At 40.3% G+C, this 144,179-nt stretch overlaps 3 protein-coding genes across 3 annotated transcripts; 1 reads left to right on the forward strand and 2 right to left on the reverse strand.

Moving 5' to 3' along the window:
* Positions 1-28,990: 28,990 nt before the first annotated feature.
* Positions 28,991-75,983, reverse strand: GK (glycerol kinase). Its single transcript, XM_086608774.1, has 20 exons — positions 75,889-75,983; positions 68,752-68,825; positions 67,998-68,104; positions 67,340-67,417; positions 66,265-66,344; positions 65,153-65,290; positions 60,591-60,700; positions 59,916-59,982; positions 58,387-58,404; positions 57,334-57,369; positions 56,655-56,722; positions 55,057-55,099; positions 54,310-54,390; positions 52,270-52,348; positions 50,322-50,418; positions 46,343-46,427; positions 42,893-43,013; positions 39,940-40,083; positions 38,860-38,940; positions 28,991-29,124 (listed from the first exon to the last, which is right to left on the reverse strand). The coding sequence occupies exons 1-20, from the start codon at positions 75,964-75,966 to the stop codon at positions 28,991-28,993; spliced, it is 1,719 nt and encodes a 572-aa protein (XP_086464900.1). The 5' UTR covers positions 75,967-75,983.
* On the reverse strand, positions 63,926-64,896 carry LOC147529391 (uncharacterized). The gene is given in 3 exon segments (XM_086622473.1): positions 63,926-64,407; positions 64,410-64,586; positions 64,665-64,896. Coding segments are annotated over 3 exon segments (891 nt in total).
* Positions 75,984-103,855: 27,872 nt separating the features above from the next.
* Positions 103,856-104,731, forward strand: TASL (TLR adaptor interacting with endolysosomal SLC15A4). Its single transcript, XM_009980285.2, has one exon. It carries the CDS (start codon positions 103,856-103,858, stop codon positions 104,729-104,731), a length of 876 nt encoding a protein of 291 aa, XP_009978587.2.
* Positions 104,732-144,179: the final 39,448 nt, after the last annotated feature.

Below are 144,179 nucleotides of genomic sequence, written 5' to 3' on the forward strand. Positions count from 1 at the left end.
GAAGGGGATGACTTAGATAACGGTTTCACCTAACAGCTGGACTCAAATCGTATGTGAAATGGATTGCCTGACTTTTTGTGGGAACTTTGTAAAGTTGTTAGACAAAGGGCTGTTTCAATTTTTAGGTAGAGTCTGCGATTGTGACATGTTCTAGTTTGACGGTAAAAACCAGACCAGACCTGTAAAAGCCTCTTGCAGGAGTGACACTTTGTTTTACAAAATATTCTCTCTCTCTCGAGAACAGTAATGTTTGGCTTAAAAATAAAAAAATTAGAATACATTCATAAAAAACTCCACTCTGCAGCTAATTTCTTTCCAGTTAGGCAAGACTTAAAACCTTGCACATATTTGTTGATCTTACAAATTCTGTTTTGAAGATTTTAACAGATTAATTGTCCTTTATTCCCAAACTGTAGTGATCTTGTTGAAGTTCCAAAGGCTGTCTTGGTAGTTTTGGTTAAAAAAAGTAGTAGATTTCTGTTGCTGCTTTAGAAACAAAACCAAAAAGCCTCTGAATGAAAGACATGCAACACACCTGCTACTTGATTTTTGACTAAGGGCTTGATTTTTTTGGAAGTGTTTTAGGAAAAAAGTTTAGACGTCAGACTGGTTTTTATTTTTTAGGAAAAATACGAAATATTTCAGGAAAAATTTTGCTAGGTGAGAAAAATTACCATAGGTTTGAAAGTGATATTCTGATTCCAGACTGATACAGCTTATCAGTATGTTGTATAACCGTTGATACTGGATTCTGGCATTACTACATAAGGCCAGGAGGAGCAGGAGTGTGCCTGGAACTGCTGGTGGCCAGCTGCTCGGCTGGAACGGGACGTGTGGCATCCTGTATTCTTGGAAGTATTTAATGGCCGTATGTTATGGCCCTGTGCTATGTGCTGGGATGTGCACCTGGTACGCAACAGCGAAGCATCGTGGGTTTCCATGAGTTGGTGGTTGTCCCCTCGTGTGGCGGGATGAGCCGGTGACAGCTGTCCATCTGGCATGCCTTGTGGTACACTCACCCACTGACAGTCGCTTTGTTGGACCTGCCTTCAGTTTAGTCGCCTGAGGTGTAGATGTTACCACTGCAGGAAAGATCACTGGCCTTTTGGGAAAGAAAAAGAAAAAAAAAAAAAAAAGAAAAACAACAACAACAAAAAAAAAAAAAAAAAGAAGGAAAAAATAAAACAAACAAACAAACAAAAACCCCAACAACCAAACATTCCCCACCCTTGCAGAAGACAGGGTTCAGGAGCTGCCTGGGAGTCATGGATTTAGATCAACCCAAGGTGGGGCTTCCGTGCCCTGAGTCAAAGATGTAGGTCACAGCTTGATGAATATTCGTTACGAGCGCTCAAGGGCTCTCTGCTGGCTTGTTCTCAAGTATCCTGAACCAGCCTTGCAAATTTCTGGCATTGGGGATTATATTTTACCTGGAATTTTTCTTCTATATCTCTGAGCCTATTTAATTAATTCTAATGACCTGGCAAAGCTAAAGTTGCTGTTGGCAATGTACATGGGTCTCTGGAGAGTGCCTGGTGTGACTCTGCCTGCAGTCGCGATCCACATGTAGTACTCCTCTGACCCATCCCACATGGAGGGGGGAAATAATAGCCAAATAAACTTTCCAGATGGATACATGGGTTTAGAGCAAGCAGGGCCTGAGAAAACTTTGCAGAGGAGGACTTGTGTCTTTATGATGATTTGTAAATCCTTTCCCCTCGTTACATTTCTGTATGTGCTTTGCTTTCGTCATGAAGAGCTGCTGTGGTGGTGAAAAGCCTTGGCCATCTTTCATCACCGCAGATACTGAAGGCTAAGGGGTTGGCTTGGTTCCTCTTCCAGGTAACTGATTTTAACTTCTTTCCTCATCTCACCCTCACCATTTGTCTCAAACAATTGTTCATAAGCCAGACAGATGTTCTTTTCTCTTTTTTTTTTCCTTTTTTGACTGATGATGGTGTATGACAAACAATCTGTTGCTGATCGTTATCTTTTGAATCTGAAAATTTCAAAGCTGCAGTGAGTGGGTAACAAGCTTTGTGTACATTCATACTCTTCCTCACAACAGTGATACCTCAGGTCAGTGTTGTACCACACAGAAAGAACTAAATACTTGATAAAGCGAATCTTGAAAAATATATGTCCTGTTGAAACTTACTTCAGGGTTTACTCTGGCTTTGCAGTGAAGCTGTTTGAGAAGCAGACTGGCTGACTTGATCCTGTCGCCCTTTTAAGCAACTCAAGCCAATGCTGCTGGTAAGAATTGTGATCTCCAGTAAAACAGCAGCTGCCAGACAAAATTTGTGTACCTCGTTTTGTACAACTGAAGTGAAATATTTTAAATAAGTTTATTTTTTAAATACATGTGTTTGCGTTACTTATCACACAGTCGATTAAATACAAAGCTAAGTGATTTGCATGCAAAACATTCCCACCGAAGTAGTCCACGTATTACAGCATTAAAACAAAGAACCATCAATCAGATTTTTCAAGAGACTGACAGCAAGGTCCTTTCTGTTTTTAACTGTGGCAATATTAAACTTAACAAACGTGACACCATTTGCCCTTTAAATGTTCCATCATGTTTTCCCAGTTGATTGCCTTCCAGTTCTTGTCCAAGATGACATATATACTACTTTGGCCTAGGAGGTCCCCCAGATATTTGATGGTTCCTGGAGGTTATCTGATGGATAGCAAAATTTTTCCAAATTACTAACTTTCAGGTCTGTAACAGTTCTTGGTGCACGTGCTCGCCTCATGAGCATCGCCTCTCTAATAATGCTTCTGTAAATGAAGCAGACTCTTAGAAGTGGGAAAAAAAAAATCCAAATAGAGTAACTCTGTTAAAGACAGCTCTGTGAGTGTTGAACAGCTGTATACACGCAGGATCTGTCATGAAGAATAATCTTCATTATTGAAACAGTATTCTGAGATGTTATTCCATCTGGAATTGCAGCTGATGCAATTTGTGTCCCAGCGCAAGAGCTACTGTTCATGTAGACCTTCAATTTAATCATTTAGAAAAACAGAGAATGGGGCAGGTGTATCAGTGTGCTTTTCTGACTGGCTCTATCCTAGGTTGCTCGTTAATCCCTAAATTTGGATGTTTCCCCTTCCCACTCCCCCTCCAGTGGGACTGAGGTGCAAAGCCCTACCATTTGTGATTCTTTACAGTGCCTATTTTTCCTAATAAATCCTCAGTAGGAATTCTGTTCTCGTGAGAGGTTGACTGTTTCAAATCCCAGCTATGTGTTCTCGGCATCTGGAACTGAGAAGCAATAGCCATTTTTCCTTCTCCTTGTCTTTCTGATCTGCCTGGGTCAATGGCAATGCCACGACTCCCAGCAGTCACCCAGGTCCCTGATCTCAGGGCACAGCCCCATCCTGGTGCTCTCTTCAAATACACTCTCCCTCACCGGGAATCAAACGGAATTGACTTACTGTATTGACAGGGTGTCCACACTACTGGGGATATGGAAAATAAGATTTTAGGATTCAAGCTGTACACCTGGAGCCCTTGTAGATCAGGGTGAGTGGATACCCTGTCTCAGGCAAGGAGACTGTGCAGTCTCTGGAGGAAAATACAAGTGTATACAAACGCTCTTGTGTGCCAGGTGTCAGCAGCTGGGGAGGATGAGGGGCCGGGACAGCCCCCGGAGAGACCATGTGTCTGAGCCCAGGTGCTGGGGATCCGTGTTGGACGCGTGTATGTGTGTACTCCCACTGATGGACCTCCATCCTAATGTGCTGGAGAGGGGCTCAGGGTGAGACTGCCAGTGCTGTTGTGTTTGTGTAAGCGTTGAGTGTGCCTATGTGGATCTCTGTGCCCAGCCACGCGTATCCATACTCGTGTGTTGCACCCATGTGTGTACGTGTGCCTATGGGGAACATACGTTCAGCCCTGGTGCTGGTCTGGCCCGGGGGCACGGAGCAACTGCAGCCTTGTCTCCATCAGGTTACGGGGTCTGGCACCTCCACACTGCTGGCAGTACGCAGCCATAGAGATGCACTTCAGAAGGTGCAATCGTTCAGGAGAACATAGCACGTAAACCCCGTGAAAGAGACATAATCGTGCCAGTGACAACAGAGTAATAACAGGATGTTATGCTAAATCTGGCAAAGCTGTTCAAGTGTATTCTGGTTGTGACAGAATCATCTATCCACCAAGGAGGGAAATATAAATGTTTTCATGAGCTATAAAAATCACCGAGTGTGTGAAATTCCCACATGGTGATGTCTGGCTTTAAAAATGAAAGCAAGTTTATTACAGCCATAAATGCAGAGCGTGTAAATGTTTCCCAGTAGTTTTCAAAGCTGTTCCTTAAAAGTGAAAGTGAAAGATAATCGCTTTTCTCTTCTTCCAGCTCACAAATTCTAATGACATCAAATTTGTTCTACGAGAGAAACTGCTTTGAAAAAAATCCTTTGCCCTGGCAAATGAGGGACCTGTTCCTCATCCAGAGGAATAACTTACTGTCTCCCAGAGAAGGATTTTGTCTTGCTTGGGTTTTTCTAACTTCTGCAGATAAACATCTGCATATCAAGTTGTGCCGGTCTTCAGCCACAGTGTCTTTTCACCTGCCTTTGCCTGTTGCAAGTAAAGGCCTTGCTGACCTCCTGCAGGTCACTGGTCTGATGCTGAAGGCTTGCTCTGACAGAGATACACCTGTGTGTAATCTAGGTAGGTTTATTAAACGTCTCCTGCTGGTTTCTTATGGCAAAAGGTCACCGCTCGTGCTGTTCCATTTGGGTGCAGAAATCCCAGCACTGCCTCCAACACCGTTTCCTCTCATGACCTCTGTCACCTCTCAGAGCCTCTGCTTCTCTGTCTCTGATTTTGGAGCCACCAATCAAAACTACCCGTTTTGAAACTATGCTGACCCAAGTGCAGCGTATTAGCATTAGAGACATCTGAGCATCTGATAGTGCCCATGTAATGCCTTATAGCTGCTTTTTGCCTTTTTTCTGTGCCTGGACAGGAGAGAGTATTTTGGAGCTCAGTTCTTCAGCTGCGTGTGTGGGTCCTGCTGAAGAAGAGAGGATCCGTTTGAGTGTTTTGGCAGGTTAAGATTTTTAGTAACAGAATGTGTGAGAAACTACAGTTACTGGTTTTATTAATGATATTCAGTATTCAAGTGTGAGACGAATTAGATAATGGTGAGAAACACTAAGAGTAAAATATACTATTTCCTTTGTGTAGTTATTTAAATAAAATACTATATTCAAGGCATTGTGATTAACTTTTTTTGGTAGAGGTTATCCTTCACGGTTAAAAGCACGCCTTTCAATAGAAGAGAGTGAGGAAATGTAAAAGAGCATCTTCCTCTCAACCTGAAAACATTATAGATATGCAATATTGATTATGTACAACAGTTATGAGACCAATTACAAACAGATTTCTTACCTGATTATTTGGAAGGCCTGAGCAAGATTTATCACATTAAACCCTGTTCAGTTTTTAGTTTTCTCCAATTATACTAATTTGTTTCTTCTTGTATTGATAAACTTCAAAATTATTGAACATTAGCATATCTTTCTCTCAGTAGTTATACTGAAAAACCTACATCTTAGGAAGGCTACAGAAATCTAGCAAAAGCTGGTGTTTCCTTATTGCTGGGGCACGTTTTGTGACTAGTGGTTGTCCCTTACTGTCACAGTGGTAACAGTGCCTTTATTCACATCTCTAACTCTTCCTGAAGTCAAAGAGAACAGGTCAGATAGAGTTTAGGTAAGCTGGTCCTTTAGTTCTAATAGCCAAGAAAGACCTGTCTCAGAAGAGGGAAGTGCATTTCTTGTGGGAGACCAAGGAGAGACGGAAAAAGCAGCAAGATAATCAGCATCTCCCAGGGCTGCCATCACTGGTTTTGTCAGAGGTGTGCAAAAGCCAGCATGCTTTGGCCCCATACCCTGTGTGTTTCCTGCACCCCAGCTGTCCAGGGGCTCCCCCAGTGCAGGAGCACAAGGGCTACTGCAACGCTGCATTTCCTTTCGTTTGATGTTCTCCCACAAAACCTCACAGCAAGAGCGTGAGAGTGAGAGGAGTGTGAATAAACATCAAAGATAGAAATAGCAACCATACTTCGTGCTAATGTGCTATTCAGCAAAGTCTCTCAGGTTTCTTTTTTACCTTTTTTCCCCCCTCTACCTTATGTTTGTCAGTTAAATGCATCTTGATAAAAAAAAAAAGAAAATTGTGAATGTATTCCATTGTAGAAAAGAACAAACAAGTGCCTATAAAAAACTGCCACCTCATACTAATTTACTGCTACAGTATTAAAGATGAACCACAGTCAGTAGGGGCATGGCTGGAAGCTGTCCTCATTGACACTTGTCGTTCCCTAAAAATGAAAACATTCAATTGGTATTACAGAATTTACTACCAAGGAACTGTTATTTGTTTCTAGAAATATTTAGCTTGCCTTTTATTTTTAGTATTATACTTCTGTTGAAGTTTAAATTTCTCTCCTTTTTTTTTTTTAACCCCTCACTTGCTCGTTTACTCCTTATTTTCCTATGGTGTCTGTCTGGTGCAGTTGTGTGGTTGTTCCAAAAGTTTGCGCCATAGGCCAAGTTCAGTGCTAACTTCAGCTTGACAGATAAAGAGTACTTTTATCACGATTTCCTGATGTTGTCATCTGTTGAATGAAGAGCTCAGGCTACCTGCTCCTGAAACATTTATCTCCCCTGTTCCAGGTTTGTGTGACTGGCCAACACACCCCTAAAGTAGAAGAAGGCTCAGAAGATGTGGGTAAGGACAATGTCATCTTGAAGTTCAGGGAAGACTATGGGGAGTGACTACAGCTGTTGTAAAGGAAGATGAACTCATCCCAAGGCCAAGTGGACCAGAAGGTGACCTTTGTTGTAGATAGATGGCTGCATCAGTTGAGTGGGCCAATGGGTTGTGTAAATGGCCTTGCCTGTGTTAATCAGAAAAGCACAAAGGTCTCCCTGAGCCAGTCAGACCTGCATAGGATAAGCATCTTCCACGGTTTTGTTATCTGTTCAAGAAAAAATATCAACAGTCTACGTCACAGAATCATAGAATGATTTGGGATGGAAGAGGCTTTAAAGATCATCTAGTTCCAAACCCCCTGCCATGGCCAGGGACATCTTCTACTAGACAAGGTTACTCAAAGTCCCATCCAATGCAGCCTTGAACGCTTCCAGGGACGGGGCCTCCACAACTTCTCTGGGCAACCTGTTTCAGTGCCTCACCACCCTCAGAGGGAAGAATTTCTGCCTTAGAAATCTACCTTCCTTCAGTTTAAAGCCATCACCCCTTGTCCTATCACTACATGCCTTTGTAAAAAGCCCCTCTCCAGCTTTCTTGTAGGCCCCTTTAAGTATCCTGATTGTTGGACTGCCTCTCATTTAAAAGAAATATTGCAGAAAGACCTTTTTTTTTCATTACCTCTTCGCTTTTTCTCCAGAGACATTGTACATTGGAGATATAAAAAAAAGCCCCCATCAGAAATACACCCAACTTCACCTTCTTTCTCAGCCGCTTGCACTTGGCAGGGAGCTAGTGCCGCTCACGTAGTGGCGGCACTGAGTTCCCGACCAACAGCATCAGCGGTGGTGTGGCCATGTACTCTGGTGACTTTGTCCAGAGTTTAGGGAAATTGAATAAAAAACCCCACTTGATTTTACTAGAATTTTATAAAGGCCATGTTAGTGCAAGCTAATTATTCTACTCAGTAAACTCAGGCTTTGTAAACATAAAGAAAAAAAAAAAGAGTATGACTAATATTACTGAGTAGTTAATGTGCTGAAACATCCCAGCTACGCAACATCCAGTGAACTGCCACTCAGCAGAATAAACACTCACTCAGCCATCACCCGCAAGCAGGAAAAATGCTTTTGAGCCATAAGCATTTTATGCTTCTAATGACTAAGTCGGGACATGGGAGACAAGCTCAGCACATAGTGGGAAGAGAGTGGCTGTGCTTTCTTGGCCTAATATACTGTAGTATATTATCTGTGATTTGTCACCAGTTGAAAAATCAGAAATTAAAAGCCTGCAGCAGATTAGGAAGAGCTATAATCTAGATTAAGTTTCTAAACGTCACTTCATCACTGAAACCCCACTGCTTTTTTCCCCCCCCTTCTTTTTTGATTTATTGTTTTTGAAAAAAGTAAGGTGTCCTGGTGTGCTGCACTAGTTCTGAACACTGTGGAATGGCATGCTAATAGCACTAAATCTAAATGACTTAGTTTTACCCATCATCTTTGACGGGATAATGTGCTGGTAAACCCCCAGATATTCCCTTAAAATGTACCTCTCAGTTGTCAGGTTACATTTATGTCCGTGTTGCAGTAGTACAGACTTTCTTATAGGTTAATCCCAAAGCCCTTTTCAAAGGCTTTAGCCATTCCTTGCAAAGAACAAGGATCTTTTATTGATCCAATGCTGAAATACTGACCCTTCCTTTCCAGGAGAAACAGGAGAAAAGGGAGGAGAAGGAACCGAGAGTACGAGTTCTATGGACAGGGGAGCAATTCCAACCTGCTACCGTCCGTCGTTTTTATCAGCATGACAGATTTTGAAAGCAACAACAACATGAATTAATCTCAAATTATATTGGTGTGATGCACGGACTTCTCACACGTAATGTTTTGCTATTTTTTCTTACTTTTCAATTTATGGAGTTTTGCAATCGCTGTGTTGCTGTTAAACTGCAGTTAAATCACTGAATTTAGCAAAGAAAATCTACCTACAAAGGGAATACCCATGATGTGAACCACAAGATGGATACTCAAATCTGTTTTGGTTTTATTTTCATCTGATAGGAAAATGTTAATAGTTTTACCTGGTAAACATACCTGCCCTCTAAGCAGGCTGTTTGGTAATGTAGGAGGGGGGTTGTGTGTGTGTGTACACAAATATAACAGATAATCCAGTTTACTGAGAGCTTGTAGCTAGTCCCAGTGGAGCTGGATACTCACATGTGTTGAATTCACATGTTAAAAAAAATAAGAAATACACGATGGTGTTGAAACGATAGGAAACGTACCAACAGGTGTAGTAAAAAAATGGCATTGTAGCCAGATAATTTGTAGTCTGGCTTAGTATGTCTGACTAAATATACTAAGCTGTATAAATTTCTCTGTTTTTGAATGAAACAATAAATATGCTAAATAATTATTTATATTTGCTTTTTATTTTAAGATTACTAGTATGGTAAATTTTAAAGCTACATAACTTGCTGCATTGTGATCAATCCTTTAAGACCCTCCAAACTAAATCTAAATAAGAGACAACAATTAGAAGAAAGCTGTTTAACCGACATGAGGTGGGCATAAAGAGAAGAGAAACACGTCAAATGAGATTTCTACCAAAATGTCCTGAAGGAAACGCCTGCTAAATAAAACAAAATAAAAAAAATGTATATTTCTGTGAGATAATCAGTGCATGAGATACTTAAATGTTAGCTGCAAAATAGCCAGGTGTTAGCTACAATCGTGCAAACCTAATAGCACAAGTTGCAGTAGGAGGGCTTATTCCAGACAAGCTGACATTAAGAAGGCTCCCTTCTTGTTCCTACGAAATGGCCGTGCTCCCGTTTAAAAGCCACAAGTCCCTCTTCTGCCTTAACAGCTGCTGCTTTCCCTTTCCTTCAGCCCCTGCCCAGGTGCCCAAACCCGACACCCCCAGCAGCAGCAGCAGCCTCCGCTCAGAGCCACGTTCTCTTCTGTGAAAGGCTTCAAACAGCTGAAAGCGTGTACAAAAGGGGTTTTTGGAGGCGATGCTCTGATCCTAAAACAAAGGTGAAATCTGACATAAGAGATTTGTGAAAATGGCAGCTGTATTCCCCCGTGAAAAGTACAGAATTATGCTGTTACAGCGCCTTTTATACTTGCCTAGCTTTGAAAAATCACATGGTGCTGTTCCAAATGGCTGGAAAAGTACAGAAAAATCAATATTGAGGCTCTACTCCACTGCCTGAGCAGTGGAAGGGAATCCAATATAAAATTAGAAATGAGTCCTACATCTCCTCTGCAATGGTCTCTTTTGCCACTCACTAAAAACCTGTTTTTCCAGACACTATGGACTTGGAGGTGACATCTCATCCTCTCCTGTGTTCACACCCTAAGACCACCCAGGAAGCTGTCAGCCTGGGCTTGACAAGTGCATTTCTAAAACCGTAGTCGTCACTGGTTAGTCTCACAAGTTGATCAAACCTCAGAAAGCTTCACTTTCTTCCCAAGCTGCTGCCGGTTCACTGTGGGGACGTGCCACCGTCACCCCATCCCGGCTCACCCAGGCAACTTCCCTCTCCCTGTTCACCCCGACCTCGCCAGCAGCTGGGGTCTCCCTTGGGCTTCTCTTTCCTTTCAGCCCTCCTGCTGCTCACTTCAAATAGGAAGCAAACAGAAGCAGAGTCAGGCTTCCTTTTTTTTCCCCCTTCTCCTCTCCTTCTAATCAGACAACAGGCATTTGTGTTTATTCATGTATTGTGGGGAGGTGACACCAGTAACATACTAAACTACCAGGCAGAACTCACAGCTTGACTTCTTATGTATTTTAATATTTGGGTAAATACAAGATTTAGAGTCTCATGAGAGAACAAGGTCTCCAGGGAAAGGCTCCTTTTGAGCCAAGGCCGGCCATTTGCTGAGGGCAGAAGTGCAGCCCCCGAGACTCACTGCTTCGAACAGCCGGTGCTGCTTCCTTTTGTCAATGTTCCTTCAGCACAATGAGCTGCAGGACTGAACTATGTAAAACTAGGTAAAATATTTCTTGAACTGAAAAGGGCTTGCAAGAGGTCCAGAGATTTACTTGGTCAAAGTCATTTAAAGGAATTGAAGGTATTGAAGCCTTCACACATTGAAGCCCTAGACAGTATTTCAAACGGTCTGCTCTGCAGCATCACCCGGCTTCTGAAGGTGTCTAAAGCTGATCAGCACTTGTAGCTACAAGTGCCTGGATACATGCTCCTACATCCTAAAGAAATCACTGGTCTGGAAAGAGAAAGAAGATGGTGCAAGTGCTTAGGGAACCCTGATGAGTTGATCATTGCTATGTTTGCATAATGACTTAAAGATCAGGTAAAAGAGGATACAGAAACTACACATTATCTTCTTGTGCAGCTCTGTGTAATTGCAGACAAACCAACATTTTGTCTTCTGGAAATTGAGTTCTTGTGTTTATATCAACTATAATGTTTGTATCCTCAGCATCTGAGACTACAGTGAGTATTAATTTATCATCCGTGCCCAGCTAATGCTAAGGCAGTTGCAGACATATGCTTGTAACACTGAAGTTGCCACTCAGCAAAAGCTTTTCATTCCAAATCCTGTCAAAACCCAAATATATAGGGGTCAAATTTCTGGAATTTTGAAATGCTGAAGCTCCCTAAGGAACTGGAGCTGGCTGTTCCCCGGGCAACTGTGCTGCTGAGTCTCTTGGTAAAGCAGAGGTAAGCCGTAAGCCAAAGGAACACCAGGAAAGATTTTCTTCCCCTTTTCTGACAGCTCCGTCAATCCTGAGCTGGGATAAGAAAACAGTTACTTTTCTAACAAAACAAGAGAAGAAAAATATTTTTGAGAAGTTCAACAGCTGGCCTCCAAGAGAACAGCATCGAAGCGGACACGTTCCCACGGTATTCTCGGCCAGCAGCAAAGCGTTACTGCTCTCCCCGCTTCAAGGGGTGAACCACAGGAACAAACACTGCGTGACCAGTTCACGGTCACACAGTGTACACGTAGAGGAGCTGGGAGCTGAATCTGTGCCTCTCATGCACGTGATGTAACTCCAGCCCTGACATCAGGGTCACCATGCAAGAAAACATCATCACTGTTTTCTTAATCAGTCATATAAGACAAAATTAAACTGACAGTACTACACAATCTTCATTCGTAGTACAAGTTATTAGACAACTGCTGAAGGAAATAATTGTGAGCACGTCATAGTACTGGTAGAAAAACCCACCCTATATCAACTTCCTAGGTAGTTAGGAAAATCGACTTTACTGAAAGCCAGCATAATATGAATGAACTAATCTGTGATTTACACATGTTAACTTACTGAAAAAAGGGTTCGATGCAGGTAATAAAAGCCTTGAAAATTAAGGTAAACACCGCTTGTTACATCAAAATTAGAAAAAAACCCACCTCTTTATTTTTAATATTGTATCACGATAAAAGAAAATAAAACCCTCCCTGCATACAGATACAATGCATTAGCTGGTCCTTACTAGTTTTAATTAAATGAAAATAGGTAAGTGGAAAGTCTTAAAAAGTGCAGAAGAGCCATGCAAAAGATGTTTGCTGTCAGCCCATAACTCAAATTGAGTTATCCCTCAAGTTGGATACACATCAACTCAGCCAGAAGTAACTGTGAGATTGCTTGGACTGAGCCTGTGTAAAGCAGGTTCAACTGAACTATTATTTTTATTGCAGTTTGGTGCATGACTTTATGCTCACCAAAAATCATAACTGAAGCATCAAGCCTGCAACAGCATTTTTCAAACTAAAAAAAAAACCACCTCTTGCACAAAGTTGATTTCAGTGAAAATTCTCAGGATAAGGTACAAGGAGAATGTTTCAAAACCCACCTTACAAAGGAAAAAAAGATCTCCCTTTCCTCCAAAACTTCTACCAAACTCTGGGTTGTCACAGGCATGCCTTCTGTGTTACTGCCCTGAATTAGAGCATCTGGGAAAATAAACAGCAATCTTCTTTCATCTGCTTATGAAACTATGAGGTTTAGATCACTACTTCATAACAAAAATGAGCCTCAAATGCTATAGCCTATGTTTGCCCTACACCTGTTTAAAGAGAAAATATCTGCAGCAAGACCTGTATCGAGAAAAATACCAAACCCAGACCTAAAACTAAGACCTGTGCATGAGGTGCCAGCAGAGGAGACAGCCCCAGAGCCCCTCCTCGTACTCGGACCGTCCCTGGTGCCAGGACCCAGAGCGAGATGTTATCAGCCTCCATCCAGCCTTGATTCAGTAGGGTACCTAAGCATCTGTCTGCGAGGGCATGGCCACCACAAGAGAAGGTACACACACCCACACAGCCCCACCGCTGGCCAGGGCACTGCCAGATGCGCTCGGGTTCCGTGCACGGAAGGGGCTTGAGCTGTCTGATACGTTCCAGAAGCTGCCCCTGAGTTAGCATGGGGGAAGCCTGGCACCTGGCTATGTTTTGAATGAAACTTTTGTACTTTGCAGACCATAATCATTCAGTCAGAGGCCTCGGAGATGATAATGCTGTTCCTTTTCATGTATGGGTTTGATCCTGTAAGGTGCAGGTGTCTTTCGTCTTCCCCACGCTTGTGGTGGCAGCTGGGAAACTCAGCACCTTGCAGGGCTGGGCTGGCTGATACAGGATGATCCATGAACAAAAGGAATGCAGGGCAGCAGCTGTGAACAGGGCAACGGAGTTGGTTTAGACATTCTTCTTTTTTCACTGCTCTTTTCTCACTGTTTAAGTTGTCTGAAGATATATGAATTTATCGTATTCATGTAACTCCGCGTAAAAAAATGTAGATTCACATCACACAAGTGAAATATTTACTGAGAACTACCTAGTGCTGATTTGGATGTATGACAATTCTTAAAATAATTTACAGGAATATTTATGAGGATGAAATAATTGTGGTGTCCAACATTCAGTGTCCAATGTGCATTCTCAAAACATCTGAATTATAGTATTTAAAGAGATTACAAGGTAGAGTAAGAAGGTGTTAGACTGGGACATATAGTTTTATTTATTTATAGAAGACAATTTTATTTTACAGGTAAATGTGGAATAAATCAACTCTAACACTAGTGCAATGTCTTATTTCCAGCACTAAAATACCTTTGCAATAATGGAAACTCAGTGAAGAATATTAATGGAAAAAGTCTCTTTGGTGTTCCTGTGCTCAATTCTCCCTTCAGAAAGTAAAAGCATTTTTTTTGGGCCACATCTTTACAGATTCCAATGCATTATTTTCAATTTCTTTGTTACTTGTTTTGACAGTTTGGACTGTATACATTGAGAAAGGTACTAGAAAGGTACTTAGTCCATTTATTTTCGCTTTCTTCCTCTCAGAAATAATTACATTTTAAAGATCCCTACCTGAAGACCTGTCATCTCTAGGAAAGATCAACAGGAATAATCACATCCTTCAAAACTGATAAGAAATGAAACTGTATAAATTATTTTTTTCCCCATTTTGTCTGGCAAAAACTGTCAATCATGTAAGATACAGCAAACAATTCTCTGGTTAAAAGAGCAGAAGCAATGTATTTTTTTCCCGAAAGAGAGAGTAGAAAAAAATTCCACAGCAGGTTCTATGTAAAACATAGCAGTTAGACACAGGAAAAAGATAAAAGATGATGTGGTTGAGTTTCAGATTCACTGTAACTCAGTTTCTTTTACTGCAGTTTATCGAATTATTAAAGCAGACACTCAGCATGAAGTTCTTTTCATAATTATCTACAGGGAAAGTTCAAATCAAATTCGTTATTTTTTTTCTCAAATAAAGCCTCTACACCATATTCCATTTCTATTAACTGGGATACCAACACCTGAAATGACAACAGCTGAATAATTTATAGATACCGTATTATTTTTAACATTCAGATCATCTTTGCCTGGTGAAAAGAAGAACCAATCAGGAGTAAATCATTGGTGGCAGGTTTATTTTTTTTTAAGTCTAATCTTCACAAGTCCCCAAAATAACACAGAATTAATTTACCCAGTTTAGTCTTGCTTTAGTCACAGGACAGACCTGGAGCTATTTGCTGGTACCTTATCCCATACACCCAAGCAGTGTTAGGGGTTTGGCCCACCGCGATGCTGCACAGCCTTTCCCATCACATTCTTCAGTCTCATTCACGCAGCCAGAATTTCTAGTAAATACAGAATGAAATGTCAAGGTTCAAGTTTAAGTATAAAATTGCCTAAACATTTATTTTTTTTTCCCCAACACAAGCATTTAATCTGTATTGAGGAAGAAAAGGTGATCTGGAGCAATTTATCACAAGGTCAGTAGACTATTTAAGGAAAAAATGAAAGAAAAGAAATTAAGTTGTAAAGCAGAACTAGGTAAAAGGACTAATTTGGGGATTTCCTTGCTCATTATGTCCTTCTGTATATTTAGTATTTAAAAAAGATACCTTGTTCCCCAAGAAGCAATAGAAAATACAAGGGAAAGAAAGAAGAAAAAAAGTGTAGTCATAAAGCAGAGAGAGAAATTAAACACTGGCACCGAATTGAACATGAACTATTGAAAAAAGGATAGAAATTACTTTTTTTTTGTGAAAAAAACCACCTCATGCATTTAAATTAAAAGTATAATTAAACAGAAAGCTGGCTGGCAATCAAATAGATATCAAATAAGCATTGCAGAGTAGTAAAGTGTTTTGGCTTAGCCAAGCTGATGGATGAGATAAAGACATTATGCCCCAACTTAACATCACTGGACATGAAGATATATCTGGATTGCCAATATCACTAGGAATAAGGTTACTACTTAGACTTTTGTCCTTCCAAAGGCTAGTCTAACCATCTGCCACACTTAATTCCCATGTAAAGGTTTGATATTACATTGCACTACTGTCTGTGTTGTCCAGAGCTCCTAAATTAATGATATTACATATTTCTGTGCCTTGAAGCAATAAAGAAACTCAAGTAAATGCATTAAAATATCTACTGAAAAAAGAAAAGAAGGTTTCAAATAGAGGAAAAAAAGAAAAAGGAGGAAAATTTCAAGCACATGCACATTAACTCCACCTCACTTAGACACTTTGGTGTCTAGCTAAGTAAGAAGTCTTATGATCCATCTCCCTCTGCCCTCTGCCAACCACATTGCCCATCTGCAGTGGAATGTGGGGCAAGTCCAGATGATAAGTTAGACCACCCGAGATCCTGACCGTGATCCAGTGGTGACTTTCTGTGCTGAATACAAACAGGGCCCAGGGCAACAGGGTCAGAGTTGTGAAACTTCAGAGTACCTAAACTAGGGGCATGACAGCTGCAAAATAAAACACTTTCCACACTGTAGGATGAAGACCTTTTAGTATGTTTTAGATAGAGAACATGATACCTACATCCAAGAATGTCCTCGTTTGGAGAAGGAAACCAGCAGGATTCAACACCCAGTGCAGAACTGTCAGTCTCAGAAGGGTTAACCACATCACTACTGCTGTAACAGGGCTGCACATCGTCCTTCACTGGCGAGTCTCATGGGAAACCAACCAGTGAACAATCCAAGCCCTGAGAGCACATACACAAATGCAGAGATTGCAAAGTTTCCTCAGGGGAGGGGGAAATTTTTAGCCGTCAGGCCGGTATTTGGTCAGCATGTTTTCTTTTACAGTGTCTCTGGTTTGTCCAGCTTTTATTTATACAGGAGTCCAACACGTAAATGGCAAGGATTTAACATAAAATCGTAATAATAAGGGTCATAAATCAGCTAATGGCGTGATGTTGGGCAAAGATTAACTGAAAAGTTGAAATAATTGAACTTAATAAATGATCGTGTTAGGGTGGAAAAGAGACTCCTTTCTTTTCAAACATAAAGGACTACGTATGAGCTCTCACAGACAATAATAGAAACTTCAGATTTTTTTATCTGACAGCTGGAACTGTTCTTCCTTACACACTACGTGGAACTAATGGTTTTCCAAAAATAAACAGTTGCTGTGACCTTGAGTAACAAATATGCAGCTTTCAAGGGTGGTAACAGTCCTTAACTTTTCAGAGTTCTTTTATCTAATTGTGTAATGACCTGCTAGTGCCTTTCAAGGGATAAATATAACATAAAAATCAATACTGAGTTAGAGAAATTTTTGATACCTTTCCCATTATTGATTAAACTCTTTTTAGAATTTAAGGCAATGAAACATTTATTACTTTTTCAAACTTTTTTTTCCTGAAAAATTTTTCCTCTGGTTTTGCTGTCCTGCCCTTACACTTACTGATTTCACCTTGCTTTAGGGACTCTATGTTTCTAACAGTCTGTGATGTGAGATACACACCAAGATTTTCCCTACGTAAATTTGTTCTAACTATTTTACTAAGTCTCCTGAAAGGACAACCATTTAAAAGACTGCCTGGATCATTTACTTACTGGATCTGCCTATTCTTCGTTCTCATGCATCGAGGAACCCAGAGCTCCTGCCCCTACTGGGCAGAAGTATCAAGCATGCAAATTGTTCAAGGTTGATTTGTTATTCTGGAAACATGCACCTACTTCTTTCTCACTGAAGATGATGATAACATTAAAATACAGTTAAACACCTTTTCTGAACGGGCATGTTTCTCTGGATCAGAGCTGACACATCCAACACTTTGTCCTGGATGGGATTTTTTTTGCACTTGCCTGTACCGAAAAAGCAAAGAATAAATGCACTATCAGTGGAAACTAAAATCCCTTCCTGTCCTTCAAATAAACAATGGGCAAAGTACAAGAGGAAATACAACAAAAGTAACGACGAGACATCTTTTGATTTACAGATATTTATTCATCTTAAACCATGTTTCAATTACAAATAAAATAGTGATAAATTATTCCTTTATTGGTTTCCTATAAGGCTCTTAAGCTGTCAAATGACAACATGCATCGATAGTTTCATTTAGTTACAAAATCAAGGTGTCATGTATTCACAACTCATAAAGACTTATTATGATATCTTCTCTAATTTTTATACTTAACCTTTTAAATATTTATACAAAAATCAGCTTAAGTAGACAAAAAAACATAGCAGAGGCTATGTTTTGCCCTTCATATATTCATTTTTGGGTTTATGTGAAACAGTATCAAAGACCTGTACCAATTTCAAATGAGAAGTACTGCATTTACCGATATCCCAGCACACTGAGCTATACGCTCCATGCAATTTCAAACTGAGATACGGTAGCAGATACCAGCAAATGGATGCATTTGCTTTAAGCTCCAGCTTCATTCTACAGAAAAAACGCAGCCATGTTTCAATGCTGGGTGAAAGGAACTTGCAAATTGTCTGGAAAGCATTGACATATCTTACATAATTTAAAGGCAATAGCTTTCCTTTTGTTAAAATCAAAGTACAAATCCTTCCTCATTGCATTTGTTAAGTACATAGCAAGCATTGAAATAAATGCTGCACTAAGATGGGTCGACAATTTTCCCTGTGCAAGTTAATATAAGAACAAAAATATCGCCTGCTATGAGCAGAATTTGTAGGAATTGTTTGAGGCTTTTGCTTGGGGAGGAATAGGGTAAATCACGCGTGCATGGCTGTTGTGAGAGGTCTGTGTCAGGCAGAAAGGGCGACAGGAGCCAGGGACTGACTGCATCGTCTTCATTTTGTAGTCATCAAATTGTCATCGTCCTCTCACCAGCAGCTCTCAACTCCACTCCACCAACACTCTTAAAGCAAACTGTGAAACAAGGCCCTCATGTGCCAGTGACACCCCCACAACCTGCTCTCCTCAGCCTAATGAAGTCTGTAGGATGACTGAGAAAATGTTGCTGGACGGTGGGAAGTGCTGACAGCCATGGCCACTGGGCAAGCCACTCAGCAAGTCTTGTGCCAGCACCACTGCACAGGATTTTCCAGCAACAGCTTCCCTTGAGCTACTAAAAACCTCAGTGTACAGTCGAGTCGTTTTTATTCCCACTATTTGCACTTAAACATCTATAATTTAATTATGGGAAGGATAAAAAAAATGTCCTTGGGCACTGGTTAACTACTCCTCTACTGATGAATATAAGGAGAAAGCATCCTGTCTTCTCTTGAGCCCATTTCCTAGTCTTGGTAACTGTTGATGTAAACCACCTCTTTAGATGTAGTCATGGTCCAGTCAATTTGTAGGCATGTGTCCACATCCCTAAACCTTCTTCACACATCCTGCTCACTTTGATGAAGCTTAAGTGTTTGAAAATGTTATTAATGTGCAAACAAGACCTGATCAGACCCCAAAGACATTTAGAGACACAATCAACAGCCCACTACATAATATTTATCCCGGAGGCACTACATAAACTTAACTTGGCTGATTTTAAATGACTAATCATAGAATCATAGAATCATAGAATCATAGAATGATTTGGTTTGGAAGTGATCTTTGAAGGTCATCTAGTCCATCCTGCAGGGAGAAGGGGACATATTCAGCTAGATCAGGTTGCTCAGAGCCTCATCCAAACTGACCCTGAGTGCTTCCAGGGATGGGGCATCTGCCACCTCTCTGGGCAACCTGTGCCAATGTTTCAACACTCTCACTGTAAAAAATTTCTTCCTTATATCTAGTCTAAATCTGCCCTCTTTCAATTTAAAAGCATTACCGCTTGTCTTATCACTACACGACCTACTAAAATGTTTGTCCCCATCTTTCTTATAGGACCCCTGTAAGCATTGAAAGGCCGCAACAAGATGTCCCCAGAGCCTATTCTTCTCCAGGCTAAACAAGCCCAACTCTCTCAGCCTGTCTTCATAGCAGAGGTGCTCCAGCCCTTGATCATCTTTGTGACCCTCTTCTAGAGCCACTCCAGCAGCTCCATGTCCTTCTTGTGTTGGGGACTCCAAAGCTGAAGGCAGTATTCCGGTTGGGGTCTCACGAGAGCAGAGTAGAGGGGCAGAAGCACCTTCCTTGACCTGCTGGCCACGCTTCTTTGGATGCAGCCCAGGATACACTTGGCTTTCTGGGCTGCCAGTGCACATTGCCAGCTCATGTCCAGCTTTTCATACACGAATAATAATGTTGTAATCAAAAATTGTTTCTTACCAGCAATGAAGTTCTGGGTTTTTACCTACCTTTGGGATATTTTACATAAGCACTGCTCATTAGCCCCATCAGAAACAGAACAAAGGTTATTTTGAAACTAAAATGATCATGCAAGGAAACAAGTACTCTGGCTCAAAACTTAATCTGGAGCTGTTGAGTCATCACAGTTAATATGTACTAGAGCTGTGGTATAATATAAAAAAATACAAGTCCCACCACGCGGTCTGGAGAGCACAATAATTATAAGGATTTTACATATTAATCACATTTTGATTTTAGAGTAGTCTGTGAACTTCTGGTATTCTAATAATAAACCCCTTTATTCACTTTCTCCCTCCTTCACATCAGAAAAAAATCAGACTACAATTAAAACAATCGTTCATCATGTTACAGACTAAATCCTAAAAAGCAGAAAATACCATTTAATTAAAAATATGGTGTCAGGAAAATAAAAATCAGCTATTTGACATATTACAACTGCATGAAGCACTGTAGTGTAAGTTTCTCTTTTAAGAAGGGGAGGTAATGGAAAAATAATAAACTTTAAGTAAAATATTTCTGATATACTCCTGGAACTCTACATAGAGAAAAAAATAAAAGGTACATGGAAATAAAGAGAAGATAAGCTTTAGTAGACCTAAGAGACCTTCTGTCTAAGAGCTGCCTTCCAAAGTACAGTTAGAGGACAGAAATATGCTGCCAAGTCCAACAACTCAAACTCTATGATTTGGAAAATATTTGGAAAATATTTTTGTCTTCTTTTTGAGCTTGAAAGAGAGAGAATAGATTGAAAAGGTGACAACTAGAAGCTATTAAAAAAATAATATACATATATGACAACGTATCTGCAAGATATAATTTCAATTCAGAACTCTAAGTATCATGAAACTTGTATTAAAATAATTAAAGCTAACAATGCTGATCCCGTGAGGTGGAAAAGTGATCCCTAGGGAGGGAGAAAGAGGAAAGGCAAAGAACTGATAGCCAGAAAACCAACTGTAGTCCCCTGGAGGAAGGGAATAAATCTTGCATATTGCCTGTGCCACTCAGAGTATAACCTCCATTTAGTAAACACAGCGACCCTGGGGCAGCAACGAGATGTCATGACTTTCCTCACCATTCAAAAGGTGAAGAGCAACAGAGAGGCAAGTGGCAGTGAAAAACATCCACCCCCTGCCCTGCTGGGATGAGTAATGTCCTAGTGAAGAGCTTTACCTTTCACCCCAGAATCACGGCTGTGTTGTTGAAACCTGTTTTGGATATAGCTGTAAATAATTAAATGCCACTGGCCATAACTCATTTATTGACCATCCAGGAGTGCCACATGGGCTCTTCCGAATTCAAGAATAAAGAGCGGCAGAGTCCTCTGTTGCAGTAATCAGGAGAAAAGCGTGAGCATTGGGTGAAGGTGTGCAGCAGAACATCCACGTTCACCTTTGGTATGACACTGGATACAGTTCCCAGATAATACAGGATCCTGACTATACGAGGGTAAAAAAAGAAGCAGACTGACAATCCTTCTGTTTTGAGTTTTGTGACCTTTTCCAGATGTATCCTCAGTAACGGCACTTTGGCTTCTGCTGGAGCTGTACCTACAAAATCTGATCTTCATATATTGGACTGACCCCCAAAAAATCCCCCTTTGCCTGACAATGTCCCTTTCCTGAGGAGAGCAACAAACAGCAGCTGTTGCAAAAGGCAAAGCCCCTTTTCCCCTGATTTCTCTGTAACCATCAGGCTTTCTCTAGGTGCAAAAACAAACTCAGAAAAACAGTAGGGAGAAAGGCTAGACCATGCGAAAACCGTTTCTGTCCACCCTTCCTCCTGCCAACGGAGCACAGGAGGGAAGACTTAGGAATAGATTCGGGATAACAAGAGGAATATAACCCCTTGGATTTGTCAGGGCTGGTTTGACCACTCTTGAGATTGGATGAAAAAGCTGCCCTCAAGGAAAAACGGAATGTGGGCTGGAGGGCAGCTCACGGTGTGCCTGGGTAGGTAGCCCGGAACCCCAGAGCTCAGTCAGCCCATGCTCCCTGCTGCAGCTGGATGGGAGGCGGCCACCCACCCTGTCACACCCACTCTCTCCCCCTGCCCCTCCAGGGGAGAGATGGATGGGAGATTACTCCAAAATAGAAGTTAGGCCCTTTGCCTAGAAATAAATTGTGCCCATCTCGTATGAAGTGTGCGCTGAGTGAGAAGCACTGAGATTGTTAAAACTCTGTGTGTTTAAGGGGAGCTGCTTCTTCCCTTTCGCTGCCCTGTATGTAAAGAAACCAGGTGCTTGACAAAATATCGAAGGAAAACTCAGAAAATCCGTCTTCATTTTGCCAAAAAGCTGTAGTCTGGGGTCAGCTAAGTCAGAACAGGGAAAATGAAGCTATGGCTCTGAAAAGAATGCAGAAGGGAGGAGGGAGGGAAGGGAAAGGGGAAATGATGAAAGCACCACCTCCACTTTCAACTTGTTAATGATATCCAGCTGTTTTCCACCACTGAGAATATTACTTTCCTCCCTCTGAAAGTTAAGGTAATGCATTTTATCAAACAGGAAAGTCTTTGACATGACTAATATCCACTTGTGCAGAGAGTTTTCAGCATGGTATTTTTGTTCTCCTTCCTACTCCATCAGTAAAGCAGCAGAGAAAGTCTTATTGAACAGCGTTACACAATTAATACAATTTACGCACTGGCATTTTCCATTAAAATCCTTTTGCCAAGATTTAATTATAAAACTTGGTGTACTCCTTTTACATACTGAAATAAATTTTAATTAAAACTTTTGTAGTGTTGTAAGTCAACTTCCTTTACACAATTTGTTTGATAAATTTTATAAACAGATGCAATTACAGTACTCTGGATTTTTAAATTGATTTTTTTTTTTTATCAAGCAGGTTACCAAATGCCACCTGGGCAAAGCTGACACTATGTGAATGACTGAGTGGGAGCTGACCTTGGCTGCCATCCTGTTAAGGACTTATTCTCTGATCGAACTACGCACATCTTTCTAGGTCCTGTTGTTTGAGTGTGACAGCCCTGAGTGAAGGCATCTCAGAGTTCTGGTGTGGCCCCAGGTGAATTATTTAGTCCTATTGTGAGCACGGTGCCTTGCTGGTTTTGAAGGTCCAGAACTACTCCTCAAAGTTCCTGAAGTCCCCCAAAAGTACCGCTTTGTGCTGCAGGTTGGACACGAGTTTCAGGCAAGCTGCTGGTCCCACCACTGTGATGCCCAAACATGAAGGGATGGGGAAGGCAGCCCCTGCGGGTGAAAAGGTACTGGGGAGTAGATCATACCCTGTCCACCAGCTGCTTCCCACTGCATCCGCCTCCTCCTGCCGCTCTCCACAATGTCAGATTTCCGCTGATGGCAAAGGGAGAGGGCCACTCGCAGCCTACCTATCATCTCTGCCGGTACACTGAAACCACGGAGCTTCAGCTCATGTGCTTGGTTTTTAGGGGCGCAAGGAGAACACCACACCGCTGGGTGTAACGAATAACTGAGGTGAGAATCTTTTTATTGCCTCACGGCTGGAGGGAGTTAGTGGAGCTGGTCTGTGTGACTTGCCGTGCTACTAAAGGGTGTGGAAGCACAATTTTACCTCCTAGGGCCAGCTCTGTGCTCTCAGGAGACTTCCAGGCTCAGTGACAGGGGTGACGAGACGAAGTCCAGCAGGCTTACTGGTCTTGATGGGTTAGGAGCTAGGCTTAAATTTGCATACAATTGTAGATATCACAGACAGGATTATTACATTTATAATTAACCAGAGTTAAGAGATCCTGCCCCTTTTCATCTCTGCTAGGATACCTGACATGGTATTAAAAAAAAAAAAAACAAACAAAACAGAAATACAGCAGAATAACGAATAACTGAGTGACATTTCCCACACTGCAATGGTCTAGCACAAGTATTAACAAATGGTTAGTCTTACTTTGAGACTTTTGAACACATAGGGAGTGCCCACAACAAAACAGCCAGTGAATGAAGGCAAGAAAGATAAAGAGAAGATGACGGCTGAATGGGATGCAGAATGCCAGGTTGCCACCTGACTGATTCAGCCACAGGTTACTGACAGAAGATCGGCGTCCTTGGTGGCAGTTTGCCCACCTACTGACAACGGGGTCAGGAACTCTTTCAGTAGACAAGTAGCTACACAAGGACAAAGTGTAATCTCAGCAGACATCCTAATGTCCAAAGAGATGGTCCAGGTTTAACTGGCAACAAGAATACACTTTCATATCTGGTGCATGAGGGTGAGGGAGCAAGGACTTCGTCTGCTGCCTGTGTGCAGCTTGTTTTGTGAATAAACAAAGAGATCCTGTTTCTTATGCTGCCAAGTGAGCACCTTTAATTACAGATGAAATTAGCTCTCCTGAGAAATTAACGCAGTCAACAAGTGTCTTTTTTAAATTATAAACAGCCAGTGCTTTTCAGCAAAGTGAGGTTAAGAAAACTAACACAATTCTCTGGGAATTTGTGCTTTAAACTTTTAATCAATCAAAAGCTTCAGATTTAAAACAGAACTTACCATAACTATATAGAAGTTTTTTTATATATTGCAGTTGTTTATGAACTAAACAATAAATAATTTATAATTTTCTCTCAAGTCACTTGTGGCATTAACTTAATGCTAACCTAGGTGGCACTAGCAGATGATGAAAACATCAAAGAAGAAAAAGAAAAAGACAAAAAAAGTAGAAAAAAATCTATGTTTGTTGAAAATGAGCATAATAAATTACATAATAAGTATCTGTGCAAATGGCTTTGGAGTACAAAACATGTCTTGCTTAAATAATGAGTCTGATGCATTGGGCCAGCAATGTCTAGTTACTTTGCTGATCAAATAGGAGTTTCATTTTTACAGTTAGGATCACATTTCCTCAACATCAGCTCTGGTAGGAAAATGAAAGTTGTTACAAAGCTGTTTTTTTGTTCTTTGGAAAATTCCCACCATATGGGATGCTAGCAAAGATTAATCTAAGGAACAAGGAATCAATCGATCTTACCTGTGCTCATATCCAAATGAATTGATACTGTCACCTGAGGGCTTTTTTTTAAACTCTTGCTTTTAATTCCTTTCTCATATTCTTTAAAAGTTTGTCTTCGCTGAAGAAAGATTACTTTTGAATAGACTATGTTTATTCTACTTTGTTTAAACTAGAAGAATTAAATGACTTCTAAAACGAGCTATTAAAATTGCTCTGATAACAGTCTGGTTTAGTTGAAGCCCAAGATGCCAAAGCTGTGTCTGCAAAAGCATTTCTTAATGCAGAGAAGAAATAAGATAGCAGTACAGCAATTTTGCTGTGGTAATACAGAGATTTAAGATCAGTCCCCACCTAAAACGTCAACAAAGCCAGTAAAAGCACAACATCGCCACTATGTTTGATGTATGTGGGCACTAAGATATCAACCAAGCAAAGTATCCTTACGCCTACGTGTAGCACAGCTGTGCTGGAAAAGGGTTACAGTGTGGGTCTGACTTCAGCACTGAAGTTAAGATGGAGAAGGAGTATTTAAATTTATACAAATGCAGGTATACTGTGCATCAAATATTTGGGTTTTGTTTGTTGTTTTTTTTTTTTCTCTCTCTTGAATGCAGATTTCCAGAAGCAGTACTCTGTTCTTGTCATGCTGTAAGCCAAATCCGTAAAACCTCCTGTGAGATACTACTCTGAATCTCAACAAATACCCAATGTGTGGACTTCAGTACAACTCTTATTTAGATCATCCCTCTGTATAGTGTTTCTTTTGGACTGTAACTACGTGGCCACCTGCTAAGATGCAAGAGGAAGGATTAGCTCTGTAAGGGCGGATAAGGAGTACCTGCTCTGAAGAATGTGTCTTTAAAAGCAGGACATTGTCTTGCATCTAGACACATGATTACATGTGCCCCAAGACTGTCAGATATCTCACCACAGAAGCAGGGTGAGGGGACAGCTGGAAAAGCCCAGCTTATTGTTCCTGTTCTGAAACAGGACACGGAGTCCAGGCTCAAAGTGATGGAGTAGGTAAGCAAACCCAAAATAATAAACCAATAGCTGTCAGCAGCCTTCTGAATGGATATAAAATGTTTGAGTTTTTTTCACGACCAGAGAAGAGAGACAAAGAGATATCTTGGAGAAACCTCTGCAAAGGCTGTAGTTCAGTGTAACTTCAAGCATCACAGTAATGAGAACCCACGCCTTATGCGCTGCAAAATCTCCAGCTTCAAAGTTGTCATGGTTTGATGTGGAGGGGGGGGTGGTTCTGGTGGCAGGAGAGGGGTTTTGGTCCCTGTGACCTCCCATGTTTTGGAACTGGGTTAGGCTTAGTTCTGGCCACCAGATCAGACTGCCAACCCCCTCAGGGTTGAGCCAATAGGGCACCTCTGCGAATTGCCCTATTTAAGTCAGGACAAAGGAACCGGAAAAGGTGCTTCGCCCAGGTTCGAGCAGAGAAGGGAGGAGGGCACTGCCCCCGCTCCCTGGCTCCCGGCCGGGCAGCTGCCTGCGTCGGGCCGGTGCCGCCCACGGAGGATGGCGGCGGTGGAGCCAGCTGGGGAACTTGGGGGCACCCCACTCCCGGGGTGCCCACTGGGCTGAGTTCACCTGGAGAGGACTGAGATCTGAGAGAAACCGCCACATCGACAGCAGGTCAGTGAGGATGGAGCGGGAGGAGGTGTGCTGGAGCCGAGTTTCCCCTGCGGCTGATGGTGAGATGGCAGGCGGCCCCCCTGCAACCAGGACGGCCTCGGTGGAGCAGAGACCCACTCACAGCCCGTGGGGAGAAGATGCCTGAGCCTGAGGATGGTCGTGTTGGGGTGCACGACAAGGCAGAGAGGCATCTGGAGTCTGCGTGACGACCCACGCCGGAGCGAGTGGCTACAGCTCCCTAAGCACCCGAGACTGTGGTAAAGCCCACACCGGAGCAATCTGTGGGGAAGGATTGTTTCCAGTGGGCTGGACTCACACTGGAGAAGTTTGTGGATTTTTCCTCGTGGGTAGGGGATCCATTGGAGCAGGGGAAAAGTGTGTAAGGACTCCTTCTCCTTTAAGAAAGAAGCAGCAGTAACAGCACGGAATGAACTGACCTGCACTCCCCCAGTCCCTGCCCTGTGTGCTGCGGGGGGGAGGAGGTAGAGCCGGGAGGAAAAGGAAAGGGGGGGGGGGGGGAAGGTGTCAGTTTTAAGATCTGGTTTTGTTTCTTTCTGTCCTCTCGAGTAATCGGGTTTTGTTTCCCTTTGTCCTTCTAAGTAATCATTAATAAACTCTTTTGCTTTGAGAAAGCCCTGTCTGTTTTGCCCAGGACCATGGTTGGTGGGTGCTCCCTCTGTTCTTGTCTCAACCCTCAGTCCCTTTGTTTTTTTTTTCTCTCCTCTCTACTTTACTGGAGAAGGAGAGACTGTGTGAGTTTTAGTTGCTGGATCAGCCTAAAACCACAACAAAAGTAAAAGAAAAAATAATAAAAAAAAAGAAACTTGGATCCTACTTACATCTGTTTTCTTCACTGCGGAACATCAGTTCATTTCAAAGTCTAGGCAGCATCCAAGATTAAATATCCATAGAGAGAAAGAAATTACCTAATTACGCTTTCATGGCCACTTTGTGGATAAGGACTATTAGGTAGTCCAAGTATACCAAGTATTGGAACTTCATGACTTTTGGGCAAAAATTCGTAACATTAAAAATCTTAGGGGAATTTCTGTAAACAAGAATTACCACACCTGTTGTTTTTCGTTCTATTATGAAAGAGCTCACTCTTTCCTCACATGTGTTTAGTACTACACATTTACTGCAAACTGGTTTGGCAGTACTGATTTACGGCGTGTAAATGAACTGCTCACATGCTGATGTTATCGTTGTTTCTATCGTAAGGTAGTACAGCTGTGACTCATGTCTTTGCATAAATATTTAAATTACGATTTCAACATTTTCATTTTGTGAATACTGCGCCAAATGTCGCTGTGATAGCTTCAACAGATGCTACTTTGAAAAGCAAGTGGGAATAACTGATTTTTTTTTTTTTAAAGAAGCTATTACAAAATCTTCCAATGATTTCAGATATTCAAGGATATTCTGTAAACCAGCATCATCCTACTGTTATAACCTTTGACCATCCTATTGCTCGTTATATTGATCTACCACTGCACTACACTGGGTTCTGAACTGCTAAAAATCTAGTGTGTTTTTTCCTACCTTCCCTAAGTGCTTACCTCATACACTGAATAATAAAACTATACCTGAACATTTCAATATACAATGTGCCTCATTTGCACATCAATTGGGACTTGGTATTTCACATACTCAAGAATAAACAAATAACCTATTTCAAGATTAGCAAACAAAATCTTTCAGCACTACTATAATGTATAATTTAATTAATTAATTCATTTAATATTAATTTTACTGAACATTGCTTAATATTACTTAACATTTAGAAGTCTGACAGACTTCATGTTTGTGGATGTAATACCAGCAATCAAACAGAAAGACTGGTAACAGTCAAAGAAATGATCTCATGATCTGAAATCCATTGCTGAGTATGACAGCCCTGGATAACTCTTGAGTCAGAAGTTCATCAATGAGCTGAAACCCAAACCAAGGAAAGGTACAATTTGTTTACTTTAAGGCTCATGTATTAGAGGGCCACAGAATAGAGGTACCATGTTGCACATGAAGTGGTTTGCACCTTTTTGAAGACTAACTAGGGTCCAAATAAGAATAGCTTGTGTTGGTAATGCAAGCTTGTTTTCTGGGGGAGAGTGTCTTGACGTATCTTGAGGTTTAACTGAGACACGACAATCATTATGTAGAGAACAATTTTAAAGTTATCATCTCATATTTTGCTTCACAATGAAGACAGGGATCTTGCGTGTTCTAGATAGGTGACACTCTCTTCTTTTTCCCTTCTTCCTTAAAACAAAAACAACAACAAAAAAAGGAGAATATCTGATGCCTCCAGTGTTTGTAGTATGAGAGCTCTAGAAACTTTTCTTCGTGTTAAAGCAGTTTCTTCTGCTGAAGGGTCAATTCTTCAGAATTGTACAACTGAAGAATCAATTCTCCCTGAAAAATCAAGGTTGACAAGCAGCACTGGCACATTCATTTCCAGAAAACGGTGTCCACAGAAGACTTGGAGTTAGATTCTAGTTATAAGCAGATAGAGACTGAAGCCATTCACGTAGTTTTTCAGGTAACCCTCCTTCATAATGGGGCAGCACTCGGCTTTAGTATTTGCGGAAGAAAGTGATGTTAATACTGAAACATCATGCAGGGTATGGAATATATATTTGTGTTATGCATCCTCTCAGCTGTGGGCTGACTCCTGTTGTTGGGCATGAAGCAGAAATACAGAAGGGATTTCTGTGCTTTGTCGATGAATCTTGGGTTCCTCTGTATCAAACAGTATGCTCTGTGGCAGGTTTTCAGTAATCGCTTCACCTGCAAGACAACATATGCAAGGAAGACGGATAGGACTGATGTAGTCAGAAAACTTAGCGAAAAATAAGTAGCTGAAGCGCTATCCTCAAAACTCTTGAAGCTGTTTATGAAGTATCATAGGAAATGTGGGTGCTGTTGAGCACGCTGACTAACCCATCCTGTTGCCAAAACAAATAGAAGACAACTCCAATGGCTTTAGATCTGGGAGGGAAAAGGCTTGCTCTAGACAGCGACAACTGATCACCAAAGCCGTCCTGTCTACAAGCTCTTTCCTAGTTGCATGAGACCCGACAAGTGTACCAGGCCACCACGCGGCTAAAGCTGCTGGCTCTTCAGTTCTCAGTGCGCTCCATGCCTCCAGAACTGAAAAGTAACGATGCAGGAGATCCTTCCAACTGAAGTGAATGTCCTTTCAAGGACAATCAGAGAAGGAACCCCCAGATCAGCAGCCCATGAATTAAAAGAAAAAGCACTACAGACAGACAGAAGTGACTCCTGAACTGATGTCTTCCCATTACAAAAAACTGAAGGACCCATATTTTTGGGTTTTGTTAACTACAGTTTAACTGTGGTCTCTTTGGAAGTGTGTTATCCCATGTTTGCCTTTTGGGTTGCTTTGAAGCATCTGGTGGTATAATTCCTTGTGAAAAATGGGGTATTAGATCAAAGCAAACAGGAATCTGAAAAACAGTAATTCTGCTTAAACTCCCACTATCAACTCCAACTCCTTAAACGATTATCTCTCAAAACTAACGCAAAGTAAGATAACAAGCCCACACAATAGGGCTGACTCTCCCAAAACAGATGCATACGTAGGGTAACATAGGAATAACTCCAGCTGAATAATGCTGAAATACAACGGTGGGCAAAAACTGATTCATATGAAGTGAACTGGTTTTGTCCAAAAAGCTAGCACTTCCTTTTCCCTGGCCTTTACTATTAGCTGGCTCAAGCCTTCAGCCCGCGCTGGACACGAGCTGCGGCTGACCTCATCACAGACTCACAGACTGGCTGAGGCAGGAGGGCACCTCTGGAGATTATCTGGTCCAACTCCCTGCTCAGAACAGGGTCAATAAAATCAGGGCTATGTCCTGTGGAGTTTTGAGTATCCTGAAGGATGGAGACTCCACAACCTCTCTGAGCAATCTGCTCTCGTGTGTGACCACCCTCAGAGTAAAAGATCATTTTCTTTGGTTTGAATGGAATTTGCTGTGTTTCACTTCGCGCCCTTTGCCTCTTGTCCTGTCACTGAGTGCCACAGAGAAGGGTCTGGCTCCATTGCCTTTACTCCCTGCATCAGCTATTTTTATCTGAGACTTCCATAAATGCCAGACAGTGATAATAATTTAAAAAAAAAACATACGAGGCTTGTGTTACAGCTCTTAATGGGACGGCATTCCAATAGCTACAGATCTAGGATTCTTTAGATGGAAAGATTATGTCTTGGATGCCGATATGGATATTAAGAAGCTTGTTTGTATAGAGTTCCAATAATAGACTAAACATTCTACTAGCTTTTGTTGAACTAAAATTCTTTAAACATATAAATTTCTGGTACTAATTACATTAATAAAGTTCTTGTCTTATTTTCCAGCTTGATGAATCATGGAATTTGAGTATGCTCTTGTGCAGCGCAGCTAAGGGCAAGGCTGTAATTTTGCTGTGTGAAAGGAGGACTCCTGAGTCTCACAAGCAGAGGGAGAAGTCTGACATGGAATAATTACATGTTACCTAAGGTTTCTTTGCTGTTATGTCATTTAAATTCCTTTTTTTTTGGAGGGAGGTTTGTTTCTGATTCATACAACTGAGCTCGGTATAGGAGACTAAAGACTTTGTAAAGTCTTCACAGTATGGAGGAAGGCGACACCTTTGGTGTGACGATGCAGCACTAGATGTGTAGAATACAATTGGGAGCTACACGGAGACAGAACCCATCAGAATCTGGCAGGCACACTCCATGCATTTCCCTCCACATCTACACAAAGCCCCACACTTCTTTCTTAAAAGAACAGAAACACCTTATGCTCCTGGCTAGCGCCCCCAGGAAGGTTTTCTATTCCATCAATATTTCTTCCTCCAGCTCCTAATGGCTTTTTGATCTGTAGCAAATACCAGATCATAGTGTAAGAACAAAAACCATCTGGCCTGTTGGCCCCACCAAGAGATGTTGTTTGAGACATTCGGATCAAACCTGTATTACGACTGTGTTCCTGTTCGTCGGTTTACTTGTGTTTTCCTGCTTTTTTCCTGACTATGGAGGGACGTGAGGAAACGTAATTTCTAGTCCAGTCCTGGAAACTGAATCTATCACTGAAAAGCCAAAGGCAGTACTGCGTGTATTTGATCCGTACGTTTGAGCGAGGAAAGGCGTGAGTCTGTGGCACCCGCGGAGGGTGCTCTGTTGTTTGATATGCAGCAGTGCACACCAATGCCTCCTCTGAAAACCATGGATGAAAATGTGTCTGAAAGGATACACTGACAGCTTACATCAATTTATGTACGGTATTTTAATACCAAGTTAACGCATTTCTCAAGTAAGAATTTATAAATCTGGTAATTTATAGAAAAAAATAAATCACAGCTTCACAAAAAGCTAACTTTCAACAGTTTGTCCCCTCCCCCCCAACACGCTAAAGTTTACAATATATTTCAACTATGTTGGTAGAAAGTTAACAGTGGTGTGAAATTCTTAAAAAATATTTGCAACAGCAATTGAAAATAAAATAATGATTTTTACTCAGTGAAAAAGTAATAGGAATTTTGTTTCCCAGTAAAAGATAAGTCAGAAAAGCAGCAAAAAATCCCTCTCCTACATATTACATGCTACCTTTCCCCTCGCCACATATGTCATTGGCAAAGGCAACACTTCAACACAAGTCGTTCCCGGGTTCAGTACTTTAGTGTTTTTGGCAAGAAGTCATACTCAGGAGTCCAGTGTTTGGGGTGTGTCCTGCCCTTGCCCTGTGTGCTCCAAAGGCTGCCGTTACTCCTGTTCCTTGGGGTAAGGTGGGATCAGCAACAGCTCCGTGTAAAGGTAAGGAGTATGAAGATTTTTCTGTGGGTTCATGTTCATTTTCCACTTTTTCTTCACCTCTCCAATACAAACTGGAAAACTCAGAAATGTTAGTTGTCACACCTCGCATTTGAGTATTTATAGGAGATATGGGATTTGAATGATGTTGTTATATTTTCACCCGTGCACAAAAATCCCCTCTGTTGAATTTACACGTGCAACCCCAAGACGAAAAACGTTCCTTCTCTAACTTCTTCACTAAAAGTCACATTTCAAAGGTCATTGCACTTGATAATAAAAAGGCAATTAATATGCATTTGATATTAAATATATTGTACAGACCTGAACTTCTGTGCAATCCATTGCTTCAATCACACACATATTTAACATATTTTTAAAAACTAACCCTCTAATCATAGTTTAACAAAGAAAAACAAACTTTTTTAAAGACTGTTTTTTTTAAAGACAAGTCTTTAAGAACAAACGCACACAAAACCCACTCCCTTTAACTCCTAGTGCATTTAAACATGTCTTTGAAATCCTCCATGTTGTTCCCACATATAATCTCGCCAGCCTTCTACAATGATCTAATGACACTACACGAGAATGCATTTTCTCTGACTTAACCAGTAAGGCTGGCGTTTGTCATGCTGTTGGTACCAACAGGAAAGCTGAAGGTAAGACTATTTGCCTTGTTCCTTTACCTGTGGAAGACAAAAAGTTTCAAAGTTGATGCAACTCAATTGTCACGCACGTTGCCTGTGAATTCCAATGGCCCATTTTAGGTGCCAAGTGCTTACTCTTCCAAGTCGGGGTTTTGGGTTGTCCCAGTATATTTTGCAATAACTTGCTCTTGCTCTTAAAACTATGGACAACGAAACTGAAAGGGAGATTTTGGTCCCTGTGACATACTAAATGGGATCAAGAACAAAAGCACTAATATTTAATTTGGAGTGGACCCCTTTAAGGAAAACTAAGTTAGCTTCAACTTTCAAAAGTTTAACAAACAGTCACTAAAATGTCCTTACGCAGGACGACAGATTATATGCAGTATTGGTCAAGAAAAGTGCATTGTACAGAGAAGTTTTAACAGCTATCAGTTGCCGAGGACCAAGAAGCTGTCCTGTCAATAGCATTCTGTATCAAATCTGTCTTTCCAAACTAACACAGAAGAGCAAGAACATGAAACACGGCCTTAACCAAAACATCTATTTACTCCTATCTCTTTTAAATGTACAGCTACAGGACTTAACGTCTTAAGTAGTTAGAACGGACAAACTGACTACGTACGCCAGAAGCCAAACCAACCTTTTAACTTTGTGATTGATCATTTTGATAGTACTCTGTGGACCATATCAGCAACCTCTTCATTGCCAAACTGGTGGTGATGTGTGCTAGCGATAATACATCTTGAGCTAGTGTTTAAAAGGTTTGTACCACTGCAGGTGTTTCAGACCAGTGACCACTACAATAAAACATCTTTGGCAACCACAGATGTATGAAAAGTAATTCACAGCAGCTGGAAGAATTCTAAGGTGTTCACAAAGCTCTAATAGTGCATCATTAACTTTCTGCAGCATGTTGTAAAAAGTACCAAAGTCCTGAAAAGGGTAGCTAAACATCTGACATTAGAAGTTGCAGGGTTTTTTTTATACCAACTTGCTCAGACAAAGCTAGGCTTGTGAAATTTTAGAGGATGACGTGAGATAGTCCACGCAAAGGCCTCCAGTGTGGTTGGAGTTGATGAGGAAGGGAGAAGAGCAATGAAGGGTTGATGACTAAAGTTTCAGTGTACCACTGGGAGGTTACTCAGGGACTCACAACAGATGGATTCATGAATGGATTTAGTCACACAAGTAGTATAATCATATTGGTGGTGGAATCTCTTCGGACAATAAAACAAAATGAAATAAAAAAATCAGTTGCATCCAGAGAGTCCATTAAGTAGTCTCATTTATCAGCACCTTAAATAAGAAAGAATGTGCATTAGTAACATTGAATTTACTCTAAAACATTAATAACACTCTATAACACAATTGAGCTGTAGGAGGAATTCAGTATAACGACCCTTTGTTTTCAATTAATGCAATTATAAATTAGATGTGTCTTGTGACACCAGATAAGCCAGCATTTAAGTGTGTGGGATGTGCATACAGCAGGAAAGAAGAGACCACACTATTAAGATGGGTAAATTTTTAACAAGTAGAAGAATTGAGGGAAGGTACTCCAAGCTTATTTTTTTCTGAATATGAGCTCAGCTTTCAGAAATCTGGGAAATATTATTGTAACTAATGTGTGCAACTGCACAGCGATCCCTATATGTACATGAGTATGCAATTTGGCAGTAACTATGACAACACAAGAAACTAAAAAGGAAAAACAGAATCTTAAAAAAAAACCCAAAGGTATTTAAGCAGGAAGAATACAGTATTACTATCAGCACTGACACACTCTGTGAGAATAAACTCAAAAAGAACTTTATACCCCAATGTCACGTCAGATGCCATATACAGCCAATCCTCACTTACATCTCACTTGAGAGGTGCCAATTTAAGCATGCAAAGGCATTTAAATTTGAGTCTAATAGAATATAGTACCACTTTCAGATGACTTCCACCCTTCAAAAAAGTACAGCTACAGGATATGTTGAAATATCTCAGATGTCCACTTCCAAAACTAGTGTGAAAAACTTAAAGAGAACCTTAGAATAAGGACTCCAGTCGCTACATATAACTTGCTTTAATAGTGAAACAAACAAAATGTTGGCCCTTTCTCCCTCGGGAGAGAAGAGGAATGAAGATCACAAAATAAGGCACAAGTAAGTGAACTGATTTTGATGAAATTATTAAATGATCTCATGAAATACAGTATTGTTTTTCATATTCAGTCATCAGGTGTTGCATGAAAAAGCAGCTAGTTTAGCAGTTTTGTAAAAGGGTTTTTGCCACGTTAGTGTTCTCTGTTCTGCCACAGCAGATTTTTCCTTCGCGTTTCAGTGATTGTAAAATCATGGCCCTGCTCTACAGAGACACATTCAACAACAGCACTGTTGCCATGCAAGACTTACTGCTGTTTCAGCACATGAAGGATGAATTCAACCCTCAGTAGATTCAATCCTCAAACCTACTATACTGACGACTGCGTTGGGAGTTCCCGTGTTTCATTAAAAGGTAAAATGTAACAAATTAATTAATGGAGTTCCTGTACTGAAGTTAGAAGGAAAGTCTGGTCAAACAGTTGCAGCTTTTAGAAGCAAAAGGGTATTTACCAGAGTAAATGGCTAAGGGGAAGCAGCTCTGCTCCAATCAGCAACACAAATTCTATATATCATGTTCTACCCTAACGCACAGCTGAGCAAAACTACAACCTGTACGTACCATCACTGATGCTATTCCTTTTTAGACATCACCATTTTAAAAACAAGTAAGAGCTGGAAATTTCTTGCAACTTCTCCTGTCTCCAGGCTTACCATGCAAATAATATACCAATATATTGGTATATATAGTAACTATATATAGTAACAGTCACTATATCAATAGTTACTGTTATCCGAAAACAAGGGCAAAAATGGGTTTTGAAGGCCAGACTGAGTTGAGATGAATATGTTTTCCACTTGTGAGTCAGAAAGGCACTGACAAGCTTAGGGAAGGGAGACAAAAACCCTTTTTCTACGAGTTCCAGCAGTGCAAGTTTAGACATGTATATGCAGGTTACTGATTAGTTGTTTTTATAAAGCAATAAACTCAGAATTTAAGTAGCTTATCTGCCCACTTAACATTGATCTTCATATTATTTTAGGTATCCCCCATGTGGTGAAGAACCCGACCTGGAATTAATATTCAAGTTGCTTAGTTCAGCTTGTTAAAAGTTTACCCACTTATTCACAGTTGGTTTTATTCTGTTCTTCAAAATCAAGATTATTCTCATTCACAGATACATTCTAGAGTTAGTAAAACAGTGTCAACCTATTTGTTTAGTTTGATTTTAGTTCTCCTACAAGCTCAGTCTCTTCCATGCAAGGAAAATTACAATTGAATAGTTAATTCAGGCTGAATGAGTAGAAACAAAATACAAACACATCATCACAGGCGCATGCTAGAGTCCTCAACTGTCTGTTTAATCAACACCGGGCCCCCCACACTATGAAAATGAAAACAAAGAAAGAAAAGTAAACAACCACCCCCCAAAAGCTTACTAAGCAGCAACAATGGCTATACTGTAAAATATTTTCTTTGAAATGAAATTAGTAAATACAACAAAAAGAACAAACGACATCACCATATAAACTTCTTTTTCTTACCATAATATTATCTTAATGAAATTTCTTACTTCTGGCACAAGTAACTAACACCGTCATCCATATTAAGAATTTTCTTTTAAAATAAACATACATCAATAGGTTGAAGATGCATCTTCATTGCATATGCACACATTCCCTTTCCCCAGTTTTGCAGGTAGGCTTTTTAGGGTCTCTTCTCTTTACACGAAATGAATTCACTTATCCATCAAGTGCAAAGCACAAAAAGAATATTCTCTAGATTTAGCAGATGGAGACTTCTAACCATGCAATAGTTCCAAGGGGATGAGAAAAATGAAAGGGGTGCATGAAGCCTTTCAGGGACAGAAGAAAAGTCTTCACTTTATTTAAATGAGATCCTCAAAATAATTTGAAATGCTATGAGAAGAAATACAGGATAAAGGATGGAACCTTATTCTAACTGCAGTACACACTGTAATGCAGGCAATGCAAAACTCTGCTATGCTAGGCTGCTCCAACCTATACCCTTTTTATAAACTGCGTACAGTCTGCATAGGTAGGCAAAGGGAGGAGACAGTTCAAGGTTTCCTGTGTATTTAACAATTATGAATTTCATGGCACAGGAGGATGAATTCGAGATGGCATTCACTTCGTTCCCTTAGGTACCACATGTCTAATTCACACTCTCAAACACTCGTGTGCATGAACAACAAAAAGCATCAGTCATTTTTGCTAACAATAAACAGACAGCATACAAAAAACTCCAACACCTAAACCAGAGTAGATGATAGCTTTTACAGTGATCTAGTTCAAATGATAACTAACCTGAGATGCACTTTGCTCCGATTAACATTATCATGCTACTCATAATAAAAAAACCCAAAGGCAGACTACAGAAGATACTAGTGTCACCTGATGTCATCCAGGGGAGGGTGTTTCCAGTCAAGCAAATCAAAAGAGAAATATATATATATAAATTGCAATTTATGTTTTAAAAATCATATGAACAGTAAAAAGTAACAAATGCAGTGACATTTGCAGAAAAACTAAAAAAGATCATGCATAACCCCCACAATAATTCGAAACAGGCTGTCAATAAAAAAGTTCAAATCCAAATTCCACTGTTAGCACTATCTAGGTTGAGACCATTTCTAGTGTTTTTCAATCTTAAATACTCCTAGCAGGCAGAAGACAAAGTTTCAAAGCAAGAACTAAGGAAAATAACATTTCACCCCAGTGTTAAACCAGATAATCACTGAGGGTAAGTTTTGATAAACACATCCTTTTTCACATGAGCTGAAGAACAAGATCTAGTTTTGTTTTCTACAAGGCAGAATTTTCCATCCTTCAAAAGGAAATAAAGATATGTAAGTAAGATACATATCAGGCATGTGGGACTTCAGGATACATAACAGAGAGTTTAAAAGTAAGGCTACTAAATCATAATCGACAATACTGAAGTGAATCTTGTTACTCATGCCAAGTTACCTACTTCCCTTCCAAATAGCCTTGAGATAATTGTTTGTATAACCATGGTAAATAAAATATTTAAATCAACATACAGGATGGTAAAAGGAAAATTTTAGCATTCAAGAACAAAGTAAGGGACTTCATGCAGCTTGAGGGCTGCAACCGTGGATTCTGGGGGGAGTTTACATTTTGAGGATTCTTTAATTAATACTTTTCCTTCTAATAGTTTTTCCAGCAAAAGGGAATTAAAATGAAGATAAGGCCCACAAATGATGAGTTGTAGGATGATTCAGGACTAAAAACTTATCTTGAAATAGTGCTGAAATAAAAATTTAAATTATAGATCATAGAAAACTGCAGGTTTTATTTAATTCAAATCCAACAGATGAAAAAGCCCTCTACTTCAAAAGAAAGTTCTTATTCAGCCCTTCGAAAGTGTTTGTATATTCCCTGTGTGCGAACAATAGGTCTACACAATTCTTCACTTTATGAAAATTTCTTGCTCTTAGCCCTTGTAGGTCAAAGAGATTTTGATGTGGCTATCAATCCCTCCTTCCTATACAGCAAATAATAAAGGCAAGATATAGCAAGAAAAATCTCAGGATGAAACTTCTATCCTTTGCAACATGAGGGTATAGTATAAGAAAGTTTATGTAACCCCCGCACTGTCTCAGAATTGTGCTGTATCTCTTCTTCTAGGTAAGACTTTTTTCTTTTGTAAATCAATGTCATTCTGCAAAAACTGAAGTTAGTCTTGATTACATGTAATCTGTTTTCAGAGCCCTACAAGATATTGCTTGCGTGCTCCTTTCAAGAGGAAGATCTATCTATCTCTTTTACTGCTTTGTTTCCACAGTGGTGTTAAGTAATAATTTTTAAATCACTGGAATAGTCCAGAGATGGTATGAACAGAAAAAGTCACCAAAATCAAGATTAACTACCTAGGCTAAGTGGCTAGTTAATAATACTTGACCTGCATTAATTTCTGATTTACCATTTGGAGGAGCTTCTGATGTCTCCCAGCCCATGGATTTCATCACAGCTTTCTTCCATCTGGCATAGCGAAATTCACTTTCTGATATTGAGAAATCAGCAAACAGAAAAGCCTCTCAATACATATGAATACTACTACTAGAATTATGAAGCAAACACTACAATATTAGCTTTCCACTTTTTTGAATAGTATAGTTTGTCTGCACAGAACAAGTATTATACAATTCTGTTTTGAGTACAAAAAACCAAAACAACCCAACCCCCCCCAGATATGCACAGTATGGAGAAATAAACCTTAAAAACAATTTTCTGTATGTTCACCAATAAGATTTAAAAGTAGGACAACATGAAGCACTTGCTATTCATGTAGAAGCCCTTCTGTGTTGAAAACACTGTCTTGAAGTAGGGATTACAGTAGTAATTATAGTAGTAGTAGTAATTATAATCGAAACGGTAAGACAAAATTCTGTATCAAAAATTAAGAAAACATTGAAAAGACAAAAATGTATTTGTCTTCCACATGGATTAACCATGTCAAGTACATGCTTTCCATCTCTAGAAGCACTTAAAAACTGATGAAAAAGTTAGTTAGCTAAAAACCAATGATTAATGAAGGCTTTTTAAAGCCAAAAGAAAAGCCTCCCAAAAATAGTCAGTCTGTCCTTTCTACATCTGTGAAAACTCATGAATGCACAGGAGGTTTAGAAGACATCTTTCTCAGTAAAAAACTTTCAAGATTTCTTTGACTTTACTTGCTATAAATCAAAAACTACTAACTGCAACGACCAGTGCCAAGCTTCTTTCAAAAAGAGGAAAGAAAAAAACGCAAACACATTCCCCTGTGGAATTATGCTGTTTTAACCATTTTCCATCCTTACTATACCATAAATGGACAAAACAGCAAGTGAAATGCACTTTTCTCTAAACTCAGCACTACAAAGTTGATGTTCAACATTTGTGAGGATATTCATATATAGCTGGTTTTGTATCAGTATGTTAGACTGCAACAAAGAAAAAACTCAATCTGTTGGACACAAAATACTAAGTTTGCAATTTCTTAAATAATATGAAAAGGTTTTACCCTCTGGGTTGATCTGTGGTTCAAATCGTTCACATGTCACTGCTGTCAAATCTCCAGGATTCAGGCTCCAAATTCCAACTCCTTCTGCAGCTCCTGCTGCCATAGCAGCTCCTAGCGCTGTTGTTTCAGGCATTGATGGCTTTACTGAAGTAAATCACAGAGAAGGCCATGATGATTTTTAATGAAAGTCACCTTGATGACATCAAAACTAAAGATTCACACATACATCTAGAATGATACATATTTTCTGTAACTGCCATTATGCTTCAAGTTTACCAACTGCAAACCTCATTTTATTGCTATTCACATGGTTATGAGGGTAACTTCACCTAAGAGCCATCCGCGTCTTGGAAATATCTCAGATCACTACTTCCTTCGAGACTGAATCATGCAATTGCCCATTTTCATACCACATGTAGGGCTGCTGACCTCAACCACCGGTTTCCTTAGAGTACTCCTGTTAATAATACACTATTTTTTCTGCCTTCTCCGTCTCTCCTCAAAGCAGTGATCACTGGCTAAGTTATCAGTCTTGTTCCCATGCTCTAGAGACTGTATTATTAAAAACATTTATATTTAGAAGAGGTATCTTAAAAGAGGCTACACACTTGTACTTACTAGCTTGTTTGCCTTCCACAGATGCTAGAGAAGACGATCCCACCATCCCACCTCCAAGATGTCAATGGTAGATCTGTTCCACTAACTCTAGAACTGCCTGCTTCTCTGCTTCAGGCAGAGGATCCTTAAAATCAGATTTTATTGATCATATCCTTGCATCTGCTAACTATGCATCTGCACAGATAGTATGAGCTTTGTGTATTATACACTATTAAAGGCAAGATATAATATCTCTCGAGTTAAAAACTTTCCACTGAAGTGTCTCACATCTATGTATAAGCAACACCACGATGTTTATCTAAATTATTTTCTAGATGCTGCATATTAGGCAAGATTATTACATTTATGCAGCAAATTATCAGTCTTCAGTACAGATGAAGATGTATAATGTCATATTGTGACATACTGAGCGACATACTGCATCCTTAAGAATGCTAATGTACAGCTTACAATACTCAGCAAGTTGGTATCTGCTACAGGTGTTAAATTATGTCTTCAGATGATGAACCCTTTTCACTGACATTGAAATGCTCCAGGTTTCAAGTAAGATCTTTAAAGTGCTTCAGTGTATTGAAATACATCCTTCAAAAGCTAAAAAGACTTCTTATTATTCTAGGGGGCTTCTATGAAAGAAGTGTTACACGATCATTTCTAAAATGGCAGCATTGCTGTTGGATCAGAATAATGGTATTGTAAATGCTCATTTGCCTCAGAGAAGACCACCACCATTGGGGTTTGTATTTCATACTATGCATGCCAAGAAAACTGGTTGCAAGATCCCCACTTTTGTTGTAATCTCTATTCCCTTCTTTGTGGCTGCTGCAGGAGGAAACAGAATGGACAATGTGTTTCATGGGTCTTCTTTTACTTTGTAAATGAAATCAAAGGTTTGTGAAGGCAAAGGGAACAGAAAAAAGGGTATTTGCTGAAACACAAGAGCAAAACACAAGTAGTGGAGGTGCAAAGTTCTGATTTATCTCTGAGTAAGATTCTCAGAGTGTGTAGGTTTTGGCTGGGATAGAGTTAATTGCCTTCATGGTAGCTAGTATGGGGCTACGTTTTGGATCTGTGCTGGAAACAGTGTTGATAACACAGAGATGTTCTCATTATTGCTGAGCAGTGCTCACACAGAGTCAAGGCATTTTCTGCTTCTCACAGCACCCCACCAGTGAGTAGGCTGGGGAAGTCAGGAGGGGACAGAGCTGGGACAGCTGACCCCAACTGACCAAAGGGATATCTCACACCATATGATGTGGGCAACTAAACTGGTCAAGGGGCTGGAAAATAAAACTTATGAGGAGCGGCTGAGGGAGTTGGGGCTGTTTAGCCTGGAGAAGAGGAGGCTGAGGGGAGACCTGATTACAGCCTACAGATACTTGAGAAAAGATGGTGGGGAGGTAGGGGAAGGGCTCTTTACATTAGTGTTGGGTGATAGAACAAGAGGAAATGGGTATAAGCTTAGTCAGAGGAGATTCAGGTTGGATATTAGGAAGTATTTCTTCTCTGAAAGGGTTGTCAGCCACTGGAATACGCTGCCCAGGGAGGTGGTTGAGTCCCCATCCCTGGATGTGTTTAAGAATAGGGTGGATGATCTACTTAGCGATATGGTTTAATGGGGATTAGGGACGGTTGGACTGGATGATCTCTAAGGTCTTTTCCAACCTAGAAATCTATGAATCTATGAATCTATGTCAGGCTCAGCATATAAAGCTGGGGGAAGAAGAAGGAAGGGCGGACATTCTGAGTGATGGCATTTGTCTTCCCAAGTCAACATTACATGTGATGGAACCCTGCTTTCCTGGAGATGGCTGAGCACCTGCCTGCTGAAGGGAAGTAGTGAATGAACTGCTTGTTCTGCTTTGCTTGAGCACATGGCTTTTTCTTTACCTATTAAACTGCCTTTATTTCAACTCACAAGTCTCCTTATTTTTGCCCTTCTGATTCTCACCCCCATCCCACCAGCGGGGAAGTGAGCAAGTGGCTCCATGGGGCTTTGTTGCCAGCTGGGATTAAACCATGACACAGGGCCAACATGTTGCAGGAGAGCATTAATTTCATTGATTTTAAAACTGTTAGATGTTTAGAAATTGATACGACAACTTTAAAGTTCAATACCATCATAGTGCTATATTTTAACACAAGATATAATTTGGCGATTCTCTAGGAAAGCGAACTTCAAAACTGGATGCAAGTTTTAAAAACTTTTCCTGACAAAAACCCCAACATTTGCAAGTAGTAGCAAAAGACCAGCAACAACAACAAAGCAAGACATACAACATGCCCTCATTAGCCATTACAAACCAATATTTGTTTGGGAGTTGTGATTTCATCTTACCTACTGGAATACAGAGAATGTCTGATTGGAGTTGCATGAGGACTTTGTTATTGGTCATTCCTCCATCTACTTGTAACTGATTTAGTGGTATCCCACAGTCCTTGTTCATGGCATCTAAAATCTTAAGTAAGAGTAATACATGTTAGGATTTAATTGCAGAGAAATCCATGATACCCTCTGAGTGGAAAATACTGATAAGTCAGCATTTGCTGAAGAGTGTTAAGAACATAATTTCACTCCCCTATATATCAAGAGGGAAAAACAGAGGTGGTGACAATACAGTTTTAATATAAAGCAAATGCAGTCTATTTATTACAGAAATTCTAGTGTAGGAGATGTTTCTCCTCTGATACTCTATCTAGCCTATGTGTTGCTTATATGGTTTGAGAAGAAGAATTTTGAAGAAAAGCTGATGACAACTACAACATTTATCAAAGGTAACAAAGGAAGAAGTAATACTTAATGGAGTCCATACTTAATGGAGTCCTTTAGGTGACTACAGTTTGTCCAGATACTTTCTCTAATTTGATGCATTAAAGAATTGAAAAATCAAAATGTTTGAACTGGCAATCTGGAAGACACTTCAATAGGAACCGCTGAACATTGAACTGTTTTGAAAGAGCATCCTCTTGAAATATTTTCAATTCGTTGTTGAAAATTAAGAATTTTACATTTCACAAGGCAGACTGCAAAAATAAATTGTTAGTGTAATTTCTTGTAAAACTGTTTCCTACTTGTGGGCACAGTGGACAGCTGAAAAGAAATGCGTTGAAGTGTTTGCAAGGGATAATTAGCTAAGAATGGAGTATTTAATTCACTGATACCTATCAATATGTGTTTTAGAGGGTGTCCTAAAAATGTACGATTTGTCTCAAACCTTAGCTACTGGTAACACCACAGCATTATCCTACAAGCACCTACTAAACGAGCAATAGTGGGGGTTTTTAGGGTTTTGTAAAAGCAGTCAATTAAACATCTCATTTACGTTTTTTAAGGTTAGTACATAATTTTTGTTGACAAAGATAGCCATTAACTAGTGCAGAGTGATTTTCTCCTTGTATTTTTTTATTTATTTGCATAAAAAAGAGGTGTGCTTTTCTCAGCTTAAAATGACAAAGCAACATAGACCGGAAAAAAAGACCAAAACTACACCACCTTCAGTGCTGTTCTGTAGTTCGTGAAGTACTCAGTTATACAATCTTTACCAGGAAAAGTCAATATATTTTTAAAAAAAATAAAATCATCGTAGGTTTGTAAGGTACTAAAAACTATATAGAGATGAGTTGTTTAGCAGATTCTACCCGTTGCCAGAAAATAAGGCAGTAAGGTCCTTTACCAGAAAATCTTTAAAAGAACAACTAAAAAAACTGCCACAGGACAAATAGTGTTAAAAATTAGAAGGTAAAAGGCCAGCTTTCATGGTGGCAAAATCTGTCCATAGGCACTGTTCAATACATTAGAAATAACCTGGAAAAGAAGATTCATAGCACAGCAGCAAAGTTTGCTGGAAGTACTAAGCTAGTACTTCTCCCCACCACTTACTTCATTATGTATCATTTTACATTTGTCTGGGCTGATTTCACCTGCCTTTTTTACCATTTAGAACTTCAGCAGTGCTTCATAATCTCAACTTTAAGTACACACCTTGTGGGGCTTTGTCTACCACTCGGCAAGAGCACGTTGGATCATACTATGAGCTCAGTAGAGATTAAAAAAATGAAAAGAATGCTAGAAAACAGGAAGGGATGAACAAAATAAATCATGATCATGCTGCTGCTATCTCTATTGTTAGTTGGACAAAGAGCAAGGTAGCCAGGTATGTAAGTTTTGTCTAATAACAGCATTGTGGAGTTCTTAGAACTGAAAAATTGCTTATTTTTCCATAATGCCTTCTGGAAGAGAAAATGTAACAAGTGTCATCTGTCTGCATAGAAAGAAGCTTTTTGGATGACAAGGAACAGAACCTTGGAAGGATCAGATGGCACAATAAAACAAGCAAAAACTGCAATGAACATGAATTTGAGGGTTTTCCTGAGGGATACAAAAGACTTTCATCTCAACTGGAATTAAAACAAAATCACTTTGTTTCTGAAAAGACAGAACAACGTATCTTTGAAAAAACTACATATATTTTATCTGTGTCACTAGGACTTAATCTGTTAATTTAAGCGTATCCAGAGACCTGATTGGGCCCTCCTGTCATTTTGATAAAAGCATACTGCCTAAAGTATGAGGAGGCACTAGATCTGTTCAAACAGTGAACTTCACCCTCAGTCTGAGAGCTTTATAACCCTCCCTCCTGTTTCCAGCCACATGCCCTCTATCTCGTTCTGATGTTTGCTACACTTCTCTGCAAGGCAGCTGAGGTCATTGATCCAGCAGAAAAATAGCCCAGCAAAAAGAGGGATAATTTTCTGCTGGAAAGTTCATTCAGCTGTCACATGAGAGAGAATGGATGGGAGGAGGGACAAGGAAATAGAGCAACAGACAACAAACTAGACTATCAGTTTAGTTCTGTGTAACTTTACCCTGATATCTAGTACCAGAATTAGAGCTACACGCTACTTCCAAGCTCCTTCACAACTTCCTGAGGACTCACAGGCTGTTAGCACAGCTTCAAAAGCAGATGCCTGGGTGAAATTTCTGGCTGCCTTTTCCCAAATGGGTTCTTCTTACTCTACGTCACTACAGAAACAGCAAGCTGCTTTCCTCCTGACCCACAGCTTTAGCTCGGTGTTATTCTAAAACTCAGTATGTTTAAATAACAGCAATTAAAAAACATGCAATCAAATCAAGGTTTGACCGTTACCCTTTGGGGTCTAGGGATTTAATTTTCTCCTGTATTTGCATGGAACACAGGGAGCATAAATTGACAGTAGATGGTAATAGAAAGATTCTAATGCTCAGAACATACTGATATCAACTCCTTGCAGAACACCAGCTAAGGCAAAACAAGATGTAATGGGCTGGAAGCTGAATACGGATTTCCCTTGGTATGTTTGCTGTTGTCTTGCTTTAACTCATTTTTCTTCTCGTATACCAAAAAACCACGTAAGCCATCTCCACCACAGCAGACAATATAAAATACAGTCTCCTGTGTTGCAGAACTAATGCAACTTTCTAGTTATGGCACTGGCCTTGTCATTTTAATGCTTCTATGTTCTGCCCCTCAAGATATTCACAAAATACATTCAGTTTATTTTAAGTGCTGATAAAAAGCAGGATTGACATCCCAAAACAATGTACCACCCAATCAGATCATTGTAGCTAAGTCCACAGGAAAAAATTTTCAACATCAGTACCACATGAAAAGAAGAAGAGCATCCAAGTATAATATAAAGCATATGATTAATCTTCATTACATCTTTTCAATCCTCTCCCTTCCTGAAGAGCTACGGTCCCTGTTATTATAATAATTTACAATTAATTTAGGATCCAGTTTGCCTTTACCTCTCGTGTTTGAAAGCAGACTGCTTCTAGTGCAGCAAAGGCGATGTGGTTTTTATTTGTAAACTGAGTAAGGCCACAGATAATGCTGTTGAAGAGAAAAAAAACCCAACAGTTAGGACACACTTCCTTACCACATATACAGTTACTTCAGACCTAGGCTTCTAATTCAAAGCTCATTAGTTCCATTGTATGAGGACTGCTTTTTAACATCAAAAAGCTTGTTTCTCTTTAATCTAAATTCCCTTATTCTTCTTTTCCTGACAGACATGCTTTCAGTGTCCAATCAATACAATTGCCATGAATTAAAATTTTATTGCAAATTTGCATGCAAATGGGTGCATATTCACCCATACACACAAAAACACACACACGCACTAATATTCTAGTCTTCCTTTATGAAAAGGAAATGTACGATCAAGGCTGATTTTTCTTTAAAAAATACTATCATCTATCACTAAAACCTTAATAAATTCTGTAGCGCCTTCAGTTCTTAAGGAAAAGCCTAGCGGGGTCAGTGCTGTGCTGTAAATGCTTGAGATTGTTTTCAGATCTATTCTGACCACCAGTTGCTTCTGCACCTTCAAAGAGGTTTTTGGATATGGAAATTATGCAATATCTAGCCATGTGTAAGCTGAATTCTGTCAACGCACTCTGAACTGCGGAGCAAATAATCATCCTTTTATTCTATTTCAACATCTGAGGGATAGTAGAGTACTATACAGAAATGCTGCTATATTTGGTGCCAGATATATGTAAGTTCAAAGATAGTAAAGGACGTTTTTAGTTGCTGCCATTCCAAAGATCAGCTTTTAACAGTTTAAAAGTTGAACACTGCAATGTGAAAAACTCAAAAAAAATCTAACTGAAAGATTATTTTTTTCCCCTCAGGTACCAAAAGCATCTAAATTCTAAAGATGAAACTACTTGAAACCTTGGGAACTAAATATTCTTTAAGATTTCTTTTTCCACTTCAGGAAAAGTTATATTTAAATTTGTTATGCTTCTGTGACTTCCTTGGCATGTTGTGATTCCAGCAACAGTAGGCAAGCTCACAATAGCAGAAAAGACAAATAGAAGGTTATTGTTTGAACAAACAATAGTTCTAACAAATACCAGGTAGGTAAGTCTTAACAACCAGGAAAAGGACTGAAAGGTGAGGAGAAAAGTGTTCAACAGACTGGAAAGAAAGCTGGACATAAGGGAAAGGAGAGGGAGGAGAAGCGTGGAGGAATTAAGTGACCTGTATCATTTGAGACAGTGAATGCAGCAGCCATGGGAAACTTGAGCTCTTTTGTTGCCTGACAGCTCACAGGTATGCAGACCTTCTCTTTCTCTTTAGTGAGATGAAAATCAGAATCAGAAATGTGTAAAGAAAAAAAGCTAGTCTCATTAGGGGCAAGAATGATACAACTATCTTATACTTGCCCTCAGAAACACACGATCCAGCCCAGATGTTACCCCTGCCCTCCTTTTTTTTTTTTTTTTTTTAAGGAGGAGAGTGAGTAGCTAAGCTAATTAATCCTTCTTTTTCTCCCAGTTGCAGTTGCTGTTTTGAACAGATTAAATACGAAAGAGAAACAGAGTAGTTGCTTGAAGATACCACAGAGAATGATGCATCCAGACATACAAGGCTGGATGGTCACACTCAAAGAGTTGCGGTCAAATGGCTCAACATCCAAGTGCAGACCAGTGACGAGTGGCATTCGTCAAGGGTTGGTATTGGGGACAGTGCTGTTTAACATCTCTGTTGACAACATGGACAGTGGGATCGAGTGCACCCTCAGCAAGTTTGCAGATGACACCAAGTTGTGTGGTGTTGTGGACACGCTGGAGGGAAGGGATGCCATCCAGAGGGACCTTGACAGGCTGGAGAGGTGGGCCTGTGCAAACCTTATGGAGTTCAACAAGGCCAAGTGCAAGGTCCTGCACGTGTCGGGCAATTCCAAGCACAAGTACAGGCTGGGCAGCGAATGGATTGAGAGCAGCCCTGAGGAGAAGGTGTTGGTTGATGAGAGCCCCTCTACTCTGCTCTCGTGAGACCCCATCTCTGGAGTACTGCATTCAGCTCTGGGGCCTCCAACATAAGAAGGACATGGACCTATTGGAGCAGGTTCAGAGGAGGACTATGAAGACAATCTGAGGGCTGGAGCACCTCGCCGCTGAAGGCAGGCTGAAAGAGTGTGAGTTGTTCAGCCTGGAGAAGAGAAGGCTCCGGAGAGACCTTCTAGCAGCCTTCCAGTACCTAAAGGGGGCCTACAGGAAAGCTGGAGAGGGACTTTTTCCAAGGGCATGTAGTGATAGGACAAGGGGAAATTGCTTTAAACTGAAAGAGGGTAGATTTAGATCAGATCTAAGGCAGAAATTCTTCCCTCTGAGGGTGGTGAGGCATTGGAATAAGTTGCCCAGAGAAGTCATGGATGCCCCATCCCTGGCAGTGTTCAAGGCTAGGTTGGATGGGGCTTTGAACAATCTGGTCTAGTGGAAAGTGTCCCTGGCCATGGCAGGGGGGTGGAACTAGATGATCTTTAAGGTCCTTTCAAACCTAAACCATCCTATGACTCTATGATTCTATGCGGCTCAATGGCCGCACTCAGAGAGTAGTGGTCAACGGCTCAATGTCCAAGTGGAGACCGGTCACGAGTGGCGTCCCTCAGGGGTCCGTGTTGGGCCCGGCCCTCTTCAACATCTTTGTCGGTGACGTGGACAGTGGCATGGAGTGCACCCTCAGCAAGTTCGCCGATGACACCAAGCTGTGTGGTGCCGTCGACACGCTGGAAGGGAGGGATGCCATCCAGAGGGACCTCGACAGGCTGGAGAGGTGGGCCCGTACCAACCTCATGAAGTTTAACCAGGCCAAATGCAAGGTCCTACATCTGGGTCGTGGCAATCCCAGGCATAAATACAGACTGGGTGGTGAATGGATCGACAGCAGCCCTGAGGAGAAGGACTTGGGAGTACTGGTGGACGAGAAGCTCAATATGAGCCGGCAATGTGCTCTTGCGGCCCAGAAGGCCAACCGCGTCCTGGGCTGCATCAAGAGGAGCGTGGCCAGCAGGTCGAGGGAGGTGATTCTCCCCCTCTACTCTGCCCTCATGAGACCTCACTTGGAGTACTGCGTCCAGTTCTGGAGTCCCCAACATAAGAAGGACATGGACCAGTTGGAGAGGGTCCAGAGGAGGGCCACGAAGATGATAAGAGGGCTGGAGCACCTTTCCTATGAGGACAGGCTGAAAGAGTTGGGGCTGTTCAGCCTGGAGAAGAGGAGGCTCCGGGGTGACCTTATAGCGGTCTTCCAGTACCTCAAGGGGGCCTACAGGAAAGATGGGGAGAGGCTGTTCAGGAGGGCCAGTTATGATAGGACAAGGGGTAACGGTTTTAAAATAGAGGGAGGTAGGTTCAGGTTGGATATTAGGAAAAAATTTTTTACCATGAGAGTGGTAGAACACTGGAACAGGTTGCCCAGAGAGGTGGTGGATGCTCCATCCCTGGAGACATTCAAGGCCAGGTTGGACAAGGCCCTGAGCAACCTGATCTAGTTGGAGATATCCCTGTTCCTTGCAGGGGGGTTGGACTAGATGACCTTTGAAGGTCCCTTCCAGCCCTAACCATTCTATGATTCTATGATTCTATGATTTTACTGAAAAGGTTATGTACTTAAAATAATTTCTCTCCCCCTTTTTTTTAATAAGAGTAGGGAATAGTAATGATTGTATCTAACATTTCAATCATGTTTTGTAAATTAGGAAATCACTTATTAAAGGTGAGGAATCATAATCTTCAGTGAAGTATGGGAAAAGTACTGTGAATGAAATTACTTTTTCACGATCACCTAGTAATAAGGAAAACAAATTCAATTGCAAATTCATTTTCCAAAACATAAAGGAATAAAAAGGACAATTTCACATACCTGGAAGGACTAGAGATAGCATTTGTAAAATCATTAAATCTCCCTGCAAATGCAGTGTTTACAGATCCTTACCCCCTTGCACTGGGTTCCCAGTATGGTGCATACAGTCCTGAAAATGCTGGCACAAAGTAGCAGCCATAAGAAGTCCCCACTTCCGAGGCCAGTTTTTCTAATGCACACACACAAACAGTCTTCACTTAGCTTTTCACAACCGTATCAACACTTAAAGGTGTTATTATTTAAACAGGGAAAATATTCAGAATACATTAGGCAGCTACAGAAATAATCAAGCCATACACAATCAGAAAATACAACCAACTCTGGCACTGTGCTTCTCATTAACTTCTTGTCCATTTGCAACAATATGAATGGAAGATGGGGTACAGGGGATTGTAGGGAATGTGAAATGTAAAATCAAAACCGAAAAACAAATCTTTGTGCTCAATATTCTGACCTAGATTCTGTGAGGTTTTCAAAGGGTATCCTGTTGTGTATGCAACCTTCAAAGCAGTTCAAAAGGTCACACCTTACTTTCATTTAAGTCAAGGCAAGCAAGTGAAACTGGATCAAGACCAAAGGGAGTTAAGAACTAAATTCCCATTAATTTCAAATGGATTTAGAGTTCTAAATTCTCAGCTTACCTATACAATCACAAGGCCAGCTACAAGAAAATCTGAAGTTTCTTAATATCTGAGTAATAACTTTGGATATCTAAACTCCCCAATATTAAAATATTTGTAATTTTTAAAATGATATTAAAACACCTAGAACTGCAAAGGAATTAATGCTAATGTGTAGCTCCTTCCTATAACAAGAAAGGAAATTAGTTTTTTCTACTTTTGTAAATTTCTTCTGTTTGAATTGATCAGAGAAGCACAACAATAGAGAAAAGAAGTAGGAAAACTTACTCAAAAAGTCTTTTTAAAATGGTACTTTCACACAGACTCCACTTAAAAAAGGAGTGAAGGGAGAAGGAAGGACATGTTCAGGGAAACAGGAAGAGATGAAGTCCCACATGACTTTAACAACACTGACAAGGTTAAAGTTCTGGCAACTCAAACCTTCCAAAGGTCTAGTCAAACTTGTGACGCCAACAGATACTGTAATGTCTCAACAGCTGGCTAATTCACATGGCAGTAGTTTATATTCTTCTTCTGCATGATCTGCAAATCTTTCTTACAGAAAAACAGACTGATGTTTTAAGTTTTTGCTTAGTTTTTGAAGTTTTATGTAAAATTTGAGTTCTAAATTTTTCCACCTTTGAATAAGATATCAAATCATTAACAGTATGTAACGAATTGCTTTTTAATACTAAATCTTACTAAATCAATCACTTTCAAACTTACACTTGCGTGCTTCTTACAGTTTCTCCTTTTTCAAAGTTTGATATATTCCTGGTTTCTATAATGTCACACACCATCTTGTTTCAGTTCAGCTCAAGCAGAGAACATCAGCTACCCAAATGCTAAAGGATTACTGTATTCTTAACAAAAATGGACTACCATCCTTCACAATTCCTTTAAGAGGCAGCTTTGCAAACTGAGGTCCTTAACGGATATGAAAGCTTCTACATAAATCGTTGCATACGTAGGGCCTCAGGTTCTCATGTTTATGACAGGAATGAATACGTACGTTCAAGATCAAATGTACTCTGGGTTCTGTAATAGAGTCTTAAATACTCTTGGCTCCGGAAAATTCAACATTGTATGAAACCAGGAAATACATTGTAAGTGTAGTATCTTCCTGAATATCTGCTTGCCAGGGAAACTACTAAAAAGTACAGATTGCAACAAAACAAAGCTGACAAAGGGTTTCAAAGACTGTATTGATATGCTGTATGAAATACATATATCAATAACCAGTTATTTCACAGATGCAGAAAAAATCGTTCAAACACAGCAAAATATATGCAACTTCCAGCTTTTCTTGAAAATTCTGAGCTTTCATTCAACATCAGACACATCAAGACATCGGAAAAGCAAACTTAAAAACTAAACAGCTCCAAACTGTGAATACTCACCAACTTCCTGTGAAGTCTTAACAATACCTAGATTGTCCCTCAGCCAACGAACAACAGCACCAGCTATTGCAACAGATCCCTGAAGGAAACAAAATCGCTACACCATTAGGAGACAACAACTGGTAGCTTCATGTTCCTGTTTATAAGACTGGACAGGAGGGGTAGCTGTGGTCGCCTAAATTGCAGGCTTACAGTCAACAGCTTAAAGCACTCCCAAGAATGCTCACAACCAAACCACAATTTTCTTGGTTGCTGGACACTGCCATGTAAAAATGGCAGCCTGTTATGCAGGCTCCATGTAGAAAATGTACATATTGTGTGATTTCTTCCATGGAGGGGTTACCATGACATTTCCTAAGCAGTCTTCTTGTCTGTCTAACTTAAGTCTTCTCCTGAACACCCAGTCATGAGGTCCAGTAGCCTCAGCTTTCTTTTTCTGACAAATTAAGATTTTTATGCTTTGAGTTAAAAACCCAAAATTGATTATGTCTAAAGTTTAAATACAAATGCCGAGGCAGACAGAAAATTCAGGCATTTGCATTTGCCAGCAAAATTCCTCTGTGCCTCAGCAAATGGCCCTGAATGGCTCCATCATGTCACAGATGAATGGCATGGCTCCCATCTCACTCCAAAGTCCAAACAGACTTCTCTACAAGACAGTATCAAGTTTACTAGACTAAGCTTCAAGTAAAATGGGAGTAGTGTTATATTTTCATTCAGAGCCACTGCTAGAAAGAGCAGGCGTGTTTTCTAACCAGCTAGCTACTACAGTTACAAGATACAGGTTTGATTAAAAGAAAAGGGTGAATCCACATTTCTTGCCTCTCTGGAAAGTGTCTCAACCAGCAGATTGTAGATGATTCTAGCATAGATACAAGAGAAAGAACACTTAATATCTTCTGTTGAGACCATTTCTTCAGACAATACCATTAAAGACTTGGAGATACGGAAGAAGCAAAGTACACATGTACGTCTTTCAGCATGCATAACGACAAATTGCTCTCAAAACGGTTCTAGCTCTTGCTTTAAGAACATGCCTTAAAAATAAAACAAACCTCTCACACACCTGTACAGAATGAAAACCCTCCAGTTTGCCAGAACACGGCAAATGCAAGATCAACTTTCCTCAGGGAAGGAAAAGGAAAAGGAAATGAACACAGCCTCCCACAACCTAGTAAAGTACTTTAAGCCACGAACTATTCTCCCAGCAAAGAAAATCCTGTGTGTGGTCTTTGTCTGTTTCACATGGAAAACATAGGCTCTCTACAAAAGCTTAAAGGCAGCATAGAATTTAGTATGTGTGTTTTGAGAATAACTATTAGATCAAGCCCACTAAGCAACATGGAATAATAATAATTCTATTGAACCCAATGAAGCTTTGGTGCCAAGCAGGTCCTCAGCTGATCTGCGCTTCAGAAGCAGAGCTTTAGAACAATAAACTCTGAAGCCATAGCAAAAAAACAATTTTCTACAGAATTTGCACGTCCTCAGAGGTGTTTGGAGAACTGAGGAATTAAATTATGGATGTAGATATCTAAGTCCTAGTAGGTAAAAAATAGCTCAATTGTTAGAGGATTCTTGTCCCAGAAATTTGATTCAGAGTTTTAAAAAAGTAAAATCCATTAGAATGAAACAAAAACCAAAGACCTTTAGTCATGCCTTTTATTATGAGAGGATAACTGAAACACTAGTACGTTTTCCCCCTTTTAAATGTGATTTTAGTATTAAAAAATATTTTTTTATTTATAATATTTATTAACAATTTGAAAGACTAAGTAAGAGAAAAAATGTTTTAGCCATCATGCCCTGAAAATGTAAATGATGCAATGTAGAAATATTTTTATTAGATTACATGATGTAGATTGGAGATAGGGATAACCAAAACCACACATAAGCCTTGAGGCACACAAGCTATAACACAAAGCAATTCTGACTTCTGTGCAACTCGAAGGTTTCTCTGAAGATAACATCAGGATACTAGAAAACAGAAGTAAATAGGAACATGTATCACTATAAAAAGGAAGAAATTACTGTACTTACCTCTAGTGCATAACAAACAGGTTTGTCTCTGCCCAGTTTGTAAGCTATTGTGGTTAGAAGACCATGCTCAGAAAACACAGACTAAATGGGAAAAGAGGAAAGAAAAGATAAAGCATGAACAGAGGCAAACAACCATTAAATAAATATATTAAAATGATAATAAACAAGAGATAAAACCTTCACTGGAAAAAAAAAATATGGAAAGTTTAAACAAAGTAAATTATCAATCACTCTAAATAAACACCTAAGATAGAATCCTCAGATCACTGGTGTTAGTTCTCATTTCCACAAGCTGCCTCAGATCTTTCCAGCCTCCTTACAGCAAAGAACTGTGGTCTTTAGAAGGAGATGTAAATAAGAAGGAAGCCAAAGCTTTGCACTCCTTATTCAACTAAAACTACAAAGAAACAATGGGAGAAAATGAAGAAATAAAATAGCCAAGATAAGGAGAAAAGCATGTCATTAAGTAATACAACACTGAGCACTTCTGGGTGAGGTTAAGAAACATACACAAGGAAAGAGTAAGAAACTTGCTACGAAAAATTCTATCAGGAAATTTAAGAAGCTAGGGAATGGAGTCTTACTGAAACACCTTGAACAAATGATTACTTTCTATTCTGTCACATTTCAGTATTCATTTTTCCTTATCTCTAGCAATATAATTGTTGCTAATAAGTTTAAGAAAGGCTAATACACTTAAACAAAGATTGTAAAAAAAAAAGTGAACGACTGAAAAATGCAACTGACCTTCTGACCTGTATTGCACAGCAAGAAACATCCTGTTCCATACCTAGCATGAAAGCAAAGTTAAGTTAAAACCAGGACGTTTAAAGGATAACCTGTTACTGCAAATCGTGAATCCACGACTCTTCTGTGGAGAATCAAGACATCACTTTTTGCCCTTTGAAGGTTATGATACCATTAACTGATGATAAAACCATCCTCAAAAAGTTGATTTAAATGCAGTCTGCAGCTGAAAAATCTAGCCCCACATCTTTCTCTCTATTTCTTGTGTCAAGAAGCAGATACGGCTAAGAACAAAGTATGAATTCCTCTTTGATGGCAGTGTTTACCTACTTCAATTTAAGATGATTATGAAAGCTACTTTATAAAATAAATATTTCACAAGATTAAATTCAAGCTTTTAAATAGAAAATATTAAGAAACTTTACTACTGTCACAAAGGAGTTTTTTCTTTAAACATATTAAGTTCAAAAACTCCTAAAAATGGCATGTTTCTCATTTGAAGACCAGATCACATGCATGTGCACACATACATACATATAAGGACACGGTTTAATAAAAGGAGTACAAAGTACTTATAATCCACTCTAACTTATTCTAAGAAATTACAAGTTCCCCACCTTTTTAATACCTTGAAAATAAATAGCTTAAAATAGTACTGAGAAAGTCTTCAATTATATTTGGAGAGAAAAGGGCAAAGCAGTAACACAAACAACTTAAAAAACCCCTCATTTTTACATTTTGGTTTAGCTGGATTTTTTTTCAAAAAGTCTCGTGTTATGAAAGTGTTTCTCATAAAATTACATTGTGACAATATTACTTAGAACCATGTTTGCTTTACTAAAATACAACGCCACTAATTGCTAAATTTATGTATAAATATAAAAGATAAAGTGAAAGTTAATTAGCAATAAGTATAGATTAATGTGTAATTAAATCTGTGAAAGTCCAATACTGTGTATGTACCTAACATGCTCAGTTAAGCACACTGCTGTAAATGGAACAGTATGTCATTTAAGCAGAGAGCTCTTCCTCAAATGAATGTTTGATTACACCAGTTGCCTGATTTAACTGATCAGCTATTTCAAACAAGGGGCACTAAGAGGCTGAGAATTAGAGAAAAAATAAATGTAAAGTTCTCCACACTGAGCTAGACACAGAAGCAAAACTAAGCACTGCAACCGAAATGAATCTTTCCCACCTAGCAATGAGGTGTTATTTTTGTCATCCAAGTCTATGCAACCTAACTCACACGGCCTGTATTTGTTTAACTTTCGGTCACAATTTAAATGATACTTCAACTGTTTTAACCAGTGATTTGGGTAATTTTAAAATGAAAAACCTTCTGTCACAGAGAGATATTTTTTCACAGTGACTTTGTGACAAAATATACTTCATAAACCATTTAACTTTAATGTCTTCACTATTTTATATAAAAGTCAGGACACTTTACTTTGTCGGTCAACACAGTCAAAAGGTAGAGCTGCAGTTATGTGGTAACTACAAAAGCCTTTGGCAGTTAGTTTGAAAGAGAACATAATACCAAATTCAAAACAGAACAGTGACGTACTGTTTATCCTAGAAATTTCATAATAACTTACGTATTTTTTGCCTGCCCATCTTGAAAACACATTTGCCCAACAAGAGCAGCAGATTGGTCACCCAAGCACTGAAAAGAGAAGGGTTTTTTTTAAGCAAATGTCTGTACATTAATCACATGCATGAAAAAGGAACATGAACAGACATATTTAACTATAATCTATCACGAGCACGCAGGTAATTGAAAGCAAGGAAAAATGTATAGAGACAACCTGTGTGTTGTTACTGCTCTTCCCTTCACAAGAACTGCAAATGAACTGTGTTGTGCTATTTACGGTGAACAAAAATCAAATCAACATTTACTATCTTTATGCATGTTGCATTGCAAAAAGCTGAGAATCTGCCCAGCATTTCTGGATTATGTATATACTGAACTCCTTTTATGTATAAAGCAGAGCTTGCTTCCATTTTGTAATATTACTGATTTACTTGAGATCCTAAGTTTCCAACAGCACTACATACGTGCATTAAAGCTGTCAGCTGTATATCCACAGCCAGACCTTAACTTAATAATGAAGAACTCAGTCAACTACTAAATCAACTTTAAAAGTTTACTTTATGTTTAACATGAAGTAACTTAATTTGTAACAGGATTCAACCATCTTAAAGCTTTTTCCAGTAAAGACATGTTCATGCAGCATCAGGTTCTCATGCCAGAATCGGAGTTGAAGTAGGACTTACCCCAGAAATTGGTACACCTGTCAAAGCTCCAGATTTCTGATTTGCAAAAAGAGAAAGAAAAGCTCCAAATTAGCTTTCCATGACTACAGCTTAAGGCAATGAAAAAGAAGCTACACTTGTGATGCTCAAAGGAAAACACAGAAGCGTCACATAAGCAACGTGGTTCAGTTCAAGTGTACATTGGACTTCAGCTTAATACGGCTCATGCCTAAAACACTAAAAAATAGAAAGCAGGAAATTTACAGGTATATTTCATGTCACCTCAGCAGTTCTTAACGTAAATTTTGTTGAAGCCAAAGTGTACAGAAGATTAGGTTCAACGTAACCTGTGCAGTCAGTGTCCAGTGTAAAATGCAAAAGTGCAAAATGGTACAGCGACTAGAAAAAAACGTGATTGTGATGCCACACTAAGCAAAGACAGGTGCCTCATTTTAAGACACAACACTTTAAGCAACACACAGAATTTCTTCCAAACACTACCACGTCCTTTTTCAGTTCCATTCTTGCAATAGGTATCATAAGAAATTTATATCCTGACGATTCTTTCTTAAGAATCCACGATTTTGTGGAATTGTGAAAATGTATTTTCAGTGAAGCCATGCAACTGCATTTCCAATCTGATTTTTTTTTGTCTTTAATTCTCATTTTAATTAACCGGATTTAAGGTAATTGAGTTTATAAACCCTAAAAAACCCTGCATGAATATGATGTTTCACTATAATAGAATGAACATTTGTAGACAGAATGGCCTATTTTTCTTATTTATAAAATGAGACAGGCAACATTTATTAGCCAGTAGCTGTATTTTTTACTTCACTACAAAAAGAAATATTGAACAGGCAGCAAATTAATGAAAACACATAGGTCATGATTACATTTTTGAAACAACTTTGGCATGAACTCTAATTGTAATCTCTCAAATTTGGAAATACCCATCAAATTTATTGGTCTAGAAATTGTGCTTTTACTAATCCTTAAGCCAATGGAAATGCACAGCATCTGAACAGAATGAATAAGATATAGGTGGTCAGCCTGATGGAAGCCTCTACTCACCAGGGTAGGACAGATTTTCTACAGTCAGCAAAAGGAAGAAAAAGGGGAAAAAAATGGAAGGAAAGGGGAAGAGAAACAAAAGTTCACATTTAAAGTGACCAGCTATTCTGTTTCAGTTGCCAGGTAATATCTTTTTTCCATTTACTGCACTCATTCAGTTTAATACAACTCACTCTCATCTGACCTTCACATTAACAAAAGTCAGCAATGTTTTTCAGTGGCATCTCATAGAATCATAGAATCGTTAGGGCTGGAAGGGACCTTCAAAGGTCATGTAGTCCAACCCCCCTGCAACAAACAGGGATATCTCCAACTAGATCAGGTTGCTCAGGGCCTCGTCCAACCTGGCCTTGAATGTCTCCAGGGATGGAGCATCCACCACCTCTCTGGGTAATCTGTTCCAGTGTTCTACCACTCTCATGGTAAAAAATTTTTTCCTAATATCCAACCTGAATCTACCTCCCTCTATTTTAAAACCATTACCCCTTGTCCTATCACAACAGGCCCTCCTGAACAGCCTCTCCCCATCTTTCTTGTAGGCCCCCTTGAGTACTGGAAGACCGCTATAAGGTCACCCCGGAGCCTCCTCTTCTCCAGGCTGAACAGCCAGGCTGAACAGCCCCAACTCTTTCAACTCTTTCTCCATTAATAGATTAGCAAAAATACTTGCATTTCAGGCAAGTTAAGAGTCATATTTTAAATAAAAATATCACACTTTGTCTTAATTACAAAATGTCTATATGTTCTTAATAAACAATAGGGCAAACTACCAGGAAAATAATGCAAAATCACAACATCCTGTTTATTCCATTCTGAAGCTTTTAAGAATAAGTTAGATGCCATTATCAGAAGAGTTGGTGCTGCATCAAAGAAACTTCAAACCTCAGCCTCATGATAACAATTAATGATTTACTCCTAGGTAATATTCATAGCTGCAATTGAAATGGTGTGATTAAAAATATATCATAATATTCCAAAATGTTTATTTTTACTGAGCACTATGTAAATATACACAGCAAGAGGACTTTATTTTTCAAAAAGAAGGAAATCATCTAAGGTGTCATTTGTGATTTTTTTTAGTTCACAGAAACTGACCAATCTTGCCTTCAGTTATGTGGAAATAAGACATTACACGTCTTCTCCAGTCTTCATAGCAACTTTTATCTCTTCAATTGTACAAGAAATAAAAATATTGTGGTCTAATAACAGCAATTGCATTCTTTTAATCTACTGATTATACATTGCATTCTGATGCCTAGTTTCTAAATCAGTAACTGTAATAAAAATCAAATTTTTATCCTTATCAGAAACCTCTTCCATCTTGTTTTGTCTATGTGACACTTAAAAGAGAAATCAACAAATATTCAACTTCATATAATATTACACAACAGTAGATAATGACATACTAATCATAAATCAAACAATACCAGTCTAGAAAAAGCCATTAATCTAGTGAAACTTTATCAAACCTGTATTTATATAGTTACATTTTAACAAGATTAACTTCAAACACACACAAGAAAACATACCATCAGGCCATAAATCTCAGAGGAGCTTCGTACTTTTGGGAGTATTTCCATAGGAATATCAAAGAACCTGAACACAACACAAAATATTTTTTTTTAAATGGTCAGTCCTAAATCAGAAAGCATTTTGCATTTGTTTTTTTAAATAAGTTTAAGCCATTAAGAAAAAAAAAAACTATAAAAGGAACTTCAATTTCTAGGCTTTAATCCATCACGGTGCTTTTCCACTTGTTACAATACGCGACACTGAATTATGGAGTAAAACAGCACGTATTTGAATATTTTGAAGACATATCCAACTCTTTCAGGTGGAAAGTTATTCCTCTTCCAATAATATATTTGTAATTTTGTTGTTAATAAATTTAAATTTAAAATAGAGACAATAACATTGTAACTGCCTTACAAATTTGGTTAAGGAATAAAGAAACTATTAAATGTCATTGTTTCCATGAAGCAGTCTTCTACCTACAGAAAAAATCTGCTATTTTTAATTAATCCAGATAGTTGTAATTTCGACATTTGGAGAACAATGAATCTTAATTACTAATGTTAACATAAATACAACAGTAATTGCTGATCGTAGTCTAGATTAAGAGATTCTTACAATTAAATTAGTTTCTTCACACATGACTTACAGAATCTATTCAAATAACAGTATTACTGAAAAACTGAGCTTACTGGCAGAGCTCAGGATCCCATTCCAAGGAATGAATGTTGAACAACATTGTTCTACTGGCATTGGTTACATCTGTACAGTGAACACCTCCATTCTTTCCACCTGTCAAACTCTGAACAACAACAAAAAAAATCAACAATATTTGCCAGGAAAAGATATAGTTTTACTTCAACAAAGTAAAAAAAAATAAATTTCTAAATTCATAAAGGTTTCCTCTTGGGACTGGGAACTCTGGTATATCTGCAACAACTAAAGAGGCAGACCAGTTATAGTAGAACAAAGGCATGAGAGAGGTGCAGCACCACCTGGATTCTTATATTGCAAAAGTGGCTAATACATCTTTCTAAAGTCCAAGATTTTTCCACACAGAATCATAGAATATTTAGGGTTGGAAGGGACCTCAAAGATCATCTAGTTTCAACCCCCCTGCCATGGGCAGGGAAACCCTCCACTACACCAGGTTACCCAAAGCCTCATCCAACCTGGCCTTGAACACTTCCAGGGATGGGGCATCCACATCTTCTCTGGGCAACCTGTTCCAGTGCCTCACCACCCTCTGAGTGAAGAATTTCTTCCTTATATCTAATCTAAATCTGCCCTCTTTCAATTTAAAGCTATTACCCCTTGTCCTATCACTACATGCCCTTGGAAAAAGTCCCTCTCCAGCTTTCCTGTAGGCCCCATTTAAGTACTGGAAGGCTGCAATAAGATCACCCTGGAGCCTTCTCTTCTCCAGGCTGAACAGCCCCAACTCTCTCAGCCTGTCTTCAAAGCAGAGGTGCTCCAGCCCTCGGATCATCTTCATGGCCCTCCTCTGGACTTGCTCCAGCAGCTCCATGTCCTTCTTGTGTTGGGGACTCCAGAGCTGAACGCACTATTCCAGTTGGGGTCTCACGAGAGCTGAGTAGAGGGGCAGAATCACTTCCCTCAACCTGCTGGCCACACTTCTTTTGATACAGCCCAGGATACAATTTGCTTTCTGGGATGCCAGTGCACATTGCCGGCTCATGTTGAGCTTCTCATCCACCAGCACTCCCAAGTCCTTTTCCTCAGGGCTGCTCTCAATCCACTCTCTGCTCCGCCTGTATTTGTGCTTGGGATTGCCTCGACCCACGTGCAGGACCTTGCACTTGGCCTTGTTGAACTTCATGAGGTTCTCACAGGCCCATCTCTCCAGCATGTCAAGGTCCCTCTGGAAGGTATCCCTTCCCTCCAGCGTGTCCACAACACCACACAACTTGGTGTCATCTGCAAACTTGCTGAGGGTGCACTCAATCCCACTGTCCATGTCACCGACAAAGACATTAAATAGCACTGGCCCCAGTACTGACCCCTGAGGAACACCACTTGTCACAGGCCTCCACGTGGACATTGAACCATTGACCACAACTCTTTCAGTGCAACCATCCAGGCAATTCCTTATCCACCAAGTGGTCCATCCATCAAATCCATGTCTCTCCAGTTTAGAGAAAAGGATGTCGTGTGGGACAGTATCAAATGCTTTGGATAAGTCCAGGTAGATGATGTCAGTTGCTCTTCTCTTATCCATCAATGCTGCCATCATAGAAGGTCACCAAATTAGTCAGGCAGGATTTGCCCTTAGTGAAGCCATGTTGGCTGTCACCAATCACCTCCTTATTTTCCATGTGCCTTAGCATAGTCGCCAGGAGGATCTGCTCCATGATCTTGCTGGGCACAGAGGTGAGGCTGACTGGCCTGTAGTTCCCTGGGTCTTCTTTTTTTTCCCTTTTTAAAAACGGGGGCTATGTTTCCCCTTTTCCAGTCAGTGGGAGCTTCACCAGACTGCCACGACTTCTGAAATACGATGGATAGTGGCTTAGCAACTTCATCTGCCAGTTCCCTCAGGACTCGCGGATGCATCTCATCAGGTCCCATGGACTTGTCCACCTTCAGGTTCTTTAGATGGTCTCAAACCTGATCTTCTCCTACAGTGGGTGGTTCTTCATTCTCCCAGTCCCTGCCTTTGCCTTCTGTGACTGGGGCTGTGCCACTGGAGCTCTTGCCAGTGAAGACTGAGGCAAAGAAATCATTGAGAACCTCAGCCTTCTCCATATCCCGGGTAGCTAGGTCCCCCATTTCCTTCTGGAGAGGGCCTACATTTTTCCTAGATCTCTTTTTATCACTGACATATCTATAGAAGTTTTTCTTGTTGCCCTTGATGTCTCTGGCCAGATTTAACTCTATCAGGGCTTTAGCTTTCCTAATCTGATCTCTGGTTGCTCGGACAATTTCTTTGTATTCTTCCCAGGCTACCTGTCCTTGCTTCCACCCTCTATAGGCCTTCTTTTTGTGTCCGAGTTGGTCCAGGAGCTCCTTGTTCATCCATGCAGGCCTCCTGGTGTTCCTACCTGACTTTCACTTTGTTGGGATGCACCACTCCTGAGCTTGAAGGAGGTGATCCTTGAATATTATCCAGCTTTATTGGGCCCCTCTTCCCTCCAGGGCTTCATCCCACTGTATTCTACCAAGGAGATCCCTGAAGAGGCTGAAGTCTGTTCTCCTGAAATCCAGGGTAGTGAGCTTGCTGTGCACCCTCCTTGCTTCCCTAAGTATCTTGAATTCCACCATTTCATGATCACTGCAGCCAAGGCGGTCCTTGAGCGTCACGTTCCCCACCAGCTCTTCTTTGTTGGTGAGAACAAGGTCCAGCAAAACACTTCTCCTCGTTGGTTCCTCTACCACTTGGAGAAGGAAGTTATCATCCATGCATTTCAGGAACCTCCTGGATTGCCTATGCCCTGCTGTGTTGTCCTTCCAACAGATATCAAGGTGGTTGACGTCCCCCATGAGGACCAGGGCTCATGAACGTGAGGCTGCTCCTATCTGTCTGTAGAGGGCCTCATCCACTTGGTCCTCCTGGTCAGGTGGTCCGTAGCAGACCTCCACTACTGTGTCCCCTGTCCCTGCCCTCCCTTTAATCCTGGCCCATAAGCTCTCAGTTGGCTCCTCATCCATCCCCAGGTGCAGCTCCATGCACTCTAGCTGGTCTTTGATATAGAGGGTAACCCCTCCTCCTCTTCTCCCCTGCCTTCCTTCCTAAAGAGCCTGTACCCTTCTATTCTGACACTCCAGTCATAGGATTCATCCTACCATGTCTCCGTGATGCCAATAAGATCATATTCCAAGTGGTGCGCACACACTTCTAACTCCTCTTGCTTATTCCCCATGCTGCATGCATTAGCATAGAGGCATTTAAGTTGGACCATAGATGAATCTGACTTCCTGGCTGGAGTTGCTGGAATTCCTTTCTGCTGCTCTTCAGGTGCTTCCAGCATATCTTTCTCAATCTTGATATTACTCCCCTCCCCCTTCGAATCTAGTTTAAAGCCCTGTCAATGAGCCCTGCTAGCTGTTGTGCTAAGACCCTCGTTCCCCTCTGAGAAAGGCAAGTCCCATCTGGTGCCAGTAGGCCTGGTGCCATGTGGCCCATCCCATTATTGAAAAAGCCGAAGTTGTGGCGATGACACCAGCCACAGAGCAACATATTAATCGATTAGATGCATCTGCTTCTTCCAGTGTCACTGCTTGCAACTGGAAGGATAGAAGAAAAGATAACCTGTGCCCCAGATCCTCTTACCAGCTTTCCCAGGGCCCTAAAGTCTCGCTTGATCGACTTTGGACTTTGTGTTTCAGCTTCATCACCTTCCACGTGGAAGAGCAATAACAGATAGTAGTCCGTGGGCCGTATCAGGCTAGGAAGTTTCCTAGCGACATCTTTAACTCGGGCCCCAGGGAGGCAGCAGACTTCCCTCAGAGCAGGGTCAGCCCAGCATATTGGATCTTCTGTTCCCCTCAGAGGGAGTCGCCTATAACTATTACTCTTCTTTTCTTCCTTGTAGAGACGGTCTTGATACTGGAGGTTGTCCTTTCTGACCCTGGTGACACCTCCAGTGCAGAGGGACCCTCAGCCACATCATCCATCGATGGGCCTTCCACCTCCAGAGCTTCACACTTGTTCTGCAGAGGCACCTGGGGAGCTGAGGTAGGCAAGGAGAGGGGTCACCTGTTGCCCTGAGCACGGATTTGCTGTCATTCTTGGCTTTCCTTTAAGTTACTGTCTTCTGCCTTGTGGGGTGAGGAACCAGAATCCCCTTCGTCTTGGGGTTCTTTTTTTGCCTCTCTCTGTTTTTGCTTCAGGTCAGGCAGAACCTGACAACACCAGTCTCTGTCTTTCTCAGATTCCCTGATGCACCTTAACCTTTCTATTTCCTCTCTCAGCTCTGCGACTATGATGAGCAGATCATCCACCTGGTCACACCTCAGACAGTTGTTCAGACCACTTACCATGGAGAGGCTCAGGCATGAGAAAAATATTACAGCAACCTATAAATACTAAACTACACATAAGAATCTACCAGAAAAAAAATACAGTCATACAGTGACAGTAAAATTTCATCTTGTAAGAAACTTTAATGGAATTTCTTTGGTGGCTTGTATTGACATCACTGTGTGATCAGTGGGCATCATGTGTCAGTACTTTGCACAGGAATTTGCATGATATGGAAATTCATTTTAAAAAGATGATAAACTCACAAATACATACCCATATAAGCCATGAATCAATAGTCCCAAACATAGCTCTTCCATCATCAACTGCTTGCCTAATCTCTTCCACATTATCCAGAAGCCATCGAAGCTTCACTGCACTAAAATAAGTGCTAAGTGGAAGACCAGTCCTAAACTGTAAATAAAGAAAAATCATTTAAACACCATGCAAGACACTATGCAAGAATCTTTTCCATGAATACCGTAGATATATATAAAAATGGTGATAGTAAGTGAAAAACTGAAGACACAAAACTCAGAGAAATTACACAAACTTGCTATTTAAATAGGTCCTAAGCATACAATACACAAGTCTGAAAATATCAACTACAAATGACCAGTGCATTAAAGATCAAAGCTGATCTAAATGTAGTTCAAAGACCATTTATGTGGAAATAGTTGTTTGCCGAAGTCCTGTCTTATCTAGGATATCTCCATATGACTAGACAGCAAGTAACAACAAAAATGAGCAGCATGACACAGGAAAGATGGAATTTGTATTCTACTAGGATTTAAAAATCAAATAAGTTTATATGCTTTTTGACATCCATTTCCTGCCTATAGGAAAACATATATAAAATATAGAATATTTAATCAAGGAAAATATAAATCAAAGAATTATGACACCTTTTCCCAAATTGTTATATATATACCCATCTAAAAAAAAAGAATGAATTTACTCTTTATAAACTATCATCTTCCCAGTTCTCAGATTGGTTGCAATTAATTTCAATATTAAGGCATAAGATGAGAAAGGATAACATATTTCATATCCATAAATTATTTTGCAAACTGTTTTTTTCTACTTGTTTTTAATTTTTGTGTGTATTGTTTACTTATCATTGGATAGGTAGCACATGATTAAGTCTCACTAATAGTTACTTATTTAACTTCTCTAGTGAGATATGTGAGGGGTGTTAGACATTTCCCAGTCTCAGATCAGTGTACAGCATTATGCACATTTCTTATTACTTGACAAGCTAAGAAGGGACTAGAAGCTACAACTGACTTACTTTGTTTTGGAGAATTTTAAGCACACATCTCCAAAACCTTATATATTGTAGCAATAAGAGTTCAGCTACTATTTAAATATTCTGGAATATCTCTTACCTTAAAAAACGCTTTGTTTCTTCCTGGAATTCTTTTAAGAAGCCGTTCAACTGTTGACTGGGTTCTCAGGTCGAGCCACACTAAAAATATGAATAAAACTAACTGATCAACTGATTTAATACACAAAAAGTGACAATTACAAGCTTCTTCTACAAAACTAGAGCTCTTGCCAGCAAATTCCTGTCTATATTTTTAGCTTTTCAAGTAGCTGAAAGAATATTGTATTGCCATTGTATTTTAAATGCACTGTTGGAAAAATTAAAAATGGTTAGATAAACTCATTTGATTTAGAAGAACAAGCTATTTGAGAAATCAAACAAGATTTTCCACGTAATAGGATATATACTTTTCTCTAATCAAAGCCTAAGCAAACGGTTAATACTACTTTGTTTACAGCAGATGACTGTTGTTAATCTAAGAGCTTAAAACAAATAGCAGGTTGATTATTTACTATTCCTATGAAAACTTTGAACTGAAGTGCAACGTCAGAGTTATCAAGGTACAGCTGGCTTAAGACAAAGCTGTTAACAACATATATTTGAATACAGAAGAGTCCTGGTTTTTCAGTGAAACTATGCCCAAATAAATCTGGCACTTGACATGGCCTAAAAAAACAAATCTAGGTAACTACTGTTTCTCATCTGACAATCTGAAAAGCTAAGGTAAATTAAAAATAAACCTTCAAATTAATAAGTATTCATTAAACCTACCTAACACGTTTTTCCTTTACAATTAAATCAAAAGCATCCTGAAAATTTAGTAAGATCCTTCATTTAAAAGGAACTGACTGGGCGTTAAGTCAGAGTTTCATTACATGCCAGGGATGTACAAAATCCCTCAGGAACATTGTTTTTTGTTAAAAGCCTATAAAGCAATTTATTAAGTAATAATTTTAACAGAATAGAGGTTTTTTCATTGCACTGGTGTACACAAACACACAGCTTATGATACAGATATAAAAATAATAAAAGAAGCAGGCTAGGCCACTATGAGTTCTGCACAGGAAAACAGGGAAGCATTTTTCTACAACACACTCATTTTAAGGTAATACATATTCAGAAAGTATAGTAGTTACCAATAGCATTATAAAGAGGTTCTCCAGTTGTCTTGTCCCAAACCACTGTTGTTTCTCTCTGATTGCTGACTCCAATGGCTTCAGGACAAAATAGAAAGAAGTATCCTTTTCAGAAGGTTTGTTTTCCCCTTTTGGGGGTGAGGGAGGGAAAGGAGAGGTGGAGAGGAGGGAGGAACAGGTAAGGAGAAGAGGAAAGTAAACGGGAAATAAAAAGCTTCCAACTTTTTCATGTTATAATCTAGAAATATTACTTCTAAAAACTCATCATTCAACTTTTGCTGCTTAACCTATTTGCTTTAAATTTCTCCTTTTTTTTTTTTTTACAACAAACTAAGACAGCAGCAACACTGACAGGGAAACTAGCTTCTCCCAATAAGTATTAATTTACATTTCAGAATTTCTTCATTCATCACTTGTCTCTGTGATTTTGCAAGATTAAGTTAAGTCTACTTTGTAGATTCTGCATTGCTAATATACATGAAGGACTTATTTTCTCATCATTCCTCCCAGACAAACTGCTCCAATCCCAATTTAACATTTCCTTTGAGGCCAATACATGCTGCCACCTTTCTACTTATTGACTTAAAACCAAGAAAATCTGACTTGCTCAACCATGAGTATTTTAGAGTTCTCAGATACTCTTAAGTACTAGGAATACCTTTTATGTTAGTGATGTCTATGTTCAGTTGTTGCAGTTTCTCACAGGTCCTTTCCACACATTCATGGACAGACTTTAGTATTTCCTTTGGATCTTGTTCCACCCATCTTTAACAAACAGTAAAGATCAGTTAATGAAGAGACAAAAAATCACATTTAGGATAAAAAAGAAATTCTAGTCTGAAAAACCAGCTGAGCATTTTGACACAATCGTAATTACCAAGCATGTTGTACATATCTAGAAAAGGGGTAATGAATTGCAAACCTTTTTTGAACAGTAAGCTGTATATTCACAACAAAACCATCTGCAGAAACCAAAGAATTTTGTTTTCTTTTATTCTACACAGAGGGCTTTGGAAGCAAATGGTAGGTCAGTTAAAAACGAACAAACAAACAAACAAACAAACAAACAAAACACCTAAGAGAACAAACTAAGCAATTTCTATGGACGAAGCTGAAGACTATGATTAAATTGTAAAAATGACAGCTTTACCACTTTAAATGAGACTTTAAAGTTTAAATATGTTAATGAGTGGTCAGAGTAAAACACTAAGTATTTTTAGTTTACATAACTCAGAGCAGATATCGGACACCCAATGTGAGTTTTTTTATGCCGTTTTTTCCATCACACAGTGTTCTATAGCAGATACTATGTTCTTAATAATTCAATCAACTTCAGTTTTCATCATTCATAGATAAAAATACACAAGCTCTACCAAAATGTACACAAATAAAATACTGGAGAAAATTCATACCCTTCTTTAGGGAATTTCTGCTGTATCTCAACTTGATGATGACTCAAGAGCTCTGCTGTTTTTGCATTAAAAACCTGCAAATAAATTACACAATGAAATTTTCTATGAACATAGATGTTTAAACAACAATAAATTAACATTTATTCTTTTGAATAAATACAGTGCCATGATAATTGACAGTAATTTTTTGTCATCAACTCAAATATCCATATAACTTGTGTTCAGATATATGAATTTTTGTAATTAAGGTAAAGTACAATATTTTGGTAAGCTTTGCTGTCAATTATAACCGCTTTTTTTCTTGATGGATTCGGAAAGAACCTGTCAGTAGGATGCCATCCTACCTTTTCATGGCAAGCAGAGGAGGGTCAGATTTAGAAAACACTTTTGTGCTAACGGTACAAAACTCAGTTATACCTATCCACTCTCTAGGATGCAACTGAATCTTTTCTAGATGTCCTTGGTAATGTTCTCTTCTCATTCCACAAATTTTAGGAATCTCTCTTAACGCTTTTAATCCATAAACTTTTGATTTCATTTAGGTAGTACAGTTTACTCTGAAACTATTAAAACTGTTCTGACAAAGAGCAGATTAAGTTCTGATTGTACAGTTTCTTTGAAATCCTAAAGTGTACCTTTAGGGTGAGACTTTGAAGTTTAGAAACATTCTAGTTATGTATTAGAATCACAGAATAATTCAGACTGAAAGGGACCTTGAGAGATCTCTAGTACAACCTCCTGCTCAAAGCAGGGTCAGTTATGAGATTAGACCAGGTTGCTAAAGGACTATTTCTAGACAGATCTTGAAAACCTCCAAGGATGGAAACAGCACAACCTCTCTAGAAAATACTAAAAGCTAATTTTTCCCCTCCACTGTCCAGAAAAAGAAGTCTTAAAAAGGTACACATTTGATCTTTTCTGTTATCGGTTGGAAAGATTATCTGTATTTCATCTACCAGCTCAGGCTTGACATGAAGCTATCTTAATAAAACCGTAAGCTCTGTCAGTACTACATGATTGGAAAGAACTGGTATAACGAGATACAGGTCTCAAAACACCATGCAATATAGTTAATAGGAGAGATTAAGTTTTGCACAAATACAGCAAGATCTTTTTTACTTGAAATTGCCTTTCTGCCAAAAGCATAGCAACATTTTTTTATAATAAAGATAGAAAGATAGAAGACTTTTTATTGAACCTGTATGAATCTGACCTACTAACAATGTTAGATATCATTCAGTAATCATTCACCATTAATCATTCAGTATTGCTCGAAACAGAAGGCACTGCATAAAGACTTCTACTGTCAGCAGGAAATAAATACAGATTCAATTAGACAAGGTCATTCACTGAGCCTGGTGTGTGCGACCTGCAGATAATAAAGGGTGAAGCTCTAGCACAGGAAGGCTTTTTACCTCCTTCTAAGCAAGCTGTTCTAACAGCAATAAATTCTCAACAGGAGCAATAACACTACAAATGCATAGATTTTCATGCCCACAGAGAAGAACAAGGTAAATGTGCTCTCCTAATCTGTCACAAACAAATCCACAAGCTTCTGATATCCTCAACAAAAGCAGCAGACACTCCCTGTACCGCAGGGAAAGGGATTAAAAAGTTTCACAGGGAACAATACCATGTTCTACAGTGACAAATAGAATCCTGATACATGAAAGGATGCCAAACATAAATGAGTCATTACATTTAAACCTAGAAGATGATAAACAAAGTAGGGAATAAATAGAATAAATAGTACCTCTCCTTCTTCCCCATCCCTCCTCCCCTAAAAGAACCGTGTTGCCAAAAAAAACCCCAAATGGTCCCTGTTTCTCCCTGACAGTGGTGAGAGAAAGAAATAAATGACAATAAGTATGAGTAACTCAGATAAGGTCAATGCATTCCTGTTGAAACAGGTCTGAAGTGTATTTCTGTCACTGCTTGCCTTTCTTCATTAAGAACTGGTTCCAGTTTATGATACTGATCTCTCACTTTTCATAGGGGGAAAAAAAAAGTCAAAGTCAGTTTTGACCTAATCGTATCAGCAGTAGTCACAAAAGAATTGCCTAGGCTATCTGGACACATAGAGCTATCTTGAACAGAGATGATTTGATGAAAGTCAGTGAAAACCACCAGATATGTACTGAATTCTCTGGTGAGAGATTAAAAAAAAGGAATAAATAACACCCTCCTTCTGCTCTCAACAAATTATGATACAAAGAACTGGAGTTTGAGCGTTGAATCTCAGAATGAAGGAGAGAAGAAATACCTACTTAGCTGTGCTGTATGTAAGCAAGCAGACGTGCAAGGGCTGATCACTTAATTCAAGCTCTTTTTAGGGTCTCTAACATAACACGTGACATCATACGAAGGGGTGCGAACAGTTGCATGGTATTACACTGAGTATCATCTTACTGGAAAAACATTCAGATGAATCAGTTGTAACAATTTTCAAAGAATGAAAGGGAGTATGAGACAAACAGAAACATGAGGCACATGGAAATGATGCAAGAAGCTGCACAGCTGAAAAGACAATCATGAAAACAGATTTTAGAAGTAACTTTTCATGACTCTCAAGCTTTGCCACATAACTGCCTGCAGAAAAGCTACTTTTGTCAGCCTATGCTGTACGCTCCTGAGTTTCGGTTAAGATGGAACAGCTATAGCTTTGCAGGCAAACAAGATCAGACCTGGAGTTATGAAATTGCATTGAAATCAACCCAATGGAGGAAGGATGACAGACAAATAATAATTCCACCTTTAGCATTTAACTAGGATTAGCAGGCAGTCAGAATTTATGAATAAGTACAGTTTAACAAGACTCTAGAAATTACTATGCTTGGAGGGCTCCTGATGAACAGACCTCCCTTCCCCTTCCCCTGCTTATGATTACAGGAATAAAAAGAAAAACTATAATGTATTTAAAGTCATAAGAGCTAAGAGTTAGGGAAAAATTAAAGTATTTGCAGTATTTTTAACCCTTCTTGTTAGCCAGACAACCAGGTTTTGCTTTTTCCCAAAAGGTCCCATTGCTCCAGTAGAGGGGTGAAATAGATTGCCCTCTGAAGGGTAAGCTCAACCGGTACTAAGTTTTTCTAAACCAGTTTTGTTTGTTTGTTTGTTTTTTCTAAAATCAGTTTTGTTTACTGAAAAGAGTGCTTACAATGTGATATAGCTTTATTTAATTGTTTCTTCTGGAAATGAAGTAAAGGAAGAAAGACATATTCCACTGAGGTGGAAAACCAAAATTGTCAAAATTGACAAACCTAGAACTTGAAGTACTGTATAGGTACTTCACTGTATGTGTACTTTACAGAATATTTTGATTCTTGCTGTTCCTGGATAAAATTCCAGAAAGACTCTACCCAGAAAATACCTTTTAAGAGATCAGGCAGTGGTTCAGAAGGCCAGTAGCTTCTGATCTCAAGACTTTTAGCAAAAGAAGTTACAGTGGATTTTTGTTATATGATTCTTGAACAAAATAAAATTGAACATGAGAGATGCAAGTATTTGATGAAAATATTTGGCAAAACATCTAGACCAGAATTTAGTCCTCTGAGTACACTTGTTCAGCCTACTCAATTTATTTTCCTTTTTGGTTGGTATCTTTAAGAAAACGAGCCTTAAGCAATTGCACTGGTACTCAAAGCACTGCGCTCTCCCTGGTACATCTGGATCTGTTATCGAGGTTCAACCCAACTTAACAGAAAAGTTGAGATCTCAAAAACAATTACAGTTTATTTTGCAAAAGCAAGTAGTTTATCAAAGAAAAGATTCAAATGAGGGTCCCTGGAGGGTAAAACTATAGCATAAGCTAAAACTTTATGTGCACTTTGTGAGAGAGGCAAAGATAAATAAGGAGTGACAGGAACAGAAACGCACCAAAGTTCTGGTGCTTCTTTATTGCCTGTGCTCATACAGCCTCATTCACATAAGCAAGAGAATCTCTCAAAACTTGTTTTCATACACAGAATAATTAATTCTAGAAGGAATCTCTGGAGGTTGTCTAGCCTAACTTGCTGCTCAGGTAAGCTTAAATTTAAAGTTAGACCAGGTTGTTCAGGACCTTTTCTAGGCAGGTGATGAGTATCTGCAAGGATGGAAATTCCACAGGCTTCTTAGGCCCCTGATCCAGTGTGCCTCATAGTGAAACAGTTCTTGCTGACATCTGTTTGAAACTTCAATTGCTGTAACTTGCATTCATTGTCTGTTGTCTTTTTCTGTGAACATCTGAGAAAAAGCTGGTTCTATGTTGTCTGCAAACTGTAGTTAGATAGCTGAAGACACCCCCTTAGACTCCCTTGTGATAAAACAACCCTGATCTCCCAAACTCATGCTAGTGACCCTCTGCTGGACAAAATCCAGTTCTTCAGACTCTCTCTTCCTCTGGGGGGAACCATAACCAGACACAGTGTTCTCTGTGCTGCCTCCTAAGTGCCACACAGATGGCAATAACCACTTCCTTTGATTCGCAGTCTGTACTTTTCTTAATGTGGTTCACCTTCACTGCCACAAGGACACAATGCTCACTTGTATTCAACTTGCTGTCTAGTAGGAATCCGGGTCCTTTTTCACCAAGCTGCTTCTTAGCCTTCTATCCCAAGTGCTAAACTATGTTGAACTTCATGAAGCTTCTGCCAAGCCCCTTCTCCAGCTGGAATTCCAGTCAACTGCTCTGCCCAGCTTGTGGTCATCTGTAAACTTGAGAAGGCATTCCAACCCATCCCCAAGGTTGCTGATGAAAACACTATGGGGTATCACCCCTCACTACTGACTGCTGTGGAACATGGCTTGTAAAGTGGTCACCTGTTATTGTAAATTTAGACTCCGAACTGTTGACACTACTCTTTGGCCTCAAAGGACCAGCCAGTTTTTCACCCAGACATCTTTAACCTGGTCAAAATCTTCCGTCTTAAAAACCTAGGTAACAGTTGCACTGTACTACTGAATAAACATGTGCAAAGTAACCAACAATTTGATTTTGACTGGTGACTTGGTGAAGACGAAAATTGTTAGAAGCACTAGAGAAAAAAAAAATGTAGAGAGATCATTGAGAAAGGTAGGCAAAATAACTATCACAGTAAAAGACTCTGAGGTAATAATAGAGCCAAAGAAACAACTCAGGCAAAAAGAACACCACATTACATTTTGGCTTAAAATATTTCAAAGCAAAGTCTCTCTTCTAACTGTGGCAATCTCTTTCCAGCGCAGAATTCTCCAGACGTGTGTGTTATCATCTGAATGACTGATGCAGCTTGTAGCAGATCCCTGAACACTTTGCCCTCTTCTTCCCCCCATCCTATGTTCTGATTTAAGTCAGTGATGATGTATCTTTTTTGCTCAAATCCACATAACTTTATTATCACAATAGTTTGATCGCACTGCCAAGTTTAAGACAATACTCTATTTTGAAATTAATTGAGAGAAACTGAGATGAATACAAAAAGAATTGAAGAGAATGTTGGACACAATACACTTTTTACAAAAATTAAGGGAAGAATTATGGCCTCTTATTTATTTGTGTAAGCACCTGAATTCTCAAACAGAGGAAACATACCTCATGTAGACAGAAAAATCTCCCTACTGCATACAAACCACTGATGAATGCATCTAGTGTAAGAAATTCCTTGTTAGAAGAACTTGTAAAAACACCTGCAAAAAGAGCTCAAGTATAAATTCAAAGCTTGCAGTGACTCTTTTCATTCTACTAGTGCTATCCTTTTAGACTAAGAAAAAAATTAACTCAGCATACACATAAAGCAGATAAAATTTTCTTCAGTTGTTACAGGGAACTTTTCAAAATTATTTTCTGAAAAGGACTCCTGATTGTCATTCAAGATAGCCCACTGGTGTAATTTGTCAGTTCGGAGTTTCTCTCCACCCCTAGATCTGTGCTTTGTCATTGGACAATCCCATGAAGGTCATGATATTGAGTAATAATGGTTACATAGGTCAAGAAGATAGTCTAGTCTCCTGTTTTATGAAAGAAAATTCCACATGAAGGAAGCATTAAAAAAAAAAAAAAGAAAAAGAAAAAAAGCAAGAGCAAGCCAAAACATTCATCTTCCCAGTTCAATATTGTGCGCATTTGACAACATTTTGTATCTATTCCTTATCTATATTCCACTTCCTCGGTAGAAATTATCCCTGGGATCTACATCAAATTACCATGACTTACAGACTAGGTGACAGGACATTTGCAAAGATTTGCAAGCAGGAAGTTTATATAGTAAGCTTCATATATCATAACATTAGTTACTGTCTATTACATAATATGGAAATAACTAGATCCTTAAACTAAAGGGCTTATATATATATATACACAATTAATATATTAATCATCCCAACCTTAAACAAACTATCTTCCTCCAGTGTTTAAACAGGCCTATCTCTCACAGAGTGTACATATTCATTCACCTGAACACCTACAGTGCACGGGATGCAATGACACTAGGGCTGTAGCATCGGGAACTGCATGCAGCAGTCACTCCAGCAGGCCCAAGTAGGTTTTAGAGGGGAACACAGCAGAGTCACTGCATTGTTTGAACAGCCGCTAATCACAGTCATTGAATTCACACGGATCTATCTCCCCGGTGCCTGAGCACCCTGTCCATTTGATTTCGTTCAGGGCGAGACACCCGACGGATTTAAAACATAGCCAGCTCGAAGCGGCAGGATTTTGCAGCCCCCCTCAAGCAGCAGCCAGAAACGCGAGCCTCCGGCTTGTTCTAGGGCCGAGCTCGCTCGCCCTCGTTCTCCGCGGGACAGGCAGCACTGCTCGCCCTCAGCGCGGCGGGAAAGCGACAGGGACCTGATCGCCGGGGGACACCGCCGGCGGCGGCTCCGTCAGCTCCGTGTCCACCGGCGCCCGCTCCTCCTCGCGGCGCGGCAGCCCTGGCCCGCCGCGGGGCAGAGGGATGCCGTCCCCGGGGCGGGTGGCGGGAGCTGGGGTAGCGGCAGCACGGCCCGGCGCGGCCCGCTCCCCCTGCCCTTCCCCAAGGGCACAGCAGAGGCCGGAGGCACCCTGTGAGGATGCGGGAGAGGGAAGGAGCGGAAGCACCGGCTCCCTCACGCCGTGGGGCCGTCGCCTGCCCCGCACGCCTCAGCGCCCGGGGCCGCCCCAAGCGCCACGATTGTGCTCACCAGGAAGCGAGTGGAGCTGGTGCCCTGATCGATGGAGCCCACCAGCGGCCCCAACACCATCCGGTCCGACGCGGCCATGAGCCCCGCTCCGCCGCCCGTTGGGTCTCCTCAGCGATCCCGTAACGCCCGCGCTAACGCTGCCCCGGCGGCTCGCGGCCGGCTGCGCGTGGCGGCGCGGGCGAAGCCGGCGGGGGGGCGGGGCGGGGGGCGCTGCCGCGCGCATTGTCCGCCCGCAACCAACCAGCGGCCGGGGCGCGGCGGGGGCGGGGAGGCGGGGGGCGGGACCGGGGAGCGCAGGAAGTGGGCCGGAGGCGGGGGAGCGGAGCGGGGCGGGTCACGTGGGGCGCTCGCGCGCTCGCTCGCTCTCCCGCGCGAGCCCGGCTGCCGTGAGGGGAGTCGTCGCCCCGCGCGGAGGCGCGGGAAGCCCGGAGTGTTCGCCGAGGGAAGCCCGTGTCGCCCGGCGAGGGGCTTCGGCGGGCTGCGCGGGGCTCCCCGGGGGAGCCTGCTGAGCGAGGTCCCGCGGCCCCGCTGTGGGGTCACTTGTGCCCTGCGGCGACGTTCCCCGGGGCGAAACCTGCTTGGCTTGTAATGGGGGAGAGCGGAAAGAAACCCCTCACGGGCGTGGCCCGCTCCGAGGCGGTGTTCAGGCGGGGAGGTCGAGCGCCCGAGCGGTGCCGAGCCGAGGTGCCTGCTGGAAATTTCCTGTGCCCAGGAGGCGTTCAAAACTGAGTCACCACAGCCGTGGCATCGGCCGAAAAGCGTTAGCGGCCGCGAAGAGGCTTGTTTCGTTGTTCAAAGGTTGACTCTGCGTCGAGCAGAAATACTGACTTTAAAAAATGGGATCTGTGTCCTCCTCCTTTTCTACTCGTTGGTAACTAGTGCTTCAAGAAAAACTGCTGGTGTTGCAAGACCCGTGATAGAATTGCAAAAGCTAATAATGCTGACTAAAACACATGAGAAGTTACTTAGTGGCACACGTTGCCAGAAAGTCAGCCCCCACAGACGCCATTAAATAGATTCGTCTTTGATGTAGCATCCCGTTAGCGGTCGTTGTCCAAACTCACGGTGTTCTCTCGACATTGCTGCCTGATAAGCAAAATCCGATTGCTGCAGCACGGTAATATTTTGTGTAACGTTTTACCCAACACTTCTGACATACCCTTTTTTTGCTTGCGACAACTGTAGTTGACTTGAAAACGCTTTATGCAGGACTACAGCATCTCCATGTAGATTGGCGAGTCAAGGAACTAATCTCGTGGGATCTTGATTAAATCTGAATTCATTAGTATAGTTGCTAGGAAAAACGTGGGATTTGTGTTATTTCTTTTGTTTCTTTTAAAAACAGCCGTATGGTGTTATGAACTGATTTTAACTCAAGATAAGACATGACTCTTTTCAGCAAAGATTTCTCAGGATCCAAAAAGGGAGAAAGCAATATTGTGACTGATATTTATGCAAAACATTAAATGCTACTGCACTAAAGTGAAATACATGAAGCTCACTGAGTTACAGAAATTTTCTAGGAGTCTCAGATCTACCCTTTTTTGGGGTATTCTTTAGCAGTGCCTGTGTATTTTCATAAACCAGGAACAGGATGGGTGGCAACGATAACATGCCACTTTTTTTTTAACCTGCAACATACAAACAAGCAAGACAGACAGAAAGGGGAAGAATTTTGTCCAAAGCTAGAAAATACAGAGTCAGGGAGAACAGCTTATTCTTTCTAGCTCATTCAACAATGTACTTTCCCGTCTTTTACAATTCTATTCTGTGTTTGAAGAGAACATTTTTTTTTCCTGTGGTATGTGAGTGTTACTATTTGCAGATTTATTAGTAGATAGTGGGCACAGTCCCAAGGAAGCTGCCTGTAGGGAAAGGAAGGGTGGAGCTGTGGCCGTACCTTTACGGTAAGATGGTCTGAGGCTGAACTCAGCCAAGAGAGTTTTAAAGGAATTAGCTTCCTTTAAAGGAAGGAACGTGACTATCTGTGTGGACTGATTTCTTCTGCTTCTGTCTCAGATCTCACTGAGGCAAGCCTACAGAATGGAGCTTAAGTTGATAGTTTTTCAGTCCCTCTACTGAGGAACATATAAACCAAAAAAAAGATCAAGCTCTTATCTAGCAAGTGCTAGTTGGGACCCTTGTATATGTTAGCATTCATGACTGAGAGATTTTGGAAGTTAAATATATATTTACTAAAACAATCTCAAGCCTGGCGGAAATAATGGAGGCTCCCATTGATTTTGGAAAGCTTAATTACAGCAGAGTTGAATTCTGTTCCCCAAAATACTACATTTATGAAGATGGTGCTTGTTTTCAACTGCTCCTGCAATGTGGATTCCTGCAAATGGTGCTCTTGTTCTGCAGAGTGAATTCAAATGGAAGTTCTCTCCACCTCTGAATATAGCCCCACTGTTTTTTTGGACACTCAAAGTAGTGAACACATTTGAAACACATCCATTAAGCACAGAAATATTTACAATGCATTTTTCAGAGACAACATGGTTTAATTCCTAAAGAACTATTTTCAATAGCAAATAAACCCAGTTGTTTGCTTGTGGTTTTGGTTTTTGGTATTGGTTTTGTTTTGTTTTTTTTCCATCTCAGCAGAATGGAGGGATGTCGGTGATTAAATTCTGCTCTTTCTGGCTGATTCTTTTTTACTGACCTCAAGTTAAGGACAAAATGTGACTGTGTCAGGCTACTCCAAGCATGTGATACGGTGTGAAATAAAGAGTGGATGCCAGAGGTCCTCATGTCTTTCCCTTCTGCCTTAGTGACAGAGTCAAATCCTGCTCTTCCTTACTGATGTTGGATCTTTGTGTTCCCCTGGGAAGAGCTGAAGGCAAATATTTTGAACTAGCCTGGAACAGGTGTAGGTATAAAGTGTACCGTGTGCTAGGGTAATGAGTCACGCTGTCACACCCTTTTGCCTACTGGGAAGATGAGCAGTGTGTGTGAGAGTGCGTACGCCTGCGCACGTGGATAGATCCAGTCTCTCCCACTGGCTTAGGGAGCAAAGACAAATAGATGATGACCTTGGCTGCCACTGCCCTTACAGTTGTATGGATCGTCTGCAGTGCCCTTGTGCAGGGAACCTTTTCGTAGATCCAGGGGAAGGAGGTTAAAACAAACATTTCTATATTCTGTCTCCTAGGTTTATTTTGGAAGGTATCCACATGCATTACCCTGTCACCATTTGGCAAGGACAGCTTTATTGTGAAGCCGCGACTGTGGTGATGCAATGAATGTCTTGCAGGATCTGTTTTACTTCTGACCTGGTATCAGTTTTCCCTGAATTACATTTTATATTTAAAATCACTCTCACACTGTTTAAACCCTGAGTGATCATTGTTGCAGTTCTGGTGGACAAAAATAAAACTTAGATGAAATAAATTTGCGATTTAAAGATAACTATGTACTTTGAAAAGTAGTTACTAAGCCAATAAATCTTTACATACATAGTATTATTCAAATCAAACTGGAGAAATCAGAAAAAAAACCTACAACCCAACAACAAGAATTTTGTGTAGATAAAAGTAAGCATTCTTGGGAATCAACATGAATAATTCAGAGAAATATCCATTAGTGGTATAGTAAATACTCCGTGCTTCAAAATCCTTAACTCAGAGATACTTGGTCTTCTAGCTTCCATTCAAAAATGTGGCAACTTACTGCAAAATTTACTCCTGAATGAAAATGTACACTGCATTGAAGGGAAGCATTAAAACTGGGTTAGTTTTCTGCTGTTTTCGTAGCCAGTGTATTTTGCTAGCTTTTTTTTTTCCCCCCATTCATTTTTATCAAGCGAGTTAATCTGGTTCGTGCTCCCTAAACAGATGATAGGAGTTGTTCTCATAGGCTAATTCTGTTCCTTACTTTCACTTTCAAGTTAGCAGAGGCAGGATCAGCTGCGGCTCATGCAGAGTACCTTTTCACATGCATCTTTTTTGCACTGGATGGTGGATATTTCCAAAAATAAGCTTAAGTGAAATTGCTGTGTATGATAGTAGGATTAGAAAAAAGGCAAATTGCTCTAAATACTGGCATTGGGCATTTTGTTCTCTAAATCCTGGCTTGGGATTGAAAATTTAGTGATAACACTCCAGGCTCTGGTTTCTGTATGTGGTGAAGATATTTAAAACAAGAAGCAGCAATGGGATTGTATGAGAATTCCGAGGCTGTCGCTACACTGGATTCAAACAAGTTCCGTTAATCCTTCACTAACCTGAGCTCCGACATCATGCGGAAGAACTGAAGCAAAGCAGAAAAAAATAATGTTTCAAGTGTCATATGTCCACAGAGAATACAGAAGGACAGTGTTTATTAAAACATACCATCAAATATATGTTCTTTTTATAGAAATATATTTAATTATGCTCAAGCAAATATATCCCATACTTTTGGTTTTCTGTTTCAGTTTGGTTATTGCATGCTGAATTGCTCTGCAGCAGCCTCAGAAGGGCACTGCGAATTTAGTGCTGATTATTATACAGTGGTCCAGTCACTTATTCTAGGTAATTAGATGGCCCCAGGATCTGTACATTTCTTTGTCTAAGAGCTTCAAAAGCTTTTGATACATTATCTCTACAAAACCTCGTGCAAAGGTATAATGCCTCTGGCATTATTTCACAGATATGGAGAAAGGCTCAGAGCAGCTAAATTACTGGCCAGCGGTCACGTAGCAAATCCTTAGCAGAGCAGAGGTAAAGGACAGGTTTCCCTCAGATCCAAAGGCACTGCATTCCTTAGCCTCTGCGTTTCTCAGGAATCAGCAACTGCATTCCTGTTGACCTCAGAGAGAAAAGGACTGATCTAATAATAACCAACAGAGGCAGGATTCCACAGGGTAAGTTGATCTAGCTGCACATTGGTCCTCAAAGACGATGTTTTTACCACCACCATCCTGATCCCGGCTGTGCACAGTTTCTGCTTACTGTGCAATGGGTCTGGTTTTTGTTGGATCTCTCCTTGAGTTGTCTGAGCTCATTAATATGGCAGAAAACATACCCAGACAAAATAAAAGCACATCGTTTTCTGCCAAGAAGCTGAATTGACTCACTTACTGTAATGAGTGCCAGAGCTGGGGCAAAGGGAGAACTTTCCACGGCTAAGTGCATGGGAAAGGTTAAGAATAAGTAGGAAATGATGTGGAGGAGACTAGGGACAGCATGAAATGTTCAGCAACTGCAGCCTCTTAGATTGCCTTGGCTGCTTACAGACCTTCAGCCTCCACATCATCAAATTGAATGTTAGCTCTCTGTTGGGAAACTCTGGAGATATTAAATGGCTGAACAATATTCATGAAGACTGAACTATACTGTCTCGCTTTGAGAATACCTTTGATACATCACTGTTTGCAATTTTACATCACAAAACTAGTGTATCTCATAAAACTGATGAGAGAGCTCAGCTATACAGAGGCCTTCTGGAGATTTTTTATGCTCTGGTTATATCCCAAGGCAAAATCATGTTAGTTACCAGTAGCTGGAGTTCTTGGGGACTGGTAGATAATGTATAAAGGGCGCCTGAGAGACCTGTGTTTGCTCAGCCATGAGAAGAGAATGTCTAGGGGACATCTTACTGCTGCCTGTAGCTGCCTTCTGGGAGGGTGTAGAGGAGATGGATCCAGTCTCTTCTTGAAGGTGCCTGGTGACAGGACAAGAGGAAAGAGACACCAGTCGGAACACATGTAATTCTGTTTAGATGTAAGGAATGGCTAGAAACAAGCAACTTTTTTTTTTAATTCCCCCCCCTCCCAGTCAGAATTGTCCAACACTGGAGCAGATGCCCAGAGAGGCTGTAAAATCTCCATCCTTCAGGATACTCAAAATGCAACTGGGCAAAGCCTGACCAGCTTGCTCTAACTGGGTCTGCTTTGAACAGAGGGTAGGACCCATTGGCCTCCAGAAGTTCCTTCCAGCACACGTGATTCTGTGATTTTTTTTTGAGGGTAAGTGCAACAAGCACTCAGTACTAAGTACCTATAGCCATGCTCCAGCTCTACTCCCTTTAACTCCTACAGGTCTGTAGGTAGACATCAGCCACATGCTCTCAGTTTCTCTCTATTTGTAATCTAAAAAGAAACAAGTTGGAATATGAAACATAGTCAGAGGAGATCATGAAACTAGTGTGCTAGTGAATTACAGTTCTCAAGAAACTTAAGCTGCAGCTAAACGATCTCTTTCCTTCAGAAGTACTGCATGCCAGCTTCCATGTGACGTGTCTCCAAGCAGAATACGAAACTTGTAATAAAAGTGCTTCAAGCAAACAATGACCTCAGGACTGCTGCCACTACCTGCGCCATTTCCAAATGCTTTAGCACTTGTGCAGCGCTTCGTAGTCTATAGTGGTTCAAAAAAGAATCTTTAGAGGGCCATCCTGTAGATTTTGAAGATGGAGACAGTCCTGAGATCATTGTGAGACAGTTGTCCACTGGTGTCATCTTTGCCTTAAATATCCAAATCAAAAATATCTCTGTGGGGCTGGGTGTTAGCAATAGGGATGAATGATAACGAAGAGCATCTGAAAGTCTTGAAACACAAAAGGCCAGAGCCCCGTGGGCATCCAAGTACAGTGATTCTTCCATTTTAGAGACTGGAGGGACAAGAAAGCATGCAATTTCAGCTAAAGTGGTAGTTGGGCTGCATTCTTACACAGAAGCATGAAGTGTGTGTGAAGGGATACCCCATCAGAAAAATGGGCTTGTTAGAATGCTCTTCTGTAAGTAACTAAATGTCATCTACATTGCAAGTGGAACTGCTGATAACTGTGATGGTTACTTCCATACTTAGGTCATCAAGGACTCCTTTCTGACTCATATTGGGGATAAATGGGCCATTTTCCTGAAAAAGCAGTGTTTAGAAGTGCAGGAAACGACTGGGCTTCGCAGAATGTAGGACTGATCAGCACCACTATTAGGACAGAAGATGCTGAACATCTTGTGTGAGAAGTATCCCTGCCCTGATGGAGTTTGAATTCTAGGAAGAGGAGAACCCCAGACAGTCCTAACCTTTATGTCACAAGTAGCCCTGCCCCACAGCCTTTCCTTTCTGAAGGGAGCAGTGTCAATATTTTCGTAAAAGGGTGGGCTGAGACATGGAAAGTTTCAAGCGTGATTCTAAAAGATTCCTGGAGACTGAGTCCTGCAGAAAACCTGAAAGGTTTTCTTCTTAGTAACCTTTTTTTGGTTTTTCTTTCTTTTTCTTTCAGCAGTACTAGCTGGTGTGGCAGTAGCGGTGAACAGTTGTGGGGGCTGAATCAAGCCAAGTATTTGGACCTTCTTTTCTTCTTTCACTTCTCTTTCAAGGCCTTACTGTTATTGGTGGAGGACTTTGAAGCCTAGCCTAGAACCTCCTGAACTGGCAACTGGGTATTAAGAAACCAAAGTTTCTTAGACATCTTCAGTCAACAGTCAAGAGTTGTGAGAAATTGTGGAAGGAAATGTCAGATGAGGAGGTCTCAGTTTGACTGATGACCCTTGACCAGGGTACGAAAGTTCTGATCCAGAGTAGCAGACCCTTTTTGATACCAAGGTCTGGCACTGATGTGATGGCACACACCATCAGGAGCTATTCCTGAATCTTGTGCTCTCTATTTTATAGTGTTCTAGGTTTGAAGGGGTAGAGACAGACATGTGTAATGCTCGTTTGTTCCTGAGACAGGAAAATCATTTGCTATATAAGCTGGCAAATATAGCTCACTGGTGACACCAAAATGAGCACCAACCTTTTAGAACTTCATAAAAGATGCCTTGATGTGCTGTAATTGGGAATTGAATTGAATTTGAAATTAGTTTGGAAGATATTTCATATATTTCTTTCTGAGATTGTCAAAGCAGAACCCCAAAACTACACTTAGGGGAGGGAAAAACAACAACCCAGCTCTAGAAAGAGAAGAAACTGTTGGATGGACTCAACTAAAATAAAGTACAAGAAAAAACCAGGGAGGAAGCTGACCAAACTGTCAATGAAGATATCAATGAAGCTGCCCACGAATAAAAGTGCTCTTCCGCAGTGGAGAATAACTGGGATTGTGAGGTAAAAACCACTGTGGGCTATCCTGAGGAGAGCATGAGAAAGTTGAAACATGTCTAGTAGAAATCATTAGGGCAAAAAGCCCAGTCACCCAAAGAGAAAGCGAATATGTGACTGATCTTCAAAGACTGAATTTGACATTTTGATAATTTATAGTTTGCTTTCTGAGCATCTATTGAGACTACATGTCCTAAGCATTACACAGGACAGCTAATCTAAAGAAAGCAATTTCCTTGTGCAGTGGTGGAGGAGCATGACAGACAAAAGAAGAAAATCACTTGTCTGAAACAGGGACTGGCTCAGCTGTTCTTACTTGTCTCCTGGAAGGTGAGGATGAACTGCTCACCACGCCGTCCTGACCCAGCACAGGAACCAGCCAGCCGCAGTCCAGGAATCCCAGGGTATGCCAGTGTTAATACCCGCTTCTGGCAGAGCCAGCTGGTTTACAACCAAAGCTGAAGGGCGGGGTGCCAGACCAGAGGCAAACATAAGGTTTGGAGTGACCATAAGGTGACACTTACGTACGTAGCATTGCAGGCAACCAGAACAGTCAGATTTGCACACTGGATTCTGAATCACAGGTGCTTGTGCAACAGGAGGTGTTTGTTACCTATCAGCTATGGCTGTTTCAGTGGATTATTGTGCAGCTCTGTGCATGCTCAAATTATGTGAATCATATACACTGGTTTTCCAACAGCACGTTCCTGTTTTTCTTTCATATACCTCAAAACATTGTTTCCTGCTGATGTTGCCTAGGCCAAGTTCCTGATAACTGCAGCAATCTATAGTCATGTTATTCTGTCATGTTCCATGGCCTTTGACATTTCAGTCTACTCATCAGTGGTTCATTAACAGAGTGTTACTTGCATATTCGTATTGCAGTTACTTGTTGTTAACTTCTGTCTGATTCCAGTAACACTCTTGGTCCGTTATCGGGGCAGGTGTTTGGTTCTCTTCAGGTAACAACACTCTTCTTCAGGACCGGAAGCTCCTTAGGGGCAGAGTTGAGAGCTAGGGTGGAAGCTGCACCAGCTGCCTTGTTTGTGAGTCATCCCTGTGAGCACATTAACCTCTGGAAGCCGAGTTGATTTTTCTATGCAATTTAATAACATTCCAATGACTACAAAAGGGTGATTTGTCTGTATATACTCCTTATTGAGGCTATTAGGCCAAAAGATATTAGGGGCAGAGATAAAATCATCAGGCCAGACATTCAAATGATGAACATCAGTGGTAAAATTCATCTACTTATTGTAGAAGTAAAAAAATTACCTTTCTAATGACATTATAAGGTCCTTTTTTTCTAAGATAAATTCATAGCTGGCTGTTCATTCTGTATCAGATTATGTTTTTGCTAATACAATACTACTACTAATACAATAAATTTAATTGTTAACTTTAACCTCTTTTATACATTCATTTCTGTCATATGATTTGAAATGGGGAGTCAGCCTGAGGCAATACACTGCTCAGTTTGATTTTGTATACTATAGATGTAGTTTATTCTTTCTGTTCTGTGCAGAAATCGTTAGCTGGCTAATGACCAAGACACTGCACAGTGAGTGCACCACCGCTGAATGGTTCAAAAATACTTTAGGAAAATTCTTGCTCCCCCTGCAGTCAAAAGAAGCTTTTGCAGTGAATTGAAGAAGGAAAGGGGATGTGCATTTCTCCTGTGGATGTCCTAAAACGTGCTTGATGTTTGTGTGTGTATGTGTTTGTTTGCTTTGCTTTGCCACTGCTTGCTTAAGAAGGAAACTAGATTAAAATTTTACATCAGAATACATTTCTCTTGGATATCTTTTCTTACTATCTTTGTTTGCTGTACTTTTGTAAACAAGATAAACAGTGAGTAAACAGAAAAATCTACTTTCACGGTGTATTTTGTACAAAGTTCTCCAATGATTAATGGTGGAGCATGTGGGTCTGCTAAAACAAAAGAGGATAGAGAGTATTAGAAATCTCAGAGGTATTTGAAATGTAGGGAAGTGCGATTCTAATTAATTCACAACAATATTTTAAAGCTTGATGTGAACTTTGAAAATAAATGACTAACACTAAATAATTATTACATATGTATGTAATATATGATTTAGTAAATGTATTTTATATATGTAAAATAAACATATATATGTATTTTGTATAATCGTACAGTGTTTCCAGATACTATATTAAAATAGTACCACAATATTGCATAAAGTTGTAAGTGGTTTTCTAAGAGTTCAATGCCATTAATTTTCATAGAATAATTTAGGTTGGGAGGTCGCCTCTTTACCCCCTTCTAAGATTAAAAAAAAGCCACCTTTATTTTTTTCCTAGAGATTCAGTTATGCTATTCCTTAAGTTCCCAGAGGACACAACAACAAAACGAAAGGATTTTTCCCGTACCTTCTTCTGGAAGGACTGATTCTTACTTTCTTTTACCTCTTCCTGTTTAAGATTTTGTAATAATTAGAAGCCTGATATAAAATGAAGAGCTCTTCTCTGGATGAAATGCTATGTTTTCTTTATGCACATCAGCAGAAGGTTTTACTTTTTATCATTTTGACAACTGAGACTGTGTATGTGAAACAGGTGATCCCAGGTAACAAAGCATATTTCTCATGGCAGCTTGCTGGGCAGGAGAGGAAGGATTTAAGAATTGCATAACAGAATTAAGCACTGAACATTTCAGATTCTTTAAAGTCAGTTTAGAGCTATATGTTTTGGCAAATAAAGGAGAGATTGTTTCACCAAAATGGATCAACTCAGAGAAATTATTTTCAGCTTGGAATATTAGTTTTTCTTCAGGCCAGTCCCATAAAATTTGAAGATCAGATTTATACCATTATACAGAAGGTATCTCCTGAAGGAAACACCCTGCACACTGTCTTTTGGCTATGCAAACAGCCCTTATCAGCTAAACTCCAAACAGCCGGCCTCCCGAAGAAATCTAACACACAAGCATTCATAGCAGAAGAGGCTCTTTTGGAAGAGAGGCGAGAAGCTATTTTCCCTGAAGGTGTCACGTCCTTCCTTCTGCACATAGAGCAACTGGTGTGTGGATACTGTATTTGTTACACGGTCACTCTGCCTCTCTTTTGTTGACTCTAGTTCAGAGACCATCTTGTTTATAACAGATTTTCACTGGTCATGGGAAAGGAAAGATCGTTCTACAATTTTATGAGCAATGCTCAGTTCATTTACCTCAGGAGGCAAAGAATGAGGAACAGGAATGTGCTCTGACAAAGAAGCAGTTCAAGGGTGGAATGTCCATTTCTTAGGAAATCTTATAAAATATGTCTTATCTCACTAATGCAAATCTCAAAAGGCCCAAACTCTTCCTCTCACCTTTGTGCCTTTAAACATGAGCCATGTCACCTGCAGCAGGCGAGCCCAATAATCTTCCGTGATTGTGGACCTGAGTACTGGAGAAGGGGAAAAAATGTGAAAGGATCATTTTTTCCAGTCTGCAGGTAAAAGAGCTTCTCAATTCCCAAATGGCTTCATAACAATTATTGTTTTAGAGGACAGAACAAAGTTCCCTCCCCCCCACGCTACAAAGACACCCACTGTTCCTCATTATAGGCTGGTATTTGTTGCATTAGCAAACGTTTCACCATTTAAGAGGTACATCCAATGTCCTAACCATAAGGAATTCAATTTACCACTTAAAACAGCAAAGGAGATAACACAGACACTTTGAGGCAGATTCTCCCTCTCCCTCTCCCTCTCCCTCTGTTATTTCTGAGGACCGAAACTTACCATGACAGATGGGATCAATCTATAGCTGCCAGGGTTGTGAATCAGGGCACTGGTAGTTTTTCCTCTTTCCTGGGCTGCTCTTGGATGGGAAAGCTGTGGTTTAGATGGGAAGTGCCCTTCAATTGCTATGCAGAGCTGGTCAGACCTGCTCAGTTCATCCCAGAGGTCACATTGCTTGGCAGAAAAGCAAGCAACAGAATGGCTGAAGTTACCTCTTCTCTGTTCTCTCCTTAGCCACAGCTGAAAGGCAGCAAGGCAGCGACCAAGCAGCTTCTGCTCTTCAGGGCAGATTGTGCTTCATGTTGGAGATACAGGTGCGTCTGCGGAGAAGTTGTGGAATGTAACTGGGGTGGTATGGAGATATGGCCTCCTCTTAGTCTTTTCTTTAGAGTGATGTAGCCAATTCAAACACTTGAGTTAAAAAAAAGCCCAACCCTTCAGGGTAGTCATCGGAGACCAGGTCTTCTGTTTACATAGTTGACCTTAGCAGGTCTCTAGAGCTCCTCAGGACTACCAGAGAACATTATCTATAATATGACCACTTTTCTCTGCAGTCCAGAGTCTGTGAGTGATAAGCAAACAACCTGCTTTAAGGGCAGCAAGCAGCCTTGATCCTGAGTTTTGCCTAGGCGTAATAATGCCAGGTTCAAAGTACTGTGTTCTGGTACAAGGCTAGATACAAATTTCTGTGACCATTGATTGCATCATGTATAACACATGGGTGAGTCAGAGATGTTGTAAAATATTTCCTAGTTACTTGTAACAGTAAATCCATAGCAGAATGTTAATTATGCTCTGATGCCAAGTGCTCCTTATCTTATCACGGCATATGGGTGTGTATAATTACTTTACAAACTTCTTCTATTATTTTATTTTGCCTTGGCTGACTTAGCATGAATGACTCCTCGGTTTGATGATGATACAGATGTCTGTAGGGTCACTGTAATTTTTAAGTTACAGTTTCTGTGTTGTAAGTGATGATGTTTGTGCAGCTTGGAGTGATATGAGACAAAAGAAAATTAGAAATGGTGCAAATACTAAACTACTCTGAAAAAGCTGCCTTGGTTCTCTACGTCTGTATAATTGCTTGATTTGATGTTTTTCTGCCCCTTACCAGTGACCACGTCTTTCAAAAATCAACTCATTGACCCTGAGCTTTCAATCTGCTTCTGAGAAACGTGTCCATGGTACTGTTCCTCCCTTTCATCCTCTCTGCCAGGTCTCATGGCCCTGGTTATTGCTTCAGCAGCAAACTGCAATGAGCATCATTTTTTTGTTAGCAGACAGAACTGACCATTTGTCCTCAGTTGTTCCAGCCTGTAACATTTGCTGCTTCTCCTTTTTTAGTTTGTTCATGGCACGGTTGCCCAGGAATACGTAACTCAAACAAACCCACAGGCAGTGGTTTGCTGGCGTCTGGTGTGTATGGACTAAAGTGCAGGAAGTTTTTCTATTATTTTGTTAAAAGTACTCAGCGGATCAACTTTTGATGGAAAGATGAAAGAAGAAGAAGTGAGGGATGTGGAAATCAGAGTCAAATAAGAGCCGGTACTTGAGAAAAAGATACATGAAATTCAGCCACTTATCACTGGATGGCTCTACCTAGAAATTACAGACATGTGCCAAAACACCTAATGTAACCAGGCCTCTGTAATACCTCTTGGGTTTCTGTGATTTTTGTGGTATTTTGATACACTATCAAAAAAATCCCTTCTTAGTATCCTGACTGCCTCTGATTTCACTATGTTACACTGAGGTATAGCAAAAAAACTAAAGAAGAAAACCCTCATCTATTGCTCAATCCTGTTTTCCAGTTAAAAGCTCTGTGCCCGATCTTAAAGCCTCACCGCTAGTGACTAGTTGTCACTGAACCAAGGAGTGCATTAGCAGCGTGACGCATGATTTATTTTTAACAAAGACTCCATGCAAGCATTGGAATTAGAGTATGTATCATATGGCAGTATCGTATACAGGTAGGCAGTGTTCCAGCCAGTCTGTATTGCCTTTGGAAAGAGCATTCAAAACCTTTATAATATAATTAACTAGTACCTTCATTGGAATTACACAGAAAATCCTGTCTTGTCCCACAGTCTGTCTAGCCACAGTGGGAATCTGACAGAAAGCCAGGAAGAAAACTGCCAATATTGTACTGGGCTGGTCCTGCAGAGATGAATAGTCTTCCTCAAGATGCAGACAGGTGAAACAACAAGCTCCTTCTTTTATCAGCTGGGATTTGCTGAGGCTTAGAGCTTATTAAACCTGCTGAGAAGGGAGTGCAGAGCTCACCCAGGGCAAAAAAGCAGAAAAAGGTTCTTGGGGAAAGGAAGCCAAGGGGAGGAGAGAAAGTTATGCTACACCCTGCTCTGGCAATATTGGTAAAACAGCTTCAGGCTCTGCTGCCCTTTTCTTGGGACGGTGCGGTGGGCTGCTGGAGTCTCTGCTCTAGACACTGCGTCTGTAAAGAGAATCCTTCAATAAAAGGTGGAACTACGTTCCAAGCAGCAAAAGTATGTCCTCCCAGACCTACTGCTTAGTCTTATCACTAATCCAGTGATGTGCTTTTCTATCTGGTACATAGGATGTAATTAGCTGCTACTTAATTGAGTGAACATATGTGAGTAATCATTTCAGACTTGTGAAGCAAAGAATGCATTATAGCATCCCTGCGGGATTCCTGCGGTAGGAAGTGATCTGACATAGTTAGGGGCTCAAGCACATTTTTATTTTGCAGGTGATGCTTTGAAATGTGGGGATCTAGGATGGCTGCTTTATTTTTTTGTCACCTGAAATACTAATTTTGATCACTTCTGTTTGCAGTGCACACTCAGATTTACAAATAAAAAATAATAACAAATTTTTTTTCACATTATTTACTGATATTATTTATATGAATTTCTAGCATTTAAAGAAGTTTTTAATGTATGAAAAGCATTAAATAAAACTAAATCGAGGAGAAACTGCCAGTCCTTCAGATTATATATACATATTTTGAAAGTTTAGCTACTTACAAAAAAATGATCCATGTTGGGGAAATATCCAGAAAAAAAAATGTCGCTTCTAAATTTCCTCTTTGAAAATGGACTTTTAAAGAGGCAGACGAGGCCTACCACAACACAAATTCTATAAAAGGAGCAGATCTGATGTCTTTGCATCCTGGCAAGCTTGAAAAATGACCTCAGAGACCCCCTAAAAAGATCTGGAAGATGCAAACATAAGCAGGGTTATGGCTGCTGATAAACCCTTCAGCCAAGCTGGCTGGTGAGATGGGGAAGGATACGTTTGGTTGCTTAAAGGATAGTTGTGGTTTGCACTGTACCCAGCATACTGCAATTTCCAGCTCCTCTCTGCTGCTGACTGAAGTGCATCATATCCTGAGGTATTTCAGTCAGCAGCAGAGAGCAAGCTGTACACAGTATTTATGGTGTACATCAATATTTCAGAAAATATATATCTATATACCTATACATTGTGGACCACCTTTTGTCCTCATTATTATTTGAGGCCAGAGGGATGTTAAAAAGTGTGTGGCATTTAGATTATTTTTTTGTTTGTTAAACCATCCATTTCTAAGTTATCATGCTACTAGTTAAAAACAAACAAACAAAAAAAAAAGAGGAAAAAGGAAAAGTTTTTGGCCAGACATTGACCATGGAAAGTTACAGGCCACCTGTGATTCATGCGCTGCAGACTGAATAACAGTGCTTATATGCTTACGTGCCCACATGTGGTTATGCACAGAAACCACAATATTCTCTCTGCCATCAGTGGGATCACTTGTATGGTAAGGTACTTTATTCAGTGCATATAGATTGGTGCAGCATTATTTATGACCTTCATTAAAAAGATAGAAGTGGAACAGTTTGACCACTAAAGGTAAACAAAAGATTATGAATGAAGAGAGGTTGAGATTGAAAGGAAATATTTCTGAACTGCGACAAGACCCATCTCCCAGTTCATGTAAATTAGTGAGAGGAGAGAAGAACATGAACTGAAAAGACTTCATTAACTGGTTGTTCATTACTGGAAAATACTAATGCTGGGAACATAACGTAGAACAGCTTCAATATGCCATGTCCAATACTGCCATCTTTTCTCATAGAAAACTCACTTTGGCCTTGGAGATTTTATTGGATCTTGCTGATAATTTTCTCATACCAAAAGCCTTGCTTTTTTCTCTTGATTTTCACATAGATTGAACCTGTAGAGATGACTGAATATAAATAAATATTTCTGCGTACCACAAAGGAGAAACAAAATTTAACAGAAGTATAAATTGTGTATTTTATTGATTAGAAGGAGCATATAAGGCAGCAAATGTTACCTATTACATTGTCACTTGCAGTACAAAAAGCATATTATAATGCAATAAGAAATCAGGAAATTCATGGCACTTGTTTCTGTAGATAACTAAAAGATTTAGTAGTCATTTATATGATGAAATGGCGATTTCATTTTAAAGTATCAAACTCTGGGTACAAAACTTCATCGATTTAGCCATGTGGAAGGTGCTGTACTTTCCGACTCCGGTTCCTGAATTCCCAGGCTGTGGGCCCCGAGCACAGCCAGACTTCTCGGTGCTGCATAGACAGTTGGTGGCCATGGGCAGCTGGAAACAGTAAATACAGGCAGGCACCAAAACTCTCCCACCTTTTGCAGAACGGCAAGGCTCTCTGTGCATCCATGCCCTTTTTTACCTCCTCGGAAGTGCACGGCCAAGAGGAGAACGATGCTACAACCACCTTTCTTCCACATAACAGGCGGAGGGCTGGAGTAACTCATTCAGGAGACTCCCTTCAGCCTGAAATATCTCAAAACCAGACTTGCCTGGCACTCATTTGGAAGATGAGACTCCTCACATTTTACTCAGAAGATTATGTTGATCTGTTTTCTACTACCAGCAATGAAGAAAGAGGAGAGAAAACTATACGATGGAGGCTTTTTCCCTGTTTAAAGACTGATGTTTTACTCAAATAATTGATTATACTGGTGTAATTAATGTGTTGGAAACTGAGTTTCAGGCTCTAATCAAGTGTGGCATACTAGGCAGCTTGAAATATAACTGATTTTGCTGCTAATAAATCATTTTGCTGAACATAAATCATTCATGATTGTTCTTTATGATGAAGTACTGGATAATGTGCTTATCTCCTTCCCGTAACTTCTTCTCTTCCAAAGACCAAAAGAGTTCAAAATATCCCCTTCGTCATATTGCTCCAAGTAATTATAAACTAGGTGATAATCTTAAGGTGTTATCTTTAACCTTTTGAATTTCTAAATTCTTAGATAATGGTATAGACATACTGAATGGGGATAGAGCTAAAATTGTTTGATAACCTGATAGAGCTTACTATGTACATATCTGCTTGAATATATGTACAAGAAAACTGATTTATTTTCTACACTTATTCCTACTATTAATTTTTTTAAAAAAGCTATGGAATATTGGTCCTCTAAAAGGCTCCCACTTCATAATTTCTGGAATACAAACTTTTTGCCTACAAGAGACAGGCAGCTGCCTTTGCACTGTTTGATAAAACAGGCCCAGACTAAGCAGAGATTTATTTATACTGAACCTCTGTGGTGGAGCCTGTAGCTCTGCAGAAAGAACTTCAGTATTCTCTTATGTTTATGGCAGTGTAGCGTTGTCAGTTACAGCATACTGAGACACACTAGCTGAATGGCGACGGTGGGCAAGGGTTACTCGGTGAGGAAACGATAAATTGTCTAGTATGGTCCTATAGATAAGTCCTTTGACAGCATTTTTCTGCCCTGCTTACATCAGCCAAGACTGCACCACATTCGTAGCGGATGTAGACAGTGAAACAGCTGGTGCTGAAACCCTACCTCCATGGTATGTGTGTTCTGGGGAGGTTATTTTGGAGAGCTCCACTGTGGTCACATGAAAGCCCATGAGGAAACTTGCCCGTGGCAAATTTCAAGTATGGTCCTGGTGTGTGTCCTCCTGCTGAGTTTCATCCAAAAGGAAGTCTGCTTCACGCACTTCAAGAGGCAAACCAAGGCACAGTGAGGGCATACAACTGGCAAATTTGTTTTGAAAATAAACTCTGGAGTGGAGATAAAAAGCTAAGATAGATACTTAGGGTCAAAATGAAATCAGTTTCCTAGAGGAAACTCCCCAGAAGTAGAAGGAATGTGGTAGAGAAGGAAACAGGGTGCAACTTAATTGTAATGTTTTTCTTTTTTTGGGGGGGAGGTGTGAGTAACACATTCTTGATGCATTGGACTTGCTGTAGCAAAGTACACGGACAAAAATAAGTTGGCGTGGCCTCGGACAATCATCTGAGCTACATTTACAGATGAAGAGACTGTCTGAATGACTGTCTAAGCTGCTGAAGCTTTCCCACTCCTCTCACACCTATTCCACGGGGTGTGGGAGGCATAGCACATGCAGGAACCTTTGCCAAAGTGGTCAGGTGCCACAATGTTGTATAGTCTCCCAACTCATTCAGCTCCAAATCTGGCCCTTGGAGTGTTACACTCACAGCAGTTGGTAAGTCGCAGTGTAAAAATTCATATAGGACAATGCTTCTTAGCTGAGGATCACCCTTCCAAGGTCATGAGTGAACATGGAGAAAGTCATTAGAATAAACGAGTGTCCTCAAAGCCTAGACTGTCAGGATGCTAATGTGCCATTTATATGACAGGAAATGACAGTTCTACATCTCCCTTCCATAGGCACATATAGCTACTGTGCAGAAATATAGACAGTGCTTCCTTTAAAGCACTGAAAACATTACACGTGCATGACTAGAGGAAAAAAAAAGGCTACTTTTTTTTCCAAATCTAGGTGCCTGAAGGTAAGTCTTAAATCCATATTAAGGTATTTCTATGAAAGCAGATTGATTTTTCAGTGGTTCTGGATAGCTCTGCTTTTCTGGCTGTGAAAGCACTTTTTACTTTCAGAAGTCTGTCCGTTTGTATCTTGCTGTTTTTACATGGATTTAGATGGTTTAAAATATATTTTGATAACTCTCCGAGGACCTTTACAGAAATGTACAGAACTGTTTTTTTTATACCACAAAAATTATTTCACAACAGTCTAACTAGGAATATATCCACATATATATATATGTATATATAGAGCTCACTGGATCTACAGAACAGGTAATTTCTAGTGATTTATTTCTTGCTCACCTCAATACTATTTCAACCAAATAATAGAAACACTGAAAAAAGTGTTGGACCAGTATAAATTTGTCAAGGCCTGAGACTGATTTATAGTACTGATGGAAGATAAGAAGAAAAAAAATAACAACATTAATAGTAATGTTAATGTTAAACATGAGAGAGTTGTCTGTTACTACAGTAGCTTTGTTTCCATGGGGAACACTTTTTGCAGCAAAGATATCTGTTGAGATTTGCATTGAACTGCCAATTTTGTCAAGTGTTTGTGCTTTTAGATATTGTTGATCCTAGCATAGCAAATGATTAGGTACAATATTGTTTGATTAAATTGTTGTATGAATTAGCTAGGGATGTCTAGGTAGGGCCAGACTGACAAACGTGCCTTTTCCATGCCTATGGCTAAGAAGAATTTGGATACAGGTCCTGATCATATATCATATCACAGCAAATATTTAGCAAAATTATGTTAATAGAAGCATCGTGCTACAACGTGTTTTCTGGCTGGCAGAGTTGGAAGCTTCCAAAAAAAAAAAAAACCAAACACCAAAACCAAAAGTATGTCCTTAATAAGGAAATTAAAATATAGTGAGAATGGAAATAAATTTATCTTTTTATGACGCCTTTTAAAGCAAATTCTGTACATCCTGTTGGGATCAATTCAAACAGTCCAGCTACATCGTTCAAAGAGCAAATGTCCTCTGCCCTTTAAAGAATACCAATCTCAAAGCCATATTCATTGTCCATACACCTCAAGTGTGGAGGGTGAACTCCCGCTTGCTCAAGGTGTTTTCATACACTGCCTCTGCTAAGACAAGCTGCCTACCTGGGTATGGCAGGCACTGATTGCGCCTCGAGTCTGTCTTTCCTCGTGACCGATTTTGCAGATACCAGGGAAAATCTGGTAATCCAGCATAGTTGTGCTTTTTGGTGGAAGCTGAGATGTACGAGGGTCTGCAGACCAGCAAAGTAGGCCTGCTGTGAAATGCGTTTCTGCTTTGGCATCTCACACTTCCTACCCTATTCAGCATGATAATCTTGACATGTCTAGATGCCTTGCTGTGCAAATTAAAAAGAGAACGACAGGCAGTGGTTGAAATGGGATGTGCTGTAAATTGCCAACAAATGAGCAATTTCTCTAAGATTATTCTAGCTGTTCAATTCACCACTTTTTTTTTGTATAACAAAAAGTTGATAAAGAGAAGTCCGTCTGCCTGGACTGAATGTGTTGCAATCAGCTATTTTAACAGTACACGGTTTCACAATGAAGTTTCCTTTAGACATAAAAGAGGAAGCAAGTCCAGCATGTTGCAGTTCAGTCAGTTATAAAAACCCCTCATCTCCTAAGGGACTTTCTTTCTATACTTCTGTGCTACAGACGATTAGAAGTAAAAGGCATGTCATCTTAGAAGTGTGTTTAAAAAGGAAATAAAAACAGAACGTTGCATTTTGGGGCAGGACGAACTCACAGGAAGCTTTAAACTGGTTAGAAGACAACAAATTTTTCGTACCTGGTCAGCTCCTGTATCTTTGGAGGTAAGAACTAAAATATACTATGCATTATATAAATGTATGAAAATGTTGTTCTTACTTATCAAAGTGGCTCATTTCTGTTTGTGTGCGATCGCAGCTGGTAGCTGGTAAAAATGAAGATGTACTTTCTCTGTTTTGAATGTACATGCATGTTGGCAGTGTCTCAGCCACTGTCCACATGCAGTTTCTCCTGCTTTAAGAAGTGATGAGTACGTTTCAAAAGTGCCGTCTTTGTGACTGACTGTGATCGCCATGCAACTTCAAAATGCAAAAGTAATTGTACCTCTGATATTTCTAAAGACTTTCATAAAATCATACTAAAAAATGATTTTCAGAATACTTTTAAAGGGAGTCTTATCAGATGTGTTGCTTTTATCATAATTATGGTATTTTTATTGATCTTTCTGCGCATGCTAGTGTACTGTCTAAAGAATGTCTTTGAAGGGGAGTACTCTATTCGTAGATTAGAAATAAAAATAGACACCATAATAGATAAATATGGGCATCATATTAAAAAAAAGTCCTTAGAAAAAAAAGTTGACTTCTCTGAATACAAGATGATGTTAAAAAGTATAAACAAAGAAACTTTATCATTGTGTTTTCCTGATTCACAGCGAATTTCCTGATTTGCTGCAAATTCACAGCTTGACATGGGTGTACGCACACAACGTGCACCCTCCCTCCTCTTTTCTATAGTCTACAGCAGATGTGACTAACGTTTCAATGCTCGTTAGTGCAGTTTTCCTCACTCCTCATGGGAAACCCCTTCAGTCCTTTCTGTCTTTCTTGCTCCACCATTTAGTCTTTTCACTTCTAGAAAGTGTATTCTCTTCTATAAGATTGCACATTACTTCAACTCCTTAAATACAAAATATTTCAGTCTAAATAGTTCAATCATGACAACAATCAACCACTCATTAAAATAAACACAGAAATACATAAACATTAAATGATTTCCACCCCAGAAAGACATAAAAGCACAATGTAGAAATATAATGTAGTCAAGTCATCGTTATGAATGTGGAGCCCCATCCTTTCCTGCCTCACACTTCATTGTTGTTGCTTACAGCTGCGGATATGAGATATAAAGTGCTATATAGACTAGATTGATGGTGTCCTAAAACAACTTTCATTAAATCATAGAATGGTTCGGGTTGAAAAGGACCTTTAAAGTCTAGTTCTACCCCTCCTGCCATGGGCAGAGACACCTTCCACTAGATCAGGTTGCTCAAAGCCTCATCCTACCTGGCCTTGAACACTCCCAGAGATGGGGCACCTACAACTTCTCTGGGCAAACTGTTCCAGTGCCTCACCACCCTCATTGTAAAAAATTTCTTCTTTATATCTCATCTAAATCTACCCTCTTTCAGTTTAAATCCATAGCCCCTTGTCCTATCACTACACGCCCTTTTAAAAAGTCTTGTAGGCCCCCTTTAGGTACTGGAAGGCTGCTGTAAAATCTCTCCGGAGCCTTCTCTTCTCCAGGCTGAACAACTCCAACTCTCTCAGCCTGTCTCCAGAAGAGAAGGGCTCCAGCCCTCAGATCATCTTCGTAGTCCTCCTCTGGACCTGCTCCAACAGCTCCATGTCCTTCTTATGTTGGAGACCCCAGAGCTGAAGGCAGTGCTCCAAGTGGGGTCTCACAAGAGCAGAGTAGAGGGGTATAAATGCTTAAGAAAAGTGTGGAAAATTATGAACCAGGTTTGCTTCGTATGAAGGTTCAAGAAACTTGAACTGATAAAACAGACTTGGATGGGAAATGATGGAGACCTCAAAAAGCTGTATTTACCCACATACAGTTTTCATTTTATTTTTGTGGAAGCCTGTGCCCCTAAACTCTACTTAAAGATACAACAGCACTCAAACATACATTAAAAATGTATTTTTTTTCTAAGTGAAAGAAGCTAGGTGCTCCTGAAGCTCACTGCCATCCATTTAGCATGATTAAAAATAGGTAGACACTTGTATAACCAGAACATTCAACATTACAATACATATATAAAGTATGTTTTGTTCTTGGAGAAGATGTCTCTCCTCTCTTGCTTCCTTTTCCCTATCCTTCAAGGAGATTCCTTCATACTTTTGAAATACAGGATTATTATGCTCTCGAACCTCCTCTACTTGTTCCCCCCAAGACAGCCCATGCTTCCCCTGTGGGAGAGGTACTCCTAGCTTTCCTGCATCTCTTGACCTGTTGACATGTGAATAAAGAAGATGAGCAGGGCTTGTTTTCTTCTGTGGGAAGACCAAAAGATCAGACCTAAGAGAGCTGTGGGGAGGGGACAAAAAGTGTTTGGCTTATAATCACTGCTGAAAGAGCTTCATGGCACATTCCCACAGGTCCCAGGTCTTCCAGAGGAGCAGCAACAGCAGGGAGAATTTACACATGCAGCAGGTAGCACTTGGATGCTTGTGCAAAAGCACCTCTTAGCTAGTGCTCTTCTTCCTGCCATGGGCAAAGAGGGCCAACTCCTACCTCAAATAGCGGCCACTGTTATAGAATCATAGAGTCATAGAACAGCCCAGGTTGGAAGGGACCTCGAAAGATCATCTGGTCCAAACTTTTGTGGGAAAGGGAGCTTAGATGAGATTATCTAACACCCTGTCCAATCGTGCCTTGAAAATCTCCAGCAATGGGGACTCCACCACGTCCCTGAGGAGATTGTTCCAGTCATTGATTGTTCTCACTGGAAAAAATTTCTTCCTTATATGGAGATGAAACCTTTCCCAATGCAACTTGTACACATCGCCCCTTGTCTTCACCATGTGGCTCCTTGTGAAGAGTCCTCCTCAGTCCTCTTCGTAGCTGCTCTTTAAGTACTGGAATACTGTGATGAATTCTCCCCTAGCCTTCTTTTCTCCAGGAAGAAGAGTCCTAACTCCTTCAATCTTTCCTCTTAGGGCAGGTTGTCATCTTCATGACCTTCCATTAGACCCTATCCAGTCTGTCTGCGTCTTTCTTGAATTGTGGGGACCAGAACTGGATATAGTCCACCAGGTGTGGCCTGACAAGTACTGAGTAGAGTGACATGATCACATCTCTGTCTCTGCTAGTAGTGACTCTGTGGACACAACCCAGAGTCCTATTTGACTTCATTGGTGTAACAGCGCACTGCTGAGCCATGTTCAACTTGTTGTCCACCAACTTGTTGTCCCTTTCAGCAAGGCTGTTCCCCAGCCACACAAATCCTAACCTGTATTGGGCTCTTTGATTATGCCATCCCAGGTGCAGGGCCTTGCACTTGTCTTTGTTAAATTTCATACTGTTGTTGCTAGCCCACTCTTCCAGCCTGTCCAAGGTCTCTCTGCAAGACAGCTCACCCTTCTGATGCATCCACTTCTCCTTGCAGGTTAATGTCATCAGCGTTACCTTTACTCAAGCCAGCCCTGCGCACTGGAGATAGCTGTTACCAAATGGAGCTCAGATACCAAAGATCTGTGGGTTTCAGGCATTAAGGAAAGGCTATACTCATCCATATGCACAGCTCATTATACTGCCTTCTTCACTCTCTTGATTCCCCTAAGCTGGCTGTACTGAGGCTTCCTGGAAGCTGTTTCACACCAGCCCCAGTAGAAGGTGAGGTATGTGTCCTGCAGCATATGCAGTCTTGCCAGGTGAACTCTTGCATGCATGTTCTCCAATCTGAGGTATATCCAAAACCTCACTGAAGTGATCTTCCTGTATCTCCACAGCCTGGAAAAGTGTCTCTTAAAATGGCAAAAAATACTACAGATGTATTCACAAGATCTGGGTCCCTCCAGACAGGGAGACTTTGTCATCTGGGGTCTCATCTAATAAGTTGGCTAAAACTTAAGGTATGCTCTGTGATAAAACTTGGACTCCAAGTACCAGCAGCACAACTTTAGTGCCATTCAGAGCATCGCTCAGGGATCTGAAAGCCAGACATATTCAAAACAAGCTTGTCTCTTCTGTGAGTTTCCATCCCCTCCTTTTGCAATGCAAAAGAATGTCCCTTTCCCCACTGAGCTGTGATCCCAGCTGGCACCATGTTCTTTCCGTTCTCCCTAGCAACTTTTCATCTTGCTTGTTTTTTTATATAGGACACAATTTATCATATCTCTTTGAGTACACTTCTCAGTCTTTCCTTAAGCCTTTTGCTGATCCTGAGCCAAGAACTTCCATTCTGTTTGCCTGCTCCCAGACTCTAATCTGAGGTCTTTATGCAAACATTGGCACCATCTCCAAGCATTATAACCCAGCACATTTGCTGCCACTCAGAAAATACTGGCAATACCCCTGGATTCTCCACGTGGCTTTAAACATTCATCTTGCCTTCAGGCTTTTCTTCCACTGAAGAACTGAACAAAAACCCCAGGGAAGACATATGAATTTTTAAGATCATCTGATGGTAAAAAAGACTATGTCATATACAAAAGACAGTGTAAACCAGGCAGTCTTCTCCCTCTGTCTCCACTGTGATCTAGACTTACACAGAATGTAGTCAGCTCCCATTGTCAGAACTGTAGCCATGCAAGTAAAAATCTCTTTGTTCAACTCACATGCAAAATACATCAGATCAAAATCGTAACAGGGACTGCTTTTCCTTGTTCATCGAAAGTCATGCAGTTATTTTCAGGAAGAGGGAAACGAAATCTGAATTTAAGGAGCATGAGACCCAAAGTATTGAAAGACATTAGGTATAATTCCTGTACACTCGGAAGCCTGGTGTGTATGTGCATGTATGGCATGGAAGGGGGACTAAGAGAAGGAGCACGAGAAAGTGGAATTAATGAACACTGTCATCCTTATCAGATGTCAAATGCAAGAGTTAAAGGTGACCCAATTGTGTGGCCAGCCATTAGTAGTGGTGGAAAACCAACTTGACAGGGGTATATGTTATATTAAGTAGTAGGACCAGAGATACCTGCACTTCTGTTTTGCATTCAGGCTCTCAACACTACCTGTTCAAACTTCAATCAGATTTTCTTGCAGAGCCGGGAATATTGTCAGATCAGTGCAACAGCCCTTGCCTATTTCGGAGGGTAAGCTTGTAACTCATTCAGCAAAACACACAGCTCCTGAGCACGATGGGAGCCTAATCTTTTCTAATTTGCCAGTTCTTTGGTTTCCACTCCTGTCTCAGACAGTGTGCTCTAAAACGCTTAAAATAAGTACTGCGGAACGCAGTGCAAAGAAATGAAACCAATGGTTTCGTTTCCCTAATGCATCACCTTATGAGAGAAACGACACACATCTGGGCAGTAGGAAAGGCAGAAGCGTCACATGCTACCTGAACACCACCGGCTCTGCGTGCCTTGGTTGAGAAGCGGACAGGCCACGTGTTTTATTTCCACTCATTTCTCAGAATCCGCATTAAAAATAAGCATAGGAATAAGCGTGTAACGGTTCCAGATTCATGGCAGCCGAAGTTGGCGGTCACTGTGCCATAAAGCCATCTGGGCCGCGGAGGAGTGGGGGAAGGGAACAGCCTTCGCACTGCCAAAGGAGGGAACCGAAGCAGAAGAGAGAGAAGGGGGGTGAGCTGATAACCCGAGTAACTCCAGCATTTGGCTAAGATTTCTGTGGTGGCACCTTAAACGCAGATAAAACCTAAAGCAAGGCAACAGCAGCACACTGCAGAGTGCCAAGCCCCAAACAGGATTTTTTCCCCTCTTGTGTAAAGAGATCTTTTTCATTAAATGTCACCCGCCTGTGGGAAATCTCACGCAACTGGCAGCAGCAGAGAGGATCCAGAGTCACCAAAGCAAGTGTTTGGACACATTTAATTTCCATGCATATTTCATTCTGAAGGAAGTTTATTTTCCCCCCAGCCGCCTTTTTCATAGCTTGGAGGTGATTTTTTCCTCCCCTCGAGGAAAGTCTTTTCTCACGCTGTCTGCTTCCTGACATCTGCCTAAAGTCATATCCGTGCTTAGACAGGATTTAGCCAACATTTATTATTGGTGCAGCATTTTGCACTAGCAGCTGTGACACATGGAATACTTTACAAAGAAATGAAGAGTCCATTCTCTCTTGGAAAGGTAAGTCGAGCAGCTGAGAGCAGCTTGGGGTAGTACAGCGTGTGCCAGTGAGATGCCACCTCCCCATTCACAGTTTGTGGGAAGATGTTCCTGTTCTGGTGCTTCATCACAGCGAGTGTTTTGAAATAGACAGGCAAACTGTCAAGTAACTGGGACATAAGTTCATGTCTTCACAGGCAATATCCGTAAGGATTAAAATGATATAATTGGATTAAATAGTAAACAAAGAAAAGCACTGGCTATTAAAACAAAGACAAGCTATTTGTTCCTTTATCACACAGGATATTTTGTACAATAGAAAGAAAAATCCAATTTTGATTTTTATTTAAGATTTACTTTCTCTTTGCTGAACCACTTAATTTCTTTAGGACGTCTTTCCCATGGATTGTCACCTGTTTCAAAAAAACCCCACAGAGGTGGATTTAAGAACAATTATGTGGTAGTAGAGCTGCTAAAGCTTGGGTGGAACGTTTACTGATGTGCAGATGCATATGTGTCCTTGCTAGCGAGTCCTGATTTCATTGCTAGCACGTCTCTGCAGCTTTTGAGACCGAGCTGCCTACTCAGAGTGGAGAGAGTTAGTGACTGCTGGAACCTGATTGTGCCTTTGTAGAAACGTGATGGACATTGATTTTAGAGCTGGCGGTACTCATGACTAATCCAACAGTGGAGGAGCCAGAGCGCTTCTGAAACGTGCACTTTCCCATGCATTGCACTGAAATATGTCTCTTCAAAAGTACATTGCAGTTTTCTACATTTAAGGTAGTCAGTTTAAGATCCTTTTATAGTAACTGGAGAGTGATAAGGAATTCATCGCATTTTGATTTTAAATGTCTAAAACAGGCCAGATGAATCATGCCTCCAAAGAGCCTTGCTTTTTCCACTGACATTTTAACGTCTAGAAGTTAGAGACAATTCCGTCCTGCTTGGCATGCAAAAGTGCTAACTTAATGATCTGAGATTTTTTTTAATGAAAAGGAACCACAACTACAGTGATTAGTCTGGAACAGAAAGAGTGATACTCTCAATATGAATCTCAAATCAATGTAGTTCAGAGGCAGCTGACAAACCATGTACAACAAAATTTTCTTCAAAGCATATGAGAAAATGGAGAAAACCCTTTGGCTTCTTACTGAAGTCAATGGCAAAAATATACATCTGAAAGTGTAAAACTATTACAGCAGCTATTACCACAACAAACCACTTATTCCTCTCTTCCCAACTCACTTGTCATTAGATTTATTGGACATGCCATACATTATGCTATAGAGAATATACTTTGATGTGACTGAATTAACAGCACAACAGGGAGACTAGCTGATCACTTCCCTCATTGACTCAAATCCTCTAGAAAGACAGACACCCTTGGTCATATCAAATCGGAAACATCTCTCCACAGCTAGTAACAGACTTATGAGTGTGACCACCACTTAGTGAGTTTATAATGAACTAACGGTTTCTTCTTGTCATTTTTCTATCCGTTGGTGGTTCCTTTCCTTTGGTGAAGGATGCTGTCAGAAGGTTACCTTTACAGAATCGCCTACCTTTGTGAAGACCTAAACCCTGAGCTCTACAGCAAGAGTTCGGCTGAGGAAGTGGTGTATGAAATGAGGTCCATTAGTTATTCTTCCACGGATGAAGCACAAGCTAAAAACCTCCTTCAGAGGTGCAGATCTGCTGGCAAGTGTGTTTCCTCAGCCTGCTCTAGAGGTAGCAAACACAGCAGAAGGCAGAAGGATAACCTCCTACAGCCTACACAGCACCCCGCGCCCGCCGGGCAGGCATCTCCAGCTATGCACGTCTGCGAGGGGCAGACAAGAAAAGACACCTACCTGGTTCCGTCTTCCTGCAAAAGCATCTGCAAGAACTACAATGACTTGCATATAGCCGGGGACTACGTGGTGCCGATTAGCTCGGTCACGACAGATTTTACCTGCGACAGTGGCATAGGACCCTTCTTGGAGTCCTCAGAGATTCCTCCCCCGCTGGAGTCCGTGAGGGTTCCCCCCAGCGACGCCAGCCGCAAGCCGGCCCAAGGCTACTCCTCGTGCTGGCGGCTGGCAAGCTTAATGCCCCACCAGCAGCCCCTCTCCGATTCCGCCCTGAACGACTACCTCGAACAGAAGCTGGTGGAACTGTATAAGCAGTACATCATGGATAGCACAGCAAACAGGGCATCCCCCACTCAGATCCTGGCCTCGGAGCTTATCATGACTAACGTAGATCAGATCAGTATGCAGATATCACGGGAGAGGAATATGGAGACCACCAAGGCCAAAGACATTGTCATTAGCCGCTTCTTACAAATAGCCAGTGAAAAAATATCCTCAGAAATTAGCACACCTAGTCTGCATATTTCCCAATATAGCCACACTAATGCATAGTACTTGAACATCTGCCATTAGAAAGCTTTTACGTTCTGCAAAGTCAGTTTTTAGTTTCTTAAGATATTTTTCTGCTTCATAAAAATGCATTTACCACTTACAACTTAAATTAAACCTTCCAGTACATATTAAATAAGTAAAAATATTTGTATTGTGCAGACCATATTGTGAACCAGATGATTTATTGGTTGGTTGTTTTTTTTTAATTTTTCCCCATCTCATTTCAACTTTCCTCTGTCTGGAGTCAGCCATCCTACCCCTGGGTCTGTGTAAAGCAAAGGCTTATGCCCACACGAGCACAAGCACGGTGATCGCAGAGCCACAGAAATTTAGGGTGTCATCTAGTTCATCTCCCTGCCCCAGATGGTTTTACTTATGACATCTCTCTCAGAAGTTTTTATAATTTGTTCTTAAAGATATTAAGGGATAGACACTTTACGGTTTCTTCTGTACTAACTCTAATTATTTAATTGGTGTCTTCCTGTTCAAAAGTTAGCAGCCCTTTCTGTGAAGCATGAACTCTTTCCAAACAGACTTCATCAGTAGGAGTGTGCATGTGTACCCGTATGTTTTGCACCAAGCTGAACTTTTACAAAGGACGCTGGTGACCTGTGATCACAGACCGATGCCACCTTTGCCAGGTAGTTACAGACCTGCAGCTGTGGGGTGGTCATGTAGGGACAGCGATGATAAAAAGGAAGGAAGAAGAATTCACCTTTGGTAAGAGAATTGCACATTGAAAAAGAAGGGCTGATCCAAAGCCCGTTGGGTTAATGTGAACAGTTTCTTTGAATACAGAAGGAGAGCTGAAACGGACTGTTCAGCAGCATGGCTAACCCCTTCTTTTGTTAGGATCGTTACTGTGTATCATAGGTCAGGGTCCTTTGAACCTGATGTATTTCTAATAGGAAGGTCTTTATTTTGTAAAATTTCACTAAGTCTTAAAAAAGAGGAAGAAAAAAAAAAGCTACTTTGTGGGCAAGGATGGTTATCTACTTTGAGTATGTATAATGTATAAGACATTGTCAATTAAATCCATAATTGGCTGAGTTTCTAAGTATCAGTATAATATAAATACTAATTTATAACAAATATTCATAAAGTGTTTTCACGTTATTCATTCCACAGTGTCATTCTGGCCTTTGTGGGTTTTTTATCTTCTTTTTTTTTTTTTTAATGTCAGGCATGCCTTTGTGTATGTTTCAAAAGAAATGTAAAGTAGTAAACATGTCAGTTTATTCTACTGCTGCTGTCTTTCCAGAGATTACTGGGATAGCTCAGTATATTTTCCTGCTTGTGCAATGAAGGGGCATCCAAAAAACAGTTGCCATGAGAGCGTTTGATGTGTGAACCCCGAGACTGTACATCTGTTGCCATAGCAGCCTACCCAAATACTGTTATTCAGCAATTCAAGGTAGATAGTTTCTGGCATATAGTATTTCTGGACTTTGATCAAATGCAATTTACAAATAGAAAAATATACTATTTTAAAGAGAAAATAACATTCATGGCAATGCGTAGGCATACACGTGTTCTGCGTGAAAAATCCGTTACCAAAAGGCCTCAGAATTATTCACAGAATAAAAGAATACACTAGAATCTATGAAAATGGCTTGCAGAGGGCAGCAAAAGTGAGCAAATATAGTAGGTTTTTTGTCCTACAGACGCAGGTTCAGGCTTTTCAAAACATGGGAGTTTTGTTCATGCCTATTGACATTCACATCACTGAGTTTTAGTAGCAAAAGATGTGGCAGAAAGCAGCTTGCAGAGCTGAATGCATAAATCAATACCCTTGCTGAAAGATCTGGCACCTTCGTCAGAGAACATAATTGATTCCTACGCTCAACTCTACCCACTCCACAGACCGCGTCCCGTGCAAACACCACAGCGTTTTATCGTCTGTTACTCAGAAATCCAGACCTTGATCTTCCCTGCAGGAGACAGGGCTGTGACCGAGACCCGCAGGCAGCACCCGCTCGCCGCGGCATCCCTTCTCCGAACCAACGCAGGGAACAGCAAGGGCAGCTGGAGAACAACGGCTGAGAGGTCTGCCCGGACCCACAAGAAAAGGTCCTCTCGTTTACTGGGCTTGCTCCATAGCTGCTGTGTCAGAGGGCTGCCAGGAGAACAGGGGGCTCAGCCCTGGGAGGACAGTGCTGTTATAGCAATAACTGCTCCACAGAGCAGTGGAGGAGATGAATCTTAAATGTGTGAAAGCATGGCTGGGGCACGTGGAGGGCACGTTTGATGCTTACGTTTGATTAATCAATCAACTACAAATCATCCCATTCTTAGGCAGCTTTGTCCCAAGCAAATCACTCTATAATCATACCCACTTTCAAGTAAAGGTCTTATTTTGCATTGTCAGACTGACATTTGTGAATGTTATTCACGGAAGGGGCATAATCATTGCTGATTTACTCTGGAAAGACAGCGCCAACCACTTCTTCCTCACATATGGTTATTTTCTTTCCATTGCCTAAATATAAATCCCCATTTATTCTGAGCCCTGCAGTGCACCTGCTTCTCACATGAATTACATACCAGCCACATCCTATTCCCTGAAGCAGTACCAAATGGCTCTTGGATTTAAGGCAGTTTCTACATAAACAAACAACCATTTCTTACTTTCCGCTGTGCTCAGCTGAAAGTTCGTTTATATCTCTGTCCTTCCTCCATTTAAGACTAAGCTTCCTCTGCACAGGTACCTCTCTAGGTGTGGATGTTTCCTGCTAAATGCACTTGGATGGCAATTAGGCTGCTATTAGCATGAGTCAGGGTGTTATCTAAAGCGATTATGATCTTCTCTCTCCTTCTCCCTCCCTCCCTCCCTCCCTCCCTCCCTCCCTCCCTCCCTCCCTCCCTCCCCTCCTCTTCTGCCTCAGGGTCAAACGTTTAAAGAGAGAGATCTCAATTTTTTAGTAGCTCCGTTAAATAACTAATTTTTAGCCAGGGGCGTATCATTTCTTGACACAAGCTTATCAAGATGCTGATGGAGTCCCGGCATGCTGGAGAGGAGAGTTTCAATTCTGGCCTCACAATACTTCCTAATAATATGGCTATTTTAACATGACTAAGATCACTTAAGAAGGCAAAGAAAATTGCAATGAATATTTCAGTAACTGGTTGATATTTTGACTAACTGTCAAGAAACTGATCTCAGAAGGAGAGTTTATAACCACCTTCAGCATACTCTAGCAGCTTCCTCAGGCATTTTTTGCAGAATGTATTGCTCCTTGCTGATAGCATGATTGTAGCAGCTAGGAGTTTTATTGTTTGTATGCAGTGTGACTGTGCCCCCAAGAGTCCAAGCCCATCACCGTGGCAGACGAACACTAACTGTGTGCCTTCAGGAAGGCTGGGTGTGCAGTGTGCTGAGAAAAATCCTTGGCAAGGGGAGAAAAGAGAGGGAAGAGGAGGTTGGCAGATTTGCTACAACGTACAGCTCCTGCATTTGGGTTTAATCCCTTTGCTGATTTTGTGTCCGTACCAAGAAGTGGTGGGGGAAGAAAAAGGGATATAAAGTTCAGACTAGGCTTTGTGCTGAACATGAAAGTGAGCACTTTGTGCTCCAATTGCTGTGTTCAGATGAAGGCAAAAAGCAAAGCACGTAAAACTGAAAGAAATGAAGTTCTGTAGCGCTGACTCCAGGCGGGCATGTTGCTGGGCTTTCACCTCGGGGAAGCTGCTGCAAGGCAGGAGAAGGCTGGGACCTCCCGGCACCAGTGGGCTCGATGGAGCACCCCGAGCTTCAGCTCATTCCCCTTCTACTGTCCTTTCAAGGGCTGAAGCAGTGGAGAGTTATTCGGAATTATCTCTTCCCTGAGCTTCTTTCCACTATACTTTTCTTTCAGAGATAAGACCTGCCGAGGATGTAACCAGCTGCCGATATAAATGGCTCGGGCAGGAGGGAGGTGAAGGGACTGCATGTTTTGTTACCACATTTGTCAGAATTGCTGTAAAATATCTTTGTTACTGGTGTGGACAGGGGAGGCATCCCTTGTTCTCCCAGATTCGGGAGGGACGATTACCAATTTAGAGAGATCACCACGTTACAGTGATGACTTACCACAGTTTTTAAACCAATATTGAGGCATTGGCCTGCTGCACTTTTGTTAATTGCTGAAGTCAGTACCTTGCCACACACCTAGCTAAATGCAGCCTGTTGGGCTTGGAAAGGCGGCTGTGTGCCTATGACAGCCGGTGGGTGCCCACTTGGCATCTCTGTGTCTGCAGAGCCAAACTGTCTCTAACAGACTGGTAACGACGGCTATGGACGGTGCTCGAAAGGGGCAGGAGTTTCTCCAGCTGTGTTAATTACACACAGTGTGGACACAACAGATGGTGTAAATCAGTGTATTGACATCTGCTGGTGCAAATCGGCAGGGCTGGCCTCTGGTTGGTGAAGCCGCAGCATCTAACATGGACCAAGACTCAGCTCCCAAGTTGTGTTGTGCTGCATAAAACCATCACTGTCTTAGAAGACCATTTACAGTTTAGAAATGCATAGCAAAAAAGACTAACATGTAAAGGAACAGACTTTTAGGTCAAAACAGAATTATTTTGTGCATTGCAGCGTTACTTCTGCTGTACTGGGAAGAGCTGGCTTGCTGTCTCCCCTGCATTAATGCCGACAGGATTAGGGTGACTTTTCAGAATATTAAGCAGGCTTTCTAAGGGCTGAAGGGAACAATGTTCCTGAGGCTCGTTCTCAGACCTTCTTACATCTCTGTCAAAGCAAATGTTGGACGAACTGCCTTGACTGAAGTGGAAATCCCCTCAAGGAATATTAGCAGTGCCTCATTTTGAATTAACATCTGATTATTACTGAACTCTGTGCTGCCGTTCCCCCCGGCGTTACCCTCCCGCTTTATCTCCCCACAAGGCCGGTCACTGCGGGCTCCTGCGCTTCTGCCCTGTCCAAACCTCCAGGACTACCCAAGACTTCCCTCCCTCCTCCTGCCGTGCTACTCCGTTAGGTGGTTCTGCACGCTGCCCTGGGCCTGCTCCTGTGCTCTCTAAGCTCCCCCCGCCCCTCCAAACCCCCTCGCAGAAGGTGATGCCGGCTCCCCTGACAACCAGGAGAAGGACCGATAAGCCGGTGCAGCAGGACGCTGCAGCTCTGGAGCGAAGCGCGGGCAGAAGGCGGCCGGGGGCGGCCGCGGAGTCGCCGCGGCAGAGGCGAGGGCGACCGGCGGCGGCGGCGGAAGCAGGCACCGGCAGAGCGGGGTTTGCGGAACGTTCCTCGGGCAGCTGGGGAAAGAGGTTTCACAGTTTTGCCAGTGGAGACAAGCCTGAGGGGCGGCAGTGTTTCCCACCGCTCCCTGGCTGGCAGCGATCTCGCCCGCTCCACCCGTGGCGTTTTTCATGCTTAGGAAGTTGTAGCATCCGACGTGGGGTTCCCTTCGCTCCATCTGCAGCCGCAGCTGAGCAGGAGGGATGAGGGACCGGCGGCCAGGCCGGTGCCCTGCCAGCTGTGCCCGATGGGCTCCCTCTCCCGGGGTGGGGCAGCAGGGACCAGGGGCCGGGGCAGCTGCCACCCAGTCACGCCGCAACCCTCCTCCGGATCCCTGCGCCGGCTGGCTCAGCGCTGGCCACCAAATATTTTGCTCCTTTGCTGAAGTGTGCTTGCTAAACGTGGAGGGGAATAGGAGAGCTCTCTTAAGAGTAAACAGTGGGAATGGAGAAGGCGTGAGGCACAGAGCCAGGCTGTGCAGCGGCTTTTCTGCGGATTCATTTTTGTGTAAGCAGAGCTAGAACTGCGAGAATAAAATCATAGATGACAGAGCTGACTTTGATATTTTCATTGATGCAATTCTCCAGTTTTCATCTTTGCGTGAAAGCTCCCTTGCCTAAAAGTGAATCCTGCTTGGAGGGTAGGGTTAGAACAGAAAAAACCTCAAAACGGTAATCATTTGAACAGAAATATTCTAACACAGATAACAAATTCCAATGCATTTCTACATGGAAACTATTTACCGAAAGAAAAGAAACGTATTAAACACGCTAGAGATAGGCTTAGTAGCAGTAGGATCACCAGATTTAAGAACAAGAGGTTAGAGGTTGTCAGTTCTGGCACTGTAAACCAATTAATCTCAAGGTGTTATTGACCTATTTAGTGAAAGCTGGCTGAAGTATCACTTCAGAAGCACAATGCTTGACTAAAGAGGCACAGCTGAGAAGTTAAAAAAAAAATCTACTGAGCCATCAGTTTTTCTATTAATAAGGTCATATTAAAAATGCATAGCCATGTACTTTAAAGTCTGGAGAATTCAAGTAGAAATTTGATTATTTAATTATATGCACCTAGAATTTATTATTTTATAAAAGCATAGTCTAACAGGTAGGGAAACGTTAGTCTATCAAAAGACATTTTCCAAAAATCAGCCCAGAAAGGACCAACAACTGATCCTGAGAGGGTCTAGGCAATCACAAATCAGCATGAGTTAAGTGTTGAGCATCAGAAAGTAAGTAGCGTAATTTCAAAAGTGGCCCTTGCTTTTACATCCATCTTTGTGAGAGAAAAATGAATCAGGAGTTGGCGGAGGGGGTAACAGCTCTTACTGTGCCTCAGAGTTTGATTTTTGCTGCTTCACAGATGAGAAACATCTAAACTGTACATCCTGAAGCATCCATTCCTAACTTCCCACTACTTTAAGATGTGAAACCAAGATTCCCTGTTTTGGCAGCGTGTGGCAGCTAACAACCCTTGGGTGCTCACAGATGACAGCGGGGTTTTGGTACTGAGCTCTTGTGCTACTGGCTCACCCAAGCACATCTAGCAGAGAGGCCTCCCGGGATGTCGTGTCCTCCCTTGTCTGTGTGTGTCACTGGAAGTCCTTGGGGAGACCTCCCTGCTCCGTGCATGCTCCCCTCATGCACTGTTCTTCATCCTGGCTACTCTGCCCCATGTGCACAGCCCCTTTCTCTCAAAGTGCTTTGCCACCTTAGCAGTCCCAGGCATTGGGAGATACTGATTTTTGCGGTTGTTGGTCCCAGCATTCCTGAACCTTTCTAAAAAAAAATTATTGTATTTTTTTTAGAAATCACAAGATTCATGGTTTATCCCTAAGAAGCAGCATCACGCTCATTGTCTCTGTATCCCAAACTGAGATATGGATTTAATGATAAGTAGGGAAGGAACAGGCAGCAGCAGCCGAGAGGCAGGATGAGCTGGCAGATGCAAACAACTGGTGAGACAAACAGCATTACTTCTGCATTATCTCCAGCATATTCTGACTTTCTTACTATTCTGCTTTTTGGATAGACATCCATTTTCTCCAAATCCTCTTCTTTTTAAGTAGGTACCTGATCGCAGTGAAAGTCCAGGTTCCTGCTTCCAGTGCCTCTTTCCAGATGACACTTACCCATCTTTTAGACATCTTAGTGTCTTCTGAACTCAAGGAGAAATTTCCGTACTTGACATACCCATGGCTCAGGACAACTTCTCTCTTATATTCATAGCTCACATATGCCAGACACTGCACATGTCACTACTACATCCCCTTATCCTTGCTACTCCATCCATGCATCAGAAGTGCTTCGTCTTCCTTCTGCAGAGAATTTGGACCTCTCCATCTTCAGTCTCACAGCAGACAGATTTTATCCAGACCTCTTCCAGCCCACGTCACAGAAAACTGTACACTCAAGGCCATATGCAAATTATTTGGAATACACGACTCAGATTGCTATAAAGACATTCAATTTTGTTTGAAGCTGCACAGTTCATAACAGACAGCTATGAATCTAAGACTGAGTGGAATGGTACAGAGATGGTTATTAGTAGAACAAAGAACTGAGGGAGGTTATTTTTTTAATTCACACAACTACTTTTGCTTCAAACTGTGTTCTAAAACTCGTAGCAACAAGTTTATAGTTTTGAATCCATTGAGGCTACCAGCTCTTAGTAAATGTTTGCTTTATCAACTTCTCTTAGCAGCCTTGATCTACGAGCACTTATGTAATTTAATTTTATTTCTTCTGGTCTTGCCATTTTCTTCTTCTTTTACTTTGCCCTTTGGATATACTGCTTTGGTCTTGGCAACTTTTAACGCGCTCTTCTTTGAAATAAGGATATCGCAAGTATGTTGGGTGGTTGAATCAACGACGAAATACTGAGCAGCCCTAAGGTAGCTTTTTTTTTCTTCTTCCTGCTTTTAATTCAGGCCTTGACCAGCTAATCTTAGAAAAGAAGCTAGAGATTTAGTCACTGGAAAACCAATTAAAATGGATCAACTAGAACACGCAGTTTTCGGAATATATAAGATAAAGTTTCTTTATCTCTGTTAACCTATGGTCTTTTGAAAAATAAATTTCCAGACTGGACACATTGTCCAGAGGACGCCTACGGACAATAGAAAGTCTGATTATAAATATACTTCTGAAGAATGAAGCAAAGGAGAATGGTACCTTCTAGAATCACATTTATTAAATCAACTTGAAATTATTAAAATAATGGATTCATCCATTTGCAAAACAAGGCATTACCTTTCAGGCATTATTTCATAATGATTTCATCATATAGCTAAAGTAATTGTGTAAAAGTCGATTAATCTGATGTCAGTTGTCATTACATGCACTGTAATAGTTATTGAACCATTTATGTATACAAAATATTCTATTGCCTTTAAAAATCAAAGGCAGTTGTAAGAAGATAAACCAGTTTGAGATTACATTCAGTTTGCATGTCATTTCTTGTATAATGTGAAATGAAGTTCATTAATGACCTGTCTCTTTATTCTGCTCACAACATGATCAGCAGCATATTGGAAAAATCCATGATACGCATTCTTTTATCGAATGAAGTTATACAGCCTCTGATCCTTGTCTATTAGATGTGACCAGTGTATTTTAAACTGCAGTAAAGCAAAAGAAGAGGAAAAAGAATGTGTGATCTTTCAAATGCAAATTAAAAAATAATATTTAAAATACAAGTTTTGTTATAGGCAAGTTATAGCATCTTTACTCCAATTAAATGACACTTTCCTTTGCAAGTCATTAGCTCAATGGACTGAAGTCTGTTGGAGTCATGAAAAAAAGTATTATTCCGTTTAAGTAAAGGCATCAGATGCAAGCCTTTAATAAACAAAGAAAGAAAATGTCTCCAAAATATATGAACGGTAACTTCAGTGATGTGATTGCAACTTGGAGAGAGCTATGTGTGTTTGGGTGCTACCACTTAGATTGAAGTTCCCAAAAGGAGACATTCAAATCTGATAGTTTTGAAGGTAGCATGTTTCCATGTACCTGTTGTTATTTTTATTATTATTAATAATAATTAACTTATTTATTTTGCTTTTGATACATGGGATAGGGTTAAGCTGTGAGGGGATGTAACCCTATCGATTTTTTTGTGTGTTTGATGACATGGAGACAGGATAGCAATGGAGGAGTGAAAAGCTAAGAATTATGTGATCAAAACAAGGAATTTGTAAAACCATCTTCCTAGAAGGGTGAAGAATGCAGGACTGAATTTTCCAAGGATGTTGTAGTGCTTGAGAATGCAGAAGCTGAGAACTTGGACAAGAGCCATCTGTATCTGTTGATGGAGAGCGGTTCTAAATGACATGCAGAATAAACTTAAGATGAAAGGAGAAGTGAAAGATGTAGTTGTTAAAAAAAATAGAATTGAAGGGTTTTTTTATTGTTGTTTAGATAGAAGACAATAAAACATCTTTGTACTCTGAAGGTAAGGATGCAGAGTTGTTCAGGAGAAAAGCAAAAGAAGTGATATTGGGGACATGAAGCCATGGAGACAAACAGAGGAGATCAAATTAAAAAAGGAGGAAAAATTATAGAACAATAAGAGCAACAAAAGATATAGTGTTCTGGAATTGAAAAGCTGAAATATAATTTTAATTTGGGGTGCTCAGCAGTTCTTTTATGAAGACAAAAATGAAGGCATAAATAGGAAAAAGTGTGATGGCAAGTAAAAGACATTGGGAAGTATACTAATATGTGGAATATACTAATTATGTGGAAAAAACTTGATGTTCTGGGATAGTGATTTTCTGCAAAGTTGAAATGGATTTTTGGATCTGAGCAATGGTTTGACAGTGGAAGTATGCCTAGTTCTAATAGCTGGCTCCCAACCCCCTTGTGGACAGGGACAGTTGTCAACTTTCCTGCCAGCCTACTTTTCCTGGGTGTCTCCTCCCTTTCCTCTTAAAAATTAAGATAGAGAAGAGAACAGACATAACTAGACATTTCTCCTTCTTTACTCACACTTAAAAGTGATCAGTCATGGTGATGGGAAAGCTTTTCTTAGGCATAATGCCATGGAGACTATTTTTAACAACTTGGAATCAGTTAAATTTCTTTTATGTTCACTACATACCATACTTGACTTCTCCACTTTTCGGTTATCTCATCTTGATCTGGGTGATCTGACTTGTCCTACATGAACATGCAAGTATTGCTTGCATCTGCTGTAGTGGGAGCCAGAAATATCAGAGAGTCATAGAATACTAGGTTGGACGGGACCTCAAGGATCATCTGGTCCAACCTTTCTTGGCAAAAACATGGTCTAGACAAGATGGCCCAGCACCCTGTCCAGTGTCCAATGATGGGGAATCCACCACTTCCCTGAGGACATTATTCCAATGGGTGATTGTTCTCATTGTGTACAATTTTCCTCATGTGTCCAATCCAAATCTCCCCAGGAGTAACTTGTACCCATTACTCTTCGTCTTTTCCATGTGACTCTTGTAGAAAGGAAGTCTCCATCTTCTTTGCAGACTTGAAATACTGGAATAAGGTGATAAGGTCTTCCCTAAGCCTTCTTTTCTCAAGGCTGAACAAACCCAGTTCTCTCAGTCTTTCTTCATACAACAGGCTTCCCAATCCTTTGATCATCTTTGTGGCCGTTCACTGGACCCACTCCAGCCTGTTCACGTATTTTGTGTAACAGGGACCAAAACTGAACACAGTATTCTAGGTGTGGCCTGACAAGCACTGAGTAGAGTGGGATAATGACTTTTTTATCTCTGCTGGTGATGCCCTTGTTGATGCAACCCAGCATCCTGTTGGCTGTTTTTTTGCTGCAGCAGCGCGCTGTTCACTCATATTGCGCTTGTTGTCCCCAAGTGCCTTTCAACAGAGCTGCTCTCCAGCCGGGTAGATCCCAGCCCATGCTGCACTCCTGGATTGTGTTTTCCCAGGTGTCAGACTTTACATTTGTCTTTGTTGGACTAATATATACTAATATAAATGCTTTTGAAAGTCAGGCCTCTAGATTTCAGCTGGCTGTGGGAGTGGGACATGGAGAAATGAACAAATAAACAAAATGCTTCAAAGCAGCTTGTCCTGATTAAAGGCATGCTACCACAGAGGCCTTGGTATCCAGTTTAATGGAACCAGCACACATGTGGTCCTTACAGTCTACTGTGACTGCATGCTGTTTTGCAGCCTTCGAAGGAACAAATTCATTCAAAGCATAGATTTTGTATTTATCTTCATTTCTACATTATAGACAGCTATAGGAATGCAGGCTGGAGGAGATAAAATGAAAGGCACTATGTCCAGATCTATTTGCAAAAGGAAGAATTGAATTTACTTGTAAGGTAGAGAGAACTGACTACTCTGTGACACTGTATACTTTCATTTTTCAGACTGAGTGACGAGTTAACCTAATTTTGAGATTTCACAGCACTCGATAAATGAAGATCAGTATCTTTAACAGAAAGAAAGGTCATAATTTTGTTGTTCCTTACATGGCAAGCTTTGTAAGGGGAACAGATATTCTGCTGGATACTTCTGAATTTTAATAAAACTAGAAGCAGTGGTTACTCCTTACCTTGACTAGATACTGAAGAAGGAAATCAAGATAATTCATTGCCTTTGACCTGTGAGCTCTAAGGGAAAAGAATAGGTACGCAACACTGTAGGCAGAAAGTGTATAGAAGTTACTGAATCTTGCCTTTTTTTCTCTCTGATCTGAATTTGTAGCTGGATGCTTTTTTTTGTAAGCTCCAGAGAAGCTGTGTAATATGAAAAATGTTTTGAAGCCATATTTAATACTGTTCCTTCTCCATGTCTTGACTTAAGGCTTAATTTTGAAGTCTTCCTGATGCACATCGTTAGAACTAATTTGAATCAATTTTGTATCCTCATTTACTTTGTCTATAAATTAGCAGAAGAAAGGCCTACTACATCTAGCATGACATATTTTGATGAATGTAAAACATCAGCTGGAAAGCTTCACATTTCTTCAGAGTGGAGTTAGCTCTTCAAAAATACTCTCTAGAAACATAAGACTTATTAGAGGGTCTGTAGAAACAAGTAGGAACTCAGACTAATCCATAGTGCCTTGGGGAATAAAAACATTTTAGCTTATACAACTGTCATCTCTTAATTGTATATTCCTGTTCCAGATCTCCCTATGAAAAAAAGAGTAGATAACTTTTCATTAAAAAATAATTATTTTAGAAGTATCAATTAATTTATGTATACAAGTGAAATACAAGATGGTATGGGAATGGAAAAGCATTTCGATAGCTTTCCGTTCTGTTAAGCAGTTCTTCAGAAACATATCACAGTATGGAAAAGCAGATAATTTAAATTGACTGACCTCTATATGTTTTTCCTGCCTCTCATTAGATTTAGCCGTGAGTGCAGTTTTGTTTTACAAGAAATAAGGAGGGATAACAAGCTGAAGAAGTGATTATAAGGTGAAGATTGTGGGTGGGCAATAACCATTAAGCATTTTTTATGCCTAATTACAGAAATGAAAACAGACTCAAATCCTCAAATGAAACTAAAAGCGAGTGATATTTAAGTCATGAAAAGGAAACAGTTGGAAAAAAAAAACACCCTAGGAAGTTGTCATCAGAACCCCTCCACGTGCAGATTGAGCAAAAAATCTCTTCTTGAACTTTGCAATCTTAAATGCTAATATATTTTCCATTCTTAAGGGAAAAATATAGACTCTACCATTACTTACAAACAGCTAGACTAATTGTTAAGTTGATGTGCAAAGGATGCTTGAAAGCATGAGAAACATTTTATTTGATTATTATTATTTATTCAGAGATGAGTCTGTGTGTATACGTTGCAGAGCTTTTGATTCAGACCAAGGTGAATTTTGAAACAAATATTGCAAGTGAAATGAGAGACAGAAACTGAATTTTGTATCTACTGCAATTGTACAAGCAAGGAGTAAAATAATCTGTGAAGATTAGATCTTTTAATTTGAGTTATGTGACCTATTATTTGAGTAAAGAGTTTTTAGAGAAGTACAGACACATTTTCTTTGATGGTATTCAGCATCTAAACCATTAAAAATATATCTCATAATCACCATAAATAATTAGCTTGATGATTCCTGTTTCTGTTTATGCTTGCAGAAAATCCAGGGAGGATAATGTTAATTTCTTGCATTTATTTCTTTGCAAATATATCTTAATGGATTCCTATTGGCTTTTTATTCCTTTGTGAATTGACTTTGAGCAGCTCACTGTGAGTACTCAGCTGAGATTCAAGCAGTGCATGCTGATTTGCCATATAAATGGAGTCAGATAGCATTGATTTCTTGCCCTGATTGAAGGCTTTCCATAAGCTATCAGGACATCAAATCATTCAGAAAGAGGTAGCAGCTAGATCGGATTAGACAAGTTTAGAAAATTTCAAACCTTTCCTGGCCACGCACGCCTTATGTGAAGCATCTTTACTAGAAAGAAACAAATATAAGTCAAGATTTTTTAGCTGGATGCAGAGTTTATGTTTAATTTTCCCCTGTGCCCTTCCACCCAAAGGAAAGGAATTCCTGTAGCAGTGGCTGGGCTGCTCTGGGAGTAGATGCTTCCCCCTCTGGACTCTCCAGCTTCAACAACACCTTAAACTCAATGAGCCTACTCAACATTTTCAGTGATACAGGCATGCGAGGCTGGGATAAATGAAGTGAGATTTAACTATCCAGGGCTTTGGGGGTTTCAAAACTGTCCTAAGCAGTGTCCCGTATCACACCAGTTGTGTTCTTTCTTATGGGAATTGTTGAACATAGAATCATACAACTTGCTTTCCACAAGTATTTGTGTGAAGATACATTGATGTTTGCAGAAAACTAAAATAAAAAGGATCAAGTACAGTCAGTGTAAGATAATTTTAAAGCTGAGCAAACAGGAACTTTCAGAGGTAGTTTTTCATCTTCTGGTAGCTAGCTACTAGCCTGAAAATAAACAAATTCTCAATAAAAGCTTTATTTTAATGAAGATTTTCATTACTAGTGAACAAAGTAATCTGTAAATGGAGAACATGGTACTAAATATAAAGTCATGGCGCAGAAGCTAGACAGCGTGAATGAATTCTGAAAGATTGGTAGGTTCAACGGACATGTATCATTTGTCCAACCTCCTCTGCTTCCTTTTAATTGTGTTTGGTGTCTATAAGCTGTAGTGCAAGACTTCTCCTGCTATACACCTGCTTCACCTGCAAGTAAAAAAAGCCCAAATTTGCATAAAAAAACTAGGTTTGAATCAAGTTTTAATTCAACATACACGCTGTTGCAATGGTAGAGGTATCACTGCACACAAGACAGTAAGTTCCTGAGTTCTGTGTGAAAATCTAAATAATTTAGGTATTTGGGTAGTTCTTAGGAATAGAAAAAATATATTTAAGGGATTTTAGCATTAATATATGCAACAGCTGCAATTGAATTTGAGAGCCAAATGACTGATTCTGAGGAAATATGTAGTCTTCCTCACATTAACAGTCTGATTTAATAATGTAGTTATATTTAGGGTAGTCAAAATGTATCTCAATGTATATCTGAAAATGTATCTCAATATATAGCTAAAACTGTATTCGTTTTCATGGTTCAAGCAATTTTGTTTTAAATTCTTTTTATAAGGTTTAAGCTATAATGCATTTAGGAACATGTTAGCTAAATTGACCTGTGCAGTGGTAATGTTAGTCCACAGCTCCTGTAATTGAAACACATTGCATAACACGGTTTTAAAGATGGGATATTTCTTGGCTTAGACGTGTCCTGATTATAAGATCTGACTCAAAGCAATTTCCTTCGGGATCTTTAGTCTCAGATGGATCACAGTTTTAAAACAAACCGCTTGCCCTCCCAAAGAGCCGCATGAATTTGACAGATCTTTTCATTATGCACAGCTTCGTGAAGTACTGAAATGGGTGTGCTGCTATGAGTTATTTATTGATTAACGTGCAAGTGTGACGATATTCTTCAGACAAATGTTTGAAAGTGAGCAGCAAGTGGTCGAAGCAAACATAGAGCTAGAGACAGAGGACCATGCCTTAACCTCTGATGTGATTATGCAAGAATTACAGCTAGCTAATTGAAAAAGCAATTTTTTGTACACAATGCCTGTGAAGGAAAGTTTGAAACTGGATGTGATCATAAGCAGTATTTTCTTATCTCTCTGAGTCTGCAGAGTCTGAAACAACATCTCTGAGCAAAGAAGCCAGTGTAACACTTGTCAAGCGCAAGCCATTTTTGAAACTTGTTTTTGATGTGTAGAACAGAAAAAGAGAGGAAGAAAGAGACCAGCCAAACCAAACCTCCTCTGTTGCTGTTTCAAACCCAGAGAAGCAAGCCCAGCTTCAGTGCTGCAGACACTACATGGGGGTTCAGGCAGTACCTTCAACAGATGCCCTAGTCCACATTTCCAGTCTCTTCAGCAGTGTACTCACCTTCGTTTCTTACTGGTTTCACTTCAACAAGGGCTGAGTGACGTACAGTATCATTTATTTCAACGCCAGCAGAAGGGTGTTCAACCAGCATGCACTCTGTGGTTGACTTGGTGTGGCAGGCAAGGCGAATGTGTAAACAGGATCTGGAAATGGAGGAGAAAAAAAAGGTCTTATTACATTTTGAACAATTTCTCTGTCCCACTTCAAGATGGGAAATCTGAGCCCATGCCATCTGGTTACCTACCATATGCTAATTCCACCCAGGATAATTTTCCAGAGCTCTTTCTGTGCCTGTATTTTGATGGGAGGATTTCTGAGCTCTAGCAGCTCTTAATTCTGGTTCAAATATTAGTGCCAGGCAGCCTATGGACAGGAAAGATCTCATTATTTTTCGTTTGGATTCCACATTTGACAGGAACTGTAGCAAATGAATTATAAAAGGCTGGTGAAAGGATGCATCATCATCCTGACATGCAGTTCACGTGTTGCTTATGTTAAAATACTGTTACTTCTCAAAGGAGTTTTACTAGGCAGACAGATTTTAAAGGCTCTCTCAGTGGATGACATACAGTCTCACTGCTGCCTGAAGCTTTCAGCTTCCAGATATTTCCAAAACCAGACCTCCCTGAACCTGTGGTTTGTGTGGTGGAGCACTACCCTCAGGACTGAGGTGTCTGCAAATCAAAAGATAGGTAATCCAAGGAAGTAAAAGGTCAGAAGAAACAGGGATTTGGGTACTTCTCAGAAATGGGAAAAAGATATTCTTAAGGGAGTTTAAAAGATTCAGGATTTCTTTATCTACTCATCTTTTTAAGGTGGTAAAACATTAAAAATGCCAAAGATGTAGTTCACAGCAGGGCCAAAGGGAGGTTAAATTAATCTCCACACTCAAACAGCGATGGTTAATTCTCGTTTGTGAGCTGTGAAAGTGCCAGTTTATTCATTCCTAAGACTTTACAAACAGAAGGTGAGAACAAAGGCAGAAAGGCAGACTCATTTGTGTTTTTTTCTGATGTAGAAATTAATGTTCATCAACTCACTTTCTCTAATGACTCACTGAGACAGCAAGAAAGTAAAAGCATCTCATTTGCTCTGCAGATCAGGACATAAATATTCTATTTCCATGCCACTGTAAGAAAGAGGCATTGCACATCTCTTTTTTGGAGTTGTCTGGCTGTTTTACTGTGCATAAATATAATAACTGTTATTTTCTGTCATTTTCCAGCATTTTTGTGTTCTCTTAAACACAGGCATGCAGGCGGTTGAGCTCTATTGTTTCTACTGCAAGTGCAAACCCAGAAATCTTCATTGAAGTCAGTGCCCTGGTATAAACCAAGATGAACACAGAACATACACAACTTAAAGACCTAAGATACAGGGAGCTACAAAATGGCCATAAAGCATGTGTACGATGATTGTGGAAAAATTCTCTTGCCTGTGAGCTTTGTAACACTGCTGGATGCAAGAAATATTCCAGCACTCGGGTGAGCTGGGATGCAGGTGGGGTGAGAGTGGGCATAAATAAATGAGAGATGAGAAGAGGCTTGGCTGTGATGAACTTGGCCTTGGCTTTTCTGCACCTACATGAGAGCTAGCAAAGCAAAGGTATGACTGAGGACTGATTTAGTCTCTATCTGCTGAGCAAGTTTACAGGGACTGAAAATGGGAGGTGTGAACTGTCACATCTTTGCCCTACTGACCAGCAGTACCGCTCCTATCAGACAGGAAATCTCGCAGCCGTGCTCTACCTGCTGGCCCCATGTTGATGATGAGGTGTCAGATGCCCCACAGCAGGCTATGAAGTTTGGAAGGTGGGAGATGTGGCTGAGCACATGTCAAGGCCTGTACTGCAGTCCTGGGCACTGGGCGAGGGTGGTATTTTTGGTTTTAATGTGTCTTAGATGAGCTCTGTGATTTTTTGGATGTGCACTACCCGCAGCAGCAATCACTTAACGCATCATTAGATTTTGCAAGAATTGGCTGGTACGGGCTCCTTTACAAGAGGAGAAATGATTTTCCTGGCATCACATTTTATATAAGTGCACTATTAGTCATATGCCATTGCTGGTATGTTTGACTTGTTTGTTGTCTAATATTTGAGGTGAACACTATTTAAGATTTATTTTGTAATTTTCACTATGCCAATGTAAAACAGAGTTTTTTGCCATCAGGTTGGAAAAAAATTACCTCTTGATGCAAAAAGGGTGTCAAGATTTGAAACTTCCCAGTGATAAATGACAAAGGCACCAAATATACCTTGTTCCTATATATCACTTCTTTGACTATGATGTGATTTTTATATAACATTGTGGGTTTCAGTCTTGTCCCCAGAATACCCTTGGAACTGAGGAGTGCTGTCCCAGCAATGTTATTATGCTGACAAAAAGATTTTGATTTTTAGACAGTTATAAAATATATGAATACAGGTATAATGTTTTAGTTGCATAAGGTAATACCAGGAATAGCTCGCCAGTCATCTTAATCAGATCATCATTCACTCAAAAACCCCAATAATTTGCAGTATACCTTTTCTAAATGGAGGTCAGAGAAGACACTGGTAAGGTCAGCAATTAGTGCTGATACTGAAAGCCAGCACTCAGTAGATGGGACAGTAATTACGAAATATATAAAACTTGAAATATTTCACATGAGAGGCTGCTGGAGTCTTGGGGTCTTTTTTGATTCCTATGAATTCTCATCCTCTTACACTCATTAGTGCTTTCTGATTTGAACAGATCCACAAATTAAAGGAAGAGCTGTCTTGAGATCATTACCTCTCCAGTCTTTTTGACTTAATACTGTTGATATTAAGTCATCGTTTTCAAACCTTCCAAAATCTGATCAGAGCTCTAAAATGACATTGCACCGCATCTGTTCCATTCAGTTATGCCCATTTAAAATAATTATAATACAAATTCCTTCTTGCTGAGAAAACTCTGGACAGCTGGAGTCTTCCCTTTAACCTGCATAAAACTCACGGGCGTCTCATCTTTCTTGTTAGCAATTCTGCATAACATTTCTCCTGCTAGTGCAATTTAAAGCACCTGGTTGCCTGAAGTAAGGTCAGGAAGATTGAAATGATGAACAATTATGCTCTGTGCTTTTTTAACAATATAAATGCATTAGGTAACTGTAAACGTTTATTTTTTCATTGCAAGAACAGTTGCAGAACTAACTTGGAGGTTTGCTACATTTCTGAATAACAATTGCCTAAATTATTCCCATCATTGGAAAGATGCTTGCAAACGTTGTAAACGTCAAGAACAATTTTAGGTTAAGGATCTAAGAGAAAATGGGTAGCTGAAAACTTAGCTCATCAATAACTCAAAATAGTTCTGGGAGATACAATCTATTTATCGGCAATGCTTGATCTAAAACTGAATGCCTGTATGGGTGTGACTGCTGTTATGTGCCACAAGGTGTCATTGTTTTACCAATATCAGCTTTTAAAAGCCACACTGTAGGAAAATATGCAAAAATCCGTCGCCTGGTGTTTTAAGAACTTGGAAACATGCACAGATAATTATCTAGTTTTTAGCTGCTTCAGAAAATGGCAACCTGTCAAAGACTAAATCAGAAAGATCTCCTTGACACCTACTAATGTACCAGCAAGCTTTCAGGGTCTTCAGGCTGGTGCGTTTTCCCTTCCTCGTGTAAAGGTGTGCCGTGTGGCCGTTCGATCCCCTTACCTTGGATACATGGTAAGGAATTTTATTTTAATTCTGTTTCGATGGCTTGGAGGATGACACGTGGCATGGTGACAGTGAAGGTCAGGGTCACAGCCACTGCGCCTCCTCCCGTCCGGCTGCTCGCCCTGGTCCTGCTTGTCACCAGGACCTGTGAGGTTGTGCTGGTATTATTAGTGCAGCGCTTCGTATGACACTGAGCCTGTTACACAGACACCAGGTAGGATACCGTAAAGAAGAAATTCTACTATGAAGCTCATATAGGAAACAAATGGGCTTGAGCATTACTCTTACAGTATTTTTTGCAACTGCAGCGGCTAAATAAACTCCCAAGAATAATTATCCATTCAGGAGATTTTCCAGACAGATAACTGCTTGGCAAAGCATGGCTAAAGTTTCTCAGAGAAAGCCTGGGGTGGGGGTAACCTTCACTTCAACAGGGCTTGTCTGGCGCAGTGCTGGGAACTGACTGCTCAGCCGGGATTTCCCCTCTGCTCCGAAAAGGAACCACAAAGGGAGCTGCTCAGCCATTGCACTGTTTGCTCTGTGCTCAGGGAGGCCAGAAACACTGTTCCAAAACGAGTTCATTATGCAAAAATCTTCAAAAAAGCTTGAGGATGAAAGAGAGAGGGAAAAGGAGGGAGCAAGATGAGTTGGCTCACAGGCGCGGCAGGAGAGACCCGGCATTTACTTGCAAGGCTGGAAGAAGCTCTGGGAAAGAGGATGTAGCAAGGGAGCTGTAAGGGCATGTTGTGCAGCGGACGAGGTGGTATTGCTTGGGATTTCCTGCCCAGGTATGTATGACCTTGGAGAGGATGTTTGAGTTTCCTAACATGAAATGATTGAATAGGAAACTTTGATGTGTTAATAGGAACCTGTTGGTATATTACACAGGCATTCACTGTTGAGACCAAAGATGATGAACTGTGAGTTAAGAAGGCCAGATACAGCCATCCTATGTGTATCCATAGATCATAAAATTAGGAACCTATTGCTGAAATAAAATAAAATAAAATAAAATAAAATAAAATAAAATAAAATAAAATAAAATAAAATAAAATAATAAAACAGATATCCTAGGCATTAAATCATATTGCTGTCAGCTGAAAATGGATGTTAAAGGCAGTGAGTAGATGCTTGATTCTGTAATCTGTTTTGGAAATTTCAGTGAACCTTCCAAAACTTCAAAACCATTGGAAATCTTTCTTCATCCTGGGATGAAGATTACTGACAGAATAGCCTGTGAAAAGCTTGCTGGAAATTGCTGTCTAAATCATTACCTTTTCTGTCCATAAATAGTGACACTCTCTAAAGTGTATTCAAGTATAGAAAAGAGGGAATTTATCCACAAGAGTTTGCTGGATTATGGAAAGACATTAGGCTATGTACTTGATATCAATCAGATTGCCGTAGGGAGAGGAAAATAAAGCTCTGTGGCCTCAACTTTTCTTGTGAATTTTAACGCTTGTTAGTTAGAGATACATTTTTTGAGCAGTCAGAGAGCTAAGCTTTTACTGAGGATCCTTTCTGCAATTCAGTATTGATTTTTAAAAAGTCGGTAGTAAAAAAACCACACAGATCCTTCTGTCTGGTACTCCTGCTTTTCTTTTCTTACCAGTGAATGCACCAATTGTCACACAGTGTTTGTTGGCAGCAGCAGCAAGCAGTGGGATATCCATTGCACTACGTGCTGGTGTCTCTTTTCATCCTGCTTTCAGCTCACATGGGTGCACGTCAGGTTTCTGTGTGTTTAGCTCTTTCACCCTGCTTTTCTTTCTGCCTTCATTAGGTTTCACTAGTTCATATAAGTATACTTTTAAGTATTTAAACTGAAAATCAGGCTTCACAAAACTGGTGTTTACAGTAGTGGTAGTTAAATCTTGTACTGACAAATAGAGCATGGCTCATGTCTCTGGGACGGGAGGTAAGGTAAGATCTTCATGAGCTGTGTGAAATCTTTTCCCCAGGCTGTCAAGGGTGCCTATCACCTTTGCTAATGATTCCCCAAATATTGCTGTCATGATCTCTTTTCAGCTCAAACTGTAAGCCATGGCGATCTATTTCCCATGAGATAGATAGCTTGCTTTGTGTATAAACTGCACCTCAAACCAAATGGAAAATACTAAATAGCAATAACGTTTCTGATGGAAACTACCTTCCACAGAAGGGCTCAAAATGTCATGTAACAGTTACAAAGATAATGTCTCATTCTTTATAAAAAAAACCCACCGAACCAGGAGCTTTTACTGTACACTTTATGTGTTCAGCCAAGGAAGAGGTGAAACTTCAGCCTTCTCTTTTGCCTCCTTGTGTGCCTGCATGGATGCTGCAGTGTTGGCTCTGGCCACCATTTGCAGCTCTGGCTGTGAAGATGTGGTGGGGATTTGTGGAGTGAGACCTCAGAGAGCCTCACAGTCGCACCCTTCCCAGTGACACCGTCTGCTGCTGGCCGCAGGTCGTGACATGGCCCTTCTTCCTCCGCAACCTTGGGGAGAACAGCCCGAGTGCCCCAGTGCTGCTTCAGCCCCACTGGAAACATTTCTCTGGCGTTTGGAGCCGCGAGGCAAAGAAACGTTCGTATTCCTTTCAGGGTTTGACAAGCCTCATTTCATAAAGGCTTTTTGCATTTGCCAGATTTACAGTAGCTGATCGGGAGCTGTTTATGCAGGCGCAGCTTGGTCCCTGAATACCTTCCAGGCAGTGTGTTATCATGTACTGGCTTTGTATAGCCTGCTTTTTACACAGTAGGTATTCAGTAGATTCACTGAGTACAGTCAAGCTGTCACGCATCAAAGAAAGGGACAAAAAAATCAAAATATTATTTGCCTTTCCAGAGTCCTTCTAGGCTGCCCCCAGTAGCACACAATGACGACACTCAGTGCTCAGTCAGACCTTGCTCTTGAAATACGTATCCGTGCACAATTACCACTGACCACGACGAGGGCTGGCATGAGTCATGCTGATGTGACAACAGCAATATAGGGGCAGTCTGCCCAATTTTGGTACTCCCTTCATCAGGTCATGCAAATAATTATGAGAGCTGTGTGGACACTGAATGCACTAACAGGTGGGATACAAGTTAACTTCAACATGGGGAAGAGAAACTCAGGAAGATTAGAGGAGACCGCCCTAATAGTCAGCTTTTGCAGACACTGGGTTTAACCTGCTCTTTCAGCTCCAACTGGACTGTATGGATTAACTGGACAGGTGAGTCAAGTGGATGATTTTAATCTGTGGAAAAGATAAAGAGATAATGAGATCACCCCTTAGAATAACTCGTCTGAGTATAAAGAGGCTGTTACTGAAGACCACTTAAAAAACACGTGTCTAGTGACCAAATTATTTTTCATTCATTCCACTGTCATTATGTTAATTAAAAGAGGTACAGATGCACATCTACCAGCCTCTCACTAATGTTCAAAGGCACTTAACTCCTATTTTTGCCTTTGAAAATCTCCTCCCATGATACCTAATACATTTCCATCAGTCCTTCATGCTCAGCATTTATCACATACGCAGTAATCCCTATCTTCTGCAGCTTCTGTGCTGACAAATGTTAGCCCCATATTTCAAAAAATTAATAACCACAGGGACACATTTCAACTTAACAGAAGCTCAATATTGTCTTGGTTTCCCACAGCAACCATCAGGAATCTTGGAAGAAAATGGGTCAAATGAAAATGTAATGTGGCAAAATAGTAGGCAGAAGTATCATAGTCTGCTTTCTGGAAGATGGCTGCACAGCTGTTAAGATGAGATGTGTTTTACACACCAATTCCTCTAAATTTTTCTAATTAAAAATATAATTCGTATGGTAGGAACACTTGACCCATTTTGGATAGAGAGCAAAATAAATGGGTCAAAGGAAAGCAGCACGTGCTTTCACTTCTGCACGGCATTTTAGCAATGCATTTTCTAGAAACTTATGCACAAAACTAACTCTGTTTTTCTTGATTGTCATAAAGATTATAAATTTGACAGTTAAAGCAATCTGTAGGGCAGATAACAGCAAAGTACTGACCTAGGAACAACAGGAATTTAATTTTAGGACAGCTTTCTTTAACGCTACCCTTGGTTAGTAAGATGTGAATACCTTACAGTTTTATATTGCTTTTCTTGCTGCTATTTGTTGTTTAATCACGGAAGCATTTGGGAGAATCTGTGATGCCCTAGAGAACTACCGTATACAATACAGAGACCGGAGAAGATTTTTTAAAGATTCTTATGGTCCTTCCCCAAAGACAATCTGTTCTTTGCAAAAGATAAGCTATATATACTAGTGAATGATGCTAACTTTCGAAAAAGTATGAAACAAAACAAACAGGGTTTAAATAGATCAGGTACTTGGATGGAAAATAAAGTATGTCTGAACTTAGAAATACTTTGGTTAATAAATCCAAAGAAAATGTCAAATTTTGAATTAAGTAGCTCAAGCTTGAGAAAAATGTACAGATTTAACATTGCTACCTTATTTTGAGTAGGAATTGATTGCAATCTATTGAATTCAATGAGGAGAGTAAATGTTCCTCTTGATAAGCTGACAAATAGAACTTCAGAACAGAAATGCTATCTTTATATAAACTCAGGAGGGCAACAATCTTCTCTCCAAATAGTATATTGCTTTGGTTTTTCTTGAAACACTTCCCAAATGCCCTCTGTAGAGTTTGTCATTTCTCATATGTTAGCTGCTTCTTCATTCACTGGACTGAGTAGTGTGAAGCATTATCAAAGAATGGTTTGGGTTTGTTTCGTTGTTTTGGTTTGGTTTTGGTGTTTATTTTTTTTTGGCTGGAAGGCATCATAATATCCAGGTCTTTTCTTTTCAGTTACATGCATTATGAAATAAATCCAAAGATGACCTCTTTCTTCTGCTGGTTCTGTTCAAAATTGTTGCAGGAGAAATGTGGCATTGAAATTTTATATTTGGTTATTTTGTTTTTGCTAAATGCTTCCTCCATGCTTTCTACACTTTTCTGTCCTCTGATGACAAATACTAATTACTGTCTACAGAGTTCTTTCTCTTCCTGTTTGGCCGTGTCCTGCCTTAAAACCTATTTCCCACCAGGAAGCGGTCTGGACTGAGTGATCCTCTCTTACGGCTCTGAGCAACTTGTGCCACAGGGCACATCCCCCTCCATTACTGGGACCTGCTGAGCCACCATCCCAACTCCGTAGAAATACTGACATAGGGCTGAGTGGAGGTGGGTGAAACCCCTTGCTTCTCACAGAGTCTCCTATCCTGTATCACAAACAGCAATCTTTGTTCTGATCCATGTGTTATAGGCATATGAACTTGAGATTATTTTCTACACATAATTTATAGAATCATAGAATCATGGAATGGTTAGGGTTGGAAAGGACCTCAAAGATCATCTAGTTCCAACCCCCCTGCCATGGGCAGGGACACCCTCCACTACACCAGGTTGCTCAAAGCCTCATCCAACCTGGCCTTGAACACTTCCAGGGATGGGGCATCTACAGCTTCTCTGGGCAACCTGTTCGAGTGCCTCACCCCCCTCAGAGTGAAGAATTTCTTCCTTAGATCTAATTTAAATCTACCCCTTTTCAGTTTAAAGCCATTGCCCCTTGTCTTATCACTAATTTTATACAAAGACCATGGTATTCTGCTTTTACAAATAAACAGGAAAGAAATTAAGCATTAGCTACCAGCTGTTGAGCTTACCGTCAGCTATTTTTGGAACAAACTGTGACTAAAACTATGTAACAAGGGGACTTGCATAATAGAATTTACTTTATTCTGCATTATAATGTAAATATCTATGGTCCTATGACTCCAGCCACAGTATTTTATATGAAAATAGCTGATAATGCAAACCAGATTTCACTACTGCTGAGACCTTGCTCTCTGATCTTTCTTCCATTCATTTGGGGAAAAAAGATACAATTTCCCTCCAAATGTCTCCCCCAAAAGCTTTTAAGAGATAAACCTTTCCCCCCTCCTTTATTCTAATGTAAACTTGAACCCATAAAATTTCGTTAAAAGAGTGTAAATCTTTCCCCTCCAGAAGTTATCTGCCATGTTTCTTCTTATCCTTTGGATGACTGCAGTAATTTTTATACTGTGCTGTCGGGAGTGTAATGTTAAGTGCTTCATTAATGATGATTTGTGCCATTGAAAAGTTTAAAATGGGCAGATCCTGGCAAGGGCTTGACATTATTTATTTTCGTTCTTTGTATTAAACTCTGCAAAGAACATTTTAAGAGCAGTTTTGCTTCTGCTTGGGGATGCTATAAGCAATATTTCACATGCCATTGCCTCAGAGACAGCATTAATCCAGGAGAACAATAATAATGGCTGCACACATTGCTAATAAATATTTGCATTTATTTGTAATAAAAGGGATACATTTCACTGTGTGAAAGGAAGGAGAGAAGTAGAGAGATGCTTGTCTGCATTTGGAAATGATGATGATTCCAGAGATTTGCTGCTTGAAGGGTTAAGAAATAATAATTGGACCTCGAGGACCCAGGCCCCGCAGAGCGTGGTACGGTAGTGCAGCAGAAAGAAAATGTAACTGGAAGCTGGAGATTGCCCTGGGGGACAGGCAGGGGCTCCCTAGGGTACCTTGCTTCGAAAGAAAACCAGGGATTACACTTAAATTTGGAGGTGGGGAGGGCTAGAGAGGAACAGGAGATGCCTCGATGCTCTGACGTGCTGATGGATTTAGCTCCTGACCTGGCTCCTGGATTGGGACTTGGTCCTGGATTTAGGGATGTTCAGTTTGTTATTCACCTGGAGAGTGAACCAGGGGGCAGAACTCATGCCAAAATACAGGTGGGATAAAATAGTCACAAGGCAACTTAGTGTATGAAAACTGAAAGACTTTTTTAACATTTCACTGTCAATTTGAATATCAACATTTTCTTTTCTTCTCTCCCCACAGCATGTTATAACATATGAGGAAACAGAGGCTTATTTGCTAAGCAAAATTCTTTGTACTAAGACCAATACAGGGTGGTATAAAATGCATATGTTTTTGTTGCTTAACTACAATTTTTGCAAGATGCTATAAAAACATGAAATTTATTGGAAACAAATTTGATGGAAATGTAAATTTTTGTCTATTTGATATACAAATAGACATTTTACTGCAGTGTAAATTTCATGTGACCTCATTCAAACACCAGGCATAGGGAATGTCAAATGATAGGTAATTTCATTTGTGTGGTTTGGTTCACTGACTATATTTTTCTAGGCAGACTGAGGGGCTCAAGTATGTACATTAGTAAACTGGGGAGAATTACTTCTGAAGATTTGAGACTCTTGTCTATGAACTCCGAGATGGCTTCTGGAAAAAAAGAATGAGAATAAGCTGCCTTTCGCAGCCAGAAAAAAAAAAAGGTTAAAAGTGCAGTGTCCCAAAAATCGGTTTTAGGAACAGTATTAAATAACTTTTCAGGGAAGGAGAGGAAAGATCAAACACAGTATTAAAAGGCTCTGAATTAAATACTCTAGAAAAATTAAATTGTTAATAAAGACTCTTACAGCCCCTTTACGATCAGTGTTTCTTGGAACTTCGAAGAGACCAGAATGCCTGTGCAATGTAGAATGTCAATGAAAAAAATATTTGTTTAATCACCATGGATTAAAATATATCAATTTTGCCTGATTCAACTCAGCTGTAACAGTTTTCGAGCACACATCTGCAGCAGTCAGATACCAGCCTAGCTGGGTCTGTGGTTCATAGTTCAGCCATTCATTGGTTCCCCTGTACTGGAAAAATCCAGCAATTTGTTTTATAAATTGAAATTCTGCAGAAATTACAGTTCCCACAATAGAAATAATAACACAAAACTAGATGTAAGAGGCCTTCACCAATTTCAGTGGCCAGACTGCTATTCATTTCAGTATGACTGGGAAAAAACCCCACACAAATGGGCTAACTACAGAGGAATTTTTTACTACAGATTTCATTTATTTTTACATTTAATCAACAAGCATAATTTAACCTAGTGGTAGAGAAATAGAACGAACAAGGAGGTACTTGCTGCAGGGAGAGGAAGCGACCCCGGGAGGAGAGAAGTCTGCAGGAGAGAAGAAGGAGGGAATCCCAACTGGAAGAACATACCAGCGCCAGTGCCTGCAAAGGGAATAGAAGCTGGGATCCCTTGCAGCTACCAGACTTCTCCTGACAAGAAATAGATTAACTTCCCACTCTGCAGGACACAGCAACCTTGACATGCTGCTAGTCCGTGGGATGATATGAAAGACAATAAAAGAAAGGAATGCATTCACTCTAATTGTCAGGGAAAAAAATTAACGAAGAAGCAGCAAGGAGCTTTTTGTGAACTAAAGCATGCCAGGAGACAGGCTCACCTTAAGAGTTGTCCAGGCAGTGCTATTCCCAAAAAATCCAATCAATCTGAAGTATTGACATTTATATCTGGGATTATGATGACCTCACGACAATGACAATTTGCTGGCAGTATTAGCAATGGCAGAACCAATACTCAGAAACTCCCAAAACATTTAAAACAACATGGATGTCATTTGTCTACTCCCAGTTAGCAGTACAAGGCATTAACAAGCTCAATGATCAGTTTAAAAAAGTTTTATAAAGCCTATATACGTCTATTTGCCTTTTGACTAATGCAACTTCCTTGCAGGTTCATTTTCCCCTCGCATTTTCTCCACCTAAAAGTAGCGGTTTAGGAGTCTCATTTCTATTACAGATGCTGTTGGTGCATAAAAAGAGAGTGCCTGTGGAGAAAGCTCTGGATTAGACGTGCTCCCTGTGGAGCGCTCAAAACCCATTTCTGATCAAACATGCTATTTGAGTGATTTTTCCTTTGTAAAGAATCTTATGCAAAACTCTGCTGCAGTTTGGTCACGGTATATGGTCTGCAGTAGCCAGCACTTGGCATACTAAGAGAAGCTGTAGCAGTGCTGGGTAAAGGATCAAGTACGGGGTCCACTCAGGAAACAGCACAGTCACAAATAGAGCTATGCAGGATTTTTCAAGTCAATAAATTACTATTTTGAAATATATCTATAGATAAACTAAATAATTTATTAATGTATGCTGAATTTCGTAAGTAGTTTAGCCTTCCACATCTTCCCTTCTCTCCAACTAGTGTGCCAAACTGCAAATTTTTTAAACCTATTTTTAGCTGGTTCTTCTCTACCATAAACCTGGATCTGTTTGCATATTTCAGATTGATTCTGCTGTGTAATCTCGCTTGTTACATTTTAACATATTAAGGAGCTGGGTAGATAAGGAAAATCCTGCACAGGCCCACTTTGAAAAAAGGCTGAAGTAAATATTCAGTTTGTGTAAAGTATCTGAGGCCTCATGCATAAAGAAAACGGCACGCACGTCCCAAAAGAGGGAAACATTTCAGGGGGAATTAGTGCCTCATCACCTTAGTCATCAGAGACTCAACCATAAGAAATGAATCCTTTGGAAACCAAATTTTATTAGTTCAGTCCTCATAGCACTAGAATCTGAACAAAACTTCCTGACTTTTACGTGTCAAACAATGTTTTGAGATTAAAACATCTCACCATCTCCCATATGCACCACAGGTAAATACCCTGAATATTAAAGAAAACATTTACTCTCAAATGCAGTCTTCCTTACTTTAGGAAGAACACTGACAAGTGTTTCTTTAGGGTCATCCAAATCTATTTTTTTCCTATTCTTTATTTCTTTAAAGTATTTTATTTTCAAAGTTTCAACCAGAAATTGGAGTCCTATCTCCTTTGCCATGGTTAGTGCAGAACAGCATGAGTGATAAAACTTGTCCTTTATTTTGTGTAGTGTCTATCAAGAAATATCCATTTCCTCCTATGACACCAGAACTGCTCCTTCTTTCCAAATCCCGTGATCCAGAAAGTGTGGGGAGCACAGCATTACTTCACGTGCAGTCTTCAAGCTTGGGCAGGACTGGGGCTGATTATAGCTGTTCTGCCAGATCCACCTCCTGTTGTCTGGCAGAGAAGGTGATGCACTTCGAAACTGCTGTGTGACCAGACAAATAGAAAAGGGCTGAAGGAAGACAGAAAACTCTGCCTTTAACTCTGATATGAAAAGTGAAAGGAAAGAACAAATAGTATTTATGATGTGCTATTTCAAATCACTTCGAAGGCTGGAAACAGAGAAGATATTGGGCCTTCTGATTCCTGTGTCTTTTGTAGATGACACATTGTGGCCCTCTATGAGTAGACATAAGGGTGCTTTGAAAATGCTCTGTGTAGTCTGGGAACTATGTGGCTACAGTAGGTCCACCAGTGTCCTCAAACTAACAAGTCTGCCTGCTGGAAGGGTCACTGCCACACTGATGGCTGCATGAAGGTGACAGTTGACATGGCTTTTGGCTTATGACAAAAAATGGGTACGGTAACACCATACCTGTCTGCAAAAACTGTGTCCTTTATCACATTCATGGAGACATCATATATCAATCTTAAAAATAATGAGGGTTTCTATCCTTATCAGTGACGGGAATGTTGCTCTAGGGTCTCACCGCTCTGGAAGAATGGGAGAAAAGCAAGCAGCTAATAGGTAAAGCAGGAAAAAAATGGGAAGTAATCATGAAAACAAAGGAGAGGGGGAAAATTCATCCTCATCTGAGAGGAAGAACTTGGAGAAACTGGGAAAGATACTAAAGCATGACACACTGCTGAATAGTGGGCAGAGGTAGATACGGGTGCTTCTCCTGTACAAAGAGAAACTTTGAGAGGTGACCTTAATCTCGCAAAGTTGTCTAGAGGGAACAAGGCAATAAAGGAACAAAAAACAGTGTGCTGTAATGTGGCCTAAACTAGGTATCCTTTTTTTTTTTTTTTAAAGATATTTCTGAATCTTTATTTCCTAATTGTGGAATGTCATGGTTCTCTGGCAAATGAAACATGGGTTTGCCAAAACCAGTGATGATTTTGATCGATAGACTGAAAGCTTTTCAGTTGTAGATTAAAGAAGGGAAGGAAGTTTCTTAAAGGAATTTTTCTTCCAAATCTTTTATTTAATCAACATAAATGTAATGTTTTGTGACAGTTTGAATAAAAAAGCCATATACTGTATGAATCAAACTTTCTCTTTCAAACACTGAGTGTTTTTCTTATGAAAAGTATCTGTATCTGTGAAGCCTGAATATTTTTCCATACTTTGACTACAGAAAATGCAGAAAGCCCTACAGATCCAGTATATCAATATGTCACACTCATGAAATGACCGTATGTCTACTTTAGTATTTTAGTTTGAACCAGGATTACATTTTTGTCTCCAATTACTGTGTCTTGCTTCAGAGAATTCTCTTGGAGGACACGAACTAGATTCCTTGATGAAAGTGAACTGGTAGATACTGTCCTGGTGTGTATGTAAGGCACTTCACCTGCTAACGAGCAATTAATTCATGAAGCCAGAGTAAAGCTAGTCTGGCATAACACCCTCTTAAATGCTCATGGTATGTATGTCAGGTACTTGGCATCAGCTGCTTCAATCAGCAGATCTGCTCCCACTGGTTTGCATTACTTGCTAATGCAGACAGCTTAAAAGTGCCAGCACCCAGAGCTCGAGGAAACATCTAACCCATGGGGATAAAGTGCGTTTCCCAGTTCCTGGTTCTGGATGCTCACCCTGGTCCTATTTGGTCTGTGTATAATGGTGAGACCTCAGTGTGCAACATCACAGGGAGATCTGGACCCATGGCCAGAGGCTGAAGTATGTTGTACCTCAACAAGTTCTTGAGGTGGAAAACTCAGGAGTGAAGGTGGTTGGGTATACTATGGTAGTAGATATCATCTGTCCAGAGGCGTAGCCATAGCTGATGAGAAATAACTGCTCCTATGCTGGGTTGGAGACACAGAGGATGAGTTATTCGGGGCTAGAAAGTTTGTCTTTGTGAAAATATTTCTCCTGAGAGTCCCATGAGTCATTTGGCATGGTTTCTGTCTGACAAATGTAAAGCTCTGTGGCTGCTGCTTTTCAGAAGTCAGAGCTGCCTTAAACAAACAGAACATCTGCTCTGAATGTACATTAACCATTCATATGAATTCTTTTTTAAATGCAAATTAAACAGATAATGTATAAGAAGCCATAAGTTACTGTTAATGTGTACAAGAATGTTGTACTTTCTTCAAGGCAATCACAAAATTAAGGAAAAACACAACAGGGAATACAGGGAAGGCCTCAATTCAGTAAAATAATCTTCCATTTTTTCACTCAAAAAACAGCCTGCCTTTTCAGGTGTAAGGCCTCATTCCAAGGGCTTTATTTTTAATGAAAAGAAACCACCTCAAGGTTAGCCTTGAAAAAACACATAGTAGTATATAATCGTACTAGACAGACAGCTTTGTTAAATGATTTTTCCCTTCACAGATTTCTCAGGCTTCTTGGACTGTATGTGTGAACAATATAGCACATACAGAAAACAATTTCATTCTGGACACAGAAACAGAGATAGGAATATAGAAATTTCTACTCTCTCATAAACATACGTGTATACTCGTATGCACTGCCAAATAATCTTAAGCATCTGTCTTTTGCCATTCATGTGTGCATACAGCTACAGAAGTATGTGCATCTATATCATTTTGCCTATCAATATTTCTTTCTATGAATGATAAATAATTAGTGGTGTAGCTATAAAGCTTATGTATTTCTAGGCAATGACACCTTCAAGGTCCCTCTGCTGCCTACTGCTTGACCTTGGTATAAAGCACACAGAATGGAAACCTTGAAACCAAGATCCGCAGGATTCATTCTGACAGAAAACAGATGCAGCACAATAGAGAAAAATACACATTTAATTTTAATCTTTTTTTAAACAGCCTGAATATTACCAGTTCTTAAAAAAATCCTAAGGTACAGACTGTCCTTCACGCAAGCAGCATACATTTTAATACTTCACTTACATTTGGATTAGATAATGTTGTAACTACACTAACTATAGCAATGTCTACATTATTCCTCCCTTTAGACACAGCAGCAGGAGAACAATACCTGAGGAAGTAACATAACAAAGGGCTATGGCCTTAAGATGTGCCTTCTTAAAGAAATATTTCCAGCTTCATTAAAGTAAAATAAGAAAAAAGCGTTTTATTTCATAATACTTGGACAGAGAAGTTACAAGGCTGCAATATAGACAGATGATACACAGTGACATGACCTTAAAGATACTGCTTTTGTCTTACCTTGCTTTACAGTTTTGTGGTCTGTCTCAAGCCAGCTAATCTTAGGCAGCAATTAATAAGCTTGTTACTTGTTTTCTGAATGGGAATGAAAACAATATCTTTATAAGGTGGGGAACAGAATTTGATATCATATCATGTAACACTGGTACGGGTCCATATGAAATAGACAAAACCGTGCCTGACTCTCCAGCTTCGCTTGTCCATGGGAAATGATCATTAAATAGAAATCTGTCTCAAGTCTTCCCACTAGGATGTCTGCTTGCCTCTATGCTGTTCAGCGCTTTCGTTGGGAACAAGATATAAACTTTTGTTGATATTGGTTGTCAATGTCACAAAGATGAAAGTGGTGCTTAAATGATAGAAAGAGGCAGATCGCTCGTACAAGCTGCCTGGATTGCTTAAGATGCTCGTGACCAAAGAAGGAATGTCTTAACAGTGCTAGAGCATAGGAACAAAGAGTGTTTAAGAAGTTACTCTGGAAAACAGCCACACTTAAAAGAATTAACTTAGAATAATGGTAAAAAGGACTAGCATTATATTTGGATGAAAAAAAAGGAACATACTAAAAGAACAGAAGAATATACTTATAATGGCATCTGTAGGAACAATACTGGAAGACAGTGTACATATCCAAAGTCTATTCTTCATAAGAGTATGTGGAGATGATTTACAAAGACAGGAAGGTCCTAAAGTCCTTTCTAATGATTTGGTTTATTTAAAGAATTGTAATGTAAGCATCTGATTTTTGGAGGCACATGAAAATTAATGTAAACACATTCCACAAATGATTGAAGACTAAGTATAACAATAATTACTGATGCTACTTTGACAAAGTAAACAATGGCTAATAAATTTAAAAAGCGATGGAATGGACCACTATGACAATTGAATCTTTCTTTCTGTCATGCCACAAGACATTTCTGCAACAGAAAGGACTATTCTTTCCTTTTACATGGGTAAGTATTGTAGAATCTGGTAATCCATGACTCAACCTTTCCCAATTTGTGGACATATAACCATTTCTCAGCACACGTGCACCGTGCACAACCTTTTAGAAATTTCACACATGCAGATGGTTAAAGAATTTCTGAACTTGTCCCCTTTTGTGAATTACATAAAAGCACACAGGCTTCCAGAGGCTTCTTCATCACACGTTAAATATCACACCATTCTCTTTTCTGTAATAGACATTCTTATGGATCTTAAATCACTGATGTAGTCTCTTTCCAAACCTTTCCTCAATTTTTCTCTTTATCCAAATCGATGCTAGTCTGATGACAGTCTTACAGTCTTAGCTCTATAATTCAGCCCAATACTTTCAAATGCAAGGATTGCCTGATGTTTCATGCTTCCTTCTAGTGTTTTCAGGCATCATTGTGTCACGGCTAATCTCCCAGCTCAACACAAAACAAACTTCGCTTTTTGCCTTTTAACAGGAAAACAGAAACTTTAAATCTCCATTTCCTTAGGGATCACTGTCTTCAGGTATAGCCAGAGAGTCTTTGTCATGCCTATTTTATAAGCTGTTTTCCATCTTTGTTTCCATTCCTGCATACACACCTACATGGCATACGTTCACACCCATACCTGGATATTTCTGAAGCTCAAAAAATTTGATTGTAAAGCTAAGCAAAATTTAGGAAAGAAAGTGCTTAATTTATTCTAGGAATATGGTTATGTATAGTTGAATAGGACATTTGTCTGCTACGTTACTATACACAACCTTTTTTATCTTTCCATTTTCTTCTTTATAAATTGAACTTTTCTGTGGGAAAAAGTGCATATAATAGTGAGAGCTTTAAGACAAAATGTCTGATAATGACAAGAACAATGAGAAAAGAAGCAAGACAGATGAGAGAATAAAGACACTGGAAGAAACGCAGAAAAAATCCTGGAAATCTACACACAAGCCTGGGAGCATATTATTGAATCTGAACCATAAACTGAATTTAATGCAGTTTTATCCATTGCACCTAAGTACAATGGTGAACGCAAGTAGAGGTAGGAAATATCTCTGTGAATTTTTATACTTACTGTTTCTCTCTTCTGTTTCTTTTTATTATTCACCACTTTAAGCTAAATTAACTTTTAGTTAAGAGCATTTTGTCTATAAAACTATAAATGCCCTATAGCATGGTTTTGAAGCCAAAATAAGCTCCTAACCTGAGAGATGAGTAAGAGGAGCCTGAGGTCTTTTCATCAAAGCAGCCTAAGAAATGGTGCATTGCGGACTTTGGCTAAGATAACGCAGTTAAAAGAAAAGTCAATTGATCACAGGAAGAGAAGAATAAAAGATCTGTTGCTCACCAGCCTAGGCTGCGGCTCCAAGGATGTGTTGCATCTTCTGCAGCCAGGAGGAAATGGCTCGCCTTTTGTAGGCAGGGCCCATAATTCCCCCTTTTTGTTTTACAGTTTTTTGGTTTTTAGGAAGGCTTTACGGTGAGCAGAGACCCAATTCATTCATTCCAACTCCAGCACGCTTCCCTCTTTTGGGGTAGCGGCTTTACCTTCTTTATCGAAGGACTCTCGCTCCGGCTCTGGCTCCAGCTCTGGCTCCAGCTCCAGCTCTTTTGGCTCTGGCTCTGGCTCAGGCTCTGGCTCCAGCAAGGGAGTCGGGGTCGAGGTCTTCGGGGTCTCTTGTGAGCACCAGATATTGCTCACCAGCCTAGGCTGTGGCTCCAAGGATGTGTTGCATCTTCCGCAGCCAGGAGGAAATGGCCCACCTTTTGTAGGCAGGGCCCATAAAGATCAACATATTTTATAAATTAGATTTCTAAATTATTGTGTGGGATTTACAGTTCACGGTTTTGAGAAAAAGTTAGAGCAAGAGCTTTTGCTATGCAAGAACAAATCTATCTCGGGAAATTCATTGCTGTTTAAAAGATCCTCTGAACAGTTTTCCACTGTTAGGTTTCTGGAACAAAGCCTGGGGACCAATCTCCTCACTAGTGATTATTATCATGCTGGTCAGGATATGTCATTACTTCTGCCTGTAATGAAGCACCATAAATTAGCTAGCACATGATGTATTCCATCCTTTAAAACAATGAAATCAGGCAGAGATGATTTCCCCCCCCACCATGAACAGGCCTTCACAGGCTTATGCACTTGGCAAAACCTTTGTTTAATATTTTAGTTTTAGAGTGCTTCTTTAAGCTGCTTAATCAGAAGTAGAAATTTCCCCTCGAAGCTGCTTATGTTGTTTTTGAAGAACTATTCATGAATGGAGCAGGTGTCAACTTCTTATCTTATGAAGTGGTGTATCTCAGGGAGTCTGTTTCAGCTTTGAATTAACCCACAGCTCTTGTAGGCAAACACAAAGCACTGACAACTCTATAAATAAAGACAACTCTATAAATAAAGAGAGACCAACTATTCATGCACTCCAAAATGTATACTGATCACCGAGAAAGAAGAAATGGACTTCAGAATACTGAAATTCATAGGACACGCTATCTTAGATTCCTGTATCAGTTTAAAGCTTAGAAGAATATTCTCAAAAGGTTTGATTCATAAAGAAAAAATGAATACTTCTGATATTCTAAGTAACAATTGACAATTTCATTTTACTGACATCTTCTAGATCATAATTCTGTAACAGGTTGGGGTTTGTTTGTTTGTTTGTTTGCTTGTTTGTTTAAATAAGGGTCTGTAATAAATCCTACATTACAGTGAAATAAAATAAGACTTTAGCTTTGGCTTTGTTCTAGATCTTAAACCAGAAATTGGATTTTGTATCATATTTATCATTTATCTTGAAATTAATCTGTCCAAACTACTGTTTAAACATTAATTAATATTAACTTTGCTTCAAAAACAAAACAATTTTTGTAATACCTGAAAATATGGAGCAAAGCATGAGGTTCCTGCTTATCAGCTGAGTTAAAGCTGTTCAATGACTTAGATGCCAAGCACTTAGAGATTTTCAAGAAATTAGTGACTTGAATATACACTTCCTAGTCAATAGGTAAACATGGATTTTGCCCTACCTTTACTGATAGTGCAACTGTGTTGAAACTGTAACGGCAGCTGAGTTAGAAGAAACTGCATGGAGGCTGGCTGAAAGCAGGCTTGTTGCAGAGAACAGAGTCCGCTTCCCTCCTTCTCTCTGCCTGGATTATAGTGACATCTCTGTTGGTCCTTGCCAGGCAGCTCCTGGGACTCCAGCATGTGAGTCGTACTGTGGAGCCCTTACACTGCTTGAGAGCTTTATTGGTTGCGTCTCCAGTAAGCTTTATTACAGTGTAAGACATGCCTCTGGACATCTCTAGCCACGAAACACTACAAAAGCAGTTTCTAAAGCTGTTGTGTGTAATAATGGCCTGAGAGAGGGGCAGCATTACAGAGCTTCAGAGACCTCAGGCAGCTGTATCCCTTGTCGGTGCTTACCTCCAACCAGGTAATAAAGTGACCTGAGATCTCAGAATCCGTAGCTAACCTCAGCATTACATTTGTTCTATATTTATACAATAATGATAAGTCACTTCGGGCAGTCCATTTTCAGCAGATGACTGCCTTGTTCCCCAGACTGAAATCTCTATTCCCTCAGCCTTGTGACTCATAATGCACCTTTAGTCATATTTTAACCTTCAGCACTGTACTCTCTGTCACATCTTATTGCTTAATACATGCTGTTGAGCACAACAACATCGCACCACCAGAAAAACCTCGGTGACTCTGTGAAAAGCAAGTTCACTTGCCGAGTTTTTAAGAGTTCCCCTTTCATATGAATGTTGCATACATGTCTTTGGCATACTTGCTAGATGATAGTAACAATGATGTCTGTATGCACAAGGGTAAAACAGGGTATTTTTTGCCATATTATAAAACCATGTGGGTTTACTGGGTTTCATCTGGTTAGATTTAATAATTCTTTTTTCAAATTTAATTAAGCTATAAAACACAATAGATTTGGGTATGTTTCAGGAATGAGTTTAGTCTCTTCACATTCGGAGACACCCTCCCTACCTTCTACATATTTTATATGGAATCTAGTGAAGTAACAGTAGCTGTGGAGAGGAAAAGGAGCCCTGAAATGCAGTTGGTATTTCAGATGCATCAACAGTTTGTTCTATGACTTTACAAACCGTATGACTTTACAAACCCATATTCTATGGCAAACTAAACATCCTATGTTATTTCAAAAAGGAGAAGCTAATGAGGAATATGATATGGGGTTGCTAATCCTCACCAGTCAAACATCACAAGATCTCCCTTTGCTTTCCCTGTTCCCTGGTGTATGAGAAGCTGTGATTTTCATTACCTGCTGTCTCTCTGGTCAGAATGCAGAGACCACCTATTCACAGCTTTTTCTTAGAGATCTTATTTTCCCACATATCTTGCTGCTAAATTCGCTTGTGATCATCCCAGAGCTGCAGGGAGCTTCCAGCTCTCACAGGCTCCTTCATACCAGTTGCTGCTGCTGCCCACTGTCTCTGGCAAGCCCTGCCTATTGCTGCTCATTCCCCTTCCTGCATAGCTCTGCTATGGTTGCCTCCAAATTCCTCTGACCCCATATTTGACTCTCATGTAGTCACTAAGAGGGTTTTTCACACCAACCAACTTCAGACATCTGACGTGGTATGCTCTCCTTAGCCTCCTCTGAGAGCGACTGCTGCCTCACCTACAGAGTTTAAGGAGCTGTGTCTCCAGTGCAGCTGGATACTGTAGGTGCCTAAAACTAGTTAGAAGGAACATTTGTCTTTGTTTCTGAGATCTTAGACAATATTATTTTGACTTCCCTAAGATATGAACGTTGCTCTTATTGCTATTATGGCTTCAATTGTATTGATCGTAATAACTGTATAATTGTAATGATTGCAATAATCCAATAGTATATGGCAATAACAACAGTGTTAGTTATCTTATCCATGTAAGTGAAAGACTTGATATTCCAAATATGGTAACATTTACTTTTCTACCACAGGACAATGGATTACTTTCAATATAGGCCAAAATTTTTCCTAAAGGCCCCTCTAGTTAAACCCTTGAATTCATTTTTGGGAAGCCAAGCACAGATTCTTGCTACTCTTAACTTTTGACAATGGGTTCACTTATGTGCTTACAAGGAGAAAATTTTTCTATATATTGGTTTTCGTTTTTAATTATGGCATAAATTTCTCAGATTCATGACAGAAGATTTAAAACTTAATTTTCTGTTTAGAAAGTGTAAGTCAGTCATGCATTTTCCTCAAATGAACATCGAATGTATCACAGTTTTTACCGAAATGTGACAGGATGCAACTCTGCAGTAAAATTTATCGTTAAATTAATACCAAACAGCACTGGATAGGGGAAAACCAGCAACAAAATCTAGGTGGATCATTCCAAGGACACTGATTTTGTTTCTAGATAAGAATTTCTTATACTTCATACAGGTAATCTTTATGCATAGTATTTCACTAAAGCAAAGATAGAGATTATAAACTGTCTTTCAACCTGCTTTAAACTCCTTTCGCTACACGAGGAAACTGTATATCATATTCAAAAAAACAGCAGAAGATACTACTGGCCAAAGACCCATTCAGATCTTCAGATTATTAATAAAGGAGAGACAAAGATTCAGTAACAAGTTAAAAGTTAATAGAGTCTGCCTTGCTCCCTTTTAAATACTTAGTTTTAGGCATTCATAATGGAGAATAAAAATATATGTTGTATTTGTTTTATCTGTTATATGCTGGAGAGGCTGTGGCAAGACTGGTACTTTCGGAGGAATATTCAGTGACGAACACAGCCCTAGCAGGTGGCCAGCGCAGTCCAACTTTCAGTCTTTTTGAAGATAACAGCGGGGCCAATTTCTCTACACTTCCCCATATTCTTTCAGAGAAGACAATGCTTTGTTCAGTGTTCGCCTCAAGTGTAATTCCACTCAGATTTCAGAGCCTGCTAATAAGGGTTTAGGGAAATTAATTGGAAAATCTCCTTGAAAGTTTATGGCAGCGAAGACCTCACT

Source organism: Tauraco erythrolophus, chromosome 1 (genome assembly GCF_009769465.1).
Source record: "Tauraco erythrolophus isolate bTauEry1 chromosome 1, bTauEry1.pri, whole genome shotgun sequence".
Taxonomy (NCBI): domain Eukaryota; kingdom Metazoa; phylum Chordata; class Aves; order Musophagiformes; family Musophagidae; genus Tauraco; species Tauraco erythrolophus.

Excerpts from the sequence above, each read along its gene's own strand:
- TASL (XM_009980285.2), top strand. The coding sequence starts at position 103,856 with ATGCTGTCAGAAGGTTACCTTTACAGAATCGCCTACCTTTGTGAAGAC.
- GK (XM_086608774.1), bottom strand. The coding sequence starts at position 75,966 with ATGGCCGCGTCGGACCGGATGGTGTTGGGGCCGCTGGTGGGCTCCATC. Across the intron at positions 66,345-67,339 it reads ACCTCTTTATAATGCTATTG|TGTGGCTCGACCTGAGAACC; the intron begins GTAACTACTATA and ends TCATATTTTTAG. Across the intron at positions 40,084-42,892 it reads CATTCTCTGTATTCCAGTAG|TAAAGCCATCAATGCCTGAA; the intron begins GTAAGATGAAAT and ends GATTTACTTCAG.